At 35.1% G+C, this 144,179-nt stretch overlaps 1 protein-coding gene across 1 annotated transcript; it reads right to left on the reverse strand.

Moving 5' to 3' along the window:
• Positions 1-6,105: 6,105 nt before the first annotated feature.
• LOC144452341 (disks large homolog 5-like) lies at positions 6,106-106,633 on the reverse strand. The gene is made up of 21 exons (XM_078143422.1): positions 106,044-106,633; positions 52,569-52,631; positions 26,486-28,070; positions 24,700-24,832; positions 23,334-23,455; positions 21,851-21,953; positions 21,338-21,514; positions 18,755-20,736; positions 18,309-18,465; positions 17,422-17,524; positions 17,054-17,234; positions 16,280-16,595; positions 15,751-15,853; positions 15,073-15,289; positions 14,577-14,791; positions 13,886-13,927; positions 13,328-13,429; positions 12,391-12,518; positions 11,708-11,817; positions 11,374-11,483; positions 6,106-7,708 (listed from the first exon to the last, which is right to left on the reverse strand). The coding sequence occupies exons 1-21, from the start codon at positions 106,330-106,332 to the stop codon at positions 7,602-7,604; spliced, it is 6,345 nt and encodes a 2,114-aa protein (XP_077999548.1). The 5' UTR covers positions 106,333-106,633; the 3' UTR covers positions 6,106-7,601.
• Between the last annotated feature and the right edge of the window lie 37,546 nt (positions 106,634-144,179).

The following is a 144,179-nucleotide window of genomic DNA, read 5'->3' on the forward strand; positions in this document are numbered from 1 at the left end:
TCAATATCTCCACAACATCATCCCCAATATCTTACCAAATTAGTTCCCGTTTTATCTTCCTATTTTTACATTTACTCCTGGGAATCCCACTCCTATCCTTTCCTCACATCACAACTTAGAATTGATTCACTGCATGGTTGTCATTATCAGCAGCGATTTGATTGATATGGTCTGATGGTACCTAACCCTAACCCTAACCAATATGGCAGGAATGGAATGTAGCTCTAGTGGCAGCGGTGGGATGCTAAAACTCACAAAATAATCCAAAGTTAGACAATACAATGAGTCAAAGTAAAATGTGACGCTCCCCTATTCCCATTTTCCAGGATATGGCCCTCTCCCGAGAACCGACTTGCAAAAAGTGACCCACCCACTAATTCCCACGTCACTTATGTGACTGAGGGCTCCGTAAGTTTCTGTGCGAGAAAAGTAAGACTCTACTCTACATATGTCGAGAAAATGAAAAAGCTGCCATGTCGCTGTCCTGACGTTCGTCTTTTTTTTAAATTTAGATACAAATATCAAAACGAATTAATAAAAAAATAGACGCGTAGATGTTATGGCAAGGCAGAAATGTCGCTATTACTTTGTTTTCGGAATGTGAGGGGCGGGGGGGGGTCTGGCTTAGTCTAAAAACTACTGATCTGTTGGTTTTTAAATCTGCAAAAACGAATATTGGTGAACTTCAAACAGAGGCTGTTTTCTCTTCTTCATCTAAAGAAATATTTAAACGCATAACTGAGGAGGATACTATTCTTTCGGGGGGGAAGGGGAGATAAAAAGCGCTTATGCGCAATGGTCTCGTTGACAGAGCCCCTCGGCCCCGGGCGGCGAGAGTCTGGGTAACCGAGACTAATGGGCTGAGTTCAGTTCAGTCTCAGACCACTAAAAAGTTTAGTTCAGTTCAGTTCACGGGACTAGTAATCCTAATTGGATTCTAAACATCCCTGTATTCTAGTTCAAGTCGAGTGTAGCCTGAGTCATGCAAGTAGCGACCCTAGAATAGCGCAAGTGGCACCCCGGGATCGGCACTCGAAACAACCTCAAATTACGTAAATTACGTCATATATGACCTTTCAACTCAACCTGGGCTCCACCATCTACGCGAGTTGTCATCCCACGAAACGGCCGTAAGTTTTCCTGGGTTTTTGAATATTTGTATGATATTTTAAGAAGATTTTGCGAACAGTTGTAACATTTAATACAACAAACTCGTCTCAGTGGTAATATTTGGAAGGACCGTTTAATTTTTTTGTCGAAAATTAAGGTTAAATAATTCATATCTAGCAGACGACAAAATCTTGTGATAGTTAGTAATTTAGTAGTGCATACGACATAACCGTACCGTAATTCCAACTTACATGAAAAGTTAATATTAAAAGTAATTATTACATGGCATTCTTTTCAGTCCAGTTATTTTTACCATGGCATTTTCTTGTGTCATGCTACACACATCCACATAAAAAAAAAACGCCCTGCATTTAAAGTTAATAGTGCTTGCTCTTAATTTTCAGTGTACCAGTTGCTCCAGCGACCAAATGAAGAAAAAAAAAAGTAGTTTTTGTTCAAAAGGAAATTACAAACATATTAACATCTCCACATCTTGGTGAGTAATAAATATTATTCACATACATAGTGTGTGTGTGTGTGTGTGTGTGTGTAGTTTTGTTACTATGTGAGGACTACAGAATGGGGGGGGGGGTGGTAAATAGAGAACTAGAAGATGAATACAACAACTTGATGAAAAAAATAAGAGCAAACAACAGGACAGCAGCAAGCCCAAGAACACTTTATTATGTAGATGAATGAGTAAAAGTTATAAAATAACCCCTTCATTTAATACTGTGCACTCATATTTACAAAAAAAAATATATATATAAAAATTAGTATTCATATCATTTCACTAGTGTGTCTCCAGTAATGGAATTGTTAAAAATAAATCAAAATTATTTCTCTGTTTTGTTTGTGTAACATGGCAGAAAAATAATGATATTGTTTTAAAACAATACTGGTCGCTCTGAGGAGTAAGCCTTGAAAACTCAATTAGTTGTTTTGTCAACTATTTTTTTCCTCATTTCCACGTCAGCTGATTGGAAATTTATAACCCATAAACCAAACTAAAGTGTTTTCTGTAACATGTACCACAATTGTTTATAGCATCCATATCCAGTGTAAAAGTACACTGTTTCATTTGCTAATTGACCACATTGAAAGGCCACATGCTCTGGGCTTGTTAATAAACCAATTGAAACAGTATACTTTTACACTTAATATGAATGCTATAAACACTTTAGTGTTACCCATTGTATTTTGTTGTACACTCAATTTTTGAATATTTTAAATATATTTTATATTTTGAATATATATATATATATACACATATATAAAATCCTCACTTAGAATGCATGTTATGCAGGATGCAAAGATAACATGGCAGACAATGGCAGTTTTATCAATTAAAAATAGAAAATAAACACCCAAATCTCATTCATATGGCCACATAAATGCATTGTAAGAGGCAAGTTTCAGAAAATATCAGACTCATCGCATTTCATCACTAATACCGATTGTGGGGAGAAGAATAGGAAAACAAAATTGGGGGGGGGGGAGATTAGAATAAAACAAGAAAGATTTTTTTAAAAATTTCCTCACATTCCACAGGTGGTTGTTAAAAACTCTAGAGACTGTCTTCACTATTCCATGGACAGTCGACTTCAAGATGTTGAACACATTGTTAACTTCCTGCATATATTCTTGATTGACCATGTACCAAATGAACACCAGGAGTTGTTTCTCTGGCGAAACATCTGGCCTTCCTCTTGTATGTTCAGAAATCAGGAAGCCTCCAATCCATATCAATATGTAATCAAATATGACTTTACAAATACCAAAGTTTCCACACAGGTCTGGAGCGAGTATCGGGAGACAACTTCTTTGGCAAAATTTCAGATTTGTGGAACAGAATTTCTCCTTAAAAATACGGTTGTCAGCAAAAGGAGTAAATGGTCTGTTGAGTAGAAACTGGAAATAATAGTGAGCTACATTTTTTTAGTCATTTCATCAAAAAAAGTACGTAAAAACAAAAAGTTGGCAGTCGTCTGCCATCTTTGACTACATTGAGCAAGTCGAGTTTGTCATTCATTTGAAATCTCCCGGGTTACGCCTCTGCGCATGCCTATTAGATATCCCTGATTTCATTGGCAGCTACTCGGGTCATGACCCAGGTTACAATTGACAAGTAATAGCGCCCCCAGTGTCAAATCATTATAAATATGCTGCCATTCTGTAGATAGTTTACCAACCAACACTCACACTTAGACCTAATTTTCATATCAGATATAATTCATGCATATTCCCAGAACCGTTAAAAACTGATTTTCCAATCTACTCTACAGTGCTTGAGAATTTTTTTTACAGAAAAACACTTTCAAAACCAAGTTTGTGTGATATGATATACTATATGATATGATAAATGATTCATATAGCGCCAAGTATCAAACAAGCTCATACTGGGGCTTTAAAATGAATACAATGTGTATTCATGTATCTCATCATTTTGTTTTGAATAATCCAAAAAGTAGACACAGAAAGTAACCAATTTAACTGTAATCACTCCTCCTGTTTGGACTCCAAGTTGTTTAAATACATGCATACACACACACATATACACATACACATACACGCATACATACATACATACATGCACACACACACACACACACACTTAACCATGCCTGTAGCACTACTGAACTTTTATAAATAAGTCATGCTAAAAGTCATTACTACTATTGAAATAAGGAGAAGATACAATGTCATAAATTATAGACAATTGAAGCTCTTTTATTGGCCACATTCATTCACTGCAAGCAGAAACAGTCAACCAACAGACAGACAGACAGACAGACAGACAGACAGACAGACAAACAAACAAACAAACAGAAAGCTTCACAGTTATCTTGATATTCAACAAAAATTACATTCATACGGAGAGATTTTCCAAGCAAATCACTTCCTACATCAAGACAAAAGAAACTTTAACTTTTGAAAATGTACACAACAGTTCAGCACCAAGCTCTAAATACAAAGTGAAAGTCAAGTATTGATGTAGTACATCACAATATTTAAATTAGTGTTGCAATATGCAAATGATCACATGACATAATATGCAAATGATATTGATGACATCATACATAAGCAAATGACACATGATGCTTTTATCAATATGCAAATATAATTTAAACATCACTGCAATGACATCATAATATGCTAATGAACACATGATGATAGCTCCAATATACAAATTATCATGTGACACATTCTGGTCAGGATGTGCTTTGACACAGTTTGATAATAATTTACTAAAAATGGGATAATTTAGTACACATTTGCACAATATTTATAACCAAAATTGCATAATAAACTTTAGTATGGCTAACTGGCTCAGGGAAAGTAATGAGGACCACAGTTTCCCTTTCCAATCGCAGCTTCAACTTTGAAGATGTACAGAAATGGTTGTGCAATTGACATTTCAGAATGTAAAATGGTATCAACAAATTAGCATTACAAATTGATTCACATTATTGCTAACTGATATCAAACAATCTGTTGATATAAACCATAATGTATTGAGCTTTCCTGAAACCAAGGAAGCATTATTTATTTAATCTTTCAATTAAATTTTTGAGTGCCAATTTTTTTCACAATCAACAAAGGATGTGATTTGTTGCTATTTTCTCTGTTTTGGTGTACTATCAGTGTGCTGACAAAAGGTGAGCATTTTTGGGGTAACCATAGGAATACACTGAACCTCTTAACAATAAAAGAATTCCCAGCTCTACACCAATCAAAAAACATGCACCATTTTGCTACCATTGCACTGATTGGGTAAGACATGCAGGTATATCTGTCAATCATTATACACTGACCAATCATATTCAATTTTTTTTGTTTAACTCTGAATTGTGGAAAGTGCAATCAGATGCAGACAGACTCTTTTTAGATTTGTCTTGTGAAACTATCATGATATTGTTCGAATAAAACACCTGGATCGCTGCAAACATGGCAATTTCAACTTCACTATACCAAACAGCAGCTCAATACAAACTTTATGAAAAGAATTACAGATTTGTTTGCAACATCAAGTAAAATAACATCTACATGTATGAACTAGTTTGTTGGTTAAAACACAACAGGAATAAAAGTGTCCCTTTTGTTGTTCTGTGTTACCCTCTTTGTAGCAGGAATCGAGAGTGATAACTCTCTATATATACAAATAAGTTCACATGATCATATTCCAGAACAACTTGATCAAAGTCTGGAAATGGCGACAATTTTGGATACATCTTTCAAGATTTCCAAAAAAATTTACAACTGGAGATGAATGTCAAATTATCAAGACTTTCATGATTCAGCTACCTGTTACTTCTCTTCGCAACAAGTCTAATAGCTGTCTGAATCTATTTTGCATAATTATCTGTCTGCTGAATAAGCGTTGTACTCTTTGGCATGGCATGGCATTTCACTTTTTCTTCCATATTTGGTTCTTCCATGTCTGATGTTACCATATATGGCATGTCATTGTTGTTACCATATATGGTATTCAGTTGCTGTTGTTTTCACCATATATAGAAAATATTGTCAATTTGCTGCTTGGCATAGCAGCAAAGTCTGATTTCTGTATTACTTCACTGATTGATTGAACTTTCTTTAGTGTGTCTTGTGTATTTGCACTTTGTACATTGAATTCAGAGCATATGAGGGCTCAGTTTACAGACTGTGCCACTTGGAAGTGTTGTTTTACAGTAACCATATCATACAACTCGACTTGTCTCTTACACTACCATATATGGCATGTCATTTTTTGTTAAACCATATATGGTATTCAGTTGCTGTTGTTTTGACCATATATAGAAAATGTTGTCATTTTGAGTACAATATGTGTACAAATGTAGCAAATCACAAGTACACCATAATCTACACTTTCAGTTTCACATTTTGTTCCTTGAAACCACTCAGGCAGCCACATGAATTGCAATTTCTCTAAAAAATAAAGGCAGGACATTCCTCATATGCCTGACACCCCCTCCCCCAATACCCCCCATCCCTTCTAACTTCCCAAGATAAAATGTTCAAGTTCTGACATATTGTTTCACTGTGATCTAGTAAACCCATGCATATGGCAAACAGTGTCATACAACTGCAAACATCATGAAACACTCATTTATAAAACAGAGTAACATTTTGTTCATGGTTTCCCTGTTAAAAATAATGGCTGTTACTATAGTCTCCATAAAGAATGACTGGGTTTTTTAAAAGCTAACTACAAAGATTTCCAGAAAAGAAAACCTGTTATCATATTTATCACACCTGCTTCTTAAAAATAACATAAATTGACATTTCCTCAGGAGAATTGGCATTAAAACATACAATTTTTTACATCTTGACATAATTTTTCCTTCAACTTTATTGCTTTGGAACATCTTTTGATTTGTACTGAGAGCCTAAATCTTCTCAATAAACCTGCTTTAAAAGGCATCCTTGGATTGTCCAGACTACCAACATTCTATAGCCATGTTGAATTTCTGACCAATGAAATGTCACCATACAAATGTGTTCTGAACACTGTTGTATTCAATGAATCAATGTTTTGAATTCATTCATGATTTTTCACTAATTTTAAAGACATACAAATAAATCTTCCCTTGAAAAGAGCCGCCAGCAGCACATTTTTAAGACAAAGTTTATACTTCAATACTTTAAAGTGCTGAATAAAACTTGCTAAAACTCTACACTTGAAAGACAAAACGTTCCCACCATACAAGTGGGAGGTTTTTTTCCATAAGAAACTTATTTTAGTTCTTGAAAATAATTTTCCAGATTTACACATTATTATTTTTCAAGTCCTGTACCTCTTTATGGAGCTAATAATAAACTCTGTTTCATTGATAGTTCATTATTGGGCTAAGAGCCATTTTTTCAAAATCTTGCACGTTTTTGAAGCTAATAACATCTTCAGTAAGCTAGTAGCATCTTGACTACCATAGCAACCAAACAGAACAAACACATTGATTCTTGGTTAAGAAGTAATGACATGATCATCTTGTGTGTTACAGTAAGCTATATTGTAAGAAGAACATACCCTTGTTATACCAGATGGTTGTCAAAATAAAACATTCAGTGTTCCATTTTTGACAAAACTTGACAAACATGACAAGATGAGAGATTTTGTGTTCCATTTTGGACAAAACTTGGCTAAAATGTCGAAATGATAGATTCTGTATTCCATTTTGGACCAAACTTGATGAAAATCTTGATTTACACAAAGTAAAACAATACGTAGTTTTCATAGTACAATTCGGACAACAAAAACACTAAAAATTCTAAGAATTCAAAATACAATCTGTCAGCCATGACTGTGAAGATATGGGTGAATGTAGAAAGTCCAAATTTTCACTGCTGTCATTTCACAGTGATGGTAATACAGCACAATTTGTCTATGCCAGCATTTCATGCTTATGATGTCATCACTATCTGTCATCAAACTGTGTGTACAATGTCATCTTGTCACAAAACTGTGTACTATGTCGTCACAACGATGCACTTCAAATAAATTTGCCTGAGGGAACCCATAACGTTTTAGCCTGCTCCTGGTCCACCACTCTCTTGACTTGCATACATAATCTTGCAAGGTTGCCTCCTTGAACAATTGCTGAAAAAATTGAGATAAACAACAAATAAATGGAATGCAATAAAATATTTTTTTATCAGAGGCTGATGTTATTGTACTGTAGGTAAAGATATACATACGTGTATATACTTGTTAACAACATGAATGAATGATGTCATCAATGTAAGTGAATGTCACCAAAAACGTAAATGAAGGTCATCATTAATGTGAGTGAACAATGTCATTAATGTATTACAGTGAATGATGTCTTCAAGTTCAATGATATATTCAATGTGAATGAATGATGTCATCAATATAAGTGAATGATGTCATCAATGTGAGTGAATGTCATCAATGTGAGTGAATGATGTCATCAATGTGAGTGAATTATGTCATCAATATAAGTGAATGATGTCATCAATATAAGTGAATGATGTCATCAATGTGAGTGAATGATGTCATCAATGTAAATGAATGATGTCAATGTGAATGAATGATGCCATCAATGTTAGTGAATGTCATTAATGTGAATGAATGATGTCATCAATGTGAATGAATGATGTCATCAATGTGAGTGAATGATGTCATCAATATGAATGATGTCATCAATGTGAGTGAATGTCATCAATGTGAGTGAATGATGTCATCAATGTGAATGAATGATGTCATCAATTATAGTGAATGATGTCATCAATATGAATGTCATCAATGTGAGTGAATGATGTCATCAATATGAATGAATGTCATCAATGTGAGTGAATGATGTCATCAATGTGAATGAATGATGTCATCAATATGAATGAATGATGTCATCAATGTGAGTGAATGATGTCATCAATGTGAGTGAATGATGTCATCAATGTGAGTGAATGATGTCATCAATGTGAGTGAATGAGGTCATCGATGTGAGTGAATGATGTCATCGATGTGAGTGAATGATGTCATCAATGTGAGTGAATGATGTCATCAATGTAAGTGAATGATGTCATCAATGTGAGTGAATGAGGTCATCGATGTGAGTGAATGAGGTCATCGATGTGAGTGAATGATGTCATCAATGTGAGTGAATGATGTCATCAATGTGAGTGAATGATGTCAATGTGAGTGAATGATGTCATCAATGTGAGTGAATGATGTCATCAATGTGATTGAATGAGGTCATCAATGTGAGTGAATGAGGTCATCGATGTGAGTGAATGATGTCATCAATGTGAGTGAATGATGTCATCAATGTGAATGAATGATGTCATCAATGTGAGTGAATGATGTCATCGATGTGAGTGAATGAGGTCATCGATGTGAGTGAATGATGTCTTAGGGAAGGCATCGAAATCAAGTGCACCGTAATTACGCGTAGTCACGAGTAGCGACGAGTAGCTCCGCGTAGCTCCGATATACTACGTGAAACAGGAGATAATGAGGTGTTTAAGTTCATGAATAACTGACAATAGATAATCAGTTCACCTTTCTTTGTGTCCCTTAACGATGTCGTCTTTGAGCGTAGATACGCGTAGTTGTGGTCGCCAACACAGAATAGATAGCGATTCTCACCTTCCGTGTTTCCAATGATGACATCATTCTGTATCGTAGTTGGTCGTAGTTGGTCGTAGTTTTCAATCGTCACCAAAAACCACGCAATCCAGCCAGTAATGTGCTGATGAAACTAGTTCTGTACTATTCTTATGAGTACAAGTGTTCACATGTTCATGGTAGATATTCACCAAACACATTTCAATACGCAAGAAAAGTTTCAACACTAAATAAATCTTTTACAAGCGTACTGGTAGAAATGTCGATTCGAAGTTTGTGATTGATGCATATCACGGACGTAACATTGTAAGATTATCGTAACATTGTAACGAGTATCGCCAACCATGATTTTTACAACTCGACAAAAGAGAATCAAATACGAATTTGTTGTGAAAATAAAATTATGCCATCACAAAGTTAGTTTGCCGCGAACTTGAAGCAGGCTCTGATCAATGGATTAGTATTAAAACACACACCGTTTCGCTTCGTTCACGGACACTATTGTGACACTTTAAATTACGTCATGATAAAACCAGTACGACGAGATGTCACTACAATGAAAAAATGGTTAATTTCCGACTAATGAATTCTATTCGAAATGAAAATAACCAAAAATGTTCGTACCCATCGAACTTCGATTGATCGTGTGATAAAGGGCTTGCGCGTTCTCTCCATGATTTGTGGGCGAGTCCGTTGTTCAGGATGGGTCCGTGACAAAATCTCAAACGTAGAGCGCTCCATCTTTACCTCTACATGTACTCCAAAATCTATGAATTTCAAATTCGCCGTATCTATGATTTGATGCTTTTAAGAAAAGGTACGGAAGTGTGGCTACATCTATATAAAATAATAAGTTGCTCTCCCTCTATCCCTTCCCTTTACTAATTTGACTAATTTGTAACCATTCACTCGATCCGAGACAAAACACGTAACCCCACCTAGTGCCTGCACACAGATCCGACGACCGGTGTCGCCGACTAAAGTAAAAGTAGCGAGATCCGTTCACGTCTGAGCAGCAGACCTAATTTGTTTTAGAAATCACGGCAAGGCGAAAATTCGAGCAAATATTTTATATGTTACAGCAGTCGATAAAGTCATGGAGGTAAAACAGCCGTGGTCGGCAGTTGAAAAGATCATCGGACAAAATACAAATAAAAATAATCTGTCGATATTTTTCCCATCTTATCTTATTATTCTCGTGCAGTTTTCAGAGAAATTCCCGGGTTTTTATTTCATAATCTCCAACACGCAGTTTCATTGTTTTTGTAAAATAATTGATCTTATTTTATTGTCATTCTTTCAATGCCCTCGAACACATCACCAAGCTATCGTCGGAACTCTGGGCATGTACTTTGTGTGGCGACTATAAATCGCAGTTGTTGTTCATGTTCCGGATCGGGGGGAGGAGACATTCACGTAGGATGGTCTCCAAAAACCCCGTTCTAACAAAACTAGGCCGATCGGAATTTAAAACTAAAAACTCATCGATGGATTGCTGAAAACGAGAACTCCAAACAGTCACCGTATCAATCGAAATTGCGCAATTTGCAATGATGCGAAAGTTGAAATCTCCATGCATACTGAGCTGATCAATATTCACGATATGCCATGACATCATTCATATCCCGCTTCCAATACGTCACTATTTTTTCCATATAAGGGTAGCAAAATGCAAATTTTAGTGTGCGTATATGGTGATGAGTGACAGCGCCGACTTCAGCTGATCGACGATTATGAACACGGAAGTGTGCCACGCTCCCACCACGTAATTTTACCAAACAAACGTTGATTTTTATGGTAACCACATACTGAAAAATGATATAAAATAAAATCAGACGGTTGTACAGGTTGGTTGGGGCTCGTGGATTTTAATTTGCGCGAGCGTTGAGCGGTAGGCGAGCGGAGCGATCGCTCGCCTCAAAAGGCATGCCCTGGATCGAGACTACGCGTAAATGGTCGTAGTTTGGACTCTTGAATGACGGACAATAGGTGTTTACTTTCTATTGTCTACAACGTAAAGTTCATGAATATGCGTCAAAACTCATGAATATTCACCGTAGTACATCGGAGCTACGCGGAGCTACTCGTCGCTACTCGTGACTACGCGTAATTACGGTGCACTTGATTTCGATGCCTTCCCTTATCAAGATGACTGAAAGTCATCAAAAATTTCTCACCTGTAAATAGATGTCTAAATTCATTTTCCATTCTGCTGGCAATCTCAAACATCTCCTTTGCCTGTTTCATGGATAGTTTATCACTCAGGAATCTGGGGTCTTTTAGTTCTCTGAAATCAAAAATAAAATGTACACCAGTAGTTAGATTTTCAGTTATTGAATCACTATATAGTGTACCAATAGCATCCAAGTACAGCTTTTGCACTGTTGCAACAATTGTTTATAGTATTCATATCAAGTGCACAATAACACTTTTCTTCATTGCTTTCTCCACATCAATAACTTTGCTAAGAAGTCCATGTACATAACTAAACACTCTAGTAGCCATACTTACTTGATTTGCTTGGCTGATTTGTGTTTCATAAATATAACAATAGGAAATAGATGAATTCTGTGCAACCTCTCCACAGCAGATGGACAAATATCCAGTATACAATGACAATCCTGAATAAGATGAACAAAGTAACATATTATTAATGATGTGGCTTGGGAATATGTTACACCAGTAGTCTATGATATAGCTTTGGGATTGGGTTTGGCAGTGGTGGTGGTTAAGGTGGTTGTGGGGGAGGTAGTAGTGGTGTGAGTTGTTTCGATGGTAGTGGTGGTTGTTGTGGTAGAGGTACGAGTTGTTTTGATGGTAGTAGTGGTTGTTGTGGTAGTAGTGGTACAAGTTGCAGTAGTGATAGTGCTAGTTGTGGTGGTTGGGATGGTAGCAGTGATGGTTTTTTGTGGTAGCAATTGTACAAAGTGTGGTGGTGGTTGGGATAGTGGTAGTGGTGGTAGTAGTGGTATGAGTTGTGGTGGGGAAAGAAACATCTAAAGACAAACAGATCTGTCATTATGTATGCTTCTGTAACAAGTTCCAACTACTTGTGGTAACATAAGTAGAAACAATCCAGATTTTTAAGTAAAGTAGAAACACAGCAAAATAACAGAGACTAATTTTCACTAACAACAATTCATCAATTTATAACCTGGAGAAAATAAACCTATTTGTAGTCATGGAAACACTACCTTGCTAGAAATTTCTTTGATAGCAGCAACGGTAATGCATTCAAAGTGGTCTCTACATCGCCTGTAGTCAACAAACAGACACTCTGAAATCCCCTTCTCCATAGTCTGCACAGTTGCCCTCATAATTTCTGGAAAACAAAAAACAAACATTTTAAATAAACACATGAAATTCAACATTATTAATAACTAAAAGCACTTAAGTTCAGATTTGGACTAAAATTTACTGTAATCATACCTGGATTTCTTTTAGTTGAATACACACAAAAGCATTTCCATGGAAATATAACCTGTTATGATACTAAATCATATTTCTATAAAGTTGTTGCGTAGGGTATCAACATTAGTTGCACTGAATACAGTGGGCTGACAACTCCTAAAGAGCTATTCCACCAAATTTTTCCTGCACCGAATAAATACGTCTACATTATATGTGAAAAGCTGTTGTCCAACAGATCTATAGAAAGATGTTTTACACTGAAGGAAATAAGCACTCAGGACTCAGGAATATTCATTGTGCAACCATGAATATATAATTTCTGCTGATTCCAATCATTCATTGGCCACATGAGCAAAGACACCCAATAAATACACAAGATCAACTACCGTACATGTTTCTCTGAAAGCAAGTAATTGTAGGTGATGTAAAATCGTGAAATGACTCTCCAGAACTTATCCTTCATGAAAATGTTTCTACTTCCTGGTGTGGCATTCCCCTCTAAAGATGGATGTCGTAGACTAAGATGAGATTTTTTTTTTCAATCGATGAGAGCATAAAAAGTTTACATATCAATAAAAACCATTATTGCACACTTGTTGATAATTTGCAGTAATTCATTATTTTATAAAGTACGGAGAAACAGATCTAACCCTCCCATCCCATTCCTCATCAACCATAAAATATTCTAGCTTTCATATTAGCTAAACACTGTCAACTCACCTGGGAGACACCTTGAGAATTTATTAGGTGATTCCAGCTTCAATTTTTCAGTAACAGCATGAACAAATGGCCCAAGCAGCAGAACTGGACGTTTTACTTTACCTGCACAAAGGCAATAAGAATTACAAAATTACATTTTCAAATTGTCTCTCGGAATTCTCATCTTCAAAAAATATCATAGGATATCTTTGAGCCTCTCCCAGCAACAAATTATTTGTTGAAATGTTTTCATTTACACTTTTATACCAGAACAAACTCCAAACTAATGTTACACTAAACGGGAAGTTGGATGGTTGATTTGATAGTCAACACCAAGCCTGTGGACACAATAAATTAACATGACCATATATATATATATACACCTTATGCCAGCTATTTGAAAAACAAAAGATCTCATAGTTTGGCCACTAGGTGTGCTGTTAGAGAAGCACCAGCTTATTTAGATTTCAACAATATAATTTTTAGGAACTGATCAAAACTATTTTTGAAGTATGTAATTGAAACCATACAATTATTTTTACTTGGCCTTAAGCAGCAAGAAACATAATTTCTACTTACTATTTAATCTTTCCACTCTTTGATATGTTGGCACACTGAAATCTGAAAGAAATAACACCAAGATTCAATTCAACTCTTCTTACTTCAATATAAGTTTTACAACAATTCTTACAATACTCTGAAGATTATACTGATGAAGGTATTTCTTAAAATTAGACCCCTTGCTCCATCTTTCTTGATACCTTTAGACCCATTTTCCAATTTTTTCTCTCTGAAACTTAAGAGTAAAATGGTATGATCCTATCATTCTCAAGTTATGAATAATCCATTTGATCCAAAAGGTGTGGTTATAATGTTATAATAATGTTGGTTTCTTATATAGAGCTTTCCCACTCCGTGCTCAAAGCGCTTTACAATTATTACCCCTGGCTCGGATCAGAATGGCACAACGGCCCTTTAGTCTTCCTCAACTCCCCAGGGAGCATACAATCCATTGCAGCCATTTAAGCACATAGGATTAAAGCCTTCACATTGCAACCTACATCCTACCAGGTCCCCAGTTATACAGCTGGGTTGACTGAGGCACAGTCGTGGTTCAAATCTTGCCCAAGGACTTTAGCCACTCAGAAACAAACAGCAGGCAGCAACGGGGCTCGAACCTGCAACCAGTAGATTCCAAGCCGGTCACGCTAGCCATTCACCCATCATGACTCCACGAAGTGGTCATTCTAATGAGGGACTTACAGCTTACCTTCTTGTATGGGTACGCTATCACAACTAGTACTCATTGACCCATCCATGGAACTCAGTTCACGGCTATCCTTTGAATTGTTCCGTTGATGTTTTTTCCGTCTAAAGAAACTCCTCCTTGCAGATGCTGATCCTCTCCTTGATGAGGCATTCCTCAATTCATCCTCTGCCAACACATCAGTAAAGCTGCGTTTTCTCATAATTTCTTGCTCAAGCCTGTACATAGCAGAGAAATTGTGAATTTGTAGTAACACTGATACACATTACTGATACCCTTGTATTCCTACGGTACCGTATTGCTGGTGTGAAATTCAGACAAAATTAAAGGTTACAAGATTGGTGTAAACTAGCCAACCTCTCTGTCACCTTCTTATCAGATTGGTCTGGTGCACTACTGAAACCTCACTTCAGTCATGCTATATGGTGGAAAAGTCAAGAACATGATGAGCAAGGAATTTTCAACATTGAACTTAATGAATTTTAGATGTAGAACTTACACATATTTACTGAGAATATGGCCACATTCCCTCCTTTCACCTTGGTTACCAACTTCCCAGGCTCTCCACATACCAAAGTTTCCTTTGAACATGGTATCATCAACAAAATACACCTGATCTTTTTTTACATTAAGTTCACCCTCAGTTTCTCCAGGTCTGTCAATTAACGCTTTGATGTAAAAGGCATCACAGGGTTGGTCAATGATTTTCTTGAATTCTGTTGCATCAAGAAAGAAACAGAGATATTAGAGCTGCTTTACACATGTAAGACATGAACGCTCAGTAGACCCTTTAGGTAAACTCGTACCATACTTCAAAGCAAAGTAGACAAATCAAATCATCGGAATTATTTCAACTTGACTATATTTCACTATCAACTTTTCTATCAAACGCTTTACACCATGTGCCCATTATAGAAGTTCATCTTTGTGACAAATTTATTTGAATTTGAACAACTTTTCTATCAAAACTAAAGCTAATTCTCCTGGTCTAGGCAAGGACACAAGGCTGCCACCAACTTCTGCCACTTTGATCAGTATTTCTGACAGGATTGAGCTTTACCATACAACTTCCATCTCCTCTAACGCAGTCATCACTGTCTGCTACTCGGTTAAACTATATACCATCTGTAGAATCTCAATTTTGTGCCAAGTTTGATATAAAACTGAAATCACTTACTTGGAATGTTACTCTGTGCAAGAAGAGACACTGTTTCTGTTGGCTTCTGAAGTTCTAACGCTGCTTGCTCTGCAGTGGCTGACCTTAAATCGATTCCATTGAACTGTTAGAGAAAAGATCAATCTTATTTAAAACTGCGATGGTACCAATTATTGATGAGGTTATACAATGCATGATCGGAGATCAATGAATATTCCCAAAGATAATGAATCATTTATCAAATTTGCATCTTTGTGAAAACAGGTGGTTGTATAATGTAACACACTGCACAATCAGCAGCTAATGAATATTTCCTGTTGGTAATGTATTATCATCACATTTGCATATTAAGGAAAACAGGTGGTTGTAAAAATTCATACATTGCACAATCAGAGGTTACTGAATTTTCTACTGATACGATAATTATTATATTATAAAATTTGCATAAATGTGAGAACAGGTGACTACAACTTTATACACTGCACAATCAGAGGTTAATTGTTCACTAGGTATATGAGTAGTCTTCCAAATCTCATATCTCTCCACTCACCTCCAATATCTGGTCTCCCTGTTGGAGACCTTCGGGGCTATTAGCCACACTATCATGCTGGATATCCGACACAAACACTCCCACTGCATTCCCACCAATTATCCCGATTCCCAAACTTGGTGATGTCTTCTTAAGGAACACAAATCTAGGTTCAGATGGTGGGGGTAGACTATGCAGGGATAGGGTGTCTGACATACTGTCACTGAGTGTCCCAATGCCGATGCTAGGAGAGGCGTTGGGGTAGAACTTCCGAGTGTACATCTTAGACTGAGGTGCAAATATATCTCGTCCTGTGATGCGAGACATCATTACAGGACTGCAAAAAAAAATCAAGTAAGGCAGTTAATTAACAAACGAGAACATATATGGGTGGCTGCTGTTGTGTGTAGTGTGTCTCATAACAGTAGGGTGGCATGTGACAATGCACAAACAATTTGAATTTTCTTGTAGCATCTATACATCCTTGCTTAGCGCACAGCAGTTTGGACAGTTTTTATATCTACAGAGAATATTGGAGGAAAACTACTGATAACAGTTGTAGGCAATACTTTTGTTACTGTTGAAGTCCATCATTTTTCTTGTTTTTAAAAGTTCCCGGATGTAAATCTACAGAAATATATATATTGATGTCTTTTAATTTACATTCACATAGATGTTTTGAAAAAGCTACTTCATTCAAAATAGCTGATTTGTAAGAGATAGAAATCTTAACACTAATTTGCATAAAGGATGCCAGGATATACGACCTTTGAGGTCAACAAGTAATTTGCATACCTCATACTCAAATTTGCACCACTTGCAGGAGAGGGTGGTGTCATTGTCCCAGATTCTGACATAGCTGATGAATCCATCTGTGACTGACTGGTAGTGGGTGAGTTTGTTGCCGTACTACCTGGCGTTGCAGTTGGTGTTGAGTGAGCACTGGAACTGGATTCCCGATTGTCGTCTTTCATTTCTGGTCATACAAGAAAAACAACAAACAAACAACAGATACTGCATAAGTAAATCAGCGCCACCAGTGTCCAAAAGCAGAGAGCTATTCGATGCATCTTTTTGTTTTCCTCAATTTATATGTTATGTTTCATAACTCCATGTGTCTTTTTCTCAAGAATAACATGAAAATAGATGATTTGCTGACTTACTTTTGGGGTTATACTGGGCAAGTATAGTGATACTATCTCCACCTTGTCGGAGTATGTTGGCTGCCTGAGGGTATGTTGCACATCTTAAATTAATACCATTGTACTGGAATGGAGAATTATACATTTAAGAATTACAAAAGAATGATGACGAAAGCCTTGAAATAACAACACACACAGAAACACACACACACACACACACACACACACACACACACACACACACACACACACACACACATACACACACATACACACAGAGGCAGACATAGACAGAGACAGAGACAGAGGCATAGACAGACACCCAAACACACACAAACACAGAGGCATACATGAGACAGACACACACACACACACACACACACACACACACACAAATGGACATACAAATACTAACATCAAAACACATGCACTGACAACAAACTGTCATTTATAGACAGTGGGAAACTTCCTGAAATATTTGATATACATGTACTTTATCATGCTTTAAAGTGGCCATATGGATGACAAATGGGGTATTTATTTTGGATTTTTTTTACTCATAAAACTTTACTATAATATCCTACTTGAAAAAAAAATGTGAAACAACATATACCAACTCCAAGTTTGTAACTCAATAAATTGCAAAAAGCTCAAAAGTGTCTGAAAAGTTTGTTATTGTACGTACAAAAACAAACATTTTACACATTTTAAATTGGGGGGGGGGGGCAATTTACAGTTACAAACAAGGACTTGGTATATGTTCTTTCACATTCTGTTTTCAAGTAGGAAGCCATAGTAAAGTTGTTTTATAAATAAAAATCCAAACATCAATTTGTCATCCATATGGCCACTTTAAGTAGAATATTTTTAAAAAAAAGCCTTTCATACACTACATCGACACATCTTACCTCTAAAATCTGGTCTCCCTCCTCTAAACCATGTTTAGCAGCTTGGCTGCCATCATTGACTGAATTGACAAATATACCACCTTTAGGACCCTGCTTTATATAAATGCCTAATGGCTCCACCGTCTTCTCAATTAAAATGCATCTTGGTTGCTCAGACCTACAAGAAAAGGGGCAGGATTAGTGGCAAGGGTTAGTGGAATACTTGATCTCATGAAGGCGCCCTACTTTGGCTGAAAATGCAACCAATACTGCTGTGATACACAGGGAAAGTGACAACTTTTTGAAGGAGGTGACAGTACTCAACAATCATGGCCCTTACTTCTGGTCTAAAAGCTTCTTCTGAACAGCACTCCAAGTGGCCAAACTATGAAATCTTTTGTCTTTCTGATAACTGGAATATGGCATATTACATGTAAACATCAATTATAATATGATAGTGTACTCACCTGGGTTGAAGCTGTCGTGATATGGCTTGACTGCCCTGGTTAGACAGTTTGGATAATGAGCTTTCTGAACTCTGAGATGAAGGAACTGAACATTCTGGAATTGTAGGAGAAATTGGACTACTTCTGTCTGACAGTGTCATAGATAAAGAACTCCCAGTACTTTTATCAAAGGAACTACCGGAAAGAATACTAGGACTCTTGGCTGGGATTTTTATCCTTGTAGTATACTTGTATTCCTTATTTGGTGGCAGTGAACTGTGATCGGTGCCATCATAACTCGGATATGGAGGATGGCCACTTTTGTGTGGACTGTGAGAAGGAGAATACGGCAAATCCATGCTCCTATCAATGTCATGACGTGAGGATCCAGGGCTGCCTGATGAGAACTCATCGGACAGTATACTGTTGGGCGAGTCAGATCCGCCCCGATCTGTGTCTCTGTGCTGTGATGATAAAGGTTGAATTTTAGACCGTAGCTTGGGTGACTGCGTCGAGTATCTGGGAACAGGAGGCCCTGTGGCAATAGCTGGCTGGTTGGCAGGTGATACAACACGGCTACTGGCAGTGAAGAATGGAACGTTTCTAAATCGCAACACTGTTGTTGTTGCAACACTGGGTGAAGGGTGGGAATAAGGCGAGGTCCGTATTCCATTACTAGTGTAACCAATGCCTGGTGATATTGACGCTTCGGTACAAAGTGTAACATCTGACGCCACAAGTGGAGGTAATGTGTTCCGTGGCGCATAGACATTATTTAGCTCCAATTGTGTTGGTTTCGGCATCATACTGGCATCCAAGCTATGAGCACGTGGGTCATCCTTTCTATCTTTTAATGCTGCTGACGCTGTACGCTTTTCAACAGTTGACGCAATGGCGGTGTATGCTGAAACCACAGAATAATCAACAGGTGTGGCTGGAGATGAATTCGATTGGAAATGTATAATTTCTGGTTCCTTCTCAGAATGTTTGTTTATTCCATTCAAGTTTTGACTTTGTGGACCGTTTGACACTACTGAAGACGACGGCGTGTGGTTAGGTGTAATCGTTATAGAAGAGGGTGTCGGTGTATGGTTTGGCGTCAGGTTGTCGGCCACAAGTGTACTCCCTGAATCTGAAGAATGTGTTGATGACTGTCTACTGTGCCTGAATGAGGCCTTGAGTGAGGAGTTCCTATCTGGAGGAATAGGTGGCGTTTCACCATTACTATTGTCCTTATACATTGGTGCATACACCGATTCGTAACCATTTGCTAAAATTGTCTTTCTTTCTTTCGGTCTCCTATGTATTATGTAAAAGCCTTGGCCTTCAAGTTCATACATCTCAGGTGGTCCTTGCGATTTAGGCCATGTGCCCCCACTTTCTTCCTTGTGCCAACCCCTTCCTTCCCTTTTCCTTGGATGTTTCCTGATGCGTGGAAGTGATTCTAACTTACTGTCATCATCTGGTGACTCTGTTGGTGGTGGTGGAGGAACAAAACTTGGCGGATCTCTGTACTTTGGGCTTTCCCTGTGTTTGGGTGGTGCCGGAGGATCTGCTTGTTTTGAAACTTCTTTGGCAAAGGACTGAAAGCGCTGTTGTTGTTGTTGTTGTTGTTGTTGTTGTTGTTGTTGTTGATATGATTTATCCACCTTTGCAGTGTTACTACTTTGAACATTGAAGGGTTCCCCAGTTTTAGCACTAGCACAATACTTGTTTGCGGTTTGTACACTGGCATAGTATAGTTCATCAGTCTGTATGCTGGCATGTTTGATAGCTTTAGGGTCATGAAAGTGTACAAAGCCGTCTCCATACAGAGGAGATGGAACCAGACTTGAACGAGAGGATTTTGAATCCTTTTCCTTGAGTGAATCCAACATACTATTTCCACTCGCTGTGGACATAGTTGGACTGCGGAGTATGGATAATGCCACTGTATCACCTGCATGGAGTAATAGTTTTTCAACTTCTGCTGCGGTTTTATTCTCAACTGGTGAGCCGTTAACCTGAAACAACCAGAAATATTACAAATTATGTATCAGAGATGTCTGTAGACATTTGATCATAGTTCATAATCATTTAGTCTAGCAGGGATGAAAATCTCAATTCTTCAGCTTTTTCAACAAATTGCCAAATTTAACCAGGCACAGATTAAATGCACACTAGAATTCCCCATACTTCACCTTAAGGGGGGAACACCACTCCTGGAACTAGAAGTATGTTTTTTTTATCAAGATTGGGTTCTGGAGAGTCATTTCATGATTTTACATCACATAAGTTTGGTTCGGTTGCTAAAGAACACCAAATTGAGACTCTTTCTCACATCTATTCTTCTTTCAGTTGAACATCATTCAATATTCATGATTCATAAGTGTTAAATACGTCAAGACACACAGTCATGAATATTTATTGTTCATCTAATACATATGCATGCCTGCTAAGTCCAATGGGACATCACTGCTGGAACAATGGAGGTGAAGGGTATTTATTAGCAATCGAGCAAATTGAAGGGATATGAAATCAGAAACCACAAGTTTTTGAAATACCTTTATTTCCTGGAGTGGTGTTCCCTTTAAAATATGGAATATAATAAAACTGCAGACTTACATTTATAACACGATCTCCAACAGTCAAATTACAGTCCCTGGCAGCTGGGGAATGAGAACTAACACGGCTTATAAAGATACCCTGCTCAAATGTAATACCATGGTCTCGTTCCTGCCCCAGGTTAAGACGTATGGGTTGCAAAACCTTGCCACTAGAGGGCCTCTTTCTCTTGATAACCTACCAGAGGTAAAGAATATGGGACTGTAAATTCTCCATGCAGGGGGAATATTGGACTGTAAATTCTCAACACAGAAGGAATTTTGGACTGAATATTCTCCACGCAGACAGTCGCTAGATATTCTGACATTCGTATCACAGTCGCAACTGTCATAACAAATTATAATTCGACTATGGTCATCCAGAATCTTGTGGGAGGATTTGCCTTCAGATCAACCAAGATCAGGTCTAATTGCAACTAAAAATAATCCCACAATCCTTTGCATCTGAGCATGCCCAGTTTGAATTGCAAATATACAAAAGCAGCAGACGACAGTTGTGATGTGACAGACTTACCATATTTAGTACACCACCTCCACTTCTTACAGCTTGTATGGCACGGACTGGATCCACATTCGTCAAATCCACATTGTTAACTTTAACTAGGCAATCGTTCACTCTGTAAACAACATCATATATTGTATTAAATTCCTGATTTTCTTCAGAGTCAAAGACAGGTAAAATAAACTTTGCTGTATTTTCTTTAAACAGTAAAACAACGAAACCACTTGAAATTCTACTTTTTCCAACCCCCACCCCCCCCCCCACCCCTAAAATTTAGTTTTCTGCAAGATGCTTGATTATACTGTGCAGACATATGGACGGCTAGGTTGACTTATAAACACCATTTATGAAGAGAAACAAAATTGTCATGATGGTTCCAGAAATGATCAAACAAAGGATGTTTTTGCCCTACTCATATAAAGAGACTGGCCAAAACTTTTGTTTTCTGCATGATGGTTGGTACCACTATAGAAATACAGGTTGTGGGGAGAAGTTACCAATCCAATGTACATATACATTCACTCAATATACCACATAATTCATTTCCACTGGAAAGGATGAGCAGACAGTCCCATAGGAGTTTGTGTACATTTTTATTTTCTAGTTGGCTATCAATTTAACACACCTATGACAGGATGATTTGTGAGAAGTCTGGACGAAAGATGAAATCGCACCTTTGTGTATGTACTATTCACGCGGCAGTACTTAGTTGTAATTCATGTCTGAAGCCAACATTTCTCAAATCTCATTGCAGAATTGTGAAAAGAATATCAAGCAAACCAATTGCGGCCATTCAACTATCATAGTTCAATGGGGAGGACCTAGAAATCGTTTAATCTTACTTTCAACTGTCCATTTTGCTAATGAAACACTTCATTGAAATTCACAACAGACAGAAGTTTGTTTAAAAATAGAAAACACTCCCAGTGTTTTCAGACACCATGATTACACATTAGTCTTACCATTATCTTTTAGTTTTCCTAATGAAAACCTTTTGAAATTCACAGTAGACAAGAAAAACTCCTCAATGTTTTGAGACGCCATAATTACATTTACTCAACAGACGCTAGATATTGCTTAGTCTTTAGTTTTACCCTTTTGTGTTAAGTTGTCATTTAAGTCATGAATGCAAACGGCATTTGCTTTCAGTCTTTCATAGACAGACAGACAGACAGACAGACAGACAGACAGACAGACAGACAGACAGACAAACAGACAAACAAACAAAAACATACATACATACATACACACACACACACACACACACACACACACACACACACACACACATACATACATACATACATACATACATACATACATACATACATACATACATACATACATAGGGACTGACAGACACACAGACACTTTACCATGCCTACTCCAATCAGATTTGTGAGATGGTAGCTCCTAGACATCACAAAAGTGATGCTTCTATGACAAGATACGATCTCTTATCCTTGGACCTGAACATCAATCAACCTCTACTTACTTAAGTCTTCCATCTGCGATACTTCCTTTGTCGACTCGAGTGATATAGACTGAGCAGTCATCAGGGCTCTGGGGATTCGACCTGGCCTCACCGATTTCAAACCCCAAGTTGGTTACATTTTCCTGTAACAACACCAAGAGATGTAAGCCATTGATTATCTTTGATATCTCCATATATTTTGTGGACCATGTCAGTTGAGAAGCACTAAATTTCAGGGGAATATTTCCAGGTGGTTTTGATGAGAATGCCAAGAGATATAATCCAACGACTTTTGTATGTGTCAGTTTTATGCAGAAGCATCAAATTTCAGGGAATATTTCCCGATGGCCATGCTTTTGAAAGGATCAAACTATATTAAGCTTAGGTTTGTACAGCAATCAATACCAGGTGCAAACATGATGACGAAAGACAGTTTGAATTTCAAATGTCAAATTTTACAATGCAGTGTTAACCATTAACAGTGGTATGTGTTTCAGATAATGACAGTCAATTTCACATAACAAGCAATTACTGTGAAACTAATTACACACCTTAAGAGTTTCAACACTTAATTAATTACATACTGTGACAGATAACAGTGTGATTATGACTCATAAAAGGTAATGTAATATACCATTAAACAGACATATAGGATTATTTTACAGCCAGTTTGGCAACAGTCATGGTGATTGTTCTTCTTTTAAATTCTGTATCCACAATGCACACAGTATATATTTGTTATATGTATATGCTCCAACATATACAACTCCTCGTCTCTTTCCCCTACACTACCTTCCTCTACAGCATAATACTGTTCCCTTTCATTATTCTGCAATCTTCCAATATCCCACCTCTGCCTCCCAACCACCAAATACACTTCCTGTCACCTCCCATACACTTGACTTCGCCCATTGTAGAATATTGTGTACCGTTCACTCCCCAGCTCTGAATCTCTGCTACAGTGTATCCACTTCATGTATGGTACCTTCTCCTTGCTCTGTCCCTTTGTAATAGCTACATTTCTATCCCTTCCCCGAGCTCTGCTCCTTCGCATTCCTCTCCCCTCACCTCCCATGTCTCTCCATTAGTTATACATAGTCATACCGTTCCTCTCCTAGCTCTCTCTTCCTCATACTGCATATACCTCCTTCCTTTCCCCCAGCTCTGCTCCTTTCCAACTGCATACCCATTTCAAGTTCCTCACCTACTCTGCCTTTCCCCTACAGCATAGCATACACACCTATTCCTTGCTCTGCCCATCCCCTACAGCATACACATGCCTGTCCCCTCCCCTATCTCTGCCTCTTCCATACCACATTCTAATTTCCTGTCCCCCACTCCTTGCTGGGAAAGCTAGTCAATATATATATACACGTTAAGTTTCTACCTCTTCCGTTTCTAATTCCACAGTCTCTGTTTCCCATTCACCAGAATCAGCATCAATGGCAGAATCTCTGCTGTGATGAGCCATTAGCTGACGCATTTGGGTCTGGTTTTCTTCGTGTACTTGCATTTTGACCCTAAAGGAGAGAAAACAACATACTGTAGTTGCAGTGTCATGGTATTTGATAATATGGCTAGTATAGATGTATTGAGTTGAGTACAAATTGTATTCTTCTGATCCAGCATTACAGGTCCAAATTTGAACATGTTTTCTGTGACATGTTTGTTTGAGTTACACATGTTATTGTATTTACTGAAATATGTTCACAGGTTCAGAATTTGGTAGTCATTTGGGAGGTATTAATAGTCAATTGACTGCAAGACAGCAACTAATTTCCAAGACTACCACTAATTTCGAGCTCTGCACGTGGAAACAAAACATGCCCAAAACAGCAAAAAAGGGGCTGATATGTGAAAATAAAAGCTTCAGAATTATGACTTAAGCACAAAATGTACTTTTAAAAGTCTAAGCATACAGCTATCAAAATGTCCTGTTTTCCTTATTCCATATGTATTGTGTGTTTAACAATGCATTTTACAGCGATAAAGTTTAATTTCCCAAAGGATTTCCTTTTAGTGGGGTACAGGTGCACATAATTATACAGGCTATCATGGGGTCATTTGACAGTAAATTAAGTGGGGAAATTCCAAAACACTCTATATAGCTTAATAATACAAAATATTTTCAGGTATTTTTTTTCTGCAAATTTTTTTACAGCTTCCTTGTTTCATACAACGTTTAAGATTTAAGTTTTATCTCATTAAAACAATGTGTTATAAAAACAATTTATTAATTTTGCTAAAGTATATATGCTAAGTTTTCATCAGACATTTTCCTCACACGACCATTTCTCTTCAAATGAAAATGGGATATATTTTCAGAGACCTAAACAGATTCTTTGAATGAATTTTCCAATAAAATATCCTCCTGAACATTTATGCAAATTAATCATTCTAATCCATTCAAATTTATTCAATTTTTTATTATACTGCCCTCTAGGCTTAAAATATGGAGAACCTCTCTGAATATTAAAACCATGCACACTCAGACAAACAGATCACTATCTAAAGTAAATCTTGCTTAGAGACATCCAATAACATGACGTGGTTTGAGATTGGCGTCAGATATTGGCTATACTCAATGCTGCATGCTATCCCATGATCTGTAGCCATGATATGAGTTAACCCTACTTTACTGTACATATTAATCTCCAAACAAAGTATGCCGGAATCTCAATTGATGAGTTTATCTCAGCTAAATATGTCTCCCTGTCTGACATGTCAATTAATTCCATTAACATTCGCTCTTTGTATATTTAACATGGACAGTATAGAAAATGAAGTTCACTGTCCTGTATTCTCATTATTTTTAGTCAAAAATGAGGTAAGATATCTGAATATTTATTTACAAAATACTTCATTGGCCAACCAAGAAAATTGTCTGCAAGGAAAGCATTTAAGTTTACCTATCATGAACTGTATTATTGATTGCCCATACTTACTACTGTTCCAGACAAATTCTATCAAACAACCACAGCCTAAACTGGGATAGAGATTTTTTGTTTAAAATATATGACATATGGGTTCATCAAGTGGGTGGCACACTGGCACATGTACTAAAGCTGACATGGGTAAACTCCCCCCCCCACCCCCCACCCCCGACATGTAACTTTGAAAATTATAGTAGAAATGGTAAATTTTACAGAAACAAGTAAATGTTGTTGACTCACTTGATATCTTTGAGTTCTTTGGTTGCAACATTCTTAAGACGTTTGATATCATCAGAGTCTCTCAATGCTTCGGCTAAATCACTAACAGCTCGGTCTCTTTCCCTGCGCAGTTTATCACATAATGTCCTGATACTTTCACGCTCCATCACAATTTTGTCTCGTTCAGAGAAAGCCCAGTCACGCCTTTGTTTGGCGATGTCAGCTTCTTGATTGGATTCTTTCTGTTCTTCCTGTAACCTTTCAACTTCTTTCTTCAAATGATCAATCTCTTTATGAGCATGCTCAAAGTTGCTTGACGCAAACTGTTGCAGTTGTTTTACATCATAGCATTCTCGTAATATTTTATCTCGTTCTTCCATAGCTTCTGTCCTTTCTTTGCGAGCAATGTCGCGCTCATATTTGAATTTCTCAAATTCAATCCTAGCCTTGTCCCTTTCTTTCAGAACTTCAACTTTGTCTGTTTTTATGTCATTATATTTTTGGTCTAACTCGCGAATTTTTCGCATAACTTGGTCACGTTCCTTCATGATTACTTGTAGTTCATGTTTTAATGCATCACGCTCTCTGCACACCGCCTCGTTTGCACCCTTGTGTTGTTGCCATTTCTTCTTCTCTGCCTGAACTTCATCCTGCAATGCTTCAATTTCCTTGTGCACCACATCCCTTTCACTCATGACACTGGAGTATTCTTGCATTGCATCGTTGCGTTCCATCGTGACTCGCGCAAGATCTTTCTTTGCTTGCACCATTACAGTTCTTGCATTCTCAATTTCTTTCATTGCCTCACTGCGCTGTTTTTCAGCTTTCCATTGTGCTTTCTTACACTCGTCTCGTTCTCTCTCCCTTTCTCGTAACAACTCATCTCTACTTAGTATCATAGAAGTGAATTTTTGCCTCGTGTCGGCAAGGTCTTTGACTAGCTGTTCATGCTCCTGTTGTTTCGTTTCATGCTTTGATCTTAATCGTGCCACCTCTTCATCCTTATCTAAATACCTCCGACGGAGTTCATCGTAACTTTTCTTCATGGCATCGTACTTTTCTATTGCTGTGTCATACATCTTATTCAAAACTTCTGATGAACCCCTCTGGTTGATCATTTCTCGTAAGGAATTAAGCTCCCTCTTATCATCATCATGAAGTTGTTTCAAGTCAATAATTTCTTGTTGCGCTCGTCGTTTTTCTGCTTTCAAGTCAAAACACTCTTGTTCATAGGAGCGTAATTCCTTATTCTGCCTGTCGCAGGCGGCAGCATAATTTTTACATTTATGACTTATTTCCATATACCGATGGTTCAAAGCACCGACTTCCTTTTTGGCTTTTTGACATTCATCCTTTAATCTGTCGTAATCTCTGTTCGAATGACTGTCACGCCACGACCGTTGTGTCCCCGTTTCATCCATACTGCCCACGCTTCCCACACTACTACTGCTTTGTTGCATTAGTCGTAGTTTATAGTGGTCAAGTTCATTCTTATATTGATCTCGTTCATCAGTCACAAGTTTGTACTCAGCTTTTAAAAGACGAAGGTTTTCTTGACAAAGTTCATGTCCACTATGTTGGCCAGGAGACATCAAAAGTCTTGAACCTAAATAAAACATGAACAATTGAACAATAATTAGCGTTTTACCTCATAAATGTCAAATTCATTGCTATCAGCTGTTAATTGAAAGATGTGGTACACTCTCACATCACAAGAGAGTGACTTTTAATACCTTGAACCAACTTAAGTCATAAGAACACCCATACAAAATGGTTAGACACAAACGTTCTACATGCACATACATAGACACACACACACACACACACACACACACACACACACACACACACACACATACATAGATAGATAGATACATAGATAGATACATACATACATACATACATACATACATACATACATACATACATACATACATACATACATACATACATACATACATACATACATACATACATACATACATACATACATACATACATACATACATACATACATACATACATACATACATACATACATACATACATATAAACACATACATACATACCTTGGCTACATTGCGCACACAAACACAAACACACATACACACACACAAACACAAACACACACACATACACACATACACACACACACACACACACACACACAGTCACATACCCACATGTTCATATATCACAGCATTCTAAATACAGATACCAAATACATTAGCCTTTCATTATTAGTTGAAACTTTATTTAACAGAACATTGTTTATGCTAAATAGAAGTTTCATTTTTAACTCGCTAATTTAAATGCAGCAAGTACTTCTAAAATTAAACAATAAACCATGGCATCCATACCTACAGAAATACTGCCATTGACAGAATTGCACACTGCATGTACTAACTGTGATATACATTTATCCATACATTGTTCCGTGGTGAAATTTTAATTATAAACTTTCAACAGGAAACTTACGAGCCAATAACCGAGCAGGTGACCAGTTGAACCATTATGGAAAACATTATAGAAATCCAATGCATTTCCTGTCCTTTATGTTACTTGTGGGTATGAATACATTTACTGTTTTACCACTCTTCAGAACTAAAAGCAATATTCTAGTTTCAATTGCATTTTTATGTTGTGTATGCACTGTGGTATGATGTACTTCATGTTGGTTAGCCACAATACAGCACAATCATTTGTAATTTCAGATTTTCTTGTTGCCATCATGTCAATTTATACAACTTGCAAGTCACTGAAAGAAGTGTTTATATTCAATACCATGCACCAAAACAGTGTCTGTCCACACCCATATATGAATATTCATGACTCCTGAGTGCTTATTCCATTCAGTGTAAAACACCTCTTATGAATATTCATTGTGTAACCATGAATATATTATTTCTGCTTACTCCCATGATGCAATAGCCCACAGAAAAGATACCCTATAAAGGCACAAGATCAACTTGATGTTTCTCTGAAATTTCAAGTAATGTAGGTGATATAAAATCCTGAAATGACTCTCCAGAACCCATATTTTATGAAAATGCCTTTATTTCCTGGAGTGGCATTGCCCTCATCCCATGTCATCCATCCAAATCCTGTTTTCCAGATAGCGCTGTATACCCTACTCTGTAACTCACATCCTAAAGCCTGTTTGCATAACCCATACGTATATATACACCCTCCCTCCCACCAATCCAACCATACATATCCTACCCTTACGTCATCATGAAGGCACTTCACTACATAAATCTTTTCTTGCTATGGTTTTCCAAATTTGAGTACAGTGCATACAAGCTGACAATAATTTACAACCCATAACACCAAAGTAAAGCATTTCTGTATGTACCACAACTGTTTATAGCATCCATATCAAGTGTAAAAGTATATAGTTTCATTTGCTAATTGACCACATTAGAAAGGCCACATGCTAGGCTTCTAAATAAACCAATTGAAATAATATACTTTTACACTTGATATGAATGCTATAAACGAGAGTAGCACAAAGAGAAGTGCTTTACTTCAGTGTTACTGGTTGTACTGTTTACCATCATCCCTTGATACAGACATAAATAACAAAACAGTCATTGCTTAATTCATATCAAACATATGACCTCCATGAACTCGACAACTTCAGTAAATTACATTTTCTACTGGTATCGGATCTAATTCAATAATGCTTGATATAACTAAAATGTTCCCTTGACAACTTAAGATATTACTTTCATTGCATTACTTTGACCTCTTCTCTTGAGAACTAAAATGACTTTTGACAAACCAATCTAATGTATCTAGAGGCAGCAATAAAGGCTCACTGCATTATATATTCAGTAGGGACTTTGCCATTCATTGCTTCACACATGGCAGTCCCTGGAGATACAGTCCTGGGTTACTATTGTCACGCAACAACAAGACTACTAAGCCCCTATAGCAGAAACAGAGATGGTGTGGCATTTCAGTGATGAAAAACACCACAATTCTACAAAGACACAAGACAACTTTCGACCCCAAAGTGAATGATCACAGAGAATGATATATTTCCAAATATGTAATCCAATTTGTATTTCCAAAACACAGACCATTTACAAATATACTACACAACCAGTCACTCGTGTCAGTGTCCTACACAGTTGGGATACAGGAGCAGACAAGTAATCACATTGCTTAGCAGTCGGAAAGTACATAAGCCAATAACATCATCAAGTCTATGTGCAATGTTTCCGAAATAGCCTGTTTCTTCTGTACTGTAAAAGTACAGCAATGCTTATCACTTTCAATGTAAAGGATCCTGCTGTGTGTATGTGTCTCTGTTAGTGTTAGTCTGAGGGTAAATTCTGTCCATATGAATATTATCATGTGCTATCAGTGAAATGCCACACCAACCCTGTCTCCGCTGTAAAAATAAAGGCACTTCTTAAAATGTCTGGTTTTCAAAAAGGAAGTAAATGTGAACTTTTGTATCTTCTAACTTTAGAAACTTCCACTCAGAATTTTTGTCTTTTGGATTTAAAAAGATTGTCCTCTAGCATTCAGATGAAGGCTTGCTTTTATCAATCATATAGTTTTCAATACAATATTTTGTATGCAATACCATGCTTTAACTAAGGCATGTATTTCAGTCATCTAAGTATCGGTAATAAAACGGTACTGTCTTTGTTTTTGTTGGATTTCAAAATGTAGTCTGGATGCCAACATGGTATCGAATCATCATTTCTAACCCCTCATCTCATTTCGATTAAGGACAGCGATAGACTACTCAAAATGTAAAGTTGACCAATAACGGCATGACAAATCAGTTCACTTTAGATTTCTTCAATATCACAAAGTACAATATTCTAATTTCAGCAAACCAAGTGAACTTTTCCTCTGTCAAAACCTTCTAGTTCAACAATTTTAATATATAGCACATTTCCATTTCAAAGACCGCTTGTCAAGTTACGGTATGTATAATTTAGATTAGATCGGAAACTCAATAAAATTCTATTCTATGAATGTGAAAAAGTCAACAGTGAATAGTAAGTACTTTCAGAGACCAGATTAAGGAATGTGAAAATGGGTCCCTTTTTTCCGTGTGTTGCACAAAAGGCTTCAAATACAAAATCACTGTATCATGTAATCTAATAATTTGCTAAAAAATGAAATTAGTCAAGCCTAACAAATGTAGTAAATTATGTACTTTTCTACTTCCCTAGATTAATATACTTATTTCAGTGACACACAAGTTGTATACGTTGCCATGGTAATACATCGCAACTAGAAATTACAATTGACTATGCCATTGCAGCTAAGTGCTGCGTTTGTGTTATTTTATAATTTTTCCCCGAGGCAATATCTTTCAGTACTTACTGATCATTGTACATGTTGTATTGTACATGTAACAATGGTTGCTTGAATGTTGCCGCAGTTCAAAATTGAAAGTACAACATTATTTTACTTCAATCGCTTCTATCAAGCTTGATGAATCACCAACCCATAACAGAAGAAGTATACGATTGGTATAAACTTTGAAATGAAGGGTTAAGTAACCAATCATTATGGGTGTTAGATATGTAGAATGGAGTTCATCCAACCAAAACTAGATGGAAACATTTTCTTTTCAATGTACGAAAATCAAACCATATGATAACACATGTAATTACGTTTCGTTTTTAGACAACTTTGAGTATATCGTTGTCAGCTAGTACGAATGAAGAAATCACTTCATACATGACACTTGCAATATTGTACACATTCCAGTCTCTCAAAATATCACCAAATGACAGTTACAGAAACATAGAAATATCTATCTATTTTGAAATTTCAAATTTGGCATCTTTCCAAAAAACCTGATCTAGAAATTCATGAAATATTTCTCATAAAGGTCAACCTGGGGTGAACTGGACCCATTTTGATCACAGAAAAATTTATAACAATTGAAGTTCAATCGTATTTTCAGCCAAGACAATTGACATTAAAAATGAATGCTATAATATTTCTTTGTATGCTTGCCCCTCTTTACCTTGACCCTTGAACCCTCATTGACCTTTGACTTGCGTAAAACAAGGTCAACTAGATCTGTGTCAGCAAATACACTTTTTTTTAGAATGAAAACATTCCTATCATATGAAATGACAATTTCTTTGACATTTTATCGCCCTCATTTCATCTCGTATGTCTGACTAGAATACTTGACACTCAGCATGATTGATTGAACTAAATAATTTCGGAAATGACTTATCAGTCACGTCAACCATTTCCCTTTTATATGAAATACAAAATAAAATCTTTTGAATCAAAGTTCATGAAAAAACTTGCTATGCTGCAAAACTACTCAAAGGTTCAAGTTGTTTAAGGCCTTAATTATTGCTGTAAATAAATATTTCTATCATGTTACTTTCTATTTTCAAATTAATAAAAAATGTCGGTAGTTTAATGAATTGAGACTTTTTTGTTTTGCATTTTTCTTCTTTTTAGTCTTGTTTTATTTCTCTTCCTGCAGAAACTCATTGTCATTTTTATAGTCACTTTAGCCATGTTGGTTAAGAGGTCTCTCATTTTAGCCATATTGACTATACAGTCAGTCACTTTAGCTATATGTTGATTATGCAGTCACTTACTTTGGCTATGTTGATTATGAGGTCAATCACTTTGGCCATGTTGATTATGAGGTCAATCACTTTGGCTATGTTGATTATGAGGTCAATCACTTTGGCCATGTTGATTATGAGGTGAGCTACGTTGGTTATGAAGTCAGTTACTTTGGCCATGTTGGTTATTGTCATGTTGATTATGAGGTATACAGTATGGGTACACTTGAATATACATCAGTAATGTAAGTAATGTTTACTAAATTGTGGAATCCTAGAGGCAAAAGGACCCAGTCTGCTGATCTTCAATTTATACAATGTAATGACATTAATCTCCAAAGAAATGTCTGTACAGAAATGTGACATAAACCTCCATCACTAATTACAGTACTTAAATTACAATTAAGATAACGTCAGTAGTCCAATAATGTACTTTTTTCTGATACCTATCACAGTACACAAACAAAATGAGGTATATATCTCTTTTCATTTTGTGAAAAGTTTGAAACGAATCAAACTTCCCTTGGCAGATATATTGGTTTTGCTTGGATAGATCATATGCACAGACAGACAGACAGATCTACGGACAGATGGATGAATGCAACCCAATATCATAACCCCCTTTGGTATATCGTTCTGATCATGAAATTGAACAGGCAAAATGAGGTATATATCTCTTTTCATTTTGTACAAAGTTTGAAATGAATCAAACTTCCTTTGGCAGATATATGGTTGTACTTGGATAGATACACAGACAGACAGATCTACAGCCGGATGGATGGATGGATGGATGGATGGATGGATGGATGCAACGTGATGACATAACCCCCATTTTAGATAGTGCATGATGGTAACAATAGGGGGACAACACATAACACATACACTATCCATTTCGTATATAACACAACACACTCTCTTTTATCACTATAGTAATGGCCTACTTTGCAGATTATATACAGGAACACATTTTGAACATATGTGAATAAGCAGAGATATTAGTGAGAAATTTATGGCTTACTTCAACGATGATAAACAGAATTGGGCTTTGTACATTGTAAATAAGCTAGGATGGGTACAATAATTTGGATTAATATAGACACAATGTCGTTTTGACTTCACTCACTCCAACTTATTATCATATTTGAAAATGTGTAGCTCGCTGAAAATCTCTATACATACATTGTTCAGTCACTAAATTACTAAGAAGCTCAATGAAATACAAAAGTTGTTAAAATATCTATACATACTTCGTCCATTCACTGAATTCCCGACAAGCTCAATGAAATAGAAAGGTCGTATTTTCCGCAGGAAGAGTTTCATGAAATCCACACGATGACGAGTGGAAGAAGATGATGAGGAAGAAGAAGACGCCGACCTTGTGATCTTTCTTGAAGCCATGTCTTGTGGTTCTCCTGTCAGTCCATTGATCCATTAACAATTCTGGATTATACAAAGTCAAACCCTTGCACTGAAGTACAGTAGAGGACCTTAAATGATGGGCTATGCTCCTCGCAAGAACATCTACACAAACTTTCAAATTTTAATGTTTGTTTTATACGAAGAATGACGAATGTTTTCAAGACATTTGCCTGTAGGCTGTTCTTTTTATTCTGTACATTTGTTAAGAAATCTGTATTATACTAAGTCAAAAGTTTGCACTGAAGTACTGAAAACCCTAAAATGAACATAGAGTCTTTGATTAAACTTCAAAGTTTTGGTGACTTTTTATATTACGAATGACATATATGATCAAGAAGTAAAAATCTAGATTATATGAAGCAAAATCATTAAAAGCTAAAGTACTGACATCAACAAAAACCTGGTGGTCTTTTTCCACTTTTAAAAAAATTCTTACATTTATTTTTCAAATGTTTTGGTGAGTTTTTTCTCTGTTATGAATATTAAATATTATCAAGAAATATGTCTGTACTGTTTATCCTATAAATTATATCAGTAAATTTGATATGGGGACACAATACTACATTTTTGACATGGGGACAAAATCCAACTGCAAAAACAATCTATATATCAAGAACAATAAATATTACTAGGGTATCAGAATATCTAGAAATACGCCTGTACTGGAAATCATTCATGTGAGATCAGGGTTTTGATTCAGAGACAAGTTTTTGCAGTTTTCAAGATCAGTAGAATTACAACAAATTTGATCTAATTTTTAGTTGGCGAATACCTACAGAAATAGTATTCATTGTACAGTATACAGTTGCCTTCTCTGCATGTAGTTAAAAAGCCTGAAAGATGATATCATCAACTTTACTACATTCTCTGTTACCCTGACAATACTTATTTTATCTTTTGGCAATCACAATCAAACAATCCATCATATAGCCATTTTAATTTGAAGTGTTATCACATCTTAGGAGTTCTTTTAATTTGACATACTTATCTTCCCTTAATTAAAGCACTGGTTGCTGTGTTATGTGGAGTGACTTTCGACTCCCTGTCAGGCTTCTAAAACCATGTGAGTGCTGGCTGATACTAGCTATGGCGCTTAATATTACATCTTACACACTAAAATATAATGTAATTGGCTAATGAATAACCCTATCAATTATGCAACAATTTACAATGATGTAGACTGTTTATTTAGACTGTTTACACATGGACATCAAGACAGTGTACATAGTATCATCAACAGAAACAGATAATTCATGTATAACATCCAAAGGGTTGAACTATCTCTGATAAAGAATTAATATATTTTCACATATTAACCAAAAAATATAGCTAAAACTTACGACTAGACTTTTAATTAAAGCAAATATGTTTTCATTATTCAAATAAGATATTCATTTCCTGAGGAAAAAAAGTACAATTCATTTGCATACAATATTTGCAAAAAATATTAGAAATTTTGAATTCAACAGATCTGAAATTATAATCAGAGAGAGAGAAAAATTTTGGAAATTATACTATGATGCTGAAATCTTATCTTGTAATAATTTTGTGAAATTTATTTTTGCCAAATTGATGAACTACATAAAATTTGTAATTATTTCATAAACAATTGAATGACTTTAAATGTTTGACCTAGTATCCATATATTCAACACTGTCACAGTATTTTTAATATTTTCATGTGAATATTTTGGAAATTGACTGAAAATTGGTAAAACATATTGTTAAATACTCAAAATTGTTGGTGACAATTTTTCGGAAAATTTACATAAAAATGGATGAACTTTTCAAATTTGTCATTAATGCTACATTGAGTATGTGGTTGGCATTTATGTATCAATGAACAGTAAAACAGCAGCTATGAACTTCACTGTTAAATTTCTCGTCTTTTATATCCGTGTTTACAAAATTAATCAAACAGAAATCATCCAACAACTTGAACAATTTATCTTTTTTCCTTTCATAATCAATATCTAATTATGTGAATTCACATTATCAAATAATAATTCATATTCATATTTATATAAGGTCCCTTAGCATGCCGTCTCATTTATACTGCACAGCAAAATAAAAAATAATTTCAAATGTAACAGTATTATTAAATGCTGGTGTTACCCTTAACAGAAACATTCGCTTACAGAGTTCACTTCGGTGAATTTTTCTGCTCAATTTGATCTGGTACAGCAAACGAGACGTTGACCCTGTATGATGCTTTTATAATATCTATCCTTGTACAACCAGCAGTGACAAATTATCTATTTTTAACTCCTGCCAATGTCTGTTCTTTTTTTTTGTCATGGTATTAAAGCGAGTGGTAACAACTGTTTATCTCATTTTTTTGTTTTACATGATAAATGACCGATTATATAGAATATTAATTTCTCATTGAGGTCAGAAATTTGCTGAAATTTTCTCTGTTGACCTTTTACTTAGCTGATTGAGTTCCAGAGAAGACAACTTGTTACTGGGGTAATTTTTGCCTCATTATCGCATTTTTCAAGTCATATTTGTAAATGCTACCGATCAACATAATGTAAACCAAGCAGCTGCTTAAACTTCAAAACAATACTCAAATTGTAAAACATTTTTTTTTTTCATAACGACTCTTTGACCTCTCACTGTGTACAAGCTTCTATTCTTTTCTCACTTTTCAGACCACAAAATTTAGCTGCACAAACAACCTACGTAATATAAAATACTATTTCATGAAACTTAACTTAAATTTCTGACTGGATACTATGCATGAAATTCAGAAAATAGTTAATTCGACTTATTTTTAATTTATAAAACTCAAATGAACTAAAAACAAAAATACGATTGTAGACGGCAAATCAAGAAAGAAATTTTGATGGCAACTGTGCAAACATATGAAACAATACTTCTAATCTACCTCCACAAATTTTTCAATAAATTTACCAAAATTTTTTGTGATTACAAATTTTTGACAATTTTCCTGCCTCTACCTTCGATATTTTACCTGGATGAAAATTAAAAGAAAACCACACTACCTCCTACCAACACAGACCACCAAGAGGAGACCATCGATGTAATTCAGCCCCGAACAACATTTCACACTGCACAAACTCTGAAAGACCGAGAAGTTATTCTCTAGTGTCCGTAATTCGTAACATTCCCTTTTCCTACTCCCTCGATGTGACTATATTCTTCCACTAGCTCGATGTGTCGAATTACCTCAGCAGCCAATATAGATATTCAGAATGTTCCATTGTGACTGGAGGTGGTCAACTAACATGATGGAGGGACAGCTTGTAATATACCAATCTCATTTCAAATTCTTAGTTTATGCGTCAAATGCTTCAAATTAGTTTCCATAATTAAAAAATTTAAACAATTGAAAATAAATATATATACTACTTAGTCTAAATTAGAGAACTGATAAAAAAAAGCTTGTTTTTACATTTACAGATACATATAAATAACCACAGCACAATTTCTACAAATTTTATTTCATCTATACAAATTGTGTATAGTTGCATCTCCTTAATATAAACACACACATATACATACTTTTTACTTGGAGATCTCGTATAAACCGTTGTTGCACAACAATTTTACACATTTTTTAACAAACACATGGCTCTCCTGGGTTTACCTGTCCCCTTTATTTGCATAACAAACACCAAGCTCTCTCCATTAGCTGGCGTCACTGAGTCCTTTCAAGTGACACCCTGACAACAATACAGCATTATATTACCTTACATTGTGGCACACGTTGTCATATATGTAATAAAGTCGTTCTACCAAGCCACACAATGAACCAGGTATTGACTTGTGCTACTCATCAATAATTCCAACATCATACTTCTCAAAGTAACACATCATGGCTTCCTCCAGGCTATCGACAGAGACACAATGACTTCACAATCTTCTTACAAAGCTTACCAATACACTAGAGTTAAAATTGGTATCGTTCAACTCACATGTATATCAGTCAACATTTTTTTTTAAATTTACAGGTCAACATTCTTATTTTGCATCCAATAATCCGTACTTTGCCAGTTCTTTGACTGGAAAACAGTACATTTTGCTGATACAAAAATCTGATGATGAAAATTTCGTTTTCGTTTTCTTGAAATTAAGAATTGGAATCATACAATTCACATCCATAGCATTACTTTGTGCTCAATAATTTTTTATTTCACTTTCTTTTATTATGTCTTCTGACTAGAAAACACGCCAGTTTATCTATGATAATCGGATGAAAACAAGTTTGTTTTGTAGTTTTAAATTCAAGTTTCTGAATGATAAAGCTTGTATGCATATCAGGTTAAGTTATTTATTTAAGACTAATAATTCTTATTTTTGATAATTTTTTGATAAAGTCTACTGACTGCAGACCACACGATAGTTTGATGCAAGTCTGATGGGGAAAAGGTTTTCTTTTTTGAAGAATTCAGAATTGGAATTGTAGAAATCAGATGCAGTAATAATATTTATTTTGTACGCAACAATTCTTTACTTTATTAATTACACGACCACAGACTAGACCACCTGGTAGTCTGATAACAATCTGATGAACAAACAGTCTTCTATATTTTACTAAATTTCATATCCGTTTTTTCATACTTTGCATCTGCCATTGAATGTACTGCTGACTAAACTTGTAATATTTTCATTCCATGGTCGTAGTCATATACTGTCCATTTTCTTGTATGCTTAGATTTCCGTGTTGAACAATTTCTTTGATAAATTCACAGTCATGCACTGCATACATCAATATTACCTCAGGTTCTGTTCATTCTTCTATTTGTCAGTTTTCCCGAAGGGACCACTTATCAAAAGGAAATACAATAAAAGCCAAAAGCAGTCATTTTTGGTAATTTTTTTTCAACTATGCAATTCAACTATACTTTCACTTTATATACAACATTTATAAAATGTGTAATCAAATTTTTTTGGAAAATATTTGCAGGCAAAATTTGAATCATAGACAGATACGACACTAAATATATAATATATAATTTTTGGTATTTTTTTATTTAATTTCTCTGATATCTGTGTTATGTGACAATAGTTTAATTCTATGTACAACAGAAAATTTATACTCAATTTTGTAAAAATAGGTAAGATTTCAAAAATTATGAATTACAGGAAGACAAAACACCAAATGTGAAATGTAGCATAACGTGTCATTAATGATACTAATACATTTTGATCTTAATATTGCATTTTTTCAAATTCTGTGACACAAGGGGAGGGATCGTTTCATCTCCTATTTCAGAATCGTCTTGACAAGACAATCATCATTTTTGTGACTGACAGAATATATTTATAACTTATTTCATAAATGACTCATGAATGTGAATTATTAATGTATAATAATTGACAGAGTTCAAATTTTACCATCAAATAATAATTTATATGATAATTACTTTTTAATTTTAATTCATAAATTTTCAAGGTCTTCATTACGCTATTAATATCAATTCTATATTGGAGTACAAATATTCAGAAATATTCCAAGATACAGCGGGTTCTAGCGTGGTATTTAGATACACTTTAGTAGTAATGATTAAGATATTTCAGATAAGTCTTTCAAATTTTTGTAAAATCTCTGGAAAGGTAAATCAATTGAGGTTGAAGGAAAAGGAAATTATTTTTCGCTTCAGAATGTTAGAGGACAACTGAATGAATAATTTGCATCATCCCCCACCATCCAACCTATTGCTTTATCTTTTAAGGCGTTCATATTTTGCCTTTTTAAAGTGTGCCTGATTCTTTAGATCATCTACACATATGCACAAAGTATTCATTAACAAATTCCGACTATATTAAGGGAATAATTGCCTGAAGTCAAGTATGCGTGGTGACTTCATAAAATATTGACGAAGCCATGGTGCATACCTGGTGAAAGCTTTTGATGAGCTACCAGTATTTCTTTATGCAAAATGAAGTTAAATATATTAAATAGACAACGTTTGCACAGACGAGCTTTCATCAAACTGTTAATGTTTTTCATGCAGTTCTTTTCAAAAAATGACCAACATTTCACCCCACCCTAGCTCACCACCACCACCACCACCCTGCCATCATCTATATTGAGCATTAACTCCAACATGAATGATTTCATTACTTCTTACAGACTGAATTATCTACATGTACAACTTTTGCAATACGGATCAAGTATTGTACAACATCACTAATTTTTTCCTGGGTTTGCAGTGTCTTTTTATTCCTGTACATTCAATTCTAATTTTTTTGCGAAAATTTCTTATAAATTTTGTGACAATATCTTGAACATCATCCTTAACAAAAATTTCACATAAAATTTCTTTATACAGATTGCGTTCAGAAATCAACCACTGACAAATACTTTTGTGAAATCAAAATCACCATTTTATTCTAACACAGCTGTTATATTGAAAGTACTTTAACATGTGATATCAAATTTCTATTTTCTAGATATTTTCAAGGTTCACCTACATGGTAGTCACTCAGGGAGTTCTCTATTGCAACCAATCATTTCATGCCTATAACATTACTAATGTTCATGGTTATCAGTAATTACTAAAATGAAAATATTACGTTAAATATTATACCAATAACAAAATTAGAAGCAGCACTCCTCGGGGGTACACAAAACAATCTCTATCACCAATCTGTGGTCAGGTCGTTATTATTTGTTGAGTCACCATGACGATTACGAGCACATTACAATCAACACACTAGCGTAGTTAGTTTTTCATAAGTGATGTTGCATTTCAAGTCAAAATGTGGCCACAAGAAAAGGAAAGTTGGAACCAACATTTTTACCGAAATCTCACTATGAACATCACTGCATATATTGACTGATATCAAAAGTGTACAGTATGTTTGCTAATGAAACACAGGATACAAAATCTCAAGTTGTGGGTCCAGGTGATAAAATCTGGGCTTTCTTGAGAATAATCACCCAGCTAGGGAGTTCTAAATTTGATATGACCCTAGAAACCACTCTGTCAGTGGCACTATCAAAAGGCACACTTATGAGAATGGATTTTTACTTTTAAGTGTAATTTTCATATTGATGTAATGTAAAATGTTGCCTTAGTGTTGAAGGTAACCATTACTGACAACAGAATACTTGAATAAATGAACAAATGTGCTTGTACATATACAGTATTACAAAACATTTTAAAGCTTCTGATAATTTTTTTTTACAAATAAATGTCTAGATGAGCATAATAAAGAAATCATGCAATGTTTTTGCTAAAGTCTGGCAACCTGGGTAACAGAAATAGGGAATTCAGGTAAAACTGGTATGGTTTCCCTGGCATAGCAGCATAATGTGTCGCTAAAGGAACATGTACGACTCATTCCAAGTCTTTCAAGTTTTAAAATTGTTTACATTCATAATTACATACTAAATAGTAATGAATTTAACAAAACGTAATTCATACAGGAAAATTAATTTTACTAAATACAGCTAACATATTCAAATACGTTTTATGAAAGCACTTTTGTGAGAATTAAGACACAAACTGTACTTTTGTGTGATATTTATCGATACTTTCCAAAACTGTTTACATTCATAATTACATACTAAATAGTAATGAATTTAACAAAACGTAATTCATACAGGAAAATTAATTTTACTAAATACAGCTAACATATTCAAATACGTTTTATGAAAGCACTTTTGTGAGAATTAAGACACAAACTGTACTTTTGTGTGATATTTATCGATAATTTCCAAAACTGTAAATTTACACTACCACCTCCGAAAGAATCAACATTTTAAAAGTCAACTTAAGTGATTATCTCAAACATTGCCTTTACACTGTAAACTAGTTACTTCAATCAATCACTTAGGTGGATATTTTTTTTTTAGTTTTCTTCTTTTCCTAATCAAACACTTTCCTGTCTGGTGATTTATTGATTTTGTACCTTGTCTAGACGACAAAAGTGGTGAAGTTAACAACTAGATGAAATGTTTCATCCTCGAAAGTGAAGGAGTAGATCAACATTTTTTTTTCATATTCTCACCTTGTCAAACATTTCTGTAAATGAATTATATAAAAGGTATAAATTAAGTGTGCTATTCTAAAGAGCACATTTGATCACAAGTTCTTCAATGTGTTAGCCATCAAATAATAAATACAGACCCCCTCACTCTGTACTTCATGTCTATGAGCTAAGATATAGTAACTTCACTATGTCATTCTATCATCTAGCACATGTTCAATTGTTGTCACATCAGTGCAGTAAGGTTGTATCTGCTATGCTATTGTATAGGCAGATACGACCTTACTGCAACCATACTGCACTGATGCAACAATGTTAAAAAAATACTACCAAAATACTAGCATTTTTGAATTATAACAAAATGTGACCAAAAGTATTGATGGCTGTCAGGCACTTTTCATACATGCACTAGGTGAAGGTCTGTTGCAGGTAGTGATTATAAACATTTTATTTTTACTTGTTATCTGTTATGAGATAAAAAAAAAGTCAAGAATTTATAAGCAGTCTGAAAACCCAGAACAGAATAAGTACATAAGGGGGCTGTGAACTTCGGCAAAAAATAGTGATAAATATTGCACACCTCTGGTACACGTATAGGTAGTTTTACTTCAGGTAGAAATTTACTAACATTTGTATTATCTGAGATGAAACAGTCCAGAATATATCAGTACTCTTAAAAAAAACTTGACAAAATAGTAAACCATATTAGTGCTGCGAGAATGAATGTTTAACAGACTCTGGGGTTCATACTTACTAATGAAAATTTCAACTGACGGAGTCAAAAAATTTCTTGGAAAACTATCCCAAATTTTTGCTGATGTCTTTACAGCATCATCAGAAGTGTACTTCTATGGGCTGACGATGCTGACAAGACGTCAGCAAAAATTTGAGATTTGCTTTCAAGAGATATTTTGACTCTCGTGAGTATTTGTGGACTTGGACTACACATTACAATGGCAGACAACCCTAGTAGAGGGTACTAGATAAAATTCTAATTTTCTGGTAGCAATTATTAACACTTTATTGTACTCATGTCAACGGAAGTGACATTTACAATTAAGAAACTGAATGCATACATCAATCAGTTACTGTTAATAACCCAACTAAAGTACACATGTGAAGGGAAAGAATAAACACCGCCAGCCTTCTAGCATGATGAACTGACACACCGCTAATGTAATTACGCAATGGTGAAGTCATTGCCCACTCATTAGGTAAACAAACATTACTTAAGGGTAATTCTTCACAATTTTTCAAAATTGCAATATCGTGTTGACCTGCCATGGTGCCATTTATCAATTTCATATTGCGATATCAAACAAAGCGTTATCAGAAATATGATTCATACATAGAAATTAATATTAGATGGATATCTAGCTGTCAGTAGAGTTGATGAAATAATAATTTTGAGGGCACGGAGTTTAGGTTTTAATTTGATCAAGAATTTACACAAGATTATAACTATTCAATTCAATTATTAGATAATCATCCATTCTGCTATACCGTCATTTTTGTTAAGCAAAAAGTTTGGGAGCTTCTGTAACAATCGGGGGAAATCTGGTAAAATGTGCAAGCATATAGTTGCAGATTTTTGTTAAAATAATTGTGGATGTGCACCTTGGTAAAATGGATTGGAGAACTCAGGTAAATTCTGTTTGTTGTACTGAACACAGTGTTGTTGTTTTGGACAGTATATAGGTAAAATAATACCCTGCCATTTTACAAAGGTTCCCCACCCAAATTATGGTACAAGGTATACAAAATCTAGTTAAGTTTTACCAGATTTCTCCCTCTGTTTATTGGTACCAGATATGGGAAATCTATGCAAATTTTACCAAATTTCTCCCTGTTTAATACCATGGTTGCCCACTAAAATAATGGTAAAAGACTTTGGGAATCTATGCACATTTTACCAAATTTCTCCCTGTTACCAGGGTTTCCAACTAAAATTATGGTACAAGACTGTATGGGAATCTATGCAAATTTTACCAGTTTTACCCCATTCTGTTAGCGTGTTCACAAACCTTTGCAAAAACACTACTAAGAGATTACTGATGACAACTTTATGATAAAATACATAATTTGACAAAAAATTCCATGCTTCCTGGACTACAGAAAGCTCTCCGTGATTATGCTACAAGCATACCATTTTTTTGTCAGGAGAATTGGAGTCGAAAATCTAAGAACTCACTTTGCACTGGAGGATTTTCATGATGTGTCTGGTCTACAAAGAAATATGGCTTATATCAGATAAAGTACACGATCCCTACCCAGTATTTCATTAGTAAAGTAGTCAATTTTGACAATAATATATCATGAATTGCAAATAATTTACCAGGTCAATCTGATCTGTCATATACGTTGAGCTTTCTAGAAGCATTATGATAAGCCACTCAGCCAGAGTAATTTCAGTGGTATCAAAAATATAATTTTATAGTTATCACAATTTTATAGCTTTCACAAAATGATTGTTACCGCTATCTCATTTGAAGTTGAAGGAATGTGTTAGCTTTGCTGTAAAGTGGTTTATAGTTCTCAGTGTCCACAAGTTTCAACAACAATACATTTCTACTACTAGTAATACCTTCAACGTTTAGTTCTGAAATTTCAATGCTGTGTCCTACAGGGTTTTTACATGTAGGTAGTCTCCATGACAATATGCAAATGAAGCAGCTAAGATGTCCATATTGTACAAGATGATCAAATGTGTTCTATTTGTAATAAATCTCTTCCAGCAGCACAAGAAAAGTCCGGAAACAAGTATCATCACTCCGTAACACAAAAGAACCGACAACGAAGTGGTCAAATTTCCGCTAGTGCAAATATCTATTTTGAAAACATAATCAATTTTTAACAGCTGTCATGAATTAACTATGGCTTTAGGACAATATTAAATATCAAATAATCTCACAGAGTGTGTGGAACCAACATTTGGCTGTCTTTGTAATTTGCAGACACTGCACTCCCCTGCCTAAAGCCATATTGTTATTTTTCTATGGTCTAAGGGGACATCATAAACTTTACTGCATCGTGTGCTACTAATATGATCTCACGAATAATTAATTAAAATAACACTTGTATTGCCAGTAGTACAATGATCAATATTTGAACATAATATTGAAGAAAAATAGTCAAAAATATATTACCTCACATCAAAATTGGTCACATTTTTGCAAATTAGCAGTTGGCAAAGTATACGGATATAAACATGATAGGACTTAAAGGCCTGGGATTCAATCCCAGGTTCTTGCCTTAGTACGTCTGTATCAGTGGCACTATAAGGATTACACAGGATAATTCTTTCGTTCTGGATTAACTTTTTCTAAAGCTCTGTCAAACAACTGGTTCCCTGAAATTTTAATCCTCATCTGAACTGGGCCAAATCTGCAAGAATATATCTGCCCGACACCTCCAGTAATTTTACCAGGGCTCCCCATCAATATTATGATATGAATGGAGATCTATGCAAGTTTCCCTCTCTGTTAGCATGATTCCTAAGCCTCTAGCAAACCAACTGATATGGAAATGAAATATCTTGTAATACTTTGAGTTCACAGTCTGCATTACCCTCCATGCCCACCAGCTATTATTACATGTACATTAAAGGGATTTCTCCCTAAACAGCGAGATCAGGGTTTCATGCTGCAGTAATTTGGAAAGAACAGTACTGGGGGCACAATGTATGTTTATTATCTTTACAAAATGTTGACAATCAGAAATAATTTTAAACTCATTATGCTTTAATAACAAAACTGTACAAATAAGGGCTGGTATAAGATTTCCTAAACTTTGAAGCTGCACACATCATGAAGTATACTGAATCATCTCTGGATAAGCTTGTCTGTTGCTGTATTAAAGACAGCATAAATATAATGACAAATAATTCTGGGTGCATTATGCTCGCTTTGTTGTATAATACATAGAGCAACACACAGAGATTTACCTGTATGTGATTTAACATACTCTGGCAGTACACCATCAAGTGTTAGTCATTGAACGTTAAAAAAATCGCCAAAAATTACTTCTTTTATAAAATATAGTCATTGTAGTTTTAATACCATGTACTACATGTATATATGCAGGATATAGTCACGTACATGTATGGTCATATGTGACAGCAGTATTTTAATATTTGTGGGTTTTTTTCATTTTCTTATCCTGTCATTCACACAATAGATTGTTTTCAAGGGTATACAACTATTTTCTCACCACTTTCTTTCCTCTTGCAATAAACAACATGAATCTAATAAATTATAAAGACTTTTCATCCATTTTTCTTTAACCAATCAGAATGACTCTTCTTATGCAATCAGCCAATCAGAAAGTCTCTTTAGAAGTCAATCAACCAATAGGAATGTACCTTTCAGTATAGTTGGACTCTTTCAACCAATCAGAACTTACAGAGATTCAAACTAGCCAATCAAAGTAACCTTCATTGATGGTTCTAAAATGGTTACCAACCATGTCACATCTATGAATACTAATTTAGAATCATAAAAAAAGGTCCCCTGACTATGGTAAAATGACTCCGCATGTAATTCATCTCCATCAGATTAAGAAATTTAAACAAACCAGCTGAGTACGGGGTCGGGATCATATTAGATGGAAGAATATGTGATGAATAATTCAAACAAAACATGACCCAATGGATGTGTATGACACTTCGCTGTTTTTCAGTGTACAGATGCAATGTAATAGAGACTCAACCGATTTTATTTTTTTTCATGTACCGCAGCTGACTAAATCTACTGCTGTGAAATATTATAGTATTTGCAGTACCAGTTGTGCCAGCATACAAGCCCACTTATTGAATTTTGAAGGAGAAGCTATACGGGGAAAAGTAATTTCATTTTATACTTTTCATTTCAAAAGGCACTTTGTTCTGTTATCATGCATGCAAAGTGGTATGCATCGACGATGCTCCAAAAAGAATGTGTGTTTTTTGTTTCCGGATACTTTCACAGCTCCCTTTTAATCAAATTTTTAATCACATTTTAGCAGAAAATGAACATAATTTAATCATCCTAACTCACTATTCCATTTTATACTTTTTGGTACAACTACCCGCCTGCATTGAATCTTTTCCCAAATTAAATCCAGAATATGACTGAAGTGCATTAGCTGAGTGAATAAAAAGAACTGGGAAATCCCCCTGGAGGTTTTTTATCACCGATAATATGTTTTGGGGAGGTAAAATTCACCATTTCATTGTAGTGGTCTACTCAAGCGTAAACCTCTGACATGCTTCAAACAAAGGGATAGCACGGTATGGGAGGACGAGTGCATTTACCAAATGATGACTTTCTTTACTTTAAATCTAACATCAGCATTGTATTCCAACATGGAGGTCATGAAACGGGTCAAGAGATCCGGTAATCGGGAAAAACAAATGCATTCCATGAGTAATGGTTACCTTTCATAGATAATGATGTCATCAGATAATAAATTCACTTTTCTTTCAAAATGGCCGTCGATGGCTGCAAATGAACTTTAATATTGCATTTGGTGATTATTTCAGAATATGCAATGGATATTGCTAATTTTTAGCTAAATTTGCAAACATTAATGTTGATTATTCAATGCAATCATGAAGTTCTCATAAAATTTAGGTTACACATCAGAAAAGTCTATAAAAGTCGTTTTTTCTGCTTTGGTTTTCAAAACTTGAACATAAGACTCAGAGAAGGTAATGAAGTAAACTGAAATCATTTCCCTGGCACACTATGCCTTAATTTGGTGAGGAATTCAGACAATGTAGTAAAACTATTGGATAACTTCCGTGAAATTACTATGTACCACTCTTTAGCAATACATTGAGTGAATTCAGTTCAGTCTTATCAATAATTAATAACTTTAGACTTGATATCTTCCGTTAGAATCACTGACACATAAGCAACCAACTCCACAAAATTTGATCAAATATCATATTTCCTGGTCATAATTTATTAATTGTACCTAGTTACAAACTGTCAGGGAAAAAACTGCTCAATTCTTAATTTGCATATATGTGATCTCATATGTCATCAGTTCTATTTTAGCATTGCTACCACCGAACAAAAGATTTCACTGGTCATGGGGATTACATTTTATAACCGCTCATGTCAGATACTGTGACATTCTCCATTTTTATTTCGTGATCGTTTTTTTGGGGGCATTTTCACTTATGACGTTATGTCTCCCCAGTGCCGTAATACAGTCCAAAACTCCATTTTTATTTGCAATCAGGTTTTTGGCATTTTCATTGATGTCTCCCCAGTGCTCCGATACAGTCCCTGATATTGTAAAACTCTCCATTTTTATTTCTAATCATGTTTTCGGCATTTTCATTTATGTCTCCCCAGTGCTCAAATAAAATCCCTGATATCATGAAATCGTTATTTTTATTTTGTAATCGATTTTCACTGATGCATCCCAAGTGTTCCAAACAGTTCCTAATAAACCTACAATTTTTCACTTAACCCTCTGGATGTTAGTTACTTTTTAAATACGTTCAATAAAAGATGCACACACCAGATCCTGGGGTGTTTTGTTTTGTTGGTTTGGTTTTTTGGGTTTTTTTTGTTGTTTTTTTTTTTTGGGGGGGGGGTGTTTAAATTTGCTTGCTTTCTTGAAAAATAAATATTTCATTGTACAGAGTAATAATAAAGACATACTTGAATAGTCTCTTAAATATGATAAAACAAGACTCTAAAAATGAAAAACATATAAAATGCACACGACAGTTTTGAAACTTGACATCCCACCCCTCCCCCCACCCCCATTAAAATAGAAAGAATGAATGGCTTACTTCAGATGTCTGAATTAAATTACAAAAAGAAATAATTCAAGCTTTACGAAGGAATTTTGAAAATGTATGTAGTATCTGCTTAGATATTTTAAATCACCATATTAAAACCACAGCCTCTTTTACAGCACCATCCACGACATCTCGACACTATCTTGATATTTCGCAGTGTTGTGGAAGAAATATCATCTCTAGTTTGTGAGAATGATACTTTTCTATTCTGGCCAGTACAGAGCATTGTAATCTAGTTCCTATACGGTATTGTTACGATTTACACCTCCACTCACATTAGTTAGAAACCACTTTGACATCCAGACTAAGAGCACTGGGTTCAACTCTAACTTGTTGAAATAACACAGACAGACAGACAGACATACAGACAGACAGACAGACAGACAGACAGACAGACAGACAGACAGACAGACAGACAGACAGACAGACAGACCATACCACGTTTTTAAGTTCAATTATATGAGGTACTCTACCTTTTGAATAGATACAGACAGTCTTCAATACATATATACAAATAGCTAATTATCATTATTTGTGGATTATTGCTCCTGAAAAAGACATCATGACATCTGGTACTTAACTGCAGCTGTTTGGCAATAGACTACATCCGTAGCGTGATATGCCAATGACGACATCAACTTAATAATAATGTCATTTCCTTCACTTTTCTGTGTGTTTTTTTCAAACCACAATAGTTAGACTATAAACGGTTGTTGGAATTTAATGTCTTAAATTTTTAATGTAATCTAGTATTCACAACAGAGTGATTCCGACAGAGTAATGGCCTCCGTGATGACACAGAATTGCAAATAAATTATTCACACATGGTTACAGATGGACATAAGTATGAACAGTTAGCTGTCTTGTATGGATGAACAGACAAGACAGGGGGAAATTAATCGTCTGTGCCAAAATTACCTGTACATCCATGGCTGTACAATATTCTCCAGTCACACAAGATAATGTCAAAACTAGTCATGTGCAACATTCTAAAAAATCATACAAGACATGTCTATGTTAAAACTAGTGATGTACAACATTCTCAAAGTCATACTGTATACAAGACATGTCTATGTCAAAACTAGTCATGTGCAACATTCTCAATGTCATACAAGACATGTCTATGTTAAAACTAGTCATGTACAACATTCTCAATGTCATACAAGACATGTCTATGTTAAAACTAGTCATGTACAACATTCTCAAAGTCATACAAGACATGTCTATGTTAAAACTAGTCATGTGCAACATTCTCAATGTCATACAAGATATGTATATATTACCACTAGTCATGTGCAACATTCTCAATGTCATACAAGATATGTCTGTGTTAAAACTAGTGATGTGCAACATTCTCAAAGTCATACAAGATACGCCTATGTCAAAAGTAGTCATGTGCAACATTCTCCATGTCATATTTTGTGTACATAGAAACATTTTTTGCACTGCTAGACGTATACCAATCTGCTAAAATCTGACAGAGATGGCTTGAAATTTTTTTTTTACCAAATTTCATGTCTATTATATCTTTCACTGTAGTCTCTACTGTATATGTATCAGAATATTGTATAATATCATTTATTTTTACAAAACAGTATTATCTGAAAGTTTGATAATACCAAAAAAAAAAATAGAACTTGTTTTGTTTTTTAAATTATTATGGTTGGTATGAGTCATCTTTACCTAACCACATCCAGTTCCTGTATAAAATTGTTGGAAATTATGACAGGGTCAAAGGTTACCCCTTAATATAATAATTGGCACAAACAGACATGTCTAATTTATATATGTAAACTATGAACAATAGAATTTGACACCAAGATGGATGATTATAATAACTACCTAGGTGAATGATTATTATTATTACAACTACCTAGGTGAGTGATTATTATTATGAATACTTACAGTATTAAAACACACAAAAGGTATTGCCTTGTTTGTTGCATTTCATTTCATTTCTTTTGATATTCTTATGATAAATACAAAATAATTTCTAGAAAGTCCTTGATCTCTATCATGGGAAGATGTCCGAAAAATATAAAAATATTGAAGTTTAGCCTTGAGAACTTAAAACAAGCAGAAACTGCCCACATTTTTCCAGGAACACCTCTGTCTCTGCCTTTGACACTAGTTGGTTGTGTTATTACCTCAGGTACACATTAGCACATTAGTGTGTGTATGTGTGTGTGTGTGTGCGTGTGTGCGTGTGTGTGTGCATGCGTGCATGTGTGTGTGTGTGTGCATGTGTGTGTGCATGCATGCGTGTGTGCACATGCATGCACAGTGTTCTATATTTTTGCCTTCTACATCCAGGTGAACTAAATACTAGTATAAGACAGAGCCAATACCACTTCAACCCCACTTCACAATGTCCACCAGCTGACTAAATTTTCCAAATTTTGGTAAATAATTCCCCAGACATGTCGTGTTGTACGTATTTCATAACATTATTACCCAATGACAGACACCCTTGCAAAAGAACAATCACAAGACCTGCCAGTAACACATTAATTCATTGGCTACCACGTAGCATTCTTTGTGGCCCAAATATTGTCTCCACGTTCACAATGTTTCTTGACCATGCATCCATATTCTTCTCTTAGGAGGATTGAAGTAACTGTGTTTGTTGTCACAATGATCATGTAGGAATTGAGTAATAGTCGAGTTGTTTATTGACTTACCTTATGTTGTAGTGGCCAAAATGTATCAACTCATTGATTGTTGTTATTCCATGCTTACATGAAAATTATCTATTGCATGAGTTTTTACATACCTGAAACATACATACATACATACATACATACATACATACATACATACATACATACACACACATACTCTCACACATACACATACACATACACATACACATACACATACATACACACACACACACACACACACACACACACACATACATACATACATACATACATACATTCACTCACACATTCTATAAATACACATACATTTACATATACAAACATAGTAAATATATGGACAAACAATGACATTGACATACAACTACTTTCACTGACAAAACTTCAGAATTAAAAGACAAACATTTGTTTTGGGCTACCATACCAGTAAGTAATTCCTCTAGGTTCAGGTTAGAGCGCCCTCTTGTGTTACAACAGTTGGTGGTGGCACTGTTAATGTTCTTGATTGTCAAATAGCACAAAGTAGATGGTATGAACCCAAATATTTTGTACTTACATTTGGAGTGCAAATTATGTCAAATTTTGTAAAATAACACATTCTTTTCCATAATTAATATCAAATCGTGGACAACAAATAACATACACTTTCCAGTCAATATTTCTTCAAATTATTATAATAATTAAACAACTTACTTTTCGTGTCGGCTTCAATATCTGATTCTGATGTATACGAAGACACCGTGGACTGCGATGATCCTGAAATGAACAAACACAAAAAAGGCATGACGTTAAACATGGCTTACATTTCATAATTTTTTTACACTCTTTTTTGAATAATACTGCATATAGAACAATACTGCATATATAAATTATACATCTTAAAATTTGATATTATTATTATTATTATTGACTGTTTGTAATCCTGTTAAGTTGTTGACCCATAGGCTCTTCTCACACAATATCAAGAAGGAAAAAATACAATATTTACATTAAAAAATACACTCACACACACAGTAAAATCAGAAAACGGGTTGAACACCAACAATTAGGAGTTACAAAATAAAACACTAAAAACTGAAAAAGAGAAGTTGACAAAATATTTACATCTGATATGATCGAAAAAAAGATGATAGGTTCTCATAAATTAAAATCTGTCTACTTATATTTTAACATAACTGTTTCAGAACCCAATCCATTGTAGTATACCTACGACAAGACCTTTTATCACAGCAATCATCATACTATGTTATCGACATAAAATCCTTTTAGAGAGTAGGCTGATAAGAAAGACAGACTCTTATAAATGTCAAACACAAGATTATCAGACACCACCTACACAGTATTTGTATCACTGCAAACATCCTTTATCATGAACATAGCTATGACATGTATTCAGTGTCATTACATGTATTTCTCTCCTTTCCTTTTTTTCAAAGGGACACTAGCTGTAACTGGGGTAGTATTTTTTTGATCACACAACCAACAATAAATTCACTGAAAATTATTGAAATGGCAACAATCAGACATTATGCATGTCAATTAGATGTCTATTTTATCTATAGTAGTATAACGAAGTTGAAATCATGATGTGGTGTGCTGATTTTTGGGTACAGACCCTAAAATCCTTAAATATGATTGGATATATTGCACCATACTATGTGAACTGCTATGCAAATATGTTTACCGATAAGTGATCCAATACTGTTCAGAATGTACGATATCATACTGCTATGCAAATATGTTTACCGACAAGTGATCCAATACTGTTCAGGATGTACGATATCACACTGCTATGCAAATATGTTTACCAACAAGTGATCCAATACTGTTCAGGGTGTACATATCATACTGCTATGCAAATATGTTTACCAACAAGTGATCCAATACTGTTCAGGGTGTACATATCATACTGCTATGCAAATATGTTTACCGATAAGTGATTCAATACTGTTCAGGATGTATGATAGTATGAGTAAGACATTATATCTAACAAAACAGTTCCAAAAATATGTTCCAATTGTAGCTACAGCAGCTTTAAGGTTCAGAGATCATCTGTGATATACACGTACAAGCTTGTTGTTTGTTGATAAATACGCCGCCATCCAAAGTACAAAGTTCCACAATAAATGTTGTTTATAAAAATGATGTCAGAGTTCATTCAGGGCAAAAATATTCCATACATCGGGTAAAGTCCTCAGAAACAAAGCATTAACAGAAAATCCTTCGTCACGAGGTAAGGTCTTTGCAGTGTGGGATACCGAGACACAAATTTGTGAATCAAAATTCGGATGGCTGCTACACTTTCAACTCTAATTCAAATATGTGAAAGTTAACAAGAGTGGGTCAAAAGCATAGCTTCATTATGTTTCCTTTATTTTGATAATCTGATTATTATGTTTTCAGTTGCCATGGTTACAAATACTGAGGATTTTCACTCTATTGGGTTACTTGATATGCCTGTAAGTGTAATCATTATGTCATAGTGGTGCATTGATACTGTTGTCAGTATTTGCCATAAGGATTACACTAAGTATGGGTATTAAATTAGACCTTAATAGCAATTACTCATTGTCATCACCTTTAATAAATTATCTTCTTCATCAGATACACTCTTGTCACGTTTCTATTAACCTAAACTAGTCAGTACTGTCAACTTCTAACTGTATATAAAATCTATTTCTGATATCTGTGTCCTTAATGAACACTGTTATCATCACCACCACCAACACCACTGCCGCCACCACCATCTTCACCACCACCACCACCACCACCACCACCACCACCACCACCACCCCCACCATCATCATTGTTAACTATAGAATTCAATTGTTCGATGAATTCACTTTAGACAATTCTGATGCCCTAGCTACAGGGTTGCCTTTAAATAGTTAATGATGACCTGACCTGACCTGACCTCTTCAGACATGAAAAAAATGACATGGCAAAAGCCTTCAATAGTTAGCATACAGTACATTTATCCATGCAAAATAGAAATGAATGGATAAATAAATAAATAAAGAAAGAAATAAAGAAATAAATAAAGAAATAAAGAAATAAAGAAATAATAAAGAAATAAAGAGGCATCCTTTTAATTTCTGTTTCAGTTCAACTGTTTACTCAAATATTTTAACACAAATCTGCAACCTAACAAACAACTGCCATAGTACCACCAATTATTAGTACACAGCGCCCTCTGGTGTTAAGAATTGAAATATGAAAACAATGAACAAAGATCATATCGTCACACAAATGGCAAATGTGGAAAATCATTAACATCACATCAATAGTGCTTATTATCCAGAACATTCAAAAAGTTTTATTACGTAAATACCACTGTATGACCATAACATTGGAAACAATAAAGTTAATTAGTGTTGTTAATTAACAAAGGGAAAAAATCAATCAACTATGAGAAAGATGATTATAACTTTTGTTTTATTTTTTATTAAAATTATGTACTGTCATTAAGACTCAATTAATGTTCCATTATAGTCATTATGTAATAAAAGCACAGAACAATGAACAATTAGTGAAGCCATTAACATAAATCCTGCTTAAACTTGTAGTGGTTACCTGTTGAACAAATAATCTTGCAAGTGTTTGAATACTCACATCTTTCAGTTCCCATTATGGATATGTAACCAAACCTGTGCTGCCTTTCATATTACATAGCGCCCTCTATGGTGAGTAAGTGAATCCGCCATAGAGGGTGTTATCACGAAATCACTACCAATCTGTTTTTTTGAAGTGTTCTCAAATGTTTACATGTTGATATGTAATGATAACATGAAAGTATACCAAAAAAGAACTTACTATCAAAATGACAAAACCTATTGGTGATCCACCCCATGTATAAACGTTTTATACCAATGTGAACTTCTCAGAATTTACCATGAAGCAGATTCAATCAATAATTTGAGGTTAAGGAAAAAGGGGCACACAAAGCAAGTTATTTCTTAGGCAGACCAATCATACTATTACTGTACTATAAATATACAAGTTTTGTATAAAATGGTGCAGCTATTACCAGTTATTTCATTTTTCACAATCAATAATATTACTACTACTACTACAGGAACACAGATGAAATTATTCTAAATACATTTTAAAAAACACATCAGTTGAAATCTAAATATTTGCACTAAATCCAAGCTTTGTTATTTCCTCTCACTGACTTGTTGAACTACACACAAACTTCATTTTATATCAGTTTCCTTTCCTGTCACAATGATGTCACCTAGTGGTCTGCGTAGTGACAGTAGTCAAGTAGAGAAACTTGAACTCTGACCTCTGACCTGACCTCTGACTAATATCTCACCGCCCACACAAACTGTCACCATAGCAGAACAGTGACTCCATTATGACTCTGTTTACTAACTTAATGCTTAAAAACAAATAGTATTCACTGTTTGTTTGCCAGAAACATTTGAAAACCAAAGCTAACAAGTACTTTTTATCTCAGCTATTTTCATTTTGATACATATCATAATAAACTTGATTCTGAAGTTCTTAAGCTTTTAGGCAGTAAGATATGTTGGGTTGTTCAGCCCTGTCAGGCTTCTAAATCACTAGTTAGTTAATAGTGAAGCATTATTTGGAATTGTTTGATTTGTTAAAAGGGTACAAGCTAAGTTTTTACATTTTTAGGCGTAATTTTTATCGTGTATTAAAGTGGCCATATGGATGAGAATTTGGTATCTATTTTGGATTGTTATGTTATTTGATAAAACAGCTTCATTATGTTTTTCTTCTTGAAAAAATAATGTGAAATAACATATACCAAGTCCATGTTCATAACTCAATACATTGCAAAAAGATGCAAAAAGTGTAAAAAGTTTGTTATTGTACGTACAATAACAAACATTTTACACATTGTTTGATGTTTTGCTGTTTATTGAGATGTGAACATGGACTTGGTATATGTTATTTCACATTATTTTTTCAAATAGAAAAACATAGTGAAGCTGTTTTATCAAATAAAAATCCAAAATAAATACCAAATTCTCATCCATATGGCCACTTTAAAAGTCACTTGTAGTATTCTACTAATTCAAATACACTAAACTATCACTTGCAATTGACTGAATTCAAACCTGGTATTTAAAATATAACATATTTTTATATGTATCCAAAAGTCAAGGAACTTCCTACTATGGAATCAACAGTTCTAACAATACTAGATCACAAATTGTAATGTCATAGAAGGCATGCATTGATAGTAACATTATACTAGAATAATCAAGATAAGTATTTTCACTTTGAGTGAAAATTGTATAAACTCAGCTTGTGTCACTTTAATAATGTCATTCTTACTGCCTTGCTTCCTATTAATGTTGTTTTTTTGAGTTTCACAGAAAATACGATTGATTTTCTATTTTGTTGCAAGAAATGGTATTTCGATCACATTCTAGTCTACTACATGTAATAACAACTTTGTATTTATCAATTTGTTATAATGAGGAAAGAAAAGTGACACGTGTAGCAACTGAACCCACGTCCACCCCTAAACACTAGTCAGAGTGCTCTAACCAGCTGAGCTAAAGTGCCAACTGGTAGATAACATGAATTTATCCTGATAACGTGAATTTATCCTGATATGTACCTTCTTTCCTCGAGGCAGTGGTGAGAAGCCAACTCTGGATTCATAGTTACAAATGAAAATTTCCACTGAGTTAAAAATGTCTTTGTTTTTCTTGGTACCTAAAATAACTTAAAAGTTAAAGCAAGATACAGTACCAATAAAAATGAAAGTAAACAATAATTTCAAAATCAATTCGTGAGTATGTAAACGCTTATTTTTTAAGTTTCCTTTACCCACCATGTTTCCTTTACAATATTCTTTACCTTGGTGCCACAGATATATGTACATGTAACAGTTCTACAGGTAAACGACCGACACAGAAAGTGAAAGATAACCCAACCCAACCCAACCCAAACTCTAGTGACCACACACAAAATATCAAAGTTCACAAACACAAAAGATGAAAGCATTTCAATTCTGTCATACCCGGCACTTTCCCACCAATATTTTTCACACAAAATATTAGTTTTTGCAATATCTTTGTACATATCACATTTAATTTGAACCATAATATTAAAGATAAATATGATTTATAGTTATATTTTGGTGTCAAAATTTTTGTCAAAGCAACAAAAATTCTGTTAGAAATGTTTGGTTTCAGACTAGGGTACGCCATGACTCCTCAAAGTATGACAATTCCGAACTTAAAGTTGAGGAATCACACTATGAATTTAACAAACAAACAGACCATGGACAGATTTTCCAGATCCATAAATTCTACTTTTTGAATTCGTCAGCTTGTTTTCTCTGATGTTACACCTATACCTTGCAAACTTCACACTGCAGAACAAGCATATTTTCCAGACTCAAAATTCTTATTTATATTAACACTCCATCAGATCTTTTTCCCTGATGGTTTAAGATCCTCGTGTTACACCTCTCTGCCTTGCCCACTTTGCACCACAGAACAACAAAGGGCACACATCAGAAAAAAGTATTGAGAAAATACTTAAACAAAACCAACTTAACGGCATGAATGGTCACTCAACTTTTATTTACCTTCAAAAGGTCAAACCATTGAGATTTTGAAATAAATCAAAACAAGACGGACTATAAGGAACAGTTAATTCAACTGACAAGGGACATTATTGTGTTACAATAGGGGTATTGGTGATCACTGGGCTAACTTCCAACAGAGTTAGATCCCATGAAAAACTTGCTGAGAAATTTTCCCACAGGACGATTTCTTCTTGCGGTGAAAGTTCAACAAACTTAATTGAGAGTGTTATGACTGGGTATCTGATATAGTCTCTTTTGATCAGACATGGCTGCCAACGAACTGGAAATCTGTTATTGAGACTTAGTCATTTGTTTGTTGTGTTTGTTTTTTTCAATTTAGCATTGGCTCAGAATTAAGAAAATATTGAACACTGTACAGCTATATTTCCTGTTGATATCTTTCCTTATTTTTTGGCAATGCAAATTTTAACTCAACATTTACCAACCAATCATATCCTAACATTGAACTACCAATCATAACCTAACACTGAGCTACTAATCACAACCTAATACTGGACTACCAATCACAACCTAGTACTGAACTACCAATCACAACCGAACACTAAACTACCAATCATAACCTGACTATGAATAACCAATCGTAACTACACAAAGAACAGGTAACCATAACTTCTTCCTGCATGCCTAAGTAACGCTTTCCTGGACCGCAAAAAACATTTTCCTGTTGTCAGAAGGTAGCCATGTGATTTTAAGATTATGTCCTAAACTGTGATACTAGACCACACTGCTGACTTGACAGCTAACAACCAATCACAACTAGATACTGAATAAGTCAACCAATCACAACTTTGATCTTATCATCCAATCACAATCTCACTCTTATCATCCAATCACAATCTTGTTCTTATCATCCAATCACTACAAAGAACACTAAACTATAGTACAACATTAGCTTTTCTCAATTTTTCCTTTTGGAAACCAAACACAACAGCAAGCAATCACTATTTTGGTAGTCAAAATATACCTGTGTTATTCACTACCCAAGACTGGATAAAACTTTTCCAGATCAATATAAATAAAGTTTTTCCAAAGTTTAGAAAATGCTCCAGTATTATTACATATCTAGCATTGTTCACCCTTCAGTCAGTCTTTGTTTTTCCGACAACCATTTACAAATTATTCAAAAACATAAATTTTCTCACATATCATATTACCTTTATTTATCACCTGGAGCACTCCAGAAAACAGAAATATTATGAATACTATTTTTTTTTAAATGTTATTACCTGACATGGCCAGTAGTTTTTACTATCAAAGGTTGTATTGCCCTCTTGAAATAGTGCTCACCACAGCCTAGCAACAGGATGGACCAGTGAACATGTACATGTATCTACCCACATGCACACAACAACTACCTTCACGTTTTGTAGGTGACTTATCAGTAGTAAAAGCATCCCTTGGCAGGCATCATGGGACAGTCTCAATACAGGTGTGGTAGTCTAGCCATGAATGTACAATAGATGTAGTGTTATTGACCAAAATACAATCACTTGATTCACGTCTCTACCAGACAACTAGCCTTGACTTGCAAAAAAAACTAAATCTGAAACCCATATTATTCTGTTCTAGATTCTATTGGAAGATGCAAAGATCTTAATTAATAATTACGAGAAAAAAATTTACCACAAATAACATAAAAAGATGCAAAATGATATCAAGTAAATTTGGTTCCAGATACGCCAGAAATTAGTTTGAAAAAGGTTTTTAAAATATCAAATTACCTCCACAGAACGAGAAATTTAATACAGTTGTAATATGCTTATTAAATATTCCTTGATATCAATCATTGTGTGCTTTCCAGTGATGCAGTTTGTATTTGGTGTCAAATCTTGGAAAACACCAAGAAATACAACACATGTAAAACAAATATAACAGAATTTTTTTTTATCCTAAAATCTACTTTTGATTCTAACATCTTAAAGTTATTTGTACATTTGTATCCATGGTAAAAACAAACTTTGACTTTGCATAGGGGAAGAATTTTGCAAGTAAATTTTACACATCAAAATCCCCCCCAATGACCAATACAGCAAACTATTACACAATGCATCATTATGTTCACTACATCGGTAACACAGAAGCCATAGTTGTCACCTTGTTTTGCACATTACAACCTCTCATGCCAAAATCACAAAGTGTGGAAAAGTTCACTTTTTGCAGCAAATTGTATCAAAACATAATTTGTTTGTTCAAATTAGCAAACTATAGATTCACATCATGAAAATGAGTCCAAATTGTTCTAAAATTAAGAACTTGTTACCTGTACAGTCTTCCCGCCGTCCTGGAATGCTAAATATCCTATTTCACCACATTCACACAAGCAAATAAACAAATTCCAGTACATTCTCATGCAAATGGAAACTTCTTTTAGAAAACTGACAACCTGCCCCTTAAATGATTTATCAATCAAAATAAAGAAAGACATTTTTGAAATGAAAACTACCCCCTTTTTTAGAACATTGTGGTACACTTAACCCAATACAATGTAATCTCTACAAAAAACACTCGTGACTCTGTCTCCTGCACAAGAAAGACAGCGTTATCTGAAAATCTGTCATTATAGCACATTTATCGAACTACATACAAATAGTCATGCTTTTCAAACTGTTCTCTGAGAAGTACGAGTACGTCGTCACCCATGGCAACAAGCAAAGAATGTCAAAGGTATTTGACAGATCCAAAGGATAGTATCAAAGTATTCATTTTATTACCAGGTAATCTCTGCACAATACAAAACATTCCGAAGATGACCGAAAATAACTTAATTCAATTAAACTTGTCTGGTACAATTTATGCTGGGAGGTTCACTAAATGATAATTTATCTTCGTTTAATTGGTAATAGCTATGTCTACTGCTGTATGAACTTTACATAACCCATGTCTGGATGGGCGACTTCCTCTCAGACATCACTGATGACTCAGTCAGACTTGTTTACACCTGTACCAAATATTGCCAGATCAGTAGTTATTTAGGTGTGCACCTGTTATGCAAATAATCAGATATCACTGATCACTTAGTCAGTCATGTTTTAAACTTGTAGCAAATATTGACCAATCAGTAGTTGTTTAGGCGTGCACCTGTTATGCAAATAATCAGATATCACTGATCACTTAAGTCAGTCATGTTAACACCAACATGTATAGCAGACTTCAACCAATCAGTAGTTGTTTATGTGTGCATCAATTATGCAAATGCATTCAGTAAAGTACTTTACATCTAATTAAATGAGTGTACACCTGTTATGCAAATATTGTCCTGTATATTAAAGAGTAAATTAAATATATTTGATTACACCTGCTGAGCATATATTATCCTGTAAATTTCAACCTCAAATGTAGGTGGGTCATATATATTATATATCTGTTTACCAAATATAGTTCTTTAATACCCAATTCAGACACCCAAAGTAACATTGGTGCTGCACTGGCGTAATGTTACAACTGAATTCTATGAACCTATCAAGTTTTCTTGTCTTATACTTTGCTAAAACTATATACAGCATGTGACAGGCAAACATGGTAGCTTCCAAGAATTCAGTTGTAACTTTATACTGGTGTAGAACCGACATAACTGTGCATGTCTGAACAGGGTATACATGTAAATCATATTACTATCTTGAAATTGAACATATGTACACCTGGTATGCAAATATTGTCCTACAAATCATAAATTGAAATACAGATGGTCATACATGTATGTACACCTGGTATGCAAACACTAATAGCATTTATATTACAACTTGAAATACATGTAGTTTGTCATGAGTAAACCTGTTCTATGTAGTTTGAAAATTTAACTGAAGTTTTTAGAATATATATATTTTTCATCTCCCTACAAATATGACCTCCACCAGATATTACTTTCAAATGCAGACATTTCAAAATTCAACCACTGTACTACCCACTACATCATACATGGCAATTTTTAAGATTTCAAATATTTGTTATAGAACTTCCATTTATAAAGCAAACCTGTGAAATGTATTCCAACCCTTGAAATTTTGGTCAAATATGACAAACAAACAATTATACAAACATTGACCACATGGTAACTTCCTGCTGTGAAATCAAAATGTGCTTGAATTCAATGGATAATATTTGAGTTATACTATACAGGGTATGTGTATATTGCATAGAAAACATAGTATATTACGATATGCAGGGTATCAGCAAAATTAGTTGTAAAGTTTCTACAGCATACATTATATCACAGTGTGCCCTCTAAGTCAATTTGATACACCACTGACAAACATCACTGTCTGGCATTGAAATCCCAACTGTATAACTCCAGCTTGTTTCACGTGTCTCTTTCACTAGACATATGATAATAGCCCATGCCTGATCAGTGTGCCATGTAATGACAGCCAAATTTTGTTGTTGTGGGTCAGTATGATAAAAACTGGGATTCACCACATAGTAAGAAATAGGGGAACACCAAATTTTGGTGCATTACTAGAAATTGTGTGCATCAGTGGTGTGTCAAATTGTCTCAGAGAGCACACTGCTCCTGATAATACTGATGAGATATAAGCAAAAAATTTTGGATATGCTACAAAAAGAAATTTTGACTGTGAGTAGAAATTTTCATGTACATCAATTCCCTGTGAAGCACCAAAATTTGATGTTCTTTCATCCTTTAGAGTGAAGTGACTCACAAAGAAACAGTTGTTATCATTTTGACTCAACAAAAGTGTCTGTCTGTTACTAGAGGGTTCATCTTGCACTGTACTAGTTCGTTAACAAATATATGCAGAAATACAAATCAATCCACTGGACTCCTGCAAAATATACTGCAATTTGCTACAACAAAATAACTTCAACACACTTCTATGTTTGTGTGAGAAATACTGCAATGGCCTAACATGGGGTAACAGCTACATAAATCAATTTTTTGAGTTCCTGCAATACATACTGCAGTAGTCTAGTACTATCCTTGTAGAGATTCAATACCACGCTAGCATCCAGACTAATACTGCAGTGGTCTAACACACATAAACAACCATATAACTTGGATTACTGCAACACACACAGCAATGGCCACACCAACATAACAGTCTCAGTCTGTACAAAGGATCCTGCAATATATACACCTGGCAAACACTGGTGATAGCATGGTATGTAATTTGGAATAAATACTTTCAAAGTTTCAAACCAGATTTGGGGTAGTTCAACATAAAAACATAAATCCTAGCCAGATCCTACATGAACTTTTACGGCCAGGCAGAGAAAAAACAGAACTTTTGGAAACTATAACACCGGCATTTTCAGCAAACAAATAGATTATCTCTAGCTAGATTATCTCATCCTGTGATTTGTTCTTCATATGTTTAGACTACTCAAATAAAGTACTATGTGTTGTGTGAATATACAGAAACCTTTGTTGTTCAAAAGTGAGTGCTGCCCAATGATACCTCTACCAAGTCATTTTAAGAAAAAAACGATGTTTTGTCCAACTGGAAATCCTATCCTTGAGCTCATTACTGCTAACAAGAAGTGTTTTTAGTTAGCGATTGTTCGGCAAGACCTTGCATTTTCAGAAAACAAAGTGAAGTCAAACTAATTCAGACTTCAAAAGCTCACAGGATAAACAAGGAGAGAGATGAAATTCTATCGTGGTCTTTTATAGTTCACCGGATACAGGTATTATTTTGTGTTTCATACAAAGTGGTCATATTGGCATGTTTACAAGGTTCCAACAACTAATACAGCAGTGTACAAAGAACAGATATATAACATACAAAATCAACATTGATTGATGCGACATAAACTGTCACTTGTCACTTAAGTGTCTACTCTGTCAATCTATTTCTGTGGCCAGCCATAATCCAATTACAGGTTTAACATACTCAACAGACCATACATAAAAGACACATAACTAGCCGTAGCTATAACTGAAAAAAACTCTTCATGTACTACTTTACAGACTTGACTAGAATAAATAGTACTCATTTAACTTCTAAAGTCAAAACGTTTCTTGTTCTGTGATGTTAAACAAGGCAGAAAAGCCAAAATCAATTTTTGTACTACCATTCATCAACAGGATAGCATAGATTTAGTGATTATCAGTCACATGTCCAAGAATAGCCTGGAATACATACAGTGACACTCGAGTCAAAACATTTCACATCTTACAATTTTAACGAAAGCCAAGAATCCATTTTTTTTTTACAACCATTCATCAATAAGACCACATGGATTTAACACGACTACAGACAATACATAAAAGATCAAACTTAGCTGATTAAGTTTAGCTATTAATAAAGAAAACTATATCAACGCTAGTCTATCTACTATACCCTGGGGCAATTCTGCTAACTTCAAAGCAAGCACAGGTCACATGGTGCCAAGGTGCTGTCGAAGGCTTCCCAGAGCTGCGCACCAGAGATACTGACTGTCATTCTCAGCTTTTGTTCTGCAATCTTCCAAGTGCGGCTCCCGGTCTTACTATAACACTATATACATACATTCTCCTATACTGTACATAAATTCTATCATTGCTAACTGTGCTGATCTCTCCTTTTTCAAAAATAAGACTGTACAGTATTTTCAAAGCCTACAGGATAAACACATAGCAATGAATCAAAGTGGTAAGGAACTCAATCTCCTCACTGCCAAGATACTCATTTGTACATCACAGCATGAGTTGTAATATTTCACCTTGGTGACTTTAAAAACCTTGTTATACATACTAACATAGAAGATACTGCAGTTCTTACAAATCTGTATCCAACACTTCAAGGATCACATAAAACGTGATGGCAAGAGCTGTCATGATGAAATGTCTACCTGAAGGATGAGCTTAGGCCTAAAAAAACTATGTGGTTCAAATTACACTCAATTTTAGAATAGGTGGGGTAGATAGATTTTTTTTTTCTCTTATGTGAGTGTCTAGTTCAGGTAGTTATGTTTTCCGTTGTTTTCCATATGGTCTCTGTTTTATTTATTTCTTCCAATCAGATGTACACCCATTACAGATTGGAAGAACAGTTTTATATCGTCTTTTTCAGTTGATGTCAGTTTTTGCATACAATATTTCTTGCGAGACTTCATAATTTTCGCGATTTTATTTATTTATTTTTTTCGAATGCGTACAAATAAAGTTTAGGGTCAGCAGTGAAAAATTAGGTGAGGTTAGAAACAAAGACTTATTTTTTTAGGCCTTGCAATCAATTTTATTAATCATACATGTATATTCATGGAAATTCTAAAAAGTATAGTTTCAATACGACAAAAGAATAAATTGTCATTTTTATTTTAACTAAGTAGAATTATTCAATTCCTATATTTAGATTTTAGTGTTTGCAATTATTTAAAAATCAAGAGATGATATCTGCTTAATTTGAAATTCAAGAAAACTCTATTAAGAAATGTTATTAGTAATTTAAAATGGTTGCCATAGAATGTACACATACGTGTATTTCATTCCGACCTCTGACCACATATTTCTAGTGACCTGCATTGAGTTTTGGTACTTCCCTATCTTAATCCGAGTACATGAAATACAAGATCACATGACTGCTACAACTCATGTGACCGGAACTCACCTGACTACAGGTGAAAGGCTGTTGACCTTGCAGCCAGACATAACATGTGGGACAGGGTACATCTAAACTTATCTGAAAATAAACATTAGCTGTAGGCTTATCTTAGCTGATTCCTAGTATCTGAGACAGATATAGGTTTATTTTAGGTAAACCAGTACGTGTGACCTGTACTGTGGTGAGTGTTGATGCAATGATCTGGTTTTTTGACCTACAATGTAGTAAGTTTAATGTCAATGCCAAATCTGGGACAAAGCTTTAGAACGACATAAAACTTGACACACATCCACTTACAGTCTGACAAGAAAGTTGGTTTGATACAAAGTTAGTATGTAGTGAGTACATGTAATGTCAACCCTCCAAGTCTAAGATACCAAACTTTTACGCCATATCAGGGTGCCCTCATCCATCTGCCTAGCCTTCTCAAAAACAGACCCAATTATGCCTGAATGAGGCAACGCATCTTGCAATCCATCCATCCCTTGCCTGTATCCAAATTTTAAGACAGTTTTACACACAACTTATAAAGCGATAAAAAGTAATGTAACTATGTTATATTTTGGTTAATGATTGGTAGAAAGACAGTTCTCATAATGAGGGCGTCACCTAGCACCTCATCTTTCTTTGTACAAATGTAAATATGATCATTTATATATCAACCTGTTAGTGTTTTTGTTAAAGGTGGTATTAAAGTAGGTAAAGTCTACCTATGACCACAGGTTTCGGGGTTCCCTATAAAAATTATGGTATTTAGGTGCGGATATCATCACAAGTTTTAACGGAATTCCCCCTGCTGTTACTGGGGTTCCCAAACCTCAACAAAAACACTGATGCGTATCCATAAAATGCAAGGCACGATGTCATATTTTCAATTCGTTTAACTGTTATATGTGTACACTTACAGACATGTACAATACATGAAGGCGCTATTTTATGAAAAGGTCTATTAGTTTACATTTCTGACAAGACAACAGAGGGCGATATTCAGTGAAAAGGTCTATTCAGAAAGTGTTTCACATGTGAATCTGAATAGCAAGAACTTCTTTCACTTTACAATACAAGTATCCGCTATACAGCACAAAATTTGGTCAATTTGTCAAGCATGACCACAGTAACTTGTGGGCTAAGATTCTAATTTAGGGATGGTCTAGTACAAAATGTTTGTGTTATTAGGTATTTCCGAATATTCAAAAAATACCATCATCGGTCTCTCTGCACCCAAATACAAACAAGTTTCACAACAAAACAACAATCAACCCAATAGTATGTTAACTCCAACTATCCAATAATATCATAAGCTCGAGCAGGGTAGATTCATTTGTGACCGGCTGCCTCATGATGATACCATAGAAAGTGTCCTCTGCGTGAAAAATGTGCATAGTATATAGAATTTTAGAACTCGCATGCGTAGTCATTGCGCTGTAATGAATCCTCGGGTAAAACCACCCAAAAACACTGTATAGTATATAGGACGCATGTGCGTACTAGTCACTGAGCTGCTACGCGAGCTATAAAGTCCAAAATCAGCGTAATAACCAAAACAGTACCACCCATATGCAAAAACTGGTGACAGTACTTTTTGAATATCCATAAACATGACATAATGCGAAAATTTTGTCCTAGGACCATCCTTGAATAGAATCTTAGCCTACAAATGACTGTGGTATTGGAGGCAAACAGGGCGTTTATAACAACCCTAAAATGCATCAAAACAAAACAAAATCTACAAGCCAACTATTTGTGTAACTCTAGGTAAACACTAATACAGCCTACATATAGCATCCTTCAATGGTTATATCCAGGCACCAGATAAGTGCCTCCATAAAAGATTGACATGAAATCTGTTTGTACATGTCCAAAGTTATGAAACATAGCCACTGGCTGTAGTACTAGGGTAACCTTGATCTCACTCTATTTGCAGATCAATCAGAAAGTCACTGCTAAAATTGGGGTGTTTTAAAATCACATGACCTTGACCCCCTAGTCCTATTAATTTTAACAAGACAGTAGTGCAAGCTGCAGCTAGCTCCTTTGTTTTCATTCAATAAACAGATTTTTCACTACAGTTCAAAAATAAAAGTTGAAAAGAAGAAATACGATAAAATCAACAATATCGGTTATAAGGTCAAACATTTCAGGACAATTTAGGTAAATAACTACAACATATATGAACTTGTTTCACAAATAAAACCTTCAAAAACAAAATAACTGATTCTTTTGAATCTTTCAAAGTCATAAAATTGTTTATCATTAGCATGTACCCATGCCTGACACTCTTGTGTTTATGTTTTGCTAGGTACATGGTTCATTGAAAGAGAGATCTAATGGCTACAATAGAACAATGATGAACTGACAACTTGAAGACAACAACCTTGCAGTGGATAATTTATGGACTTCCCATCATGCACTTGAGAAGAACAAAGCCAGCAATCTAGGTACTGTTATTGTTTACTGTAGTCAGTCTTTATGTTTTGGAACAGAACAGTAGTAGAGGTCATGTTCATGTTTGAAGCACCGGAACAATACATGTAGGTGGGTCAAGTCAAGTCCACGGCCCAGAAGAGTGTTCTCCATGTTTTAGCAGGGTATAGCAGTCATGTATTATTCATGAAGAACACTGATAATAAAAAATATCAAACCACGTTCACGCTAATATGTCTAGATCTACCCTTAGTATCAAATCATCTCTTCACCTCTTAAGATTCAATGCCATGGATATAACACTAGACCAGTTCACGCTTTACCTATACTATGTGGCTATAACTTTCAGATTTCTGTCCAAATCTAATATCCAAACTTTAACTGACAACAAAGCAGTCCCTCTTCAATCTTTCAACATAATTATAAACTCCATGGTCAAGATTGAATATTAAAGGGCTAACTCGGACACAAGATTTTTTTCGAGAAGTGATAAATACTTGACTGGTATAGAACTTCTGAAGCAACACGCTTTAACAACTGTCTAGTACTATCTCCATATTTTCATCAAAATAAATTTGATGAAATGGCTTTTGACTTGTCCCATTAACAGTAAATTTAACCTGGGTAAACATGTACAAATACTACTAAATGTACTGAACACAATAACTTAACATAATACAGGCTATTAAAGCATACATGTACATGTGTACCTACGGTTCATTTTGTGAATGGCACAACACAAAAATTCCATTCCGAGTCTTCTGATGAGATATTGTCTCATTCTAACTATCATATGAATATATTTCCATCAATCATTTATTTTCATTAGTAGAGTCTTTCTACATGAATTACTGCAGTAAATTCTGGTCAACTAATTGCCCCATGCAGTGCACGGATGGGAATATTAATTTCTCACTTGTACAAAATGTCTAATATTTCTGATAGTGTATTAATTCCCCTGTCAATACTTGACATTGCCTGACTTCATATCAGACTTATAATTTATGACTACAATTTGTTTTCATTTAGTTTTACATCGTTATGGCCTCCAATGATCTGTCAGTCTGTCTGTTGGTTGAAGGGGAATACAGGCAAGACTAATTTTATCTTGGCCGCATAATTTCATTTTTAGGGCATCCAGAATAATCATTTTTGCCAATTCTGTGTCGTGTCCTCTCTAAATGTGAATAATAAACTTTTGAAAATGTGGCTTAGAAGAGGCCTGTTATACACTAGAGAGATGCATTATGGGAAATCAAAAAAATTAGGGGCTTCTCATCTCTTGAAGTAATGTTCACATGATGCTTAGGTAGAACAGAGAAGAATCAGTTATGCAATAGGTTAATATTTATTAGATGAATAATTATCATTTATCTGAAGGAAATAAGCACTTAGGGGTCATGAATATTCATATTCATGACTGCTAACACCCATAATGCAATGACGTACCACTGCTGAGAATGATAGAGGTGAGAAAGTTTCAGTTTGGTATTTCTCAAAAATTGCACAAAATGTACATGATTTATGTAAAGTCATGAAATGACTCTGAAGAACCAAAAGTTTATAAAAACACCTTTATATCCTGGAGTAATGTTCCCCTTTAAATTTTACTTCGATAACAAAAGTAATGAATTTATGTTGAAAATGCTACTTCTGGTCAACAAACTTTTGCCCAGAAGTATTTGCCTCCATAAACACACACTAATTTCAGCATGCAGCTGCCAATGTTGAAATGAATTCTCCAGGGGATTGTCTAGTAATTCCTTTAAGTTATCCTTCAATTTTCTACTTTCTGTGACATGGATAATATTGATCACAATAATTAATATGCTGCTATATTTAGGAATGTACCATGAACTCTCGTTTAGAGTTTGAAAATTCAGACATTTTCAGGATTGAAACAACCAAGATGTTTTACCTCTTTGACATCATCCTCACAATAAATATTGTGTCACTATTTTACAGAGCACAAAAATGGAAGACAAATTTACTGAATTCAATATTCCCATAAAAATTGTCACCATTTTACAACACACAAACATAAGAACGTATTTACTTAACATGAAACTTTCACACAAATGTGTTCACCATGTCACAGACAACATCATCCAAAAAGTGTCACTCACATGTCACATGATAATTTACATATCTATGACCTCATTTCCAATCAGGAGTATACTCAGGAGTATTGTCAATCAATCCATAACTTCATGCATCAATTGCCACTGACAAGGATTGTTCTGACCTCATTTACATAAAGGTCATAAGGTCATTTAACTTCACCTTAATTTTCCTTCACGAAGACCAAAATAGCTTCACACTGCCAACAACAGCAAACAGACATTTTCAATTCAGAAAACGATCAATGCTTGTCTCTCATCAATCTAATACTTTTACCATAAATCTAGAAACTCAGGTTTTCTTTCTAAATGAGTACATACCTTAAATAAACTGATTCACAGTATTATTTTTCCAAAGTTTTAGAACCCTGGTAACTGAGTTTCAATGTGAAAAGGAAAATTAGGTTAAACCTGCATATAGAATATATTTCCATACCTTGTATTATAATCTTTGAAGGAAATTTTGGTAAATACATGTACCTGGCAAACTCAGGTAGATTTTACCTACTTCCCTTTGGAAAAAGCCTCTAGCAATATTATAAACATGACCCTGTACTCTAATATCCCTAGCCATAATACCACTGTCTCCTTGTACAGTTTTGAGTCCTGTCTCCTTGTACAGTTCTTCTGAGTCCAAACCATGCTGCTTTACACAACATATACATATATACATTCAATCCTGTTTTTGAGTCCAAAACATGCTACAGCTAGTATATACAACATACACATTCAGTCTTACATGTAGCTTGGGACCTTCACTGGTGAATTTTCCTTTCAACTCAAAATTGAGATGACAACATTGTCGAAATCAAACAGCAAAGATCCTAAATTAAAGTTATCTCAGTCCTGTATTGAGTTCAAACACTACTAGACTAGGTACACATTCATCTTCAGTAATACCTATATGTTGTTTTTCTAGTCACTCAAAAAACATGGTTGGTCACTATAGCAGGTACAGACAGAAATATCACCTAGCATCTACATATTGGTGAGACATTATAAATCATTGAATGACATAATCCTGATATATTACACAACACAGTCAATTGACATGTCTTAGGTAGACACAAGGTGACATCTATGCCGGTAGCTACAGATGACTAATTCATCAAGCTTTGGTGAAATTTGTAATCAATTTATCAAGATATGATTGTCAGATTCAGGATGGGGGAGTTGTGAAAAGCTTGTGAATCTCAATACACTTTTTACATTGTCTTTGAATACAGAATAATGTACATATTTTATCATATATTTGATAGGACACAATGCGATGCATTGCATTCTGATACGTTATGATTTGATACAAGATGATACGATATATGATATGCCATGATATGATACGATACAATACACTACATATGTATGCTGTGATATGATACGATATGATATATGATACGATGCGACAAGATACGATACGATGCGATACAAGACGATACAATGCGACTCGATACGATATGAAATGATACGATAAGATGTGATACATAGCAATGCGACCCAATATGATATATGGTATTGTATGATATTGTAGTTTGTATACAGCCGCTATTTCCTAGTACAGATATTGTACAAATATCGACAGCAAAAATATCCTTCCTGTAAACCTTACTCAATCATATTATCCATACATAAATATTGTGTGTGGTATCCGTACCATGCTAGTGTGGGACCACAATCTATTTAAACACACAATAGTTTTGTTTACAAGGAGAGGGTGACCACAATGCCAGCTATATCATGCCATACTGTACGAAGAGCTGTAGTCTAGTTCCTATACAGTATCGTTACGATTTACACCTCCACTCACGTTGACATTCAGACTACAAGAGCTATGCAACACATACATACAAGATTGAGTCTTCTCCCTAAATATATTATCACAAGAAGGCTCACAGATCGATAAAAGCTTTTATATTTTCCAGATAGACTCAAAAAAAGGGATAATCGTGGCTGTTTTGGTTCCATTTTTGCATAAAAATTTAATAAATGAAGTGGTTTGGAATATGAATTTCATCATGAGTTACAAGCGAGACTCTTTCAATAAATAATAGTTAAACAGAACCCTTGTTATTGTGTTTTTTGAGAACGCTATGTTTCCTTCACTGACATGTAATGTATGCAAATTCTAATGCGGTATTCAGTTGTGATATTAATATAACCAAAAGCGATGTCACTAGGTGTAATTTCAGAAACATAATTTTCAACAACACTGCAGATGTGAAATAAGTTACTAGGGTTACCAGAAGTTACTATGGTAACCGAGTATGAGGTCAGAGAATGTAATAATGTGTCTGTGAAGCGCAGGCAATTTTCTCAAATTGGCAAAATCAAACCCCAGTTGCATTTATTCATTCAGTATAAATATTTATAAGCAATGGTTTGACGTTAAATCACTTCACCCTTGTCTCACCACACAATACAGTCTAAGTGTCATGATAGAATATCTGAATTGAAAATATTGTAACGCAGCTGTGAAAGACAGCAAAACCGGAAAAATATCTTTTAGATTTTTACTTTAACGATTAATCAATCCGCCATGTCGAGAAGAATATTGACTCACAAATTAAAAAGAAATTGCTCAAGTTAAAAGTATACACATATAGATTTATACAAAAAAAGTGTTATTCTGGAGGGACGATTATACATAAAATTTTGTGCATGTGTGTACAAAACTGGTCATTATGATCAGAAGCAGAGTTTTGCACAAAATTTTACATTGATGAACAAAATTGGTCACACCAAAATAAAGAGAATGGAGATTTTACGGAGAATTTCACATATGCTTTAACAAACCGGTCATATCAGAAGTTACCCAAGTATATATATATATACACACTACAAAATTTTCAACCAAATTGAACAAAGTTGTTCTCATCAAAAGTATGGACTAGTACATTAAATGTTGTGTACATGTAACCAAAACTGGTTATCATCAGAACATACACGCACAAAATTTTATATAAACTTGAACAACATCACATCAAAAGTATGGATTTTAAAAAAAACACAGAGATTTTAGTTACATAGAATTTTGCATATGTTTGAACAAAACCAATCATTATCAGTTAGATAGACTTGCATAAAATTTTACATCAACTTAAACAAAGTTGTTGACATCAACAGTATGGATTCAGACATGAAGTTAATTTTTAAACGAACTGAATAATCTAGATTGTACCAGATGTTTAGAAGGGTAAAATATTCTAAAAGAAACAAGTTGCCCAAAATCAGACATATTGGAATTATGATGCAGGAAAAATGAAACAACAGTGTATTAGCTAAGGTCTGGGAAGAGGAAATTCAGTAAAGTTTGCGAAGCTTTCCATACCATGTACTATTGCGAGGAACCCTGGTAGAATGCCAGGGGAACTCGGGTAGACTTTACCTGCTTATCGCCCTTACTGAACAACTATAACTGAATATTAAATCAGAACTGTCCAGTAATTCTATCCCCACTTGAACAGAATACAAATAAGTTGGATCAGAAATATAAACTCATACGACAATTTGGAAACAACTGAAACAAAACTCATTACCTTAAGTACGGATTCGTTCAAGAATTTTTCCAAAACTGGAACAAATTTTGCAAAACAAAAGTAGAGACTGTTAATTACAAAAAAATTTTGGACCAAATTTTTACGAACTACTGTCATATATTGTTGTTTTGACAGACTAGTCTGGACTGAATGTAAATATGTCAGCTAAGACTTATCACATTTATAGACAAATAGATGTTAATCATGTCACATGAGAGTAATTCATTTTTATTTCTGTCAGCCTGGCTGCAAAGCTGTTGTGTGTTTATTGTTACCGCCATCAGTATTTTCTGAACAGAAGAACAATGGAATCACGTGTTTGAATTTCAAACTGAGTTTGTGTCATCGCTGGCTATTTCAATGTCTTATTCTGATATTCACATCGCCAATTTTCTACTGTTTGAAATTAGCACTTGTATAAAATCAAAAACAAATGAAAAATCAAAAGGAAATGAAATATTATATAGCATATATGAACTAGTACAGTATGGAGAACTTGCCTAAAGTATCTACTGTGTGTTATTTTCAATCAAGTTTTTGTTTATATTATTTTAATCTCTTTCTTATATTAGCTAGTCTAGATTTGCATCATTCAATTTATAGGTACAGCAAATGGTATGTGATGGCATACACATCAGCCTACATGGACTCTTCCATAAAATAAATTCATTCATCCATCCATTCATCCATTCATTCATATATATTTCCATCTATCTATCCATCCATATATTCATCTATTCATTCAGTCATTCTTTCATTCATTCTTTCATTCATTCATTCATTCATCATTGCAACATGGCTTCCATCATTCATTCATCCATCCATCCATCCATCAATCCATTCAGTCATTCACTCATTCCTTCATTTATCCATTCATTTTAGCCTGGCTTCCACCATTTCATTCATTCATCCCCATTTCATCTATCCATCCATCTATTCATTTACTCATTCACTTACTTTCATTCATTTATTCATTCATTCATTTCAGCATGGCTTCCACTTGTTCATTTGTTCAGTCCTTCATTCATTCATTCATAATTTCAGCATGGCTTCCAACTAATGTGTCTCCTTATAACCTCCAACATTTCAGCACATCGCCCCATATTGTAGTCACAACCTGCTGTGACAGACTGTAAGCGCTGCAAGCATACAAAACCAAACAATAACCTGCTTTTCCTTTGCTACCGACTTACAACATTTCAACACTATATTCAATTCTAGTTTTGCACCTCAAATTCAACACTATAAATCCATCCATCCATCTGAACGTCTGGTATCAACATCTGAAGTATTCTGTACATAACATTACTTTGATTGAATTACAACACATTCATATTGTGAACAAAGTCTGATGCTTCTGTCTGACTCAAAATAAATCCATGTTTTTTGTACAGAGAACTTCACAATACCGTGCAACTTTCCTGTTTGATACAAACACCCAGAAACCAACAAGAAACTGCAGATGCCACACTTCAATAGCAAGATCACATTTTTTGCTACATTTAGTCTACATGAAATAAACCATTTAAATATGTTGCAACTCCATGCAGACATTCGGGCACCAATGTTTTTCTTAGTATCAAACACCCGATGAAGTGTGCATAAAATGTCCTTTGCGGTGTTCATTTGATGTCTGTATGGTGGCATGTGTAGTTCATTTCACTTAGACAAAATGTAGCAAGAAATGTACTCATTCAATCTTGCTATCTTAAAGTGTAGCATGTCCAGTTTCTAATTGCTTTCTGCATGGTTGTATCAAACAGAAAAGCTGCACAGTATTGTGAAATTTGGTGTCTATATGTTGACGACAATGTTTTTCTTTGAATTTTCACATCAAGTGACCTCATGTGAATTACGTGAATCTTTTGATAAAGACCCAATCTCTGACCTGATTCAGATTATATGTAACATGAATAATTAGTTTTGTCCAGGGCAGTTTTTGAGGGTGCAATCTAAACCAAGCTTGGCTTGTCTCCAAATTCACGATTTCTTGTACACAAAGTGTGAAAAAAATATGTTTACCAGATATGCAACACGTATACCTAGATTTGGAACCTTTGGACCAACAAAGATTTGAACCTATCTACCTATATGTATGTGTGACGTCAATTTAAAAGTGTGGAAAAATATGTCTTTATCTGTATCAAAATATCACAGTGCAATTCCTAGCACAATCTTTTACAAAAAAATACCCTATGTTGTAAAATCAATGACAATTTCAAACTGACCTGCTCAGTTTACACCACAATCCTAAACCAAAATTTGCCGGTATGATTCACCACTTGCTGGCTGGTTTACACAAAGAAACTGATATTTCTGATTATTCCATTTATTCATTCCCTCAGTGCCTACTAACTCTTAACCCATCATGCATACAAACTAGTCCTGGTAGCAAATCCCAAACCAAAATTTGGCATTCTGACTGTCACTCACCTCTCGCCAGGGCGTTCACACAAAGCGACTAATATTCCTAATTATTCTATATATTCATTCATTCCATGCCCACTCACAAACTCAGCCCATCATGCATGCAAACTAGTCCTGGTCGCAAATCCCAAAATCAAAATTAGGAAATCTGACTCACCTCTCGACAGCTCGCTTGCACAAAACTAACTGATATTCCCTATATTCATTCATTCAGTTCCCACTTAGCACTCATCCCATCATGCCTTTATGCTATTACTTAGCTTTTAAATCTCAACTGATTAGTAATTACCGCTATCTAGCATTTAGCTTTGAGGCACGGTCATTTTGCTCTCCGCATAACAAGAGTCAAATACGTAATGAAGTTAACACTGATTTTTTTAAATATAGAATGATGAGTCCATTAAATGGTATTGGCAGTGAATTTCCTACAATATCACATCCCATGGTGTGAAAGAAGGACCTGGGTTCTGTTCCGGTCACAGGAAATAGATCTTTAAGACCAATCACAGCACTATTTTTACTACTCTCCGTCACAAAAGAATAACAATATTTGCGTGAAATGAAAGTGACACTAGACGGGGGTCAGCAACACTTTCCTTTTCTCTACATCACATAGATATCTACTCACAATTTTAATGCTTTTGTTATGTATATCTGTGTTTTTTCTATATCCAATATGGTAGTAAAACCTACACAGCTTGCAACCACACATTTTTTTAAGGAATTCCCTTCAAAATTGCAGTGGGAAGTATCAAAACAAAACAAATTTAATCCGTTTTTCCCTCTTCATACAAAAGTTCGAAAACCTTTGCAAAATCACTATAAATATCATCTTTAGTTTCGCTAAATGTCCCATTAAGAATTAGTGATTTATTATCATATCCTGATTTCAGAACTACAAAGCAAATTCAATACATCTATATTTCCTGTATTTCCTTTTTCAATTTTTTGAAATATAAATCAAACCTCAATGTTCTCTGTTAGTGTTTGTTGAACAATTTCTTGTGGAAGGAATTCAAAGTTTTGCAAAATCAAATATGACATTGTTTTCTCATTTCACTCCTTTTAATTTCTCAATGTAGACATAACTGAAACTGAAAAAATTATTTCAGAATGAGAAAAAAAGAAAATTTCATAATCTTAAGCAAATTAAAATTTTTGCTGAAGTGTTTTGCTACACCCTATATTTTCAAAATTTATACTTGCACATTTAGCAGAGGTGCTATTTATTGGTATTTAGTGAAAGGTAGATAGACAAAAAGTGCAAAACAATGTCAGATAGAAAACTTGCATTTCACCAAAAAAAATTCAAACTCACTTGAATTCGAACCTTTCTAACAAAAAGACACAGAGGGGAAACCATTTTCAAAATAAAACCAACTTTTTCAAACAAACTCACAAAATTTAAACTCAATTGAAATATAAACATTTCTGTAAATTTTCCCTCCTTTCCCAAACATTACGTATCTTAAAATTTGGGTCATAAAAGCCTATACATTTTTACGAACACCAGCATGTCCAGATCACAAATAGCATGACATATATCTTTTAATATCTCCCAAACTAATTATCTAAACCCCTAAAAGTAAAATATATACCTGCAAATTTTACTTAAAACACCCCAAAATTACAGAATTGCGTGAACAACAATACATACTGTACAACAATTTGCATCACTCATCACGGAAGTGTTCGGCCTGAGACAATAAGTTGATAATATCAAATTTCAGAATTAAGTTCCATAATTGAAAAAAAATTGCTTCTCCCTACCTACAGGCAGTTTGTGGTTGGAAATTTACTCAGAACTTACCTCGGCAATTACGGGCAAAAAGAATTAATTAACCATGAAACAGAAATGCTTATTAGTTTTCAACACCATTATAAATTAATTTTATCAATTTTATCAATTGCAATTTTTATCTGCTTTGTCACGTTTTTTCAATGTATCAATATCATCAATTTAACATTATGTTCTTGATCTGCTCTATCTTATTTTTCAATCCATCATTTCTCAATTTTACATTTTACATTTTACAGCTCATCTTCTGTTTATTTTTTCACACTCTATTGTAACGTATAGAGGGGGGGGGGGCCAGTGAATTATGTATAATTTCTACTTGACACTATTAATTCCTGCACAATTTACATTGGTGTAAATATCAACAGCAAATAAGTACAACTGTTTTTTTACTAAGGTCTGGAAATTCTGGTAACAGAAAAGGGAAAATGTCATAAAACTGGCATATTTCCCCATGCTTTATATAGTAATTTTGACAGGGAACCTGGGCAAAAATGACTGGGGAACTCCGGTAGATTTTATCTACTACAGTACTAACTAACCTTAATAAAAACACTGGTAGGGAACCCTGGGGAAATGGCTGGGGAAGTTAGTTAGATTTTATCGACATTGTACTTACCAGCGCCCAGAACAAAAACAACGTTACAAAATGAATTTGAATCTTCAACAAGTTCCAGACTTTTCCACAGCTGCTGTTTTCAAGAAGTTTGACTTGAATATTGACAATGGTGTAATCATTGTTCATGTGCCATGTGAACATTATGCAAGAAACTGTCTGATAATGTAGTAACATCATGTCATTAATATTTTGATAATTTTACAAAAACATACCACTGTTTACTGACCAAATATTATCATTTCTTGGTATCATTGGCTGACATGAACAGTTCATGTGCCTGGAGGAGTTTCTATTCATGAAATACATACCAAACAAGAATACGTGTAATTTTGAAAAAAATATAATTTTGCAGGGTAAAATTCTATTGGAAATATCTAAATTTGAACACAGTTTTTTGTTAAGGCTGTGAGTGACTATACAAATCTGGTATTGATATTGTGTAAATTGTAACAGGTTTCATCCTGTGTTATAAGTATTCTAAAATCTTGACAGAGAAACACAGTTCTAGAGTACTAACAATACAAATCAATATTTTTCACTATTCTGATTTTGTTATTGTGTTTGTGTCTGCCTTAAAGTAAGTCCTTGAAGACAGCCCAACAGATCAATATATTGTTCATTGTCTGTATTGTTATCAGTGACAATTCTGTTCTCAGAAACATGACATCAGTAAGTTTGTGTGTTTTTGTCTGGAGGGCAAATGTGTAAAGTCTGTTAAAGTTCCCATGGCTTTTTTAGCAGCGTTTCCTTCCCAAAGTCTGGTTCAAATGTAAAAAAAAACGATGGCTGTTAAAGTATAGTTCTGATAACACGACCGAAAGTTATGACTGCAAGTAATATTTTACCTGTTCAAATCGACGCTTTGTCAATTATTAAAGGAAACCACTAATTGAATCTGAAAGGAATCTACACCAAGTCTAGTAAAATATCAAACAGATCACCTCAAAACTTTTGTTAAAATTTATCAAGTAGACACTTTGTAATTGAGGTATTCTGTGCCTTGTTCAAAACATGAATGGAACTTTGAAGTACAACGAAAAAACCTGGAAATTCAGAATTCATCAAATTCAACCTGTTTTATTTTGTCACCCTCAACTTATATTTCAAAATTTCCAGAATCTAAAACATGAAAATACTTATTAGTAGCAGCCAACATTCTATTTGAAGTTGTACATATACATGTTATTGGCCTAACTGAAGTTTTGAGGAACAGCTGACATTATTTAAGAGATCACAACTGATATTTTCATTTATTCGAATTTCACCTGTTATACCAGATTTTGCCAAAGTTATAAAGGGTGCTGACAACAAAGATTTACTACCTGCGAAAAAATTCCACATTTTACCAAATACCCAATATTTCATTCAACCCTTTGATTTCCACTCAATGCGAACTCTTCCAAAGAATAAAAGTGAGGCTACAATACCTATCGAGTGAAAGGACAAAGACTTCCTGACACGCTGTTATGTTACACACACTACACTACACTTGTATTCCAGCACTGTTCGTGTTACTCTCGGAGTACTGAACCGCTAACATCATAACATCGACAAATTGATTCTACAAAACTAATCAGCTGATGTAAATTTGCAAACATACCCACAGTGATTTAATTTTTTTCTACCACTTCTCCCAATTTAGATGGATTAAACTGATTGACACAGATCAAAAAAGCAATTTATTGATTGCCACTCTAGCTTATTGTTAAAACAGTCACATAGGAAAATAATTACCAGTCAATGTTTCCACTGTGTTTACAAGCACTACAAACTAGAGTATGTAATTATACAATTTATCACTAGGGGGTCATTAACTTGCCAATTGCTAAAACCCTGGATTACCTTCCATTAAAATGTACTCCCAGAATCCCTTGCTGTGCGACCTTTGACCTGTAAATGGCCTTTAAAACCAAAGACATAGGAGTTATGGAGTTCGAACAACTGCAATCGAAAATTAAATCTAATCTTTACATCAAGTACGTATCAAATAACTACACACTTTTGCTAATGAAATTTTCAATCAAACTTTTTACAATTACAGGTCAGAAGTGCAACGTACTCCATTATGATAGAGAAGTAATAAATATCTTCATTTGAGTCATGCATGTAAATTTTCACTTACAAGTATAAACATGAAGCTTTTTTAAAATTGTTTTGCTGTTTGTTTTTCACAACAAAATATATCTAGAAAGCTTGTCAGCTTTTTTTTATTATAAACAATGGGCAACAATATAGAACAATGGACGAAATGTACAATAGATGCACATTTACATTAAGTTAAGGAGTTTGGATAAAGGTTAGGTTAGGTTAAAGAACACTGTCAGACTCCCTAGCATACACCTAATTTATATCATTTGTAATGAGTCGACACTGTTATACATGTGCCTGTAGGCTTGACTACAAGGTAATCACATATCAGTGCTAATAATTTCAATTTACAGACCAGAAACAATTCTCGGTACCCCTGCAGTAGCATTTTACCTCATGCTAGAGGGTCAAAATACAACAAATGGTCGATTTATTCTCATATTCCCCTACAGTAATAAGTGTAGCATGAGGTGTCAAAGTCATAGCATCAACCAAGAAATAAACTGATTGTTACTTTTTTGACTATTTCATCTACTGAGCTACTATGGCATAAAATTCACGTCAACTACATGTAATAAAGTTCAACTCAGAAACATTGCATGCATTTATCGTGAACACCTCAGAAACCCTGTCTAATTCTACTGTGAACACTGTGTACATTTATTGTGAACACCTCAGAAACCCTGTCTAATTCTAATATGAACTCCAAAACACTGCGTATAATACTGCGAACACCTCAGAAACTCTGCATATATTTATTGTGAACAACTCAGAAACACTGCATACATTTACTATGAACAACTCAGAAACCTTGCGTATCTTTATCGTGAAAACCTCCAAAACCCTGCATACATACATGTATCCCATTAAGGTTGAGATGCAGGTTCGTTAGCTCATTTTTCCTCCATCACATTTCACAGTAAAGACAAGATAAATATACCATTTTTTTCATTAATTATGTCGAGTCTTTGTATGAAGTTGTGGTTTCTGTGGTGATTTTTTACATTTTTAACCATATTATTGATCTGTACCCAAAAACTGTGTTTTTTGACGATTTTCACTTAAAGCTATTTAACTTTTACAAACAGTTGAATATAGTCCTCTTTTCGACTTCAAATGAAAGCTATGTACATAAACAAAAAAACGTTCCTCCGGATTTTTTATTTTGTCTCTCATTGTCTTGTTATAATCATCCAAAGTTGTATTTTTGTGTTTTTTGCATAAATTACCGCTTTTCACACTTCTCAACGCAATATCTCTTGATTCCCTCAAAAACTAAACAATCCGGAGGAACGTTTTTTCGACACACTGTCTCCGAGTATTGTCTCCAAATTTGACGCAGCTGGGACGTTCTGACGCAAAGTTAAATAGCTTTGAACTTCACACAGTATACAAAATAAAGAACGTAGAAAAATGCTAATTAACACAATTGGACTCCTTCCGCCCGACAAAAGCTTTCAAATTCGACAGACATTGCAACAGCTGTTTTCTGTGACTTGCAAATATGTTACTCAATCCTTGCCATTTGGTTGTGTACGTTGCTTTGCTACAGACATGAAGAAAATCGGGTATTTTAGGAGGGTCATGAAATGCTACAGATAGAAACGTGTTTGTTTCCCGCGATAAAGGTGTCAAGTCATCTATTATTCATCTACGGGTGGAGACTTTGGTTTAATCTTTTAATACGGTACGCGTGCCGTTCTCGACATTACATAGTATACTTTCTGGTTTGGATTCGAAGCTCTTGCTCTACGCAGTTGGTGTTCGTGTTTTGATTCGAATATGGGCTACGTTCCATATTCCTGCTCATGTATTAGGCATTGCTACGTTGTTGGTGTTTCGTTGAAGACACACAATAAAAAAAGTTAATCCTTTCCCTGAAATCAAATTTCCACACCACGACACCGTACGACATCTGGAATGTTATACAAATTGTAAGGAGTGTTACAAAACTACGGTATAAATAATGGTACTTGAACTCACGTCAACAGTTTTTCTTCCACTGCGAGTGACGTTTTATGATACTCGGAGTCGTAGTAGACATTACCTCATTTATTTAAACTACTTGTACCTTCAAAATCTCCATTTTATAACTTTAATAGCCTTGAGGATCGCTCGGTGCCAAATTCTTTGCCGTTTACGTTCAGACAGCGTCATCGTAGACGCAAATAAACAACGCAACGCACGTATACTACTACAGTACATGTGACTCGGTGTCGACGTGTCTCGAAAGTTCACGAAGGATCGAGCCGTGATAAGCCGATCGTTAGAGTGTGGTTGCCACACTCAATTTATAGGACCTTAACCCTAATAATATAATATAGTATGTGAAGAGGACGTTGTCAAAATCCACCAACGCGAAAGTTCAAAGCTAGTCTACGGCCACGTTCTGTGAATCTTACAGAAACAGAAATGTAATACCCGGAAATCGCCGATGCAATGTCACGCATCTGACGTGAACTCTCAAGTCTCGAAGATAGCGTGGTTCATTTTCGATGCGCCAACGTGTTGATTAAATCGTTTTATTTTTGTAAACATCATTTTTTTTCGATCGGCTAAAACAATTAGCCTGCAATACTGTTAGATATTCGAGATTTGTATTTTTTTTTTACATGCATGGTACTTGAAAACCGTCATCTAATACATCGCCGTCGCGTCGGGTACACTTGAAGGCTGTAGACTAGTGTAGTCACAGTCGCTTGTAAACTGTTATTCCTTTCCTAAATGGTTTTATTCTTGTCTATAACGGTCCTAATACAGAACAATGACGTTATTATAGGGATTGGCGATATTCTTATGAAATCGGTAGCAATGTCATACCCCCCCCCCTCTCCCCCTACGTGTTGTATGTAACTTGTAAGTACCATTTAGGAAAGGAGTAACAGTTTACAAGCGACTGTGCGGCTGTAGTGCAGTGTAGGCCGCTTCACTGTAACGTTTTTAGCCGATGCACTGGTCAAAATCAACGTGCATAAGTCCAGGTTCAAAGGAGGTATTTTTTTTACTTTTTATTGGTTATAACCAAATTTACCGAGTTTGATTGGTTTTGTACAACACAGCTAAGAGATAATGTCACGTCAGTCATTGCACAGAGGCCTACTAGCTATGGCTCATTTGCATATGAAAAGACACTCTTCTGTAATCAACGTTTCTGTCAATCTTCTTTATGTATGCAAATCTTTGTACATAAACATTCAGGAATGAAACCATATAAAACACATATAGCGTTAGAGTTTTTTCATTTCAAATTTATTAATGGAAAAAATGAACGATTTTCAAAAAATCTTTTAACCAAATGATGGCACATACCACGAAGCTTCATAATGAGCAAAAAAAAAAAAGGCCAAAATTCACCAACGAACCTGCATCTCATCCTTAAACTGTATACAAACAGAAACCATACATGCTACTGGTAGTACACAACTGACAGGATTTGAGTTCTGGAAGTATTTCCTATCCCTAGTAGTAGTAGGGAAACTCAATTCCAGTACAAGCAGTAGCAGGACGGATATACCAGTTTCTATCACTACCTTCTGTTATGTCATCACATAACGAGAGAGAATAACCACAACTCATATTCATACATGTATGTAGTGTTAAAGCCAATATGAAGGCACCACCGACACACACCAACATCTAGTAACCTACCATAATATAATGATCCCTATCCCTCCCAATGGGGTGACCATAACCAAAATCCGGTTCCTATCATTTCGACCCATTTTTATTCTTTAGAAGGCATACTGTTTATATGTTTCACCCAACTTGAACTTTTCCGTCCCCAATTTTTATTTTTGATGCTGATAATATGACATTGCTATGGTAGCTGATGGCTTTGCTGTCCTTTGCTTTCCTCAAGAGATGAAATTATCAACTCTTTTTCAGTTTTTCAAAAAAAAAGTTGGCAATTAGTATTGAAATGATAGTTAATGATGTAGCTGTCCTTTGCTTTTCTCAGGAGATAAAATTATCAATTTTTTTCATTTTTTCGAAAATTTTCTTCAATCTTTATTTTGATAGCAATAACATGGCATTGATGAGATAGTCGATGACCTTGCACAGCCTTTGTCTAGTTTCATCAGAAGATACTAAACTATCAACTCAACTCACGTGTCCACTATAAATTACATGTACATGGGGTAAAGCTGTCAGTACTGGGACTCCCTGGATACAGTCAAGGTTTACCTCATAAAACTAAACACAAATCAAAAGATCTTTCAACCCTGCATATGGCAAATGAACCAAAAACAGCTTTTTGTGAGACTTCTATCAAAACATTTACTACCTCAGACTTAATTGCAAAACCATTTACCATTTAGTTTTAAAAATTCAAGGTTCCGACAAGGTTTAGATGAAAACAACACAAGACTATATGTCCGTGAAAACATAAACTTTGGGGGTTTTTTAAACACCTGCTGTCATTATCTTCTATATAAATTCTATGCTCTTGTCAGATTTTTACAACCCCTCTGCAATGGAGGGGGATGTCTCATAAAGTTCACATTGCATCCTATGCAATCAACCATAATCATATAGGGGTAGCCCGGGTACCCTACGAAAATGTGATGAACTATAGTTGATGGATTTTATCTACATATGCCCTAAAGATATTTTTCTGTACAGTGCTCTTCAACAGATTTCTAGGTCAGTCTATAATTGAGGTGTTGTGATTGTAAATTGTGTTAACATTTGTAAACAGGTTTGGTGTTCTCATTTCTACAAAACACTCCACACTCAAAATTGTCCTTGAATAAGTATGGAAAATGAAGTTCAGTAACTTGAGTTAATTTGTCTCCCTCCCCCACCCCTCCTCCCACCCCCTTCCTTTCACAATCCATCGAGCTCCCCACCACCTTATACAACCCTCTCCCTACACACCAACAGCATTCATTGTCAATTTCATAAAGGCCCAATATTCAATCCCAGGTTATCGCATTAATAGTGCAGCCATAAGGATTCAAAAAAATATTCTTTTGTTCAACACCCACTTTTAAAATAGGTCTACCAGACATGTTTTTAACTCCTCAATATTAACACTGATTTGAATTGAGCTTCTATTAATAAAGTTGGACTTGTCACCAACCAAAGTCAGTAGCAGAACTGTCAAGGATTGTTCTTTTTAATTTCAATTTTAATTAGAAATTAACCTCACTTCCTGAAACCAATTTCACTTCCTCAAATCCAAACATAGACTGATTAGTCTTTATTTCTGTCATCAATTAAAGACATCCTTCCTATCTGTGGTTAGATTTTGACCTTGACCTTGACCTAAACACCCAGTTAACTTGTAGATTACTATGTTGATAATTATAGTACTAGTCCACTAACACAGTATCAACTAATGATGAATGATCAAGCTCTAGTCAGGTTCTTTTCTGTACATGTCTCTTCGCTTAAAAACCGTCACTTTTTGTACTATCTAAAGGATAAGTAAGTACAGTGACCCATATGAACTTATTAGTGCAACAAGACTTTGTGCCTTGTTGTAAAACTAGAAAACTGTCATCAATTGAAAAGTTTGTATGTACAATTTTACATGTGTTCGTTATTATACAGGCAAAGTAAACTCCAGTATAGTTGGTTATTTTTAGGACAGCTTCAGTCCCACAGTCAAATATACAAAAAAAAGACTCACATGATAAAAGAATCGTTATGCATAGCTAAAAGCATAGAATTGGGTACACAACAACAAATAAACAAACAAACATACAAACAAATTACAATTTAATTTTAAATATCATGCAAATGAAGTAAATTCTCTGTTTTTAGAAGTCCAAGTATATACAATGTGTATTTAGTCATGTGTCGCCATCTGTTAAAGTCTTTGTCATCTGTATTCACATTTCAAGAAGGGAAGGGAGTAGGCTACAGACTTAGCTATCTGCCATTTTTGGGAACACATACTGTCAACCCAGTATGTCAAGTCAGAAAGTTAAGAAGAGAGGTGGCAAAACTATCATATCCACAAACTATTATGTTTAATATTTGAAATGAAATATGAAACATTTTGTCAAGTTTTTCTACCCAAAAGTTGATTGTCGAAAAGTTGATTGTTTGAATCAGTTGGGGACAATTATACCTCCTGTAGTGAATGAATGTACCCCCTGTGGCAAAAGTCAGTCAACCAAATCACCGATTTTTAATTTTAAGAAATTGAAGTCGGCTGACTAAATTTCTGAGAAGGACAACCAAAATTAAGTTCCTGAACAGTCAACAGCACTTAAAACACACATTAGCAGTTATAATTAAAATAAATGACCACCCAGTTAAACCATACGCATGTCATTAAAGTCAGTACTGTATCTTAATTAACTGAGATTTCCGGTCGTTAGTTTTTCTTTTGTTTTAGTGTCCAGTCCCCATGTTCAGCCTTATGTTATCCACAATGGTAGCAATGACCTGAATACAATTACCTAGCACTGGTTCATTTCCATGTCAATTACATGTAAATAAGAAATCAATCTCCATTTTAACCGTTTTGTAAGCCACCCTAGTAATTGGGTTTGTCTATTTTCCTTTGTTAATATAATGAATTGTTTCTGTCCCTGTGTTTTCTTTATCGTCAACAGAAAACTTTCATTCAAGGTGCTATACAAAATAGGATGACTTCTTTGTACCCTATTAAAGTTCATTGTGTGTCTTTTTTTCAATTCAGTGTTTCCTCTGAAAACTGAATCTCAGAGGACTATTAATACAAGGTCAAATCCCACTGAGAATGTTCAAGATGTATCCATCTGTCTTGCTAAATCATAAGACACATCTATCGCATATATTATGTACACAGAGTACACTACACTACACTACACACACACACACACACACACACACACACACACACACACACACACACACACACACACACACACACACACACACACAAACACACACAATGTATACACAGCCAGACAGGCAGGTAGACAGGCACGCATACAGATACACAGAGACAGTTGACAGACACACACACACACACACATGTGCAGGCATACAGACAGACACAGAGACAGACAGAAAACAGACATACAAACAGACAGACTGACAGACAGACACATACACACATATACAAAAGAAATAAAGATACAACAAAACAAACAAATGACTGATTTTTAACTATAAACTCTAACTTGTATTTAATGTTTGCATACAAAAAAGTTCCACCATATGTCCTTAGATACATGGATATAAACACCTTAATAACTATTTGAACTGTTGAGCCTGTCAAAGTTTAAAGGGCAAACAAACATCCTGAATCTTTCATTTGATAGTTTCAACTTTTGAAATTAAAGCTACATTGCACCAACTTGTTGGCATATTTTCAGCTTTTTCTTTCTGCAAGGTTACTTACAGTTTCCTAAATATGTGTTGAAGCCAAGTGGTTATCCCTGCAAATTCAGTGTTCTTCTTAATTAGGGTTTAGTTCCCCAGGAGGCAGTTTACCAGGACACTTTACCAACTTTTAAAGTCATGGAAATCTATGGCAAGTTTTACGATATTCTTTCCCTGTATTATCAAGGTTCGGAACCATCCTAAACCTTACAATAGCTAACTAATGATGTTCTTTCTGTGTAAACACATTTTCAGGTCTGTACCCAAAATTTGATTTTGCACAGACATGTATGGTAATGAATACAAAACAATGATTGACAGTTACTAAGTCCCTAGTACTAGCACTCATGTACTGCCATGGATATACATACAGTTGACTTACTGACAACAAGCAAAACAGCGTTTTTACACTGTTATATTACTGTTGCCATGAAAAGTTTGGTTTAAAATACAACCCCCCCCCCCCATGAAAAATGTGTCATTACTAATACAAAGAACTGAAATGTACAATTTACTATCACTAAAGGGAAGCCATTATATATTTGTAAATCAAAACCATTGGCTTTTATGTTTTTTGCCTTTTCTTTTCTATTTGTATGACTAATTTATCTGTTTGCCTTGCCCAACCCAAAGTTGAATCTTAGTTGTCTTCTGCATCATGTATTTTTTTTAATTTGTTTTGTACTATGACTAATTTATTTGTACATTCACTTTACCAATGACAAGGCAGGTTATCAAATCAGAATCTCCCTTGTCACTTGACTGTATGAATGATCAATTAATATTCAGAGTCATGACTCTACTTGTACGAATAATAAATGAGATGAGGTCAAAGGTCACAGTATAATTCAGCTGATAACTGTATGTCATGCTCAACATCGCATGGTTCACTGCATTGTAGTTTTACTACCCAGTGTGATTGTTGTAGGCAGTAAACTAGTACAAGTTCTCTCGATATTTTACCAGCTCTTTGTCAACGCCGTGGCTACATACATATACTTTTGGAAATCAGTATGAATGTATTTATATTGGTGGACGAAAATCTAACCGGAAAGACAATTTTTCACATTTTGACCTCACTTTATTTTGGCAGATAAATAAATTTGACAACAGTGTACTAAATATAGCCATGCCCCTTTGTGAGTGACTTGAAATAAATCTGCATTTATTAAATGATAATTCAGAATTTAGCTGTAAAAATTATTCCATTTTAACAGCTGATTTCTTTTGGTACAAACATTGTTTTACCTAAATTAACTAAATATAAAAATACAAAAGGTTTATCCAGATTTCGTTCTTCTTGTACTGTGAAAGTCTTAGCAAAACAAATAGCTAAAACTGTTTACCTTCGCACCAAACAACTGTCTCCCCCCCCCCCCCACCACCACACACACACTATCAGTGTTTACATACATAGGCTTGACATAGTCTAGTTCCTATACAGTATCATTAAGTTTTACACCTCCACTACCACATTGGCATATACATTTGTATGATTTATGATTTTATGTTGGTTTATATACATATATTTACAGTTGAAGACACAAAACTTTGTCCCCATTTTGACACTTTTCTGAACCACCTAAATTGCACAAAATTAAGCTAATTTTTTTATATTTTCTCAAAACCACTGATGATTTTATCATATTCCGTTGTTTGTGGACTGACCAAATTTGTTGTCAAACTTACATTTATAAATCTATCACTGTGGCTAAAAATAAATATACAGATCTCTGAGATCACTGCTAGAAAATAGCCATTTTTTCCTATTATTTTTGAATAGGCTGGTTAGCACACTCCAAAGTTCCTCCATTTTGAAGGGGTTTCCTCATAAATGTTTTACTTAGAAACACTGAAAAACACTAAACTTTGCTAGATAAAAGCAATAAAAAATGCTCACATTGTCTGCAGCGACTCATAGCCAACTGCTTACTTCCTGAAATTTTCAAAATGCACAAAGTGAATGTTACATATTGGTGTAGCGTGGTGTGGTTGAAGGTGTCTGGACCAACCAGTATCTGTACTCTGCATGACTCACCCAATTTTTAAAATCAAACTAAACACCTCACAATCAGATTACAATATACATGTAGCACAGACTGTGTAAACATCGTAATTTTAACAAGAAATATTCATTTTATTTTTGATTTTGAGGAAATGATGGAAGAATGATTCCTCAATTAATCTACATATGAATACAAGGTGTGCCCTTAATTCAACTCTGTGCCATCTCTTATTATTTTGCCTTCTTCTGAGTCATACTCTCACTTTGTTTTGTACAATGTGTGTTTTCTTTAACGGTGATAATTAGGTAACATATGTACCTGAGTTCTCGGTATCTACCTGGGTTCTCAACCCAAATTATGGTACAAATGCAAGTTTTGATTTCCCCATTCTATTCCCCTTTCTAGCCCTGAAACTTGACTAATCTGGCTTAACAATATTGTTTACCAGTATGTTGAACCAGAAAGCCAAGTCTCTGAGCTACCATAAGGTCCACAAATTAGCAAAAACACATAGCTAAGTCTCGGAGCTATTATAAGGTCCACACATTAGCAAAAACACAGAAAGCCAAGTCTCTAAGCTACCATAAGGTCCACACATTAGCAAAAACACAGATAGCTAAGTCTCTGAGCTACCATAAGGGCCACACATTAGCAAAAACACAGATAGCTAAGTCTCTGAGCTACCATAAGGTCCACACATTAGCAAAAACACTGAGGATACTTTCAGTTTATTTGATGTTGTTTGCTTGGTCTAAAAGCTTCCAATTTATATACATGTACATGCAGGTTTGAATATCAAATTTCACTTTCTATCTAATGTTACCATTAGAAGCTCCCAGGCAGTAACTTTTAGGCTGTACAAGGTTTACCTACTGATGATATCTTTGAAATTATGAAATTATGAACTCCCTTTTCAAAACCTAAAAAAAGTTGAATTTACCAAATTTTCAATTTCTCTGAAATAAATTCTGATCAATTTCTAACTGTGATAATATCTGTTGGCTTCCAAGACTAACATCGTGGTGTAAAATTACACAATAAATGATGATGTCACCATAGTTTGCCCTCATGTCACCACATTTTATATTTTGGAGTAAAAAACAAACTCTCAGAATTTCCTGACACAAATTTCTGAATAATTGGTGTTTTCAAAGTCACACATTCCCTTTTAAATTTAGTAAATTCTTAATGCACAAAGCTAGCTTGACAGACCAATCCCATTATGCCTTTTATATCACTAATGCTCTTCACATTGTTCATCAAATTCTAAAATCTATACATTTATACTTGATTTATTTTTCAACCTATATTTTGAGTATTTTACACAAAAATTCAAACAAGACTGAATTATATCAAACATACTCTGTTTTTTCATCTAATTATTTCTGTAAAATAATCCATAGATTTCTTTTATCTACTCCACAGTGTTTGTTTTATTGCATGTCATGTTACCACTATACAGGGCTACATAACTGTCTCTACCAGCAAGTTTCATCATGTGACACTTCTCATACAGATTCTGCCTGCCAAAGGTCATATGCAAATTATGTAAGGTCATATGCAAAGGACCATCTGACAGCATGCTGACATAACAAAATGAACTTAGTCCCTCATGCATAGGCTTTCAGTGTAAAAATAATTCCAACATAGAGGATTAAAATACCTAGCTGCAGTTATAGGGTTAAAGTTTGACCTCAAACAACTGGACCGATGACCTTAGCAGATATATCTTTATGGGAGAGGAAGCTACCTATTAAGTCGCTGGGAAGGATGACCATAATCCCGGAATAAATCCCACCAAACATTGAGGCACCACAGAACACACAGAGCTTAGGACTAAACCCTTTTAATCTGGGAGGTATAGATTACACATACTAAACGTTCTACATGGATCATTTTGACCAAGCCTTAAACTTTAACAGGCATGAAATTAGCAAATTTATGATGGTCGACCAGCCTCCTACCAAAACATAAGTATCTCTGATGAGTTAACATTCAATTTAATGCAGTGCTATAAACTATTAGGGATAGCCTTGAACTGTTGGTGGAACCATTACTGGGGCTGGAACTATTACTTCTGGTTGACTTACTTTGGTAGAACAAAAGTCCAAAAGTAGAATTGTTGGTGACTGCCATTGTCTTACAGACCTTGATAACTTTGCCCTCAAAAAATTAAGATCTTATCAGGTTTTCATATGTGTGCCATTTCCAGACAACAATACTCTCTTGTAAAAACAAAGGTATACATGTACATATAGGGACTACTGAGAGTTTTGACTTGACCTAACTCTTGGTCAGCCCACAGACTTGCCATGGCTATCTAACTCGACGTTATGTTCTGGTGAACGACATTGTCAAGTCAGACAGCCAAGTCTCTCTCAAGTCAGACAGCAAAGCCTCTCTCAAGTCAGATAGCCAAGTCTCTCTCAAGTCAGATAGCCAAGTCTCTCTCAAGTCAGACAGCCAAGTCTCTCTCAAGTCAGATAGCCAAGTCTCTCTCAAGTCAGATAGCCAAGTCTCTCTCAAGTCAGACAGCCAAGTCTCTCTCAAGTCAGATAGCCAAGTCTCTCTCAAGTCAGATAGCCAAGTCTCTCTCAAGTCAGATAGCCAAGTCTCTCTCAAGTCAGATAGCCAAGTCTCTCTCAAGTCAGACAGCCAAGTCTCTCTCAAGTCAGATAGCCAAGTCTCTCTCAAGTCAGATAGCCAAGTCTCTCTCAAGTCAGACAGCCAAGTCTCTTTCAAATCAGACAGCCAAGTCTCTGGGTACACGGAAACAACATATCTGACACACGATAGAACTACTAGTACAACATGTACACCATTGTCCAAGTACACTCTAACCCATTCTCAGTTCAAATCATGGAAAAAGAGAAGGGTTTCCATACAAATGTTTAAACACAGGTTGATTTCTTTGAAAACAAGAGGGTCATACAGGTAAGAAACACTTGTCTTAGCAGAGCTATGGTAAAAATTGGCCCAGAACAAAAGAATAATCCCATGCAATCCTTGTGGCTCCACTGATAAGATACACTAATGTGATGACCTGGGATTGTAACATAGCCCTTTATAAGCCTTTATACATGGTACTAGCCAGTCACAGCAGGCAGGCCACGGAAAACAACAGAGGTACAGTACATACTGTCATTGATAACTGCAAACACTGACTACATCCAGATTTGGGAAATGTTTCACTCCTGACTGAGCATGACTAAATGATGGTGAATACAATAATATGACCCCCTGGGAGGAGATCTGATACTATCACCTAATGACAGTCCCACCCTGTAGACTAAGGCTTCAATAATACACAAACATGGCTTCACATTTGCTTCTGGAAATTTACCTATTTTTGCATCCAACTTTTCAACTATAAAATAACCGTTGAAGAAATACTCAAGCAATGACCAACAGCCACTGCTACACTTAAAATTAACTGTACCAACACACCATGAAATGAACAGACCTAAGTTAGCTGTAGTATGTATGGGTCATGATTGAGCGTACAATTAATTATATGCAAAACATTTATATTACAAGCTTAAAATACATTACAACAACACCTTTCATGTACATTCTGATGTGTTTCCAGGATATGAGCAACAAAGCCGTAAAATCTACCCAAGTCTCAGGCCCTGCTCAAAAACTATACAAAGCCGTAAAATCTACCCAAGTCTCAGGCCCTGCTCAAAAACTATACAAAGCCGTCAATCTACCCAATTCTCAAGCCTGCTCAAAAACTACACACTGCAATGTTGACAAAACTGTACAACGTATTCTTCTCTGCAAAACAAATTTCTTTTAGTCTTGTGAAAAATACCATATATGACATGCACATCCAGCCTGAACTTTGATAATTTGGGACCTTAGTCCACCAAGAAATAAACACCTCTGTTCAAACTCACAACATATAAAAGGCATTCCTGTGGGACAAGCCTGTAGTGTGTATGTGAAGCCAAGGTGTGACCCCTTCTGACCTGCACCATTTCATGTTTAAACAAACCCTGCCTCTGTTATATGAATAACCAGAACAAACCCACTTTCCTGTACGCTATTGTTGTCACTAGTATTCTTACTACACTTTTCCCAGTTTCGAGATTTCTTGTTTTTTCCGCTGAGGCCCCATCTGGTATGTTCATGAATGCACAACAAAGTCAAAGACATGGCACTGCTATAATTATCACATACATGTACTACGATACCCGGCCCAAAATGAACCACTGTTTTCAATGCCTATACCACACGACCGGTCGTACGACCAAATTTTGGTCGTGGATAATAGTAGCATATACTAATAGTAATAGGGGCTACAGTAAGAAATACCCGGATGTTCGAATGATCTTGGACATAGGTCGTCTTCTTTACTCATGTTACTTATCAGGAGTTACCATGAGTATGAATCTAAGACCAGACTAAAAATCAGACTCACATTGGAAGAACATATGATTATGAATCAAATCTCCTAATTATGAGGCTGGAACTGGGGCTCAATATATTAGAAGAGTCTGTCTCATTAAGTATCTTCAATATGTGAACATGAATCTGAATCTGAGACTAGATTTATACTCTATCTTGGTAAGAACATCAGTCCTAAATTTCAGTAATATTTTTTGACCGGTCGTATGGTCGTGGCAAGTATTTTTTCCAATAACTTTTCTCCCCGGTCGTATGGTCGTGACAAATATTTTTTTTCACTGTCTTTTCTCCACGACCGGTCGTATGGTCGTGGCATGTATTTTTTCCAATGACTTTTCTCCACGACCGGTCGTATGGTCGTGGCATGTATTTTTTCCAATGACTTTTCTCCACGACCGGTCGTATGGTCGTGGCATGTATTTTTTCCAATGACTTTTCTCCACGACCGGTCGTATGGTCGTGGCATGTATTTTTTCACCATCTTTTCTCCACGACCGGTCGTATGGTCGTGGCATGTGTTTTTTCACCATCTTTTCTCCACGACCGGTCGTATGGTCGTGGCATGTATTTTTTCCAATGACTTTTCTCCACGACCGGTCGTATGGTCGTGGCATGTATTTTTTCCAATGACTTTTCTCCACGACCGGTCGTATGGTCGTGGCATGTATTTTTTCCAATGACTTTTCTCCACGACCGGTCGTATGGTCGTGGCATGTATTTTTTCCAATGACTTTTCTCCACGACCGGTCGTATGGTCGTGGCATGTATTTTTTCGCCATCTTTTCTCCACGACCGGTCGTATGGTCGTGGCATGTATTTTTTCCAATGACTTTTCTCCACGACCGGTCGTATGGTCGTGGCATGTATTTTTTCACCATCTTTTCTCCACGACCGGTCGTATGGTCGTGGCATGTGTTTTTTCACCATCTTTTCTCCACGACCGGTCGTATGGTCGTGGCATGTATTTTTTCCAATGACTTTTCTCCACGACCGGTCGTATGGTCGTGGCATGTATTTTTTCCAATGACTTTTCTCCACGACCGGTCGTATGGTCGTGGCATGTATTTTTTCACCATCTTTTCTCCACGACCGGTCGTATGGTCGTGGCATGTGTTTTTTCACCATCTTTTCTCCACGACCGGTCGTATGGTCGTGGCATGTATTTTTTCCAATGACTTTTCTCCACGACCGGTCGTATGGTCGTGGCATGTATTTTTTCACCATCTTTTCTCCACGACCGGTCGTATGGTCGTGGCATGTGTTTTTTCACCATCTTTTCTCCACGACCGGTCGTATGGTCGTGGCATGTATTTTTTCCAATGAATTTTCTCCACGACCGGTCGTATGGTCGTGGCATGTATTTTTTCACCATCTTTTCTCCACGACCGGTCGTATGGTCGTGGCATGTGTTTTTTCACCATCTTTTCTCCACGACCGGTCGTATGGTCGTGGCATGTATTTTTTCACCATCTTTTCTCCACGACCGGTCGTATGGTCGTGGCATGTATTTTTTCCAATAACTTTTCTCCACGACCGGTCGTATGGTCGTGGCATGTGTTTTTTCACCATCTTTTCTCCACGACCGGTCGTATGGTCGTGGCATGTATTATTTCACCGTCTTTTCTCCACGACCGGTCGTATGGTCGTGGCATGTATTTTTTCCAATGACTTTTCTCCACGACCGGTCGTATGGTCGTGGCATCCATTTTGGGCCAAGCGACGTAATATTGGCCCTAATTTTACATAAGTCATAAGTATGATTGAAGTTTAGGATGATCGAGAATAGCTGACAAGTGTATACGGACTTTGATCGATACTTGTACACCTTTGCCAACACCTTCGCCACCTCTTACTATAAGAAACGTAATTCATTTGTTTTAGTTCGCAAGAGGAAATGGGAACATGAACGATTTGTCCTATTGCAACGCTTACTATTTCATGCACCATTTACATCGTCATTGGTATGCAAACTAAACTAGCAAAATTCATTCAAAGTTTAAAGCGTTTTATTAACTCTGCAAAACATTCTTTCAACGGGAAATTGTATTTACCAGTCTTCGTGCTTTCTATAGAGTCTTCACGCTGTTTCTGTGGTTTCATTCGCCCGTTTCCGCATATCGACACTCAGTTACTTAAAACAGGCACTGCACAATGACCTTGACTGCTTTCACGTGTTTCAAATATCACGTGAAAAAATGTACAAATCTCTCCAAAAAAACTAAAACCATTGCTGAATAATTAATTTTGACGATCGGTCTTTTTGTTTTCACCTCATTAAATGGACACAGGCTGTCGTCGAGACCTGAGTTGACCTCAAATGCGTGACATCGCACCGGTAATTTCCGGATTGTCGTTCGTGTAAGTTTTACGATATGTCGGGCCCACCCCCAACATGACATGCAGCACGGCCTAGCTTTGAACCTTTTTGACAACTCCTTTTCCACATAAATTCTGTTAAAATCAATTAGGGTGACGACCATACAAGAGTCACATGACATGTCGTACACACAGTGTTGTTTATCTCTCTGCTGTTCGATGTGTCCCAAGAGCGAACCCGTGTCGACTTTGGATTCAAAAAAATGTTACGTATAAATCCGAGAAATTTTAGGTACATGTTCATGTAAGTAATTTTAGTAATGTAACAAGTAGAAAGTCCGAGCCCGGGCCGATTCCAGTTCGTCGAATACTACACGATCATTCTGGTCGTGACAACTACCGCCAAAGGAAGTCTCTATCAATTTGAGAAATTCGGCAAAAAGACTTCTTTTTAGGTGTTGATGAATCCATAATAAAATAAGGTTTTTATAGCAATCACATGGTTGTTTTTGTCACTCATTTATTGCTGAACATTCCATTCAGGCGATGCCATCTTGTGCTGGATAATACTTCACGTACTCCAGTTGTGTTCCAAACCGAAGGTGTCGGCCTACAAAGCATGTAACTTGCAAAATTTAACCTGGAGGTCAAGATTCCAGTTCGCAGCTGTGGGTAATGGACATTGAACCGATTCAAGGTCAAGTTCGATTCGGTTTTAAGTCGGTTTTTCCTGTCCTAACTACGACAAGTTAAACCTGTTCCGAACCGATTTACTTTGAACCGAATCGAACCCCCCCCCCCCCCCCCAGGTAGTTTCGAACCGATTTAAGGGATTCGATTCGAATCGAAACAGGTTCAGAATTTAGGTCGGGACACAGGGTTACTATCTTGATGCCGAAAGGGGTGTTCTCAATAGGGGGGTTACATGTATTCTGATTAAATCTCATATCAACGAGTTCTGTGTTAAACGTTATGTCGAAAGTTTTTTCCGTCGTTTATGTCTTATCAGGAACACCTTATTTTTAGTTCGTATAAAGGGATCTTACCTGATTTATATATAAACACTTTATTGATGATAATGTTGGTGCAGCTTCACTCAAACTTGCGGAATATGTAACTTCAATCCTGCTATTCAGTATACTTACATGTATGATATTCTGAACTATCAATTTCCTTGTCATCTTTCTTAGGATTGATGGTCATGATATAGCTACATCTGTTAATACTAAACCTACAGATTCACATTTATATTTGCAGTATGGTTCATCACATCCTAATAAATGTAAAGATTTCATTCTCTTTGTCTACGTCGTATAATATTTGTAGTAGTGATTTGGATTTCAGGGATAGCCCTGCTAAATTTTTCCACGTACTTCCACCAACGTGTATCCAGTGTCGGTTACCAATGCGGCTTTAAAGGTGTCTTCTTTGTCTAGGAAGCTTGTATCAAATCACATGATCAGAAGATCAGAATAGTATTAGGAACATAATAAGGACTTACGTTCTAATAGGATAATTTCCTGACGCACCTTTAACAGCTTGGCGTGGTGATACCAATCTTAGAAATACGGTGGTCCGACACATAACAACATGGATTGGAAGTTAATGCTGGTTCATTTCCATGACATAGTACTCGATGTGGTATATGTCGTTTCATTATTAATACTATAATCGTGCATTTGGCCCTAAGAACAGCGTGGCTGTTACGACAGTAGCTTTACTTGTATTAGTACTACAGACCCTTTTCATCAAATTTCCATCCTATGAATTCATAATTTTTAAAAAAACCATCCTGATAACATATTTCATTCCATATTTCATATCTAAACTATTTATTCAAGTGCAATGTATGTATGTACTACAAATTTGGGCAGGCGCTGGTATATTTTGTTTGACGATTTAAACCCCTCCCCCCATTCCACATACACGCACATAAAAAGTAAAATAATATGAAATAAAATAAAACGTGAGTTTTCACATAGATTTAATGTATCCAGGTACAACCCTAACAGTTACACGTTCTCTAAGCCATCCTGCAGATCTGTCAATGTGTACTGTGCAAATTAATACACAATGAGCAATATTTTTAGATCGTCTAAATAGTGGATACTAGTACTTTATAAAGTTTAGTATAAAATGTAGAACGATATTTAGATCGTTTAAATAGTGGATAGTTTATCAAGTTCAGATAACGATATTTAGATAGTCTAAATATAAAATGTAGAGCGATATTTAGATCGTCTAAATAGTCGATAGTTTATAAAGTTTAGATAACGATATTTAGATCGTCTAAATATAAAATCTAGAACGATGTTTAGATCGTCTAAATGTAAAGTGTAGAGCGATATTTAGATCGTATAAATAGTGGATACTTTATAAAAGTTTAGATAACGATATTTAGATCGTCTAAATGTAAAATGTAGAGCGATATTCAGATCGTATGAATAGTCGATAGTTTATAAAAGTTTAGACGATATTTAGATCGTCTAAATATAAAATGTAGAGCGATATTTAGATCGTATAAATAGTGGATAGTTTATCAAGTTTAGACGATATTTAGATCGTCTAAATATAAAATGTAGAGCGATATTTAGATCGTATAAATAGTCGATAGTTTATAAAGTTTAGATAACGATATTTAGATCGTCTAAATATTTAGACGATCTAAATATCGTCTAAACTTGATAAACTATCCACTATTTATACGATCTAAATATCGCTCTACATTTTATATTTAGACGATCTAAATATCGTTATCTAAACTTTATAAACTATTGACTATTTAGACGATCTAAATATCGCTCTACATTTTATATTTATATAAAATATAGAACGATGTTTAGATCGTCTAAATGTAAAATGTAGAGCGATATTTAGATCGTATAAATAGTGGATACTTTATAAAAGTTTAGATAACGATATTTAGATCGTCTAAATGTAAAATGTAGAGCGATATTTAGATCGTCTAAATATAAAATGTAGAACGATATTTAGATCGTTTAAATAGTCGATAGTTTATCAAGTTTAGACGATATTTAGATAGTCTAAATGTAAAATGTAGAGCGATGTTCAGATCGTATAAATAGTGGATACTTTATAAAAGTTCAGATAACGATATTTAGATCGTCTAAATATAAAATGTAGAGCGATATTTAGATCGTCTAAATATAAAATGTAGAGCGATATTTAGATCGTATGAATAGTCGATAGTTTTCAGTATAAAGTTTAGATAACGATATTTAGATCGTCTAAATATAAAATGTAGAGCGATATTTAGATCGTCTAAATATAAAATATAGAACGATGTTTAGATCGTCTAAATGTAAAATGTAGAACGATGTTTAGATCGTTTAAATAGTGGATACTTTATAAAAGTTTAGATAACGATATTTATATCGTCTAAATATAAAATGTAGAACGATGTTTAGATCGTTTAAATGTAAAATGTAGAGCGATATTTAGATCGTCTAAATATAAAATATAGAACGATATTTAGATCGTCTAAATGTAAAATGTAGAGCGATATTTAGATCGTCTAAATATAAAATATAGAACGATGTTTAGATCGTCTAAATGTAAAATGTAGAACGATGTTTAGATCGTTTAAATAGTGGATACTTTATAAAAGTTTAGATAACGATATTTATATCGTCTAAATATAAAATGTAGAACGATGTTTAGATCGTTTAAATAGTGGATAGTTTATCAAGTTCAGATAACGATATTTAGATTGTCTAAATATAAAATATAGAGCGATATTTAGATCGTATAAATAGTGGATACTTTATAAAAGTTTAGATAACGATATTTAGATCGTCTAAATATAAAATGTAGAACGATATTTAGATCGTCTAAATGTAAAATGTAGAGCGATATTTAGATCGTCTAAATATAAAATATAGAACGATGTTTAGATCGTCTAAATGTAAAATGTAGAACGATGTTTAGATCGTTTAAATATAAAATATAGAACGATGTTTAGATCGTCTAAATATAAAATATAGAACGATGTTTAGATCGTCTAAATGTAAAATGTAGAGCGATATTTAGATCGTATAAATAGTGGATACTTTATAAAAGTTTAGATAACGATATTTAGATCGTCTAAATATAAAATGTAGAACGATATTTAGATCGTTTAAATGTAAAATGTAGAGCGATATTTAGATCGTCTAAATATAAAATATAGAACGATATTTAGATCGTCTAAATGTAAAATGTAGAGCGATATTTAGATCGTCTAAATATAAAATATAGAACGATGTTTAGATCGTCTAAATGTAAAATGTAGAACGATGTTTAGATCGTTTAAATAGTGGATACTTTATAAAAGTTTAGATAACGATATTTATATCGTCTAAATATAAAATGTAGAACGATGTTTAGATCGTTTAAATAGTGGATAGTTTATCAAGTTCAGATAACGATATTTAGATTGTCTAAATATAAAATATAGAGCGATATTTAGATCGTATAAATAGTCGATAGTTTATAAAGTTTAGATAACGATATTTAGATCGTCTAAATGTAAAATGTAGAACGATATTTAGATCGTCTAAATATAAAATGTAGAACGATATAGATCGTCTAAATAGTGGATGGTTTATAAAGTTTAGATAACGATATTTAGATCGTCTGTAGAACGATATTTAGATCGTATATATAGTGGATAGTTTATAAAGTTTTAGATTTAGAGTAAGATCATAATGGTTAACTTAGCTTTCTAATTTCTAACTTAAAAACTTTAGATTTAGATTTAGACACTTCTAATTTATCTTTCTAAACTTCTAGCTAAACTTTCTAAACTGGCTAATACACAATTCCGCACCTTGCTGCAGTATACTTAACATTTTAGAAGCGTCATGTCATCTCATCGTGGACGTATACAGAATCAAAAATATAAATTAGATCAAAGGCAAATTAAGTTCAAACTGACATTTTAAGATACACAAATATTTGCATATTAAAAGGAATCGTGAAAAACCACATCACGTATTCAAAAATGGTATTTAAAATGGGGGCTACGATCGTACAAAGGTCGTGGGGGAAAGAGTGCAAAAATATTTCTTCATCACTGTCCCATGGTCGTGGAAAAAAGACAGTAAAGAAATACATACCACGACCATACGACCGGTCGTGGAGAAAAGACAGTGAAAAAATACATGCCACGACCATACGACCGGTCGTAGAGAAAACTCATTGGAAAAAATACATACCACGACCATACGACCGGTCGTGGAGAAAAGACAGTGAAAAAATACATGCCACGACCATACGACCGGTCGTGGAGAAAAGTCATTGGAAAAAATACATGCCACGACCATACGACCGGTCGTGGAGAAAAGATGGTGAAAAAACACATGCCACGACCATACGACCGGTCGTGGAGAAAAGATGGTGAAAAAACACATGCCACGACCATACGACCGGTCGTGGAGAAAAGTCATTGGAAAAAATACATGCCACGACCATACGACCGGTCGTGGAGAAAAGATGGTGAAAAAACACATGCCACGACCATACGACCGGTCGTGGAGAAAAGTCATTGGAAAAAATACATGCCACGACCATACGACCGGTCGTGGAGAAAAGATGGTGAAAAAACACATGCCACGACCATACGACCGGTCGTGGAGAAAAGTCATTGGAAAAAATACATGCCACGACCATACGACCGGTCGTGGAGAAAAGATGGTGAAAAAATACATGCCACGACCATACGACCGGTCGTGGAGAAAAGATGGTGAAAAAACACATGCCACGACCATACGACCGGTCGTGGAGAAAAGATGGTGAAAAAATACATGCCACGACCATACGACCGGTCGTGGAGAAAATTCATTGGAAAAAATACATGCCACGACCATACGACCGGTCGTGGAGAAAAGTCATTGGAAAAAATACATGCCACGACCATACGACCGGTCGTGGAGAAAAGACAGTGATAAAATACATATCACGAACAACATAAGCTTACGACCGGTCGTGGAGAAGATAGAATAAATTTATTGTTTATTGTCCGAGGTCAAACGAACATCCGGGTATTTATTACTATAGCCCTGTGTATTATATGATACTAAACATCCACGACCGAAATTTGGTCGTACGACCGGTCGTGTAGCGTAGGCATTGAAAACAGTGGTTCATTTTGGGCCGCATATGTGTACTACAGTATGTGTATATAGTGCTGTGCATAAGATGACATATGGACACCCACTTCGCTTTGTCTTTACGGGAAGCCTTGTTCAGAACTTTGTCCACTGACAAATCTCAAAACCAATGAAAACTTTCAAATTTAATGTAAAATTACACAATAATACCACTATCATATCTGTAGTAATTTTTAGTCCAGTTTTCATAGAATACCATTTTCAGATTAAACCCATTAGTACATTTATTTTTATCTTTCAATTCACTCATATTAAAATATATACATACGGAATATACTTCTGAAGGGGAGAAGTAGGGAAGCATGAGATATAATATATGCATTACTCATATACATAAATTTGCATAGCTCATTCATATGTAAATGTAGTCAAGACATTTTCACTGAGACTCTGAGAGTGAGAGGGACATGGCATGACACCATTACAGCGATTGGTCATTTGTCATAATCATTACCAAGACAGGTTAGATCTAAACATGCCTCACAGAAGGAACATTTTTCAAATCATGAATTTTGTTTTCATAAAATTATACACATTAGGGATTATTTCAGGATGGCCATAGATTTAAAATCTACACAAGTCTGCCTTTTTTCATATATGGTCCCAATCAGCAGGAAACTTAATATGATAGACAAATTTTCTCCGGCTTTTCAAACAACCTTTGCAATACCATTTAAAAACTACATGTATAGCACACCTGGTGTACATTGTTGACGTCATTTCAAAGGACTTTTTTTGTAGATATTTCCACAGCTTCCTTTGAAGGTCAAAATACTGTACTTGTCAATACAGAGAATCAACAATATTAGTTTTATAACAGCAATACATGTTGTATGACCTACTCAACAAGCATTGCCAATGTCAATTACATGTAAACAAACATTTCTCTAACTGTATGATGTTCTCATTTACTGTACGTTGAGAGGTAAAAGTACAATACTGCAGTGAGGTAAAGGAATGTATCCCCTCCCCTAAAGCCCCCCCCCCCCCTCTCGTTTATCCGAGCACAAGTCAATTTATGTTACAAAAGTACAAGTATAACTGAGGAATATGTTTTCAAAAACTTTTCACTGAACACAAAAATTAGATGATTTGTGTGGAATAAATTTTCACTGGTTTATGAAGATATGCAAGGAAACTACATGTACAAGTCAGGAAATTTTCATTGTGACTATATTTGCAATCAAAAGCATTCATTGAAAATGATGAAAATCAAATTAGTATTTCCCTGTATATATTTACAATACCTATCTAGATAAAATCTGCCATTCAGTCTTCAATTAAATTACTAACAGATAGTAACTCCTTCAAATATTACAGTGTAAAAATCATTTTTTAACAATTACTTCATGTCATAAGTGACGTCAAAAACATGAAAACAAATAGCTAAATATCCAATATCCTGATTGACATAGTAAGCAAACTAAATTATGTATCTCATGCCTTACTTTACCACTTTTTCAAACTTTCTAAAATCTTGTAAAATAGGTATTGAATGAGATACTAAGCATTTGACAAATATTTAGAGTTAGTAAAGGTATGTTTACTTCTACCCAATCTGTTCTCAGTTAGTTAAAATTCAAATTTCAAGACTTTGAATTTTACCAATAATGATAATAAATGTGTCTTCTCCATTAAACAATTAATATAACAAATATTTTTAATTGAATTATTCAAAGATAAATCTAAGTATTTCTGGCAATTCTTTTAATCTTTCTTTCTAGTATAATAGTACCCAATTTCATCATTCCTGGTCTTCGTCCTGTTTGCATATGTAGTATCAATGACTCTGTTACAACTATTGTCCCTCCATTTTGCAAATAAAACAGAGATAAGCTCTGTCAGACCAAGTCTGTCAACAAAGCTGTCCATACCTCAGACTGTGTATATGTATAAAATGGTTACTGCCACTGCCTGGTGCCGATGCTACTTACACATGACACATAACATCCACCTTTTTTTTAAATTAAGAACAACACTTTCATGTCCATCCTTCTCATATCAAAATAACCATTCACTAACAATTATAATGACTGACCAAACACCCCCAGATACAGTGAAACAAAGCTGTATTTCTTCAAAATGACCTTTGCCACTTCCTGGCATACTGATGTTTAGTTTTACCAGCACTGTCCATTCACTTGGTCAGGTGTATTCAGCCCTATCTTATATATTGTCATTAATTACCTTTAAATTACAAAAATAAATTCTCCTTTCGTTCAATTTTTAATCCAAGTTGAAGTGTGGCATATAATAAAAACACGAAATTTCTACATGAATGACCATATTCGTGTGTTATATGTATGTTCTGCCTATGGATGTATCGGTATTTGCTAACAGATGTGTCAGTGCTAGACGAGAGGGGGGGACAACTCCCGGGGACAACTCCGTGCAATTCGAGTTACCGCAATGCGACCACTAACCGTGACATTTTTGGGTCATTCTGCGAAGAAAGATAGTCAACTTGACCCACTAGATCTGAGTTTAAATGTATGGAAATATAACGCTACAACTTTCATATATTAACGTTCCATTTACACCTGGAAAGTCCAGTAACAATACTGAAACACGTTAGAGATCAAAGACGTGCCGAGAGTGGAGCTAGGCAACACAAAATATTGCAATAACAAAATTGATGGTTGCGTGTGAAAACTTATATTCGGACTTGCCGTCGTGTTTGGTGAATCGGCATTCTATGTTTGAGTTCAAATACAAATGAGTTGTAGTGTACTGTGTGTGTGCACTGTAGGATTTGTACGATGGGTGAACCCATCACTGGGCGCTGAACTTACCAACGTTACTGCCAAGAAACATAACTGTCAAAAGATGTGGATAGGTGGTCTCCAGCGCCAGACACAATGATTTGAAAGCCTGGCCTCCTTTATTTGGTAAAATATCCAGTAACTTTTCTACTTTGCCAAGGGGGGAAACCATACGTCCGATTTCTTCTGTGTCTTTCGGACTCAAAACACCAGAATTTTGTAGAATGGGGTACAGACGTTCCACTTCTACCGACTGTACAAACTTGGTCCGATGCCGCTGTAAGAGTTCCCTGTGTTTCTCTTCCATCTTGTTGAACATTAATATCACTCTTAAATATTTAAAGTTATGGAAAGTTCAGCCCGTCCAGTAAAGCGATCACAAATACAGTTGACTATAGGGGCAGCCATCTTGCTTGTCACGGTCTCACCAAAGGTACAGTCGTAACGATCTACCCTATCGACCAATTACTTAACCCCGTTCTAAAACACACAATCGACAACGTTTTCACTTTCCTAGCTCATTGGTTTATCTCCATACACAATGTCAATTTGCTAAAGTCTGACGATCTTGAGAAATCCGGGCAGTATTGAGGAGATCGGTGCAACGTATACGGGGTCCATCGCCATCTTCTCTCATTTGGCATGGTAATGACAACAGCTGCTGACTGTCAATCAAGCAACCGATTCCCCAAATATGGCAAGCAGGTGTTGATTACACTTCCGTATATGGTTAAACCCCGCCCAATTACAGGTAACTTCCGCATGAAGTTACTTTTGATCTGGCACAACATGCCGCTTTGTTTTTCTGGCGTGTATCTTTGAACACAGGAAATCTATGGAAACCTTCGATCATGCTTACTTGCATAATATTTCATTCGCAAAATACAGCGTAGGCGGGTCAGTGGTAACCTACGACTTTATTTTCGGCGTGACAGGCCTGTCTGTTTGATGTATTTCGTTCATGGACTTTGACAGTAACATTGATTAGACTGTCTCGATCGGGTCGACGGTGCACGCAATGTGCGTAATCAGCTATCTCGATTCAATTACCAAATACTCTAAAATTCGACTGTTTTAAACTAACTAGTGAGCGATCTCTACAATCAAACGAAACCAGAAACTTTTGTTTTGCTCAAGGTCGTTGTTTACTTGGACATTTGGCCAGGGTAATGGTAGAGCTTGGCAAAATTGTCCTGGGAAAAATAAACAAAAATATACCAGTTACATTATAATAGCGCATCACGTCTTAAGTGTTTACAATACCATTCAGCGCCGCGACGGGCTTCGTCCTCGATCACATCGTGAAACCTGTCTGGTTTACCTGGTCAACAACCTCCGTGACCTGGTAAGCGGATACGCTTGAGGTATTCTGTACTTCTTTTATCCCCGGGTTCTCTTCTATTCCGATACATATACAAAGTTATATTTTTTATCACTGGTGCGTGAATGACTATTTTTTATACTAAATTTAGGAATCTCTCTAAAATTTAAGAATATCTGTGTTCGAACGAATTAGGTAGACAGTTGCTGATTTAAATAACGCACCTGTCTGATCTCGATCCGACAAGAAGATTTCAACAAAAAGTAGGACTATAAGACAACATTGCATCATATCTCGAACTATGTCAATTTTTTTTTTAATTTTGGAAGTTTCAAATAGCAAAAAAAAATTACTCCGAGGATAATTGTTCTAGAAGTCAAACAAGTTGCATAACAGAAATGAGTGAGATGATAGGACCGTTCGTTTAAATAAAAAGCGGTCTGGTTGGCAATGCAAACGTTGTCCTCGCAATCCAATGTCACGCACACGAATAACCGTGCAGACTACCTATTTATTTTATTTCATTTTAATTTGCCTTTTCATAAGTTTTATTTTTTTTCTCCTTTACTTTTCTATCGGGTTTATTCTAGCTTTATTTTTTTTTTCATTTTTAATAATATATGAGATCACGCTAGACTATACCGACCAAGATATTCAAATTTAGTATGGCTGTCTACTCGATAGCAAAGGGTAATTTCTGACGCAATAGGTTCATTGTGCTATATCGATTTGTTGGTCCTCCCAACACGTAATATTGACGTGGCACGCCTGGTAATCAAGCCTGGTACCCGTACGTCTTTGTACCTCCGTCATGAGAGAGCCATGCAAGAAATGCTCGTACTATGGTATCTTTTTAGCCCAATAAACCCTTTTCTCGGTCCCGTTTTCGCAAAAGACATGCTTAACGGTGTGGTGGTACATGGTAGTGACGTTTCACGACGCGATCCACCACACAGAGCTCGTCAGGTAAAAGCACAGTGGACAGCGCCCTCTAATTCCCATTTTCAGTTATAGCGCTTCGTTGTATAATCGATATTTTTACGTGTTTTCAATACAGGTGATAATACATACTACTTTGTATACCAAAAATGTACAAATACGACATTACGATTCATAAAAATGAAATATATATATATATATATATATATATATATATATATATATATATGTGTGTGTGTGTGTGTGTGTGTGTGTGTGTGTGTGTGTGTGTGTGTGTGTGTGTGTGTGTGTGTGTGTGTGTGTGTGTGTGTGTGTGTTGAGGGTAGAAGAAAATCAAGTAGGGTTTTTCGTCTCTACAAGCCTGTTTCGTGAGTAAATCACTCGTCAGGAGATGCTGATATATATATATATATATATATATATATATATATATATATATATATATATATATATATATATATATATATATATATATATATATATACACACACATACGTGCTTTGGAAATTTAAACTCCAAGAACGCCAACACATCTCCATTCACCACAGGTGGACGGAAACGTGTTGGAGTTCTCGAAGCGCATATTTCCATAGCAAGGCCTAATTGACCAGCGTTACTGCTTTCTCTTTCTCCATTTGAAGTATCCACTTTGCCTTAGTACTTACCTAAGTGCGTCAAATATTTTAATTCAATTTATTTCCATAATGAACTTTGCCATAGCAATCATTTTAATGGACTCATATAATGAAAATAGTTATGTAATATGACTTTGATTGACGCGATTCAGTGGTAACCAAAGACTCCCCAATTAAAAAATAATAATTTCACATAACACTACACCTAGTATTTTATGTATATAAATCTGTCGTTCCTATTTAATTGCAGTTTTAATCATTTCAGTATTTGCATTGGAAAACGTATTATGAAAGGAACCAATCTACGGCATTTTTTTTTAAACAACCAATTTTTTTTATGATCTTTGATGATAATCGTAGAAATACAACGCAAGGAAATGAACTTAGGGCGTATCGAACGTTCAAACACAAGCTCAATTTCCAACCCATCTACATTGCCATTTTAAAAAGTTCTCAACTCCTTCATTTTTACACAAAATTTTGGATGTTTCTGTCACAAAGTAATGATCGAAATGAGTATATATGTGAATGTACCGGTAGAAGATAGAACAATGTTGTGTGTTTTGATTCGAAAGAGGTGGCGTCGGGAGTTTATACGTACATACATATATACATACATACATACATACATACATACATACATACATACATACATACATACATACATACATACATACATACATACATACATACATACATACATACATACATACATACATACATACATACATACATACATACATACATACATACATACATACATACATACATACATACATACATACATACATATGTTAAAAAGACACTTTCTTCCAAACTGTTTTCACTATTTATCCTCATTTTATGGATAAGGATGACGTGACAACAATGTCAAGTGTAGATAAAACTATTACTGTGACTACTGCAAAATTGATAATGGTTTGTTTAAGGATCATTGACAAAGGACATGAAAATTATCGTCTTTAGAAGTATTATCACACGAGGCAGAGTTCGGTATGCAACTTTTACGATTGCCGAAAATTAATTAAGAGTTATGGTATACTTTACGACGACGTAAGTCCTTGGCCAAACTATACACGGTTGGGCTGAACCCCATGCTGGAACCTCATATGTGTAGCACGCCCGCATGGGTAGAACGCAGGCGTTTTGTGAACTTTTGTTTATGGGGGGGGTGGCAAGCAGGGCTCCAAACATGCACCCCGAGACCCGTATTTGGTATATTTCGAGTAAATTTGCTTGAATTGTACAATAATTTTCCTTTTCTATTTCTTGTAAATGAAGCATGATCAAGAAAAGTAAGTTTTCCATAATGTCAACCGCCAAAATGACCAATGATATCAAGGCTTGACGAGCATTGGAATACTTCACCATTTTTCTACAACCATCCACTGACCCATTCTTCCAAATCTGACGCAGTGTATGTGCTGAACAAATTCTCTGTTCAACCAACTTTCTATATTGTAATCACATAATCGCATGGGCTCTATATCAGCACATAGGATATACAAATATAATTACCATCTCTGGTATAATGTTGTCAATATATTTAAGGTACTCCTATCAGTAATGTTGTCAATATATTTAATTTAGACGTACTCCTATCAGACACTCAATTGATCACAAGGATAACATACATTTCACATAGACAAGTTAATTAAATAAGTCTGACAAACGAATAGATGCGAAATTATCGGCATATACGAAATAACGAAATGTACACCTATAATTAATTTCAACTCAGCAATTTCCGGAGAAATGCAATGCACATGTTTACTCTACTTCAGTATGCTCTGATATAGCTTTATAATAACATATTTAGATAGATGCAGCTTAAATAATCAGAGTATTCCAACTTCATCAATACACAATCAATTATTTCTTATTTTGATGTATTTGCAATAAAACAACTGTTGTTCATAAAAATTAATTAATATTACAGAGAACTGTGGTCTTAATATTATGCCGACTTATTTCTTCATTCAGCTTCCATTCCCGAACGTATAGATTATAGTTTAGTGTAATAAATAAGCTCCATTGCTAATTAGCTCATAGCTAGATAGACTGATTGACGTTTAAGCCACAGGGACGCGTAATCTTGCTTGTATGGGTGAATACATAATGTATGACGTCACTAATACCAACGATGTACACGTTACTACTGTTACTCTATCTGGAGGGCTACAAATAATACCTGGAAGTACATAGAATATGGAGAATACGGTTATTCAATCGTAGCAACATTATTCGACAGTTCGTATCAGTCGCTGGTATAAAGCCTCAATCCAGGCAACATTTCGCATCCCTGTAGTTTTAACTAATTATAATTATACCGCATATATCATAACATACCTACGTAGACTTATTAATAATCTTCCCTAGTCAACACTTTTATCGTACGAGGGCGCACTTCTGTATGTATTATACTATACTAGATCATTCGATTTCAAAACTTGTCACATACAGTGTGTCGTCTATCAATATTATTTTCCTAAAGTTCGGTTTTGAAAGTTGATCCATGTCCAGCTGTTTGTGAGCCTAAGGCCTAAGTCAATAATCTCCTCGTATCGTGTTCATTTCGGTGTGGATCGGCGAGTGTTCACGTCATCTGTCACAGTCCTCACCTTGTGGAACATCTAGAAATGGTCAAAACGTGACTTAGGTATTTTTTCCATAACTTTAAATAAAACATTTTATTTTTAATTAAAACTCTCAAGTCTTCTTTTTGAACAGGAAAAAAATTGTCCATTTTTTTGCATCACAGTCCGCAATGTACCCATAATCTGTAGCTAGTTAGTCACCGTATAAACCTACGTTCAATCAGTTATTTATTTCAGTACATAATGGCGTATTTGTTTACTTTTGTTTACTGTGTAATTTATTGTTTATTTTCTTTTGATGTCGACTTTCTGGTAAAGATCATTAGGTTTCTTGTGCAATATTATGCAAATTACAATGCATTAATGCAAATTACATTAATGTAATTAATACGTTTTTGGCAGTGGGCCATGACAACCAATATTCCAATGGGATCTTATATATCTCTTTCAAGTGCACAACAATGATAACCTGCCACAGACACAAAACACATGGGAAATCATGTGATGGGGACATTGCACGCAAGATAACGTTGATCAATAACAGGTACCCAGTCTCTCTGTATAACTACACAATACAACTCCTTACATTTCATTCTGAAAAGAAAATTTCCGAAATAAAAAATCAATTATATTGATGAGTCTGTAATTAAAAAAAATAATTGTTTATTATTTCAATGATTAAAGAATTTATAGGTTATATTTCATTACAAAAAATGCGATGTTCTTGAATTAAAGTGGTACAAACTGAGTTTATAAACTGACATAAACAATGGTTGTTGTATAATTCTAATGTCGATGAACGCCTTCTATGACATTACTCTTGTCGTCTGGCATTATTAGAACAGTTGATTGCAAGGTAGAGATTTACTTGACATTTTTAAAACGTATGAAAAATTACGTCATCAGATCATTTATAAGGTATATCTTAATACCAGGTTTGAGTTCAGTCAATTGCAAGTGATGGTTAAGTATGCTTCAGTAAGTAGAATACTCCGAGCACCTTTTGAATATGGAACATAATTTATGCCCCATAACGTATAAACTCAGCTTGTGCCCCTTAATTAATTCGTCTGGGAAAAAGAATGTTTCTCGTCGTAATCATTGCAAATTTTTGTAGTGTACATTTCATTATGAAAGTAGAGTTCCAAAATTATGTTTAATTAGTCTGGAAAAGTAATGTCAATTTCTGATAACTTCAAATATGTTAATTATGGTAATAGGTGAACTGGTGTATCGGTGCAGTAGTATTCGCCATGTCCATTTCATTATTGAAAAAAAAAGTTAATATGTAACGTGATGTTGGAATGTTCCATTCATTACATGGCTGATTGAATTCAAAGTATTAATTTTATAAAAATCATCACTAAATTATACGATCATTGAATATGAGGTGCTATAGTAATTGATGAATTAACTTTTTTTCGCCTAAACTGGTCGAATATAAATTGTTCCGTGAGGCCTATAATTCTAGTAATATCATTTCAGTCATCGCTCTGTGAGCTGATGTTGAACTCACCCTTCTCGCTTAAAATACCTACATAATCATAATTTCAACTGTACAGATACTGTTATGTATTCATTTTTTCAACAATATATCACCACTGCTACTATTGCTATCAAGTTCATTGAATATGTATAGCAAAACAAACTAATCTTATTGATGTAATTTTAATTCGTTCGGTGTGTGTCAGAGTGTGTGTGTGTGTGTGTGTGTGTGTGTGTATACGTACGTGCGTGTGTCTGTGTCTTAGTATATGTGTGTGTGTCTGTCTGTCTGTGTCTGTGTCTTTGTGTGTGTCTATGTATCTGTGTATGTTTGTGTTTGTGTTGTGTTTGTGTCTGTTTGTGTTTGTGTTTGTATTTGTGTCTGCGTCTGTGTCTGTGTCTGTGTCTGTGTCTGTGTCTGTGTCTGTGTCTGTCTGTAGAGGTGTACAGTTGGAAGTGAAGGAAAAGATGTCTTTTTTTAAAATGTTCAAAAAGAGTGTGGTTGGTTGATACAAAGCGATTGAAATCAGACAGTATAAATTATTATTATTTGCCATGTTACCACAGGCTACGTATGCTTGAACGCCAATTGATTGCACGTGTACTGTGAACTGAAACATACGAACCACTTGAACAAATATTAATTAGTCAGGGACATGTCATCATTATTTATGGGACGGGGCCCTGTCAATAAAAGGGGACTTTCAAATGGCCGTTGATTTGATATGGATGACCAACTAGATTAGATTCCCTATGAAATCGTCAAAATCGGGTCCGTGCGTCAGGACGGGGAGGGGTGGGGGCGCTAGTCACTAACTGAGCCCACGTCGTGAAGGAAGTTCCTCCATATGTTGTTGATACACAGTAGAAACTATGGTATTAATCGTTATAACACAAGTCAGGGATATAGAAGGGCAACTTTACGAAAACGTAAAAACACACCGAGCTGTCCATATATACATACGGGGATGTGGCGTTTGTCAGCTACTGAGCGCACATCGTAAAACCATTTCAATATTTTAGTAAATAAACAATATAAAAGATTATAATAATCATGATAACGTTATGATCTAAGAGGAAAACATTAAGAAGAAATCGCCACAGAGAAAAAAAGCATGTGTGTGTGCGTGGGGATGGGGATGGGGGCGCTAGTCAGAAATGAACTCACATCGTTATAAATATTTTGATATTTTTTAGATAAACAAACAATATCTTACCAATCGTGAGAACGGTTTCAAATCTGCTTTATACGTTTCCCGACCACTACTATCACTCCCACCCTGGTGGTAAATAATGAACGGTGCCTGAACTAAACCTTCTTTAAAAAAACTCACGTATCTCTGTTTGCTAATAAGAGACAGTTGGGTAGAAAATCGATGTGGATTTGGCGGCATGTTCGTTGATATGTCAATATGTATATCACCTGTTTGACATTCTACCTACGATTAATATTTCGTACCGTCACTTTTAGACAGGTTGTGTTGTAATTGCAGTTTGACCCAGAGAGGCTAATAATACATATCACGTTTTGTTGACATGCACATGGTGAGGTTCGTCAACTATGACGTTCACGTTGTTTATAAACACACGTCTTGTTATTAGTATATACAGGTGCAGCCAATGAGTCGATATTAAAAAATCAACACCAAAATTACTTGCTTTATATATAAAGAAAGTACTGTTGCATGATTTTCAAATAAATTTGGATTTAGAAAAGAAAGTGAAAGCGCTCCAAATGAAATATAAATTAAACACGCAGAAAATATTATTACATCATTTCGAAAAAAGGATAGGAAATTTAAAGGTCTTCATGCCCTTTCTCCACCAGATATATAGATCAAATTGACTCGATTCTTCTTCCTACCGAGATCATCGTGTCCTTCTTCGTTTTCCTTCTTGCCTTTACTAGAGAAATCCCACTGCCCTCTCCCAATCATATAGCAAACACCCATCTCCACCAACATAGGCAGTTTAATGTTTATCCTGAAATGCACGTTCAAAATTGTTATACATTGGGTAGTACCTCTCGCCATCATGGTCAACATGACCCCCTTGTCCCTACACATAGTTACTTTTTACCTTAAAATGCACACCTAACAATGTAGCTCTGGGGAGGGGCAGGGTGGAGGGTTGAAGTAGGAATAGCTACAATTATACAACGAAGTATTTTAACAGATTTTGTATTTAAGTGCGTCAAAAATTAAACTTATGAAGATTTGTAATATTTGGTTTATTTAATCAACCATCTATGTATTTCCTTATTTTAACACATTGTCTTTTCTGTACGGGCTTGGAATAAAAAGTGTAGTGACTGTATAACATAATATAAGAAATTATTGCAAACAATACATAATTATTGGTATTCAAAAGCAAGTCGACAACTTTTCCAGGTGTTACTAAAAGGTACCAATGTCCAGTTGCCATGGTAAATTCGTTAGAAAAGATTAAAATGTGATTTTAAAAATGAGTTTGGTAAAATTGATGGAACTGCTTGTAAAGGTGACGGTGGAGAAGTGTATATACTATTCCAAATTAGGAGAAACACATTATAGCATGCAAGATGCAACCATGTTAGCATTTATCGCATTTATAACAAGGCTGCTAGCGCTGAACCAAGATGTTTTGGTCCAAAAACACATTTATTACAGATAGACTGTAAAATTAGCATTTTATAAGTAAGAACAAAAGTCTCCAACAACAATGGGCATACCCGTGTCCATGGCAACTGTACCACAGACAAGGAAGAACATTGTACAAGTGGGATGAAAGTTACGTGTAATTGGGTACACAGTAAACCCTGCCATGTACAGTAAATTAGGTTTACATGTACATTAATAATACTGGCATAGAAGTGATCTAATGTTAGTTTAATGATAGACAGTGGTCTATGAGGATACATGCCACAGACCACATTAACATACACCTTCTGGCGTTGTTTCCACGCGACAAAGTTTGGGTTGACCTCAACGAATAACTTGCCATAATACAAACACATTCGTTTCTATTGTACACTTGTCACCATGCATCCACGATATAGCTCTACCTATAGTGGTTCATTATCTCTTTGAACTGTAAAGTTAATCCCCTAAATTTTGTTTTAAAAACAAAAGAATTAATGTATTCAAAGCTGTGAAAAGTGAGTTGCTGAGCTCAGTGAAGGTCTAATTAAACAAACATGGATGATTACTATGGAAAGGAGTGAATGTTGGTGGGACTGTTATTAGTATGGAAATGAGTGAACGCATTAGACATAGCCCACTCGCTTATTAGAAAATAACATAGTATTGTATTACACATTGCATTTTAAAAGGGTTGTGAACAGGTACTTTAATTTTACGACTGATATCACTCTGCTAATAGTTAATAATAAAAATAAGAAAAAATAATATCTAAGAACCCTTATTCTACCACAAATTAAAGTGATTTCGATAGCTATGTAGCATATCTTGATCAGTGCATAGACGTCCTTCCTACCTCCATGATCATCATACTTTGGTCAAATGACTATCACGACTAGCCCTACTTACGTAAAAATCATAACTATTGTGTCGCTAAGATGATCCTATTTTTATTTCTTTGAGACCCACTCGTCTCCTCACGTCACAACAGACAGTTGTTTCACTGCATGGTTGTCAGAAGCAACTTTTGATACGTGCAGGTAATACGGTACCTAACCCTAACCCCCCCCCCTAACCGGTGTAGAATTGGTGGCGGCAGTGGGATGCCAAAATCACAAAATTATACAAAGTTAGACATTAAAATGAGTCAAAGTAAAATGTGGCTCACCCCTAGGCTATTCCTATTTTCTAAATTATGGCCCTCCCCCGAGAACCAATTTGTAAAAAAGAGACCCATCCCATTTCCCCCCCTCCCTTTTGTAATTACTGAAGGCTCCCTCAGTAAACTCGTAATTTATTCATTAAAGTGACATGAGGTAAACATATTAACTGTCTTGTAGGAAAAATAAAAATTTGATGTGTTTGAAATAGTGATAAACCATATCAGATGTTGTATTCGAATATAGTCCCCTCCAAAAGAAAGGATGAGTAAATCGTCACCAAATCACAGTTTGGCCAATAGTTTCATTTTTTGTAATAGTTACGGAGTGTCCTCCGAAAGTGAAAATCCTTAGTATATGATACTGTAAGTTGTACATCGGGGTACGTGACGTTCAACAGAAACACTAAAACATTTCAAGTCTTTGAATATCGTCAGCACATAAACTTTATGAATATTAATATTATACACATTATATCTAGTGGTAGTTGAAAGTCGTAGCAGGGATAACTTAAAATTGTTTTTATTTTCGTATTTTGAGATATGGAAAATAGAAAAGAATTTATGGTCGGACATCAAAATGGAGGGATGACTAACACCACCCAATACACCTGTTTTGACCTGAATTGATACGGTTCTGGTCAAAAAGACGTCATGTGGACTAAGCACGACGTCCCAGACTCCTCGATTATATACTCTTCTTCGCTAGTATAAATAATGTGTGTTTCGTTCAGAGAAGCACAGGTTGATGTATTACATCTTGTTTTAATTTTAGATTTATCCAGCGCCGTGAAAGAAGAAACACTTTCCTGAATCAAAAATGAAATGACGCCAAAATGTTAGAAGTTGAAATAAGAAGTCCCGGATGAGCAAAGCAAGGTGTGTTAATATTATGTGTGTGTGAACTATACTTCACCCCTACGCTGGCCCACAATATGAAAGGTCGGTCCACTCTCGCCAATATTTCAAGATATGTGACTTCAATCAATTGCTGCCTCTAAATATACATAATTGACTGAAAACAGTTAAATTTAAAAGCTTGAAAAATGTTAAACGTTTGGTGGGCCTCTTGGCTAGACAGACTGCGATTTAATTATATATAAATGTGAGATGACTGCTTAGAATACAGATCATCTCGTCTGATCCCCAACTTTCTACTCCACCTTGGATGCTGCAGATGAAATCAAAATAAGTGATGGTATATCTAAATATTCTAAATATTTCAGCATCAGTCAAAAAAATATATTCGTATAATTAAAAATTTCATCAGAAATAGATATAAAAATTGCTTTTTATTCGCCAATGATCTTTTTCAGTGCGTCCCTCCGAGTCATTTATACAACACCCCTATTTCAATTAGCTATTTGGTACGTTCCTTACGTTATTCGCGCCCGACACAAAAGCGTATTTGAGGACCCGGAGACCCGGATATTTTCTCGCTTTTCAGTGCCGATCGCCCGACCTGAGCATCGTCGTTGATTCCGAGGCGAGTGGTTATCCATACGGACCGATTACTGCGATCACTGCATCGATATACCAAGCGGAATTCGGAGTAGTTCTAACGGACAGGTGAAAGATGAGTACGTCTGGCGAAGGCGGCGGCCAGGTATGTTTTTTAGTTGTGTGTGTGCTATCATTATTCACGTTGACCTGAAGACAGCTTTGATAACGCTGGTGAAATTATCTATATATCGTTGAATTCGCGCAGAGTAATTACTCAATTTACCAACCAGGTCATGATCATTTAGCGCCTCCCAACTATTGTTAAATATATTTTATTTACATTTCCCTCCCCCAAAATAGGTGAAGTAGGACAGGGGAGGGGTACATTTTCGTGTGAATGGATGAGTGCATTATGGCGGCCATGTTGGACGGGAAAATTAGGTATTCAAGGCTCGTATGACATGTTGGCGACAAAAATAACTGCTTTGCTGGACTGTGTAATTTCTGTGACTATTTTCATGTAAGAGAAAGAGTTAAGGCATTTGTATTGGTATATCGTGTAATGTTACATTGGCCGCGTTTATAGCAATTCAATATATTATCAGCATATCAGTTTATCACATAAAATTAGTAAAATGTGACATTTACGTCTGCCGACACTTTCACTGGCGATATTCGCATATTGTAGTTTTCATGCCGTGTCGTTGATTCAGCCACTCCCTATTAAAGTTGAGGGATTTTTCTGGACAATTTGTCGTGAAATTATGTCAAGAACCAGATAAGTGTCGAATGTACATCGCCAGTGGACCTCCAACTGTGTTCACTGCGTTCAGAATGTTTGCATGTTTTTGACCATGCGAGTGGGATGGGCAGTTTTATAAGAACCCAGCAGTACATGTTAATGTACGAAAACATTGCCTTGCTAATCTAGTTGTGTTTCTTAGCATGTTACTTTGTGTATCCATCAAGATTACTAGTTTAATTGTTGTGTATCGAATTTGTAAACTGTCTTATCTATGAAAATAACGTTTAGAGCCTATAGACGCAAGAATGTCGAAGTTCATACCATCGGCGCTGAACTTTGCCGATCCATGAGGCGAATCTGATGTTGACCCCGTCATATCACATGGGCGTGGATGAAATGCGATACACGGCAAAGTTACATTTAATAGTAGCCACTCTTTTCGTAATTTCTCCCATTTCCTAGAGCTCGATCCATGAATGTGCAAATTATATTGTAAACATCCGTTTGTATCATACCAGCTGTCATTTCGAAAAAAAATATTAATATGAAATAAAAAATTGTCACCTCTTAAGGAAGTGTGTTGTCACTGATGACACACTGTCATTTGTAACAAACTGATCTGGTGTCAGCTTTGCTGAGTTTTGACTTTAACTCTTGTTTTGATAATATTACACTGTAAAATTTATATTGGCCAGGAAGGTTACAATCAAATTATCAGAAGTTAGGTTAGAATCTCCAGAATTAATAACTGAACAAAAAATGTGATTTCATCAAATTGTGGACACATTGCAAGGAATAATACAGAAATAATATTTTAGTTTTGAACTTCTATGGCCATAAAATATTTGTCTAAATATATAGAAACTTACTGACATACTCACTGACTTATAGCATAAACCTCAATATATTATTTCAGAAGTAATTCCAAGATATCAGGAGAACGTGTCCCACAGGGATCTGCGTGTAAAAATTGCAAGTTGAAATATCACAATGATACTTCATTGATAATTAAGAGATAAAAATAAGCCTAACCATTAGGGATACAGCTATGATGTTCATGCAGACTGTTGAATAGAAAATTGACCCTAATTTCATTTAGGTTGGCATATCATATGTTGTTAACAGTTGGTTTATTTTTGAAATTGATATGCTAGCTTATGTGGAGTTCAGAAAGGATAAAAATGTGCAGGTGAATAGCTTGATATTTATTCTTGAGTTTTGGGCAGCTGGATATTGATAGAATTTGTCTGTGATGGTATTAACTGTTCAGTGGTAATTAGGTAGTATTTTGAGTGGATATGACATATCTCACGTATCCATGCAAACTAATAATGTACTTCTATAGATCTCCCCAGTCATGACTATCAGTTCCTATAAAGAAAACTAATGTCTACGTTTTTGTATATCTTAGTTTTGTGTAAGTTTGATGAATAAAAAATTGAGATCGTGTACAATTCAAAAGATAAATTTTTTAAACCTTGCGTGAAAATTATCAATAATTTGCATAATGAGGTATAATTTGTGTTGAAAGAGTAGAATTGCTAAAGAAGGGATTTTCGGAAATACCCTTAGAGTAATATATTTTTTTTCTTAGCAGAATTAATATTTTGAGTGATGGACGTAGAGAGAGTGTTTGCTTTTGAGGAAAAGTCATGCTTAATTTGTGTAGAATGATTTAAGAATGTTGATGACACCTGAGTCTCCATGCATAATTTAGAAGTAGGTATATCTCCACGGAGACCTCGCTCCCAACTGAGATAGTCACAATACGATAGGCTGAGCTAAGGACCTATTTCATATTCATCATACATTACGCTACCTTCTTGAAAATTCATCCATGCCCCCAGGATCCATTTAGAATGATGAGTGAGTAAAGCATGCTCACCCCCATATTAAAAATTGAGTCATTTGGGTTGAAAGGTCAGGAGTGTCGTCTGCCGCTGATTACATTTTAAAATATCACAGCTTCTGCAAGTGTTTCCTGTTTTACTTCCATTCTAATTTCTGTAGATTATAATTTTTCAGTTCATGCCAACTAATGATGTGGTGATGATTATATTCAGAGCTCAGAGTAAAACGTGAATACACGTACAAAATTGCTTGTGTCTATCGTATATTTAATGACTTTGTCCTTACATGTATTCCAGCTTGTGTCTCATAAAGATGAGATCTGAATTATTCATTGAAATGCTGTTCACCCAGAAAATCCAATTTGTTAAAAATTAAACCCATAGTGTTCAAAACACAATATATCCAATACTTGCAAATTGTTTGATCGTGATAATCTCCCAGACATAATTTCTCGTTCTAAAATTTTAGTAAATTTAACAATATTGAGAGCGTTGACACATCCAGTAAGTTGTTAGCCCTCTGCTGAAAGGCTAAACAATTTGTTGTTGGCTAAATGATAAAAACTATTTTTTTGGTGTCCTCACATAGATCCTCCACGGGTCCTCACATAATAAATGATCCGTACACATGTCCGGAGACTTGGGTGCCTGGCTTGATGTTGTTCATCAGAACAGTGTGTTGTACTGTAGGCTAGTGCTATCTGTGGCATCGAATATCAAGAGCTATCTTGTATGATTCGATACTATGGGCAGATCTAGACTTTAAGTTCTATAGTCAAGTCTCTGGGCTAATACTACACATGTATACATGCATATTGTGCCAGATAGCAAAGTTTCTGCGCTAGTTGAGCACCAACTTTTTGCGGTCACCTGAAATTGCTGTGGTGTGACAAATTACATGTAACTTACAGAGCACATTGACAGCAAGCTGTTTGGATGTATTCAATGTGAAGTCACTACTATTTATTTATGTCCCTAGATACCAAATCCCAATCTTGTCATTGATAAATGTTTATACAATTGATAATGTTGGTAAGTTACCTCTCAGCTGGAGCCAGCTGCTCAGTCAGTTTAATTAAGTATTCAAAATTAAACAATGAACATGACAATACATTACAATACAGATCTGTGTTTCACAATTATTAATGCTAAAATTAAAACCAAATTTATTAAGGGAATATCACGGCGCATAAAATCAACTGGATAAACATGTGATTAGTGGTTCCAGTATCCCCTAGAGGACAGATGATGAGAGAGGAGACACCATATTGGGTGGTTGTGCATGGCTGCACAGGTATTCAGATCATGAAAAAAGGTGTTGAAAACAAAATGATTTCAACTGTGTACATACTGGGTATCTCTCCACTTTATCTGTGTCTCAAAGAATGGAAGGAAAGGGGGAAAGCTATTAAAATGCTTTTTCTGTTAAAACGGATTGTGATTATTTGGTCCTTGGAATGTGCTATAGGTACAGTTACTTAGTTGGTAGACACACATTTGAAACATATAAAACGGTCTTGTTAAGAATTAAATTGAAATGAATTTTGTATTAAATGTGAATTATGCAGTCTGAAATTCATAAGAATGTAAATTATATTTACCACAGTGATATTTACATGTATGACATTTTAAAACCAAACATCAGGGAATAGTTGGTTTCTTAATGTTACCTTTTGAAATGTCATATATAATTAATGTGTCATTGATTTGTTTGGTTTATTTTATTGCAGTGTACATGTGGCTAGTCTCACGACAAGCTTCAAACTTTTTGAGTAAAAATATGTTAGCTGAGTTAGAAGCTTACCATGCAGGAATAGCTAATTTTGTATAGGGGGATAACACAAAGAAGAATTAGAATGACTAACTGTTCACGAGTTCAAGGTTATTTTTTGAAATCGTATGTGCATTCGCTTATAGAGACGCTGCCGTCAGAGGTGTATAGGCAAGCTTGCATGTCATGACCTTATTCACGTGGCATGATGTAATGCAAAGGTAGAAAGAGGTAGAGCTTTGAGGTGTATGTAACAGCGTGGTACAATGCCTGTCATTTGAAAAGAGTTCTGTACAATGAGAACTGTTCTTGGAAGATTTATGATCGACTTCTGTCAACTTTGAAAGGAAATAAATAAGGAAGACCGAAGGGTAATGCCTTGTCAACCTATAAAACGCATGCCCACTTAGTAGTGATGGATGTAGTACTGGGGAGACCCAGGACCTGTGATGTGTGCAGGATGTGTGTTGCCAATCATTTATGTTAACTGCCAAATGAGTAGAATGCAATTATCTCTCCAGAATGGTTAAAAATATCTGGACAGTTTCATCCTTTTATGTCTCCAGAGACTAAAATATGGCAACAGGGGATTCCTTATCATCCATTCACTTAAACCCCCCCCCCCCCCCCCCCCCCCCCTCAAAAAAACAAACAAACAAAAAAAAACAAAAATAGATAAAAACAGCAACAACAACCACCACTGATCAGTCTAGTGTTTCCAGAGATGTAGGCAAAATATCGAGGCGTGTCATAACAACAACAACAACAACAACAGCGACTGACCTTTCAGTCAAGTGTTTCCAGAGATGTAGGCAAAAGTATCAGGACATGTCCCAGGGACAGCCTGTTTATTTGAATTTTGTTAAATGTTAACTGTTTGTAGTGGCAGCTCAAGATTGCTATGATACATATGTACATGTGATACTCAGTGACTGTCAGAAGATGTCATCAACTTATGTTACACCCGCTAACAGAAGCTGTCCTCATATTACCCTTACTACCACATCAATACAGGAAATATAAGTCACAAAACTTAGACAGAGTACTGAAAGCTAGTTGAATTGACTTCCTGATTTGATTGTAGTCAAGTTTCTGTTCAGAACACAATTTATGGAGAACTGACTCCCAGAATTACTATTAATTGACTGCAAACCATAGCCTAGGGAAATTTAAATATCGTTTACATTGTCTCCTCATCCTATGTACCTGTTTCTGTGCTGATGCAAAACGCAAATTTTCAGGAATTTTCAAACACTGACACTTCAAAATGTATGTATGTGTACACTGAACATATATACTTTTTTTTTGGTGCACAAAGTTACTTGACTAATCCCACTTGTAGACTGTGAGCTAAGACATACATGTAGTCCTGACTGTTGTCCCACTCGTCTCCACCCTGCAGTTTTTGGCAAGATGGAGGAGAGAGAGACGACTGTTGGAATTGAGACCTTGCTTACTCCATCTGTGAATAGGAGTATTACATGATAATTGATACAATCTTGATAGGGATATCTTCGTTTCCTATTAACCCAGAGACTTGGCTTTTTGTCTTTACAATTTTGTATTTGAACCACCAACTCTGTCAGTCAGATTACAGGTTTCTAGGTCTGGGCTAATTCCTATAATTGCGTCTTGAAAAGTATGGGTCCAGTTTACTTTCAGCTTAAGTTAACTGAAGGGGTGTAATACTTTTGAAGTACCTACATTGTAGAAAAAAAGATGCTTTAGCCTTGTGCTATAACAAACTTTGATGTGGGTGAGGATTATAAATCACAGTGTACTCAATTCAGTATAACAAACACTTGACTTTACCAAAATGTTTGGATGATCATGTCCTTCGACTGGTTGGTTTTACAGTGGCTATAGTACATAGAAGTGACAAGTCTGAGAATCTGATGACTGCATCCTTGATGTTGTCTTTCGTATGTGTATGTCTGCAACCATTGCATTGTAACATTGAGAAAAGAAGAAGTGAGGTCATCCACCCTTTCATAGCATATCTGATATTTGTAGCCAGGGTTTCATTGAAACTGACAGGAAACACATGACTGGGTTAACAGTTCTTACATGTAAGCTAGTAGTAAATTTAATGTGAGTGATTTATAATTTAAACATTTTCGTTTGTGTATGCAAGTGAAAAGAGAGTTCTTTACATTTATGGAGCTCAAGCCAGACTGGCAAACATCGTAAAAGTTAACACTTGAGGTACATGTATTTAACTTGCACTTTCTAGAAAATATTGTCTGGTGATGATTGTAAATACCTTTTCAATGGAGCAAAACTAGGCTCCACCCATGTTTTCCTTTGTAAATTATTTGTTGAGGTCATGGAGTTAATTTACATATAGGTGATGAATTGAGGGCAATATTTCATGAAGACACCAGAAATTGTCTGTGTTGTCTTTATGTGGGAGGCATTAAGGGTAGGTAATGTGTAACTGGGTTACTGAGGAGTTTAGCTTGATTCATTTTACAAGTGTATAAATCACAGCAAATGTGTTGGAAAATACTTGAATTTGACCATATTTTGTACCGTATGTTTACAATGTCTATGTGTGTATATGTGTGTATCTGAATGCACGCACACGTACATAGACATTAAATAGTGTGTGTGTGTGTGTGTGTTGGGGGTGTGTGTGGGGGGGGTGTGTTGTTGGTGTTGTGGGATATTAGGGTCGTGTGTGCAAGGATTGTTCGTTTTGTATTTGTGTGCAAATGGATTAGGTGTTAGACGGTATATGCACATGATAAATCACAAAAATCATTGAAAAGAAACGAAAAAAAAGAGTAAACACAGTATGACTGAACTGAATGATGCACTTGTTTTTAAGACCTTCAAATCAATCATATTGCTAGCTGAGTTAGTGGCCTCCCCCATACCTGGTAACCTTTGACCTCAAAGCAGGTGATGAACATTAACATTTGATGCATGTTTTGTTGGGTCAGTGAACCGTGATATGCTTTTATTTGGTAATACAATAACAGATCAGATGTATCATTAATAATAATTATTTATTTTGAGATCCAGCTCATAGGAAAAAAAAATAGAAATTTATTATTATCAAAGCTAAATTGCAGAATAATATATTCACTATTAGAATATTAACACAAACTAATGAATGATTCTAAAGGCATTGAGTAGATAAAATCTACTTGAATTCTCAAGGTGTTTTACCAAGGTGCAGCCAAACTCATTGTACAAGGTATGGAGTTATGTAGTATGGGAGTGTTTACCAGATTTCATCTCTGTGTTACCAGGGTTTCTAAAGCTTTGCAAAAACTGCTAATTAATTATGCAGGATTTTGTAATATGAATAATAATTTCTACCTGTACATACACTATGGAGAGGTACAATGTATATCACATCACACTGTTCACAGTTGAGATCTTATTTTTGATAAGTACACGTACATCCACAAATGTATATTAATATATAAGAGTAGATGTTGTATGTCATTGACAGCAATAGTTGTGAGGACACATTGGGGTCAATGATATTCAGGTGAGGCCAAGGCATTGTGCTTCTCATGCATTTTAACAAGGGAACATTTTTGCATGTAAATAGGAACTATTTTTTTCAGCATTGAGTAGTTTGCCTCCTACTAAATGAAAGACAGCTATTTTGTTGTGGGTCAAATGATAAAAAACTAGATTTTCTTGTGAGTCACCACACAGTAAGAAATTGAAGAATACCAATTTGGTGTCACAAGAAATTGATGTGTTTTAGAGGTACATGTCCATCAAATTGGCTTAGACAAATGGCACTCTGGTTACCACATGTACATGTGCATATAATAGTAAGGGATAGGGGAATGGTGTGTTGCAAGAAATTGATATGTTTTAGAGGTATAAAGTGCGTCTAATTTACTTAGAGGAAATACTAGTCACACACCCCTATCCCTTAGTAAAGGATAGGGGTACATTGTATACAAAAATTCTGCTGTGTACATCAATTTGGCCATAGACCCTACAGTTTATGATTTGGCTTAGAGGGCACACTGGCATAGAGACACATACATTTCAGTCAGGATGTGTTCACTTGGTTAATGTAGAAGGGCCTCTCACCATCCCCCTTCCATCACTAATTAACCCCTGTTAATATAGTAATAAAAGACCTTTCATTAATATAAATGTATTTGCTTGATGTTAACATCGTAGGCTTTAGACTCAGGTGAACATTTCTGTTGTCTGGTGTCTCTTCCTAGCAACCTTTTAGTCATAGAACATTGTCAAGTGTTTATTATGAAACATACTTTCAAGTTTACAAGTAGATTCAAATTAGCAAATATGAACAAATACTATTAATAAGAGAAATTTATATAGAAGTAGATTTTTTATGTTTAGATAGCCATGATACTTTTTGTAGAATTTTGAAATTGAGATGTGTTGACTTTGTCATAAATGTTCGATAAAAATTGTTTCAAGTTAGTGATTGAGTGGAGTAAGTGACCAAGTCATTGTCCCTTAGTGTTTTACCGGGTTTGTCGCTTACCTACAAGTACATCATCCATGTGGTATCTAAAGTAGGTTAGTTTAGGTTTTACAAAGCCGTGATAAAGAACTCCCCATTTTCCCCCTTTCATGCAATGAACCATACTGCAGTTAGTGTAAAGCATGTGCATTGAGTTTAATAGTACTAGAAAGCCATTTTATACCCCATTGACTGCAGTGGATTGTTGATATCCTGGGCTTTTTCTGCCAACAAGGTCATACCATTGTACTACACAAAAGAAGAACTGGTGAATACATATCCTCTGTAAAGTAAGTAGACTGCATGTCAGGGTAACTCTGTTTCCCCTCAGGATGTCATCGGACATTGTACACTCAGAATTAAGATTCAGATCTAATGAAATTAGACTGTATTCCTTCCCTGTGTGGTTTCCTTTATTGAAATAAAAAACAACAGCTGGGTCGACTTCTTGTATCTATCTCCTGCAGCCTTGCGATGTCATGCCACTTATCAGCTGTTAATTGTGTTCTTGTCTTAAGTTGCAGGGATACCCTTGGAATCCAATTCATGTAATTATACCAGACATGTGATCTATCAAATACATGTATAGGGATACCCTTATGTACATGTATGTAAAACATTCACTTTGGAGTCTAAATGATGTTGCACCATATGCATGTTGGAAATAAACTCATTAAAAATTTTTGTACTTTGGTCAAGGAACTTGAACCCCATTCTCATTTCAAATCAAGGAAAAAAATAATATAGTTGTGCAATACCATTGAATTATTTTATGGAGTACACCATACTTTTATATTAAGTTACAAGTACATTTTGTAGATTTGGGGAAGGACAAGAAATTTGATTTTCACGACTGTTAGCTAAAGTGCAAAAAGTGAGGCACACGAATATTGTACATCATTAAATTTGAATGCTATTAATATACTTATTAACATAATTGTGTAGTAATAAGTATCACATCTCGCATTAGATTAAACTGTGTAGGGTGAGGGGGGGGGGGGGAGTAGGATTCTGTTAATGTTTGTATTTTCGATATACATGTACATGGTATATTGATGTGCCCGATGAAGATGGGTAATATGCGTGGTCAGTTTTTATAAAGTGGTCATGATGAAAGTTATCGCAATATCACGAATTGTGGTAGCTTTCATCTGTGATCATGATTACTTTACAGAAACTAACCATGTGTATTCCACATTTTATCAGGCACATTGATATATTACGCATATTTGAAATACAAACAGTGTTATCAGAATCCTATCCCCCCAATGCATAAACTGTTCACATTTCTTAGCTATGCCAGTTACAACTAGAGTCGCCTCAGAGTCTATACAACTTTTCTACTTGTGAATTCCATTATTGAGACTTGTGTTTGCACCCACAAGTAACAGCTTTATGTACATGCACGTAATGGAATCCAATATCTGTAAATAGTTCAGTCTGGCAATAGTAGCATTAAGTTAAATTAATCTGTGGAAAACCAGTTTTGGTAGAACTGTATGTTCATGTAGTAAATTACATCCTATAAGGCCATTCACACAGTCTGCATTACCTAATGATTACGTAAACCTTTTCTGTAGTTTCAATACATTGCCACTAACTTGTATCATTTTACCAGCAAATTTAATATTACATTAACAGATTCTATTTTGTGTCCTACACAGCGTTTCAATGACTCATTCTGATAACATATTCATGAACGCTAGGTCAAGAGGTCATCGTTTCAGTGAATGGAGTTATTATTTATTAACAAAAAAATTAAATTAGACTCCGTTGACATCGACATCTTGTGTGGCTTACCTGAAATGAGAGTTTCAATAAAAGATGGCAAGATTGATGGGTTAATAAACTGATAAAAAGTTGAATTTGTTCAATGGATGATAAAATATAATATGAAAAAAAATGATGATAATGGTCATGTGGCTGATTAGAAATTGAGTTGGTATTCCATTTCAAGTTAGTCTATTGGCTATCCGTGACTCCGAATCTGGAGATCTGCATGGTGAAAGATATCTTCAGATTCAAAGCCATGGAAAGCCTCTAATTCCAGGTGTAAAGGGTAGCAATACACTTGAATGAAAGTGTACATACACTTCTGCGCTTGTCCTTCCCCAAATGTGTGTGTAGGCGTACAGTGTACATATAATATATTTGATTTCATTCTGACTATGTCAGCTTGCAATCTGTCAGTGTCATATTTGCAGACATGACCTAGTACCACTTGAATAAAACTCTTTTCTAAAAGCATATGTCGTCAGTCGTAAACTTCAAATGCAGACATACATGCACATGTATGTAACTGTATAAAACTGAATTTTCATTACTTCGTTTTGAGTCCTGTACTGTATTTTACCTGCATTTGACATGTCTATACTATACCTGTATACACACACAGTTATATAATCTTGTGCATGGTTTTGGAAATTTGTTTGTTGTGTGGGTTCTATATTTATAATATCATGCGAGAAAAGTAAACATTTTTGCAAATTTTTGAATTTGTGTTTGTGTTATGAATATATATTTTGTTGTCATATTTGTTATGAGTTTATGATTTCTTGAGGTTTATTGGATGTTATTGAATATAGCCAGGTGTAGCCTACAAACTTGGTTTTTCTGGCTTGACAATGTCGTTTGCAAGAAGAGTCTCTGTCAAGCTAATGGGTAAGTTCTGGATAAAAGTTGTTAAGTAATCAGTCAGCTAGTCTGTCTGTGACACTTAAGCTGTGACTGTGCTAGCTTGTCTGCTGAGAGAATTAGTGTAGTCACTGCATGCACTGTCAGAGATCCAGTGCCTTGAACAGGCTAGCTAATGGATTGCTAATTGCTTTTTGTCCTGAACTTGCTACATTGTACATACATTTGTATATTATGTCAGATAGCCAGGTATCAACCAGGTGATGACTGATATCCTGCCACCATATATGTAAACAGTGGTAGGCTATAACTTTACCAGGTAAATCTGACCTTTAGTCAACCTTTGGATTATGACCCTTGGTGACCTTAGAGAGGTGTAGATTAGAAGGCCGTGATATTTATCACAGTGGAGTACCTTGAATAAATACAGACAGGCAACTATCAAGTATTATAAAGATAGGCCCCCTTTGACTTAAGATTTGAGATTGATTGGAAGTTCATGACAATGTCCTGCAGTACATGTACATGAGTTGTGTTCCAGGGCTCAAAATTAGAAATGGTAGTCCAGGGCACATACATGTAGACTAGTTAATATTGTATCTAGACTAACAGATTTGTAAGGTGGCAGTTTGTTAGGAAATCAATAAATTGAAAATTGTAACTGCGACAGTTCACTTGGCTGAATTTTACCACCAAGCCCAAAAATTGAATGAGAGCCCTGTCTGCATTCATGTACTGTGTATGTACTTAGTCCTGCTTGCAGACAGAGTAAGTCTGGACTCAATTCTGGCATTGTCCCTTTCCTTCTCCTGTCAGAATCGAGTCCCTACTTACGCTGTCTGCAAGCAAGACTACTGTATGTAGTTATGAAGGTACATGGAAAAGAAATCAAATCTGCCAAGTATAAGATACTATGGCACATTTTGACATGTTAAAGTCATTAATGTGAAAGGTGTAATTGAAAGAATGAGTTCCACTATTTACAAAATCGGAAATGGAGATGTTGTATTTCATATTAGATGATATGAAAAACATGAGATGTCATTTGGAAAATTGAAATAGCCATGTCATATAAACTGATGAAATGGATATACCATGTTTCAGTTATTTTGTAAATTGGAAAGACATGTTGGAATGGCGTAGTGTATAAAATCTATTAATAAAACTTGTCAGGTGACTGTCACAAGTTTTGGTTGTGGTGTGAAAAGTCAGTGTTGAAAGAGGTGTTGTTGACACTGCCAAATTAACATACATGTATGTATAAATAAATAATTTAATATGCAAATTTGCAAGATTGTCATCTCAAGTCTATATGGCAAGATTGATTTGATTTATTTTGCCTTGTAATGTGTTTATGTGCATTTTGTTAGTTTTGTGTGACATGTTCGTTTGTTTTTGTATTTTTTTCTTCTAGTTTTTCATTTTTTGGAGCCTGTAAATGGGATGTGCTCCCCGTTGATCTTCCATTATAAATAGATAAATAAATAAATAAATAAATAAATCAATAAATAAAATAAATATTGTCCTTTCCCTATGTAGCTACATTGTACCTTAATTTGATTTGCAGTCTTTAAAGTGAATCTAGCTTTCATGCAAAACTTGTATATTAAAATGTATTTTTTATTTTATTCAAAAGGATGAATATTGACGTATGTACACTAGTGTAGAAAATTTCAAACACAGTCAGACAGAAAAACAGATATTTTATTGTAAGCTGAACATTGTATTCTAACATATACCTGAAGTCAATAATGAATTTTTGATACCCACTCAGCCAAGCTCTGAGATAAGTGCTGTCCATATGAGTAATGTCGATAAATATTAATATTTTCAATCAAATCCAAAATGTTAATTAGCTAGATAGATCAACTGACTTACATAGTTCAAAATTTTAACATCGGGCTTTCGATCTGTCTTGGTTGACGATCCTCTTCAGAATTGCAAATTCCATAGTTACATTTTGTATGTAATGTGCTATTCTCTATCATTAGTAGTCTCTGTAATTAGTGGTTTATTGAATTTGATAAATTAGCATGATTAATTATAAAATACTAATTATAATTGTAAAATTTAAAGTTGATCATTTGTGACTTAATTTAAAGCACTGGAATATTTTGAAATCACCTTACATGTATCTACTGTTTAATTAGATGAGATATTTTTTTATGTCATGGAATTTCCAGTCATTTTGCATTGATGTTTGGCATAATTATGAAAATTACTTGATACATGTATGTTCATTATCACAGTGGCCTAAATTTACAAAAATGTACATGTAGTTAGTGAACTTTTAATTGACATGGTGGTAATTGGAATCTCATCCAGATAAGTTAGTCTGGATTCCAATGTGGTCTCTCTAACTAAACCACTGGGTGGAGGTGTAAATCGTAACAATATTGTATAGGGACGAGAATATAAAAGTTTGCCCTGAACAAAAGAATGACCCTGTCTGTTCCTTATGGCTTTACTGATAAGTAGTGGTAATGAAGCAACCTGGGACAGAATCATTGGCCTTTAAAGCCTTGCAGCGTGGACATACGCGTACAGTGATATATGATTTTGTGTCACCAGCTGCACTTGACTGTACAATGTGGCCTATCAACAGCTGTACATTGTATTTGACATGTCAATGTCAAACATAAAATTTATACTTGCCTCTCGGGGATAAAACTAGACCATAATTCATTCTCGCAACATTTGCAAATACCTCCATGATGCTTAACAACATGTGATTTTAAAAAGCCCAGTTCAGATTTTGATTAAAATGAAGAGGGGGGGGGGGGGGGATTTATTCTATACAGTAAGGAAGTTTGGTTGACACATTACACATTTTTGCCAGCTATATTTTTGTATATTTCATAATTTGTACTGTGATTTATAGAGATTATAAAACCAAGAGAATTGTTCTGTTTTCTAGACACTAGGCAAACATCATAATTTTATAGTGATCTATAGACATACTGTAAAACCTGTGGAAAAAACCAAGTATAATTACACCGCCTCCACTAAAAATCTGAAAAGCTAAATGTTAAGCACTCATAAAATTTGGATATGAAGTGTTTTATTTGATTTCATGCAATAGAATATAGACACCTTAATATCCAAATTTTGAAAATATTCCATCAAGCTACTCCCTCCAGAGAGATGGAAAAGTGACCAAATAGTGTGGAAAATGTTTGAACAACCCCGGTGAGTATATTTATGTACTAAACCATAGGTACATGTACCCCATGTATCCATTGCCAGTTGTTAATCTGTAGTTGGTATATCCAGAGGGCATATTATGAAAAACTGTGAACACCATCTGTGCATGTAGTAGTGCAGTAGTATTTTATATATGATCCAATAAGTTGTAAAATACATTTTATGCTTTGGTGGCAACAGTGTGATTACATGGCCCCACAAAGTGTTGATGAATTAGGGGCAATTTCCCCTGAATGTTAATACATGTAAGTTGAGAGAAACCATTGCATTACATGTACATGGCCCCTAAATATGGATAAGTTGAGGTAAACAACTTTATATTACATGGCCCGAAATGTTAATAAGTTGAGGGAAACTATTACGTTACATGTTCCATGGTTCCTAAATAAATCAAGGGAAACCATTATATGTTACATGGTCCCTAAATACATGTAAATTGAGAGAAGCGATTACATTACATGGTCCCTTAATATTAATAAGTTGAGGGAAACCATTATATTATTGTAGTAATAGTATAACATTACATGGCCCCTAAATGTTAATATATTGAGGGAAAGCATACATGTAACATTACATGTATATGTCCATGGCCTCTAAATATATCAGTGGAGACCATTACATTACATGGCCGCTAAATGTTTAATAAAAATACAACAGAAATGCCCATCAAAGCAGAGTAATGTACATTGCTTCATATGAAATTGGTCACCTGTGAGTGTTTAACTCGTATCAGGTATATAGTGATAAATGTATTTGATGAGAACTGAGATTGATTTGTGGTTGTTATCAAGATATGTGTTCATGTTGTGTTCACCTGCCTGTGATGTCAATCTGTGATCTCAATAAAATACAATACAGTCTGCTTGTAGAAGATAATTCAATGATATTCATTGTACTGAATGGTAGCTGTTATACAACATCTCAATGACATATAGAAAGATAATTTATGTGAAAACAAAACAAAAGTATTTATCAACTGTATACATGTAATTGGTTTGCAAAATACAACTTTATTTCACAACAAATTGAAAGTAATGTACATGTACATTGCTTCATTTGATTGTTCACAGTTTTATCAGGTTTTTTTTTTTGTGTGCAAGATGGTAGATCGTTATGATTGACAGCAGTTATGTTTAACAGGGTTGTCAAATATATGGTACGAAGTATGGAAATCTCGGCTAGTTTTGCCCTTTTCTTCTACCATGGTTCTCCAACTTTAGCAGAAACATGTTATTTATTACACAAGGATTAAAACTTATAAAATACATGTACCATCGAGCATTCAATCAACCCTACATGTAATTAAGGAATTTTTTTGATATGCTGACTAGTAAAATCGTTAATCAGGATCGAGACAGATCAAAATCTGAAATGTATTTTATTACAAAAAAGTTGAACTACTTGTGTGTATTAACTTTATAACTCTTGTACCTGTTGTAAAATATACAAGTATTTCATGGTATACAAATGTAGAATGTTTGATATCTGTATGTTTGTGATCTGTGTCTGATGTTACACAATAACTTGGTATTTGAAGGACTAATAGTTTAGGATATTCAACAAAGTACACAGCCATGGACATATATCTGATTAATGATAGCAACTGTATATGTACACTGTCATTGCTCTAATGAAGCTCTAGAAATTTTCCATAGATTTGGGTTTTTTTTTGTAATCATTCTCCTAGTAGCGCAGCACGTATACATACTGTAGTACATGTAGGCAGACTAATCAAGGTGTTGTACAAAAATGTAGACAATTCACAGTCGGACATTTATAAGGATTTGCTACCCCCCACACTGTAATAACCATTATCAAAATTTGAAGCAATCACTATATGATATCTCAGTCTGTGTTCAAGATTTGAAAACCTGGGTATTAAATAGAAGGAGATACAGTAATATTGAAGGATGCCAAAGGCATGTAAATCAGTAATCAGTACAACATAATGAAAATCTCTGACACTTTGAGTTATGACTCAACAAAGATGGAAGTACATGACTGCAATAATGTATGCATGACATAATAGCAGTTCTGGAAACACTATTCTTGGTGAGGAATCTCATGAAATGCTTGGAACCAGATAAAATCTTGTTTATGTATATTTCTTAATAAAAAAACAACCACTTTTGTGAATAAATAATTAATGATTTTATTTTCTCTCCCCCTTTCATATTCTCTGTACATGGATATTTTCTTCTGAAATAAACGTAAATAATAAATGACGATAATTACTATTCTGAGGGAGTTTGTCATATTGCGTTGCATATTTAAAGTACGTTGTAAATTTCTGACAGAATACTTGTTAAAATAAATAAAATTAATTCGAAAATTTGGTCTATTAAAAATTTCTTGCTATAATATGCTTGAAAGAAACTAGAGTGTTATATAGCAAGTAAGATGTCCAATCCATGCATCTCCAGGTTTCATTTTCAGTTTGATTCTTGATAAACACCCCTCTTTCAAAATAGTACAAGCCTGTTGAAGTGCATAACATGTGTATAGTAATACAGAGTAAATAGGATGAATGGACTTCCAAAGAATGAATGAAATTCCTTTTATGTAGATAAGGAATGTTGACACATGGCGAAGAGAAGGGTCCTTACACCTGGTATTCCAAGTTGCCATGGCGATTTGGGTGTGTCAGTTTCATTGTAATATGTATATGACTAATAACACAATTGATAGTTATTTGATATGAGAGTAGATTAAAAATTTCAATTAGTCTAGATGCTAGTCATTTGGTGAATGTCAACCCCAGTAGATAGCATCTACAAAGATATTTTGTAAACTACTTAAATAAGATAATATGTGTATCAATAGTTATGCAAGTATTGATGTAAAATTATGATAATACAAAATCATGTGATTCTGCATAGATAAATAAATAAATTATAATTTCTGATAAAGGAAGCATACATTATTATAATCAAAATTGATATACATTATTAGTACTAATATTACGGGCAATATAAATAATGCAAAAAATATAAGAAAACAGGTTTCTTCCATCTTAGGATAAGAAAACAGGTTTCTTCCATCTTAGGGTGTTCATATTTTAGTATTATTAATATTATACAAATATGAGTTATTTGTCCATTGTGTTTTGTTTATTTAGCTGATACATGAAATGTTAAGTAGTGTTGAATGAAGGTACTAATTAGTATTCATGTCATCCTGCCCAGTAGATAGCAATGAGATGTTACAATTTGATGAATTTGTTAACTTCAAAAAATGATAACTCATATTTCAGCTTTATGCCAAACCAATACTAATATTCAATTTCAGTATTCACATAATAAATTTATTAGGTTTTGTTATTCTGTATAATTTATTGTGTAATTTTACATATTAATTTTCATATTGGGAATGTTCCATGTGTTAGAGATTCCGTACACATATATGCAGGGTACCTAGATAGAAAATTATGGGTCCTTTGGGTTGTCATGTTTATGGGAATCAACAGATACACAAATGTATTTTGAATGTAACTAAGAGCCCTTGGCTGTTGGTTTCCATATTTTGAATGTTACATGTTATGATGTGTATGGATTCTGTACACATATACAGGGTACATAGATAAAATTATGGGTCCTTTGGGTTGCTTGTAAAATTACATGTTATGAGAATTAATAGTGGGTAAGATACAGAAATTTGTGCTATGCTATTGGCAAGTCCTTAAGAATTCTGATAGGGCTGAACAACACGACACATCTTACATTCTAGAGAATTACTAGTAACAGATATGAACACTTGATTTGATAGTGTGAATGTTACATCTATATGAGATTCAGTACATACACAAACAAAACTTAAAGGGTACCTAGAAAAAATTATGGGTCCTTTGGGGCATTTGTAAGGGTTTTAAGTCAACTGATATGATAAACATTGTAACTTGGACCCTGAGACTGTCTTTGAAAACAAATCTTGTATACAATACTAAATCTACTTTCTTATATTACATCTGACTTCAACGTAAATTTGTAGAACTATACTACATGCTGGATAATTAAATTATTGCGTGATCAAGGTCCGTAGAAGACGGATCAAAACGTCGCATTCGTTTCCAATTACCGTTCCAAAGTAACTATATTGTACTGTCCTACACTACATGTCATCGGTAAATTTGAGTTCAGGGAATAAAATTAAAAGATGCTATGGATGACTCCGACTACCGGGAACCTTGAGATTGTCTGAAACAAATACTGTATAACTTATAAGTAAGATACCTTAATCTCTCTATTTGTACTACATCAGACTTCAGAATGAAATTTTTGTAGTTATAGTAGATGTTGTTGGTAAAAGTTTAGGAGCTGACGTACAGAATAATCTTAATGGTACACCTAGGATCCCAAGACTGGTGTGAAACAAATGCATGAGATACATGTACCTACAAATCTACCTACTTGTTGTATGACATTAGACTCTCAAATGAATTTGTAAAGTTACAGTACACCGCATGTGTCACAATCTTTGTATGGATCAAGAAGTGTCAATTGATCAGTTTCTATGCATGAAGATACTCTAGAAAGACATGACTTGATGGTCAGTTTCTATGCATGAATGTACTCAAGAAGCACTTGTAACAGTAACTGTTACAGTCTAGAGGGTTACACTTACAGTACAGTCATTGTCTATGCATGATTTGGCAGTTGAAGGATATTCATGTAACATGTCAGGCCTGTTGCAATAACTGTACTCGTAAATTACAGTTCAAGAATATAATGTCTCTTTGACTAGTTCTAGGAGACATTTATCTTGAAATGGATTGTGGTTTACTCAGGGTGTATGCAAAGGTTTGGGAACCCAGTTACAGAGGTGAAAGTCTAATGAAGCTTGCATAGATGGACATACATGTACATGTATGCTTTTCACCTCAATTCTTGTACCATAGATTATGTTGTGTAGAATGTAATTTCGAGTCAAATAAAATATGTACTATTTTTGTACCAAAGTCCAGTTGGTAACCATGGCAAAATACGTTGTACTTGGAGACTGAGGTAGATGTTATCCATAAATAGTGCCTTTCACCAAAACATTCTTTCCCTTCTGAAAGGTTTTGAACCACAAAGTTTTTTGAGTTACTAACCAGAAATACCCAGCAATCTGAAGGTTGAGTACAGTATATAGTGGGAAAACATGTGAATTTCACCAGATTTTCTTCTCTTTAAATTGTAATCCAAAGTAATAAATGGCATTTCATGATTGTTGCTAACACAGTCCCTGGATCCTCAGTCTATATTCCAAGTCAAGCTATTTTGTCAAATTTAGTGACTTTTTTGTTATCAGGGCTTAAAAAGTATGAATTATTTATCGCCCATTCACATCATCCCTAGCATACAAAATAGTATGTATGGATACATGTATATATATATAGCATTGATATATTTCACATGGTATTAATCCTGGCTGCATCTATTTGTAGTTTCTATTAGTATTAGTAAGTGTTTTAGAACCTGTGTATTATGTTTTAGGGAGAGGGGGTAAAAGATTCTGAAGGTTTGGGTCTGATGTAATATCAAAGTGGTAAGGTCGTGTGGGGGTTCAACTTCAAGCAACAGCATTACTGACTTATTCAGGGAGAGTTCATGTAGGTGCATGTACCTGCTCATTTACATTCATATAGCCTTCATCAAAAGCAATAAATGTTTTTGTCATATTTTGGCCGTGGGCTGTTTTATATTTAGAATGTGCATTTGTAATTATGGATGCATTTGGCAATAACCAAACTGATCAAATATGGCTTCTCTTGATGTCATGAAAGCAACATGGAAGAACCAAAATTTTGAAAGTGTTGAATTGAATGATGTTTATTACACAAAAGTAAATATATCGAAAGGAAAAAATTGAGATATTTAAACCCTATTACAATTACAAACTATAAAAAGATGCATGCAAGTGTAACAGGACGAAGGTGCACAAGTGAAAATTCTGCAGTTACAGTTATTGCTTGTGACGAAGTATGTAGACGAGTTTTGTGGTTTACAAATTCTCATTATTTTTGTGAAACAGCATTCTGATAATAATATTACAAGTGCAGTTTTGATTCTAAATTACATCACAATGTTTCTTTCTTCTATATCTACATAAATTGTGATGTTACCTTGAGAATGTAGTAATGTCATTTCCTTACGGCCTTGATAGGAACAAGGGAATATATTAATTAAAAAATATCAGCCAGGAATCCATGCTGCCCAGTTTTAGAATTTATAGCAGGATGTGAATGACAAGTAAGCTGGAATAAATTTGGGTTCCAAGCTTGACATAAATTATAATATGTACATGCTGATGTCTGAAATAAACCCTTGAAGGGTATAGCCATGGTTTGGTGATTGAATAATTTGTATGAATATTTGAATAGCTAATGATTCACTTGTAAGTTGTAGTTTGCAGTTATGTAACATAGTTTTCATTGCACATGTGTAAAAGGTACTTAAAATACATTTTTATCATACCATCAGTGATATAATAAGTACATGTATATTGTAGAAGAACTAAATAGCTAACATTGAACTCTCTGTAAATAGTGTCATTTATTCGGGTTTATGATCATTCAGCAACTTTATTGATTTTGTTAAAAATTTAAAATTATAATTTCTAAATTATGTATCCAAATTTGCAGTATATTGTTAATTTGTTTTGATATTTGAATGTGATATATTTATTTAAATCTTGAATTATTTGAATTATATAAAGAGATTATTTGACTCCAGAATTTTTTTTGACAGTAGAAATTTTCAGTACTAATCATATTTATTGATCTGAAATAGTAACATTTTTAATACATTTGTTAATCTGAAATATTGACATTTGAAATATCATTATTGATTATCTGGAATGTGAACAGAATTTGTGCAAAATTTGAAAGTCTAATTTACAGTCATTTGCATTCGCACATCACACTGGGGGAGTTTGTCAGAAAAGGTGATATATCAGAAAGCTAGGGGGACAGGAAGTGTTTGCCTACTTGTAATTTAGGGGGTCACTTCAGTGCATTCACACCTTGGGCAAAATGGCATCATAATAAGGCATTGATGTATTATTGAAATGATGGGGATTTAGTAGGAAATAGCAGACGTCTTAAGTCGACATGTCATTCACACTAAGCCATGGGTTTTGTCACATGGTAATCTTGTGTCATTTCCTGATTTTAAACATCATCACCTGGGAGCCATCAATAATTGATGTGGATTTCTGGATGTTTTTGTACGACATCAAATCTTGGTAGAATATAATTGGGGCCACATTTTGCAGTGGTTGGGTAAAATAAATTCAAATTTTGTTTTTAAAAGCATGGCAAGGTCAGAAACTATTATCGGATATCAGTTTCAGTAGAATATATTTGGGGCCACTTTTTGCAGTGGGAGGGCAGAATAAATTCAAATTATGTTTTAAAAGTATGGCAAGGTAAAAACTCAAAAATTTTTTGTCTCAACTGAATATGATGTATATGTGGGGTCACATTTTGCAATTGTACAGTAAAATAAATTTGAATTAAAAAAAATACATGTATGGCAAGGTTTGAAACTATGTTACATCATCAGTTTCAGCTGGATACATATATTTGTACACGAAAGGGGCCACGCTTTGCAGGTGCAAAGTAAAACAAATTCTTAAAAGTGTGGTGAGGTATAATAATGTACACAGTGTTATTTTGACTTAATTACAATGTACATGTGCATGTATAATAAAATTACTTGGCTAGGAGAGCTGCCTTCAAATTATTCAAGGAACATTCTTAAACTCACAGACTGATCCTGTGTTTTAGTCCCAAGTGTCTTGAAAGTTAAGCTCAGTCCTTCGGTGTCTGAATCTGTAATATCATTGTAAGCGTAGCTCTAGGTAAATGTATGTATGCATGCCATACATGTACAATGTACACTACACTTTCGATAGCAGGCAAAATGAAAGATACCATTGGTGTTAATTGTATTCACTGAGGACTTTGACAGAACTGCATGGTCATTGTGTCATTCATATCTTATCTTTTTGAACTAACAATGCATCTCACTTCTCTTTCAAGTTTTGCCACCGAAAGATTTAGTTCTTTTTACATCAGTCATGTCCACATGTATAATGACTGTTCAAGTACTACTTAATTTGTTAGCGTTTTTCTTTCAATTTTTCCACCATTGGAAACTGTTGTTGTTTATACATCAATAACGTCAACATATGAATTACTATTCAAGTACCACTTGATTTAGCTGTTCTTTTTGCTGTGGGTCCCCATGTGCTATTAAAATAAAGTAAAGAATTTCATATGAAAAGAAATGGCATTTATAGGGAGTGGTGACAGTAGACAGACATCTTCTATTACAAAAATCACATGTACAGTACTAAGTCCTGGAATGGTTGGAGTTTGGAACTTAGTGGGTACAACTACAACTGACAACTATTTGTAGGGTTTCTTTCATAATGCACATATCACATTGTCGTGCATCGAGGAGAACATACCCCCGTTACTTTGTTGGTTCGAAAGGCGTTTATCGGCCATGGTCTGGCATGACAAAGAAGGATGATGCAGGGCATGTCTATGACCCAGTGAGAGATACTAGTAGATTACAAACAGTAAGTCTTTTGAATAGAGTCTACAGTATGAATTCCATCACATACAATGATGTCATCACCATACCATGGGGGCAGGTGTGTTTGCAGAGTTAACCCAGTAGAAAGGTCATACAGTCAACAATAAGGCAATTGTAATATGCTATAAAATTGAATCCAGGTTAACGTTCACTGCATCCTGTGCTTGGTGAAAAATTGACACCGAAGGAAAATGACATGCTAACTAATAGTATATCATGCATATATGTATAGATATGGAAATGTGTCAATACCCCAAGGACTTGAGTATACTTCAGAATATGTTTATAAATTTAAGACTACCCAAGGATCCTCCTTCAGACACTGAAAACGTGTTTGTAAATTTAATGAACAGAGTTACCCAAGGATCTACCTTCAAGCACTGAAAATATTGTTGTAAATTTAATGAACAAACTACCCAAGCGTCTCCCCTCCAAGTACTGAAAATAAGTTGTATAAATTATCACTACATGCACCAAAAGCTCCCTTCCTCCCAGCTGTTACATTAATTTGCCAAAACTATTTCCACATTAAAAAAATGAATTAAAATGAATAGATGAATGAATCGATCCATCAGTAAATGTTTTATTAAATGCAACGCATAAATTAGACTATATAAGATACATTGTATTGTTCAGCCCTACATGTATCAGGCTTGTAAACCAGTAAGTGATAGCTGATAACATGGCACAGATATCGCATCTTACAGACTATACATAAGTAAAATCTACCTGAGTTCTCCCAGGGTTCATACATTGTTATAAAGTCATAACAAATAAAAAACTATATTATCCCGAAGTACCCCTCTTTTTATTGAAGCCCTTTTTCCAAAACATTGAATATTGAAATAAGAAAATAAAAGCTTTTATCAAAATCCATCAAGATGTAGTAGTTCTTGTTGACTGAAGTATTGAAAAATGGACTAAAAAATGACAGATTTGTCATTTTATGTTGTAGAGTTGCCTAAGGATGTTGTCAGTCACCAAGTCTCAAAACCAATCAATTTTCCCATTTCATTTGATCTTAAGTGAACTACATTCAGTCAGGTATCAATAAATTCCTCACACTATCGACTGTAAACTGTGTGCCATAAAATGGTTGATGTGTTTTAATGGAATTAGTAGACATGTTGTTACGGTTGGTACATTGTATGTTGTACATTTAAGTAGGTAAAATATGGTTCTTATTTCTTTGCATGTTTGTCTAGGATTCCTTCTGACATTTCAATTAATGAAAACACAGAGAAAAGGGGAATAAATATAGTTTATTTTCCATGGAATACAGTTAACGATCAAACATTTTGATTAGCATCAGTGTTTTGAGAGAGTGTCGTAATTTAAGATCCGGATATAATAAATTTAATGTACATTGAGCGATGTGTGATGGTGATACAATGTACATAAGTAAAGTCATAATTCTATGTGAAATATATCATTGTCACTGCATACATGTATATAGCCCAGAGATGTGGCTATCTGGCTTGACAGTATAGCCAAGAGATGTGGCTATCTGACTTGACATACTGGCTTGACAGTATAGCCCAGAGACTTGGCTATCTGACTTGACATATTGGTTTGACAGTATTGTCTAGAGACTTGGCTATCTGACTTGACTTACTGGCTTGACAGTATAGCCCAGAGACTTGGCTATCTGACTTGACATATTGGTTTGACAGTATTGTCTAGAGACTTGGCTATCTGACTTGACTTACTGGCTTGACAGTATAGCCTAGAGACTTGGCTATCTGACTTGACATACTAGCTTGACAGTATAGCCTAGAGACTTGGCTGTCTGACTTGACAGTATAGCCCAGAGACTTGGCTGTCTGACTTGACATACTGGCTTGACAGTATAGCCCAGAGACTTGGCTGTCTGACTTGACATACTGGCTTGACAGTATAGCCCAGAGACTTGGCTATCTGACTTGACATACTGGCTTGACAGTATAGCCCAGAGACTTGGCTGTCTGACTTGACATACTGGCTTGACAGTATAGCCCAGAGACTAGTGAAAGAACTAAAAGTTTAGTTGAAGAAACACAAACATGAAAACATGAAAAATCAACAGGTGGTCAAGTGTGTATTAAGCATCAAGATATTGCTGGTACTGAATGTATTCCAGTAAGCCTTCTAATGAAAGCACTGTTTTTATTGAGAGTGAAAATGATAAAAACAAGGTTTACTTTTGAGTCACTATATAGTAACGGACAAGAACAGCAAATTTTGGTACGTAATTTCTGTGCCAGTGGTGTAGAGGGCATACTGGTGTAAATATACAATGTATATTATGTACATGATAAGTATGTGACTACAATGTATATTCACTTCAAGACTAAGATTAATGTAAAGTTGGTGAGTTTGGTAACAAATGTTCAGGTACATTGTATAGCCTAGAGACTGTGTTAATGTTACCGTCTTAAGAAGCTGTGGTGTTGTAGAAAACGTTGTTGAGATAATATCACCAAGACAAGTCTCTGGCCTAAACCAGGTCAGACAATGTCTGTTCAAATTTCACGTTTCTCTACTCCAATTATTTCTAGACAAATATTGACATAGCTAGGGTATCATTCTTAAGTGTGTAAAATATCTACCTAGCTAGGGAGTTACATCACTCAGGTAGAATAAGGCTATGAGGTTACATGTATTGTGAAACATCGTTCGTAGCTTTACTCATCGTAACGAGACATATCTGTCACACATTGTGATGAGCGT

The sequence above is a fragment of the Glandiceps talaboti genome, chromosome 22, assembly GCF_964340395.1.
Source record: "Glandiceps talaboti chromosome 22, keGlaTala1.1, whole genome shotgun sequence".
Lineage (NCBI taxonomy): Eukaryota > Metazoa > Hemichordata > Enteropneusta > Spengelidae > Glandiceps > Glandiceps talaboti.

Coding starts and splice junctions, on each gene's coding strand:
- LOC144452341 (XM_078143422.1), bottom strand. CDS start 106,332: ATGTTCAACAAGATGGAAGAGAAACACAGGGAACTCTTACAGCGGCAT. Junction 11,484..11,707: donor AAATCAGCCAAGCAAATCAA/GTAAGTATGGCT, acceptor TTTTGATTTCAG/AGAACTAAAAGACCCCAGAT. Junction 7,709..11,373: donor ATTTAGACATCTATTTACAG/GTGAGAAATTTT, acceptor CAATTTTTTCAG/CAATTGTTCAAGGAGGCAAC.